The 144179-nt window shown below is 43.2% G+C and overlaps 1 protein-coding gene and 2 long non-coding RNA genes across 4 annotated transcripts; 1 reads left to right on the top strand and 2 right to left on the bottom strand.

Moving 5' to 3' along the window:
• Positions 1 to 57573: 57573 nt before the first annotated feature.
• Positions 57574 to 65635, top strand: LOC116589191. 2 transcript variants are annotated; one of them, XR_004285235.1, is made up of 5 exons: positions 57574 to 59536; positions 60512 to 60599; positions 61182 to 61856; positions 62138 to 63476; positions 64596 to 65635. It is a non-coding gene; the product is annotated as an uncharacterized LOC116589191 (long non-coding RNA). The 2 variants fall into 2 exon arrangements; XR_004285234.1 differs by lacking the exon at positions 64596 to 65635 and having other exon boundaries at positions 62138 to 63751.
• Positions 65636 to 78327: 12692 nt separating this feature from the next.
• STMND1 (stathmin domain containing 1) lies at positions 78328 to 104721 on the bottom strand. Its single transcript, XM_032341177.1, has 5 exons — positions 104426 to 104721; positions 93902 to 94082; positions 88985 to 89136; positions 80928 to 81053; positions 78328 to 80287 (listed from the first exon to the last, which is right to left on the bottom strand). The coding sequence occupies exons 1-5, from the start codon at positions 104504 to 104506 to the stop codon at positions 80006 to 80008; spliced, it is 822 nt and encodes a 273-aa protein (XP_032197068.1). The 5' UTR covers positions 104507 to 104721; the 3' UTR covers positions 78328 to 80005.
• Positions 104722 to 117355: 12634 nt separating this feature from the next.
• On the bottom strand, positions 117356 to 136082 carry LOC116587857. The gene is made up of 3 exons (XR_004284683.1): positions 135911 to 136082; positions 133419 to 133539; positions 117356 to 117585 (listed from the first exon to the last, which is right to left on the bottom strand). It is a non-coding gene; the product is annotated as an uncharacterized LOC116587857 (long non-coding RNA).
• Positions 136083 to 144179: the final 8097 nt, after the last annotated feature.

The following is a 144179-nucleotide window of genomic DNA, read 5'->3' as shown; positions in this document are numbered from 1 at the left end:
TGCTTTTTGTTGGAAAAATCAGTAAGCTGATCTAAAGTTATATGGAATTACAAAAGACTCAGAATAGCCAAAACAATCTTGAAAAAGAAAACAAAGTAAGAGGAGGCTCATACTTCCTGATTTCAAAAGTTACTCCAAAACTATAGTAATCAAGATTGTGTGGGACTGGCATAAAGCTAAACATATAGATCATCAGAATATAATTCAGAGTCCAGAAATAAGTCCCTACATTTATAGTCAATTAATTTTTGACAGGTGTGCCAAGAAATTTAAATGGGAAAAGAATGGTTTTTCAACAAATGTGCTGAGACGGCAGAATGCCAGAGCCCTAAATGTAAGAGGTAAAAGTCTAAAATTCTTAGAAGGAAACATAGGAGTACATCTTCGTGATCTTGGATTAGGCAATGGTTTCTTAGATTTGACACCAAATATACAAGCACCAAAAGAAAATACAGATAAATTGGACCTCATCAAATAAAAGGTTTCATGCGTCAAAGAACATAATCAAGAGGGCAAAAGACAACTCACAGAATAGAAAAAATGCTTATAAATCACATAGTTGTAAGAAACTTGTATCCTGAATATATAAAGAACTCTTAAAATGAAATAATAAAAAGACAAATAACCAACTTCAGAAATAGGCAAAAGACTTAGACATTTCTTCAAGATACACACACACACACACACACACACACACACACACACACACAGAAATGTCCAACAAACCCACAAGTCATTAGGAAATGCAAGTTAAAACCACAATGAGATAGCATTTCACACTCACTAGGGTAACTAAAATAAAGACAATAGCAAGTGTCGGCCAGGATGTGGAGAGACTGGAACACTCATACATTGCTGGTGGTAATGTGAAATGAAATAGCTACTTTAGGAAAGTTTGGTAGTTCTTCAAACAGTTAACATAGACTTTCCACATGACCCTGCAATTCTGCTCCTGGGTGAATGCCTAAGAGTTTTGAAAATATAAGTCCTAAGAAAAAAACCTGTACATGAATGCTTTTAGTAGCATCACTTATGATAGAAAAAAAATAAAAAAGGAAATGATCTATATGTCTATCAACTAAGTAATGGATAAAGAAATGTATATCATATAATAGTATATTATTGGGCAATAAAGTGAGACCAACTGCTCACCCATGCTACAACACAGATGAATATTGAAAATATTATGCTAACTGAAAGAAGTTGTATGTAAAAGGCCACAAATTATATGATCCCATTTATACAAAATACACAGAATGGACAATCTATAGAAACAGAAAAGTAGATTAGGAGTTGCTAGGAGGAGGAATGGTTTTGAGGTTTCCTTTTGGGTAAAGAAAGTGTTTCAAAATTGGGGCACCTGGCTAACTCTTGGTTTTAGGGTCTTGAGATCTAGCCCCACATCAGGTGTGGAGCTTACTTAAAAGAAAATATTTCAAAATATGGTAATTGTGATCCTAGCACAACTCTGTTAACACTAAAAATAACTCACTGAACATTTTAAAGGGTTGAATTTTATGGTATATAAATTAAACCTTAATTGACCTGTTATTAAAAAATAATACATTGAGAAAGTGATACCCTTGTGAGCATGAATCTTTTTGGAAGGGATCCACTTGGGTTATTGGACATAGAATGGCTGTCAGAATTAACTGTAGAATAAGGTGACTCTTTAAAACAAATAAAGGGAGTGCCTGGTTGGCTCAGTGGGTAGAGCAAGGGTTGTGAGTTTGAGTCCCACAGTGGGCATAGAGTTTACTTAAGAAAATAAGCAAAACAAATAAGTAAGAATATTTTACATAGAAGAGTATATTATCCCCATGGGCATCTGTATTCATCAGGATTTTCCAGAGAAACAGAACCAATAGGAGATACATGTATATATCTATACATATATAAAAGGAAATCTATTTTGAGTAATTGGCTCATACAATTATAGAGGCTGAGGAGTTCCACAATCTGCCACCTGCAAGCTGGAGACCCAGGAGGGATGGTGGTGTAATTCATTCTGAGTCCAGAGCCCTGAGAACCAGAGGAGCCAATGCATCACTTATGATAGAAAGTCCTACTTCTGTCTTCAGTAGGACAGAAGACCCATGTCTCAGCTCACGCAGGCAGGCAAGAAGGGAACAAGCCCTCCTTTCCTCCATTCTTTGTCCCATTCAGGTGCTCGATCAACTGGATGGTACCCACCCACACTGCGGAGGGCGGTCTACTTTCCTGAGACCACCAATGCTCTCCTCTGGAAACACCCCCACAAACATACCCAGAAGGAATGTTAATCTGGGCGTCCCCCATCCCAGTCAAGTTGACACACAAAATCCACCACCCCAGCATCATTCTGATAGTAAATGTCATTTACAGCATCATTCTGATAGTAAACGTCATTTACAGCATCATTCTGATAGTAAATTTGAGTGGTTCTGTCATTACTGACATCATTTCTTGACCTCCTTTTCTGCAGTTGCCTAGGAGCTGGTTGGACCCGTTGGACCATTAGATCTCCCTCAGTGCTGCCGAACATTTCATTAAGGCTAGACCGCTCGCTCTACAACCAGTGAAAAATTATTCATAGGCAACCTTAGTGGATAAGGTGGGAGATTAAACCAATCCAGCTGAATAATACTCTTATGTGAAAAGTGACGCTTGAAGGCTGTTTTTCTATATGGTTGATAACCTGTGTAGACTGAAGCAGATCAATCCCTGTCCCACCAACTCTGGTGTACAAGGCATGTAACTTTCATTAAAGGACAGCATAGAGGCTAATGTCCTGGACGGTGCTGTCAGATTGCCTGGTTCAATTCCTCGCTCTGCCTCTTACTGCCTAGCATAAACACATTTTTTAAAAAAGATTTTATTTATTTATTTGAAAGAGAGTGAGCGAGCAAGAGAGAGCATAAGCAGGGGTGAAGGGCAGAGGGAGAAGCAGGCTCCCCACTGAGCAGGGAGCCCGTGCAGGACCCTGTTATAGAATTCTGGGATCGTAACCTGAGCCGAAAGCAGATGCCCAGCCGGTTGAGCCACCCAGGCACCCCACATTTTTTAGTATTTCTTTGTTACCATACACAAATTTCAGTATGTTTGTAAAAGTAGTCTCTTTACTTCTGGTCGTGTTTTCATATAGGATCACAGGTTTTTCAAAGGTTTATTTATTTATTTATTTATTTATTTATTTTTAGAAAGCGAGAGGGCACGGGCATGAGCAGGAAGGGCAGAGGGAGAAAGAGAACTCCAAGCAGACTCTGCGCTGAGCACAGAGCCCGACGCAGGGCTTGATCTCACAATGCTGAGATCACCACCTGAGCTAAAACCTAGAGTTGGACGCTTAACTCACTGCGCCACCCAGGTGGCCCTAGGATCACAGATGTTCAGAGACAGAATGGATCTTATGATAAAAGTGAGGCATTGGATACTGAGTCATCCCTTGACTCTTCCTTGACTCTCTTGACTCTTGACCAAGGTCCTGCAAGTGTTAGTGGCAACAGTTACCGGAAAGGACAACTAGAGGTCAGGTGTGTGGGTTAATGTAGGTCTTGTTGTCATTCTCCATATACTTCTTCAACAAGAGACTACACTTGACCTCAAGCTCTAGCTGTCCACTTAGTATGATTTCTTCAACATGTTTTTCAACTTCACGTTTGGGGACTTTTCATTCTTTTTGCCTGCTATTATAAAGCCTAATGCTTAAAACTGGTTTACTGTATCTCTGCTCTGTTGAATTTGGGATGGTATACTTACCTTGTTTCGTTTGGGTGTTTTAGACAATATGCTTTTCCTAAAAGTATTTATAATAATATTGATACAGTGTCTTTCTTGTTACAATCCAAGGTTATCTCCATTTAGCCCAGAATATCATTAAAATTTCAAAACCAAATTAATTTTGATTTAAAAAGTATATGTAATGTTTCCCCTGATAATAATGCCAGGTCTTGTTCTAAATAAGGGTTGCCAGATTTAGGAAATCAAAAGATAGCATGCCTAGGTAAATTTGAATTTCAGCTAAGCAACAAACAAACCAACTATTGCATGGGACATACTTACACTCTAACAAAGTTTTCATTGTTTATTTGAAATAAAAATTGTGGTGGGTATCCTTCATTTTATCTGGCAATCCTAATTCAGATGCTTAGGATAGATCAATGAATAGAAGATTCATGCTACCGTAGAGCTTGTATTTTTTTTTAAACGATTTTTTAAAAAAGTAATCTCTACAATCAACATGGTGCTCGAACTCACATCCCTGAGATCAAGAGTCACATGTTCTACAGACTGAGCCAGCCAGGTGCCCCCAGAGAGCTCATATTTTAGAGGGGGATACTTGGACAAGATAATAAGCATAATTAATAAATAAATAAACTCTCTAGTAAGTTAGAAGAGAAATACTTTAGAATAAAAGGAGAGCAAGATGTCTGGGATGGAGGGCAAGTTCTCATTTTAAGTAGAGCTGTTGCTGAGATAAGCCTCACTGAGGGGCAGGATTTGAATGAGGACTTGAAACATTTCTCCAGAATTCGGGGCAGGAGTATTTCAGGCTGAGGGATGGTGTCTGCCTATTTGAGGAACAGCAAAAGGTTCAGCTGGCTGGAGTTAAGTGAGTGGGAGGCAAGCAATGGGAAGCTGGGTCTTAGAGCCTGGACTCTGGACTTTGGAGCCACTACGGAACGCTGACCAGAGCTGTGATGTGACCCAAGTTATCTCCCTGAAGGATCAATCTAGACTGTGGGGCAATATGGACAAAATCAGCGAGACGATTAGGAGCTGATCACAGCAATCGGGATGAGAAACGAGGGAGCTCAGACGGTGGTGTGTGTGGTAATGGTGGGAAGTGGTGAGATTCTGGGCTGAAGCAATGGGGCTTCCGACAGGTTGAATACGGGATGTGACAGCAAGAAAGAACTTACGGATGACAGCGAGGATTCTCCTCTAAACAAGGGCTTTATGAAGAGTATTGTGGTCGTGGTACCTCGCTGAGCACTTGGCAAACCTGTGGGTTACAAACCCGCTGGAGTTCATTTGTCCCACTGACTGGGCTGTCCCAGCTGTTTCCCAACGAGATGCTGTTGTGCAGATGTCGCCTGGATGCACAAGGTAGGCAGACAGAGAACCTCTCCCGTCTGCCCTTCCTTTGTGGCTTCCTTGACACATCCCTCCCCTTCCCCAGGCGTGGCCGCTGAAGGGCACCAAGCTGTGCCTGGCGTCAGGATTTTAGTAGAGACCACAGAACAAGATTGAGGTGACAGTGTGTGCACGACCAGGTCATGACGAGCCCTGATCTTCAGGCTGGGGACATTTATGAGGAGCAGGTGTGTCGAGAGCTCTAAGGACTGCTTGTGATTACCTTGAAGTTTCATTTAAATAACACACTAACATACACCTGTGGACGTGAATTAGAGCACGAACTACTGCTTCAGGGGAACCGAAATGATAGGACGACGATCACGGACGTGAATCGATTTTTATGGAGACATTTTCTTTTATCCCACCTATCAGGATAAGGAGTAGGGCCGACAGTGCTCCAGCTCACCAAATGTTGCCAAGCCCTGAATGCTACGGCCTCGAGTAATTATATCCTTTTTATTTATTGATAAACACCAGATGCCTGTCATGTCAGAGATCAGAGAATGTCAAGGAGTCATTCATTAGACTCTACTCCAAAACCTCCCTCATTATGCCCAGCTTCGTTCATTGTAGCTGCGCCTTCGCAGCAGAGGACCTCTGTCTCTCGGGGCTTCATGACGGGGCGTTCAACTCCAATAGCTCGTCTTTGATAGCTGATGGCGTGGTGGAATCATTAAGATGTGAATCCCTCTTTGTTCCCCCAATGATTTGCCCTGATGTGGGGGAGCCGTGATTCCAGTAATTTTTACAGAGAGAGAAAAGATAATAAAAATTATTATCATTAGTTCAGAAATGTGTAAGTAGTCCTTGAAATACTCTGCTCTTCCTAAGGACAGTTTACGTAGACTAAATTTAAAGTTGATTTACATCCTCTAAGCCTCCGTGAGCTAGAGAAGAGGGAGTCTTATTTAGGGAGACATATGGCAGGGTGATACTGTTTGGGGATTAGGGAAGAAATACATTGTAGCATTTCCAGTAAGAAAGGGCCCTGCTTTTGGTATGAACACATGGGATAATAATGGTGAAGATGATCATAAGAGAAACACCACAAGAACTAATAACTGAATAAATTTGTAATATGCACATTGCCCTAGCACTCCACCTCTGTGAAGCTTCTAAATCCTCATGATGAGGTACGTATTACTATTATTATTTTTTAACGATTTTATTTATTTATTTGACAGAGAGAGATCACAAGTAGGCAGAGAGACAGGCAAAGAGAGGGGGAAGCAGGCTCCCTGCTGAGCAGAGAGCCCAATGCGGGGCTGGATCCCAGGACCCTGGGATCATGACCTGAACAGAAGGCTGAAGCTTTAACCCACTGAGCCATCCAGGCACCCCAAGGTACGTGTTATTATTCATGCACATTTTACAGGCGAGGACACCGATGTCTGAAGAGCAGAAGTAACTTGCTCATGGTCAATAGTCAGGCAGTGACAGAGCTGGGATTTAAGTCCAGGTGGCCTGATTCCACGCTTTTAATGTCTTCACATTAAATCCTGTAAAAATATCAGCCACAAAATGATATGTTGCTTGTCTTGATAGAAAGGGAAATGCCTTGGTGCCAGAACAGACAAGGAACTCAAAGTTGGAGTCATAAAAAGAAACAAATAGGGATGCCTGGGTGGTTAAGTGGCTGCCTTCAGCTCAGGTCATGATCCCAGGGTCCTGGGATCGAGTCCCGCATCAGGCTCCCTGCTCAGCAGGAGCTGAGCTTGCTTCTCTCTCTGCCTCTCTGCCTGCCGCTCTGCCTGCTTGTGCGCTCTCTCTCTCTCTCTCTCTTGCTGACAAATAAATAAATAAATGAAATCTTTGAGGGGAAAAAAAAAAGAAACAGAAGTAAAGCCCCAGGGAATATCAGACCCAAATACAGGCCCTAAGAACTGAGCAGGATGTTAATGTCCACATAGGGAACAGGATACATAAACTTGCCCCTGTGCAGGGAGAGGAGCTTGGGATAAAGCTCCTTATCAAAGCTGGGAATATTGAAGCCTTGCCTTGGGCATGAAAGGGATCAGAACAACTTTGCCCAGATCCCAGAAAGCTATAAAGAAGGTTGTCCTCTTTTGGGGGGCAGTGGTCAGCAAAGGTATTTGTAAATGCGTGAACAAATCTAAGTAAGGGAGAAAGCAAAATGATTCCGAGCCCGTGTCACATTGCAGATATGAAATCCGCACTAGGATCGCCCACAATGTACAGGAGCGTGAAGCTTGGAAGCAAATATAGATATTAGTCCACAGTCAGAAAAACGTCTGGGACCCTGACCGAAGGAGATGTACTAGGAGTGGGAGGGAAACCCAGCCTGATCTATCAGTAAAAAAACCCCACAGACCACACAAAGAAAGGAACCACTGGAGGGTGAGCCCACAGATAAAGCAAGTAGTACTTCGGGTCCTGGACATAAGAGCTCATTGGGAAAATTCTGTAATGTAAGTATGTTTAAAATTATTCAAGAGAAAACTAAAAAAAAAAAGTACAAGAAAAAAATTATTCAGGAAACAGAAGAAAGAATGTATTATAAGATAGGATACTGTGAGATAAAAAGTGGATTTGTAAAAGGACCAAATAAAACTTCGGGAGAGGACAAAGTTAAAATAAAAACCCAACAGATCAGTAAGCAGGAGGTTTGATACAGAAGGATAGAGAGGGTGCCAGTGGACAGAGCTGATGAATTCATCGGAAGAGGGCAATGTGTGGGGAGGGGAGGGGTGGAATTAGCCCCAAAGATAAACAGATGGAAAATCAGAGAGGTTAAGAAACATGGAGGAAGGAACCAGAAGGCCCAGGATATACTTAATAAAAGTCTCAGATAGCAGAGACATTACTTGAAGAGAGGCAATATCTGGAGAAATAATAAATGGGTTTTTAAAAAAAAATTTCAGTTTTTAAATTTTTAATGATTTTTTAAAGTTATCTCTACACTCAGTGTAGGGCTTGAACTCACAAACCTGAGATCAAGTGTCATATCCTCTATCAACTGAGCCACCCCTAAAATGAGTATTTTCTCCTTCCTTCCTTCCTTCCTTCCTTCCTTCCTCTCTCTCTCTCTCTCTCTCTTTCTTTCCTTTCCTTATTTCTTAGTGGAATCCACACCCAGCCTGGAACCCACCAAGACCTGAGCTGAGATCAAGAGTCGGATGCCTAACCAACCGAGCCACCTAGGCACCCCAAAATGAATATTTCTTTTCTTTTCTTTTTAAGATTTTATTTATTTATTAGAGAGAGAGAGAGCGAGAGAGAGAGAGCACAAGCCAGGGAGAGGGGCAGAGGGAAAGGGAGAAGCAGGATCCTTGCTTGGCAGGGAGCCTGACGTGGGACTCGATCCCAGGACCCTGAGATCATGACCTCAGCCAAGGGCAGACAGACACTTAGCCAACTGAGTCACGCAGGCACCCCTATAATGAATATTTTTTAAAGCAAAGAATGATTTGAAGATGCATACCAAGTTGGGAACAGAATAAATACAAATAAATCCACACTTAACCAATTGGAGTGAAACAGCAGCACACCAAAGAAAACCAGAAAATCTTAGAAAACAGGCATAGAGGGATGCCTGGGTGGCTCAGTTGGTTAAGCCGCTGCCTTCGGCTCAGGTCATGATCCCAGGGTCCTGGGATGGAGCCCCGCATTGGGCTCCTTGCTCAGTGGGGAGCCTGCTTCTCTCTCTGCCTCTGCCTGCCACTTTGCCTTTTGTGCTCTCTGTCTGACAGAAAAATAAACGAAATCCTTAAAAAAGAAAGAAAAGATAAGAAAACAGGCATAGAAAAGATGCACGATAGAATGTCATAAGAAGACTCTTCCCGTCTTTGCTTCTGCAGAGGCCACTTACGGCCACCTGCAAAATAATAAGGAGCAAGTCCTCCCTCTGTACACGGAGATGTAAGTAGAATATCTATGCAGCTCAGTCAAGGACAGGGGGTTACACAGGCCATGTGTGCCAGGAGGCAGGGATTACCAGAAGCCATTTGAGACTGCCTATCAGAGATCTCTCTATATTTTAGGTACATGTCCTTTGCTGTATCTTTTTTTTTTTTTTTTGAGAGAGAGAGAGAGAGAGAGTGCATGTGTGTAACCAAGGGGAAGGGCCGGAGAGGAGGAAAAGATAGAATCCTAAGCAGGCTCCACGCCCAACCCAGCACAGAGGCCCACACCAGGCTCAGTCTCACGACTCTGAGATCCCACCCTGAGCTGAAATCAAGACCCAGAGGCTTAACCCACTCACCACCCAAGTCCTCTCCTTTGCCATATCTGTGTATCACAAGTGATCTCCAACTCTGCAGCTTGCCCAGTCTCCCTCTCTTAATGATATCTTTTGATGCAGAAGTTTTTTAATGTTAATGTAACCCGATTTATGGTTAGTATGTTTTGTGTCCTCTTTAAGGAATCTTTGACTACCCCCAACGTCATGAAGATGTTCCTCTATGTGATCTTTCAAAACAGGTTGGCAAATGTTTCCTGTAAAAGACCAGAGAGTAAATATTTTAGGTTTGTGGGCCAGTCACTGTCGCAACAACGACGCGACACCACCATGATGTAATGAGAGCCACCATATACAACGTGTGAATGAAGGGGCACTGTTCTGTTCCAACAAAACTTTATTTGCAAAGCAGGTTTCAGCTTGATTTGACCTATGGGCTGTAGTTATCTTTGCCTGCATGTTCCCATTGCTAACATTTTGCTAAATTTTTAAAAAAGATTTTATTTATTTGAGAGAGAGAGAGAGAGAGAAAAGAGAGTATGAGAAGGAGAAGCAGACTCGCTGCTGCACAGGGAGCCTGATGCAGGACTCGATTCTGGGACTCTAGGATCATGACCTGAGCTGAAGGCAGTAGCTTAACCAACTGAGCCACCCAGGCGCCCTATTTTGCTGATTTTTTTGCGTGTGTACATACTCTTTCTTTCTTTCAGACAGATGATGGATACATGGATAGATAGAAGGATGGATGGATAAATAGATGTGCATATATTTTGCTGAATCGTTAAAGTTGTATAAGCTCATACATCATGACACTTCTTATGTAAATTCTTTAGAACAGTTTCCCAGCCTTTTATTTTTGTCTTTCATAATGTTCACAATTTTTAAGACCATTTGTTAAGCGGAACCTCATTCCATGGGGATTCATCCAATGGATTCCCGATGTTTATATGTAGAATCCACATTCCTGGTAGAATAATTTTTGTGTGATAAAATGTGCCCCAGGCATCACAGTGGGAAATGAATGATGTCATTTTGGCTTACTGGTGATTTTAATTCCGATCACTTGGTTAAGATGGTGTTTGCCAGCTTGTAGATTATTCTTTATCTTTTGTAATTAATAAATAAATCTGTGGGTCAATACTTTGACATTGGGTGAATGTTCTGTCTGCCAATGATCTTTTTACTCAATGATTTTTAAATCTACTAATCTTCTTGCTTGAATTATTGGTGTGGTAATTCATACCCTTTTTATTTTATTGCCTATTACTCTGACTAGGAAATATAATGTGATATTCAGTAAGTGTGGATAGCAGGAGTCTATGACTCTGTCCTGATCTCAGAGGGAAAATATTCATTATTTCACCATTAAATATAATGTTAGTTGTAGTTTTGTTTGTTTTAGTCATTCTTTATCATCTAGAGAGGGCTTTTTTGGTCTGTTTTTTTAAAGAATCATGAATGGGAGTTGGATTTTAATATAAGTTTCTTTTCTGCGTTTATCAAGATAATTATATAATTTCCCTCCTTTTTAGTGTTACTACCGTGAGTTATAGTGATAAGATTTTCAAATTTTAAACCAACATTGCATTCTTGGAATATAAATTTATTGTTTCATTTTCAAATATTGAATCATTTTAAGTTATATCTTTTTTTTTTTTTAAAGATCTATTCTATTTATTTTAGAGAGAGAAAGCACGAACAGGAAAGGCAGAGGGAGAGAGAGAAACTCAAGCAGCCTCCATGCTGAACTCAGAGCCCGATGTGGGGCTTGATCTCATGACCATGAGACCATGACCTGAGCCAAAACCAAGAATCAGGCACTCAACCTACTGAGCCACCGAGGTGCCCCAGTTATAATTTTCTTAATTCCTAGCCTAATTCCACCATGATCAGAAAACATATCTTGAACAATTAAAATCTCTGAATTTTAATGAAACCTGCATTATGGACCAGCATGTGGTGAATTTTGATAGCTGTTCTTATACACTTGAATACACATGTGAATATATGGTCTGCTTTCGTGGGGGTACAGTGTTCTATATATTCCAAATGATTCAAATGTGTTAATTACATTGTTCAGACTCTTTATGTCCCCAATGATATTTTTCCCACTCGATCAGCCAGTTCCTGAGTGGAGGGAGTTAAATTCTCTCATAATGATTGTGGTTTTGTCTCTTTTTTTAAATTTCTGTCAAATTTTTTCTTTATTTCTGTCAAACATCTTATATGTTCTGAAATCATGTTATTGAGTACATAAAGACATAATTATTATTTTATCTCTATTTCTATTGATATTTCTTACCTTAAAGTCCACTTTTCTAGATGTTGGTGTAATGATACCAGTTTTCTTTTGCTTAGTGTTTTTATGATTTTTATATTTGCATCTCTGGTATACAACTTCTCTTTGTTCTTAGAGTGTATCTCTTATAAGTAGCGTATAGTTGGATTTCACTTATTTTAATGCAGTTTGAAAATACTATTGACATTTATGGCTTTTTGGAAAGATTTTATTTATTTGAGAGAGAGAATGAGATGAGCAGAGCACAAGGAGGGGGAAGGGAAAAGGAAGAGGGAGAAGCAGGGAGCCTGACATGGGGTTCTATCCCAGGACCCTGAGACCTTGACCTGAGCCAAAGGCAGACACTTAACTGACTGAGCCACCCAGGTGCCCCCACTATTGACCTTTAGTGTGGCTAGAGATACAGATATAATGGGATTTATATTTACCATATTATTATTTGTCTCCTGTTTGTTCTACATCTGTCCTATGGTTCCTCTCCTTTCTTTGCATCTTTTTGACTCATCCAGTATATTTCTCATCTTTCTGTCTCCCACCACCACTACCGCCCATTTGTAGACTGTCAGCACAAAGCAGTATTCTTGCCAGTCTATAGGCACTGAATGAGAAGACTTAAGAGCACTGAAACTCCATTATTCCTTCTGCCTTTTTTCATTATCATTGTCATGTATTTTATTTCTTCATATATTTGAGTCCTATAAAATGTTATTCTTGTTGTTTTGTGCAGTCAGTATTTCCCTAGATTTGCCCACATTTTCCCACTCCTGTTGTCCGTCATTTCTACTTGCATTTGTGTGTGTCCACAGAGCATCGTTTTTGTTCCACCTGAACAATGTCATCAGTATTTTTTCCTTTTTCTTACTGAGGTGTAACTGACATATAACACTGTAACAGTTTCAGGAATACAGCCTGATGGTTCAGTACTCGTATACATGTCCAGATGATTACTGCAGCAAAACTAGTTAACATCCATCACCATCCGCAGACAACTTTTTGTTTTTCTTGTGGTGAGATTTCTAAAAGCTTCTCTCTTAGGAGCTTTATATATGAAATACAGTATTATTAAGTGTGGTCACCATGCTCTACAGTACATCCTCATGACTTATTTTATAACTGAAAATTTGTACCTTTGGACCCCCTTCAACCTAGTTTGTGCACACTCCCACCAATCTGTTTTCTGCATCTATGAGATCATACAGTAATTGTCTTTCTCTGTCTTATTTCACTTAACATAATGCCCTCAAGTTCCATCCATGTTGTTGCAATTGGCAAGCTTTCATTCTTTTGTATGGCCAAGTAATATCCCACTGTGTGGATACATACTACACTTTCCTTATCAACTCATCCACTGGTGGTGACACTTTGGTTGTTTTCATATCTTAACTATTTAAGTAATGCTATATTGTAGGTGGGAATGCATATATCTCTCTGTGTTAGTGTTTTCTTTTCCTTTGGATAAATACCCAGGAACAGAATTGCTGGATCTCAGCATTTTTTTTTTTAAAGAGTGTATTTATTTATTTGAGAGAGAGACAGAGAGGGCACAAGCAGGGGTAGGGGCAGAGGAAGAAGGATAAGCAGACCTCAAGTTCATGACCTGAGTGGAAGTCATAAGCTTAACTGACTGAGCCACCCAGGTGCCCCTCAGTATTTCTCATATTACGGGTTTACTGGTGACAAATTCTCTCCATTTGTTTTTGTTTGTTTGTTTTTAAAGATTTTCTTTATTTATTTGACAAAGAGAGGCACTGAGAGAGGGAACACAAGCAGGGGGAGTGGGAGAGGGAGAAGCAGGCTTCCCACTGAGCAGGGAGCCTGAAGCGGGTCTTGATCCCAGGACCCTGAATCATGACCGAGCCAAAGGCAGATGCTTAAAAGTGAGCCACCCAGGCACCCCCCTCCATTTGTTTTTGTTTGGAAATTTGTTCATTTCATATTTGCTTTTGAAAAAAAATTTCACGAGATCAAAAATATAGGTTTATATTCTGTCATTACTTTAAAAATGTCATTCATTTGTCTTCTGGTTTCCAACACTTTGGGCGCATCTTAATATTCTTTTTGAGACAATTTTCTTCTTTTCTCCCACTGAGAAAAATAGAGAATATGAGCAAAAATCTATTTGAAGACATAAGACAGATACCAAGACACTGAAGATCTACAGGGCAAAATTTTGGAACTGGAAGGAAGGTCAGAGAATTGAGCTCAGTATTTGTTACTGCTTTCTCCTAGAGGCATCTGCTGATTTTGGAGGAGGCAGCTAAGACACTAAGAAGAGCTCTCCTCTCACTTAGAAATCGGAGGACAAAAAATGGAGATCGTGACCTGCCAAGGATGGGGAATTCCCTCGTAACCCTCACCTAAGCTTGGGGTTGAGACCCTGAAGAACTCTATCTTAGAAGAATGGTTAAATCAGAAGTAGGCTGGTTGTGAATCATCTCAGTGTTTGATTGGGGTAAGAGGATCTGGGGATTACTAATGCCTTAGCCCTAGCCCGTCAGAGGCAATTATAAGTCTCTCTGGAGGAAGATAGCATCATCCAAAACCTACCATCATCCTTCCCATCCTTCAGATGTAATGTTCCACACAATGAACCTTAACTAGTCACATGGGGCGACAATATAACCTGGCAAAAACAGAAGAGAAGTGATACAAATGGAAACATGTCTGCAAATAACAGAGTGTCAGGTAAGATTTGAAATATTCAGGAAAAATTTTAAAAGCAGATGAGAATTTTGACAGATGAATGGAAAACATGAAAAGAGCCAAATGATAATTCAGAGGTAGAAAATATAATAGTTGAAATTAAGAACTCAGTGGATGATTTTGAAGAGCAGACTAGACTCAGATGAGAAGAGAATTATTAAATGAAAAATAAATCAAAAGAAAACGTCCATACTGAATCCCAGAACAACAAGAGTAACAAAAAAAATGGAAAACAGGAAAAAGTATGAGGCCTAGGGCATAGAGTGAAAAAGTCAACATATATCTTATGTTAGAGTTTAGGAAAAGGAAGCGATGAGGGGCAAAAGGAATGCCCGAGAATTAAAAATAAACAAAATAACCAAAACCATGAAAGACAGCAAGCCACAGATGTAAGAAACACTAAAAATTTTAGGCACCATCAATACAAATCAAACTGTATCGAAGCCTATCTATCACAGTAAAACTGCTGAAAATCAAGAAGAGAGAAAAATATCTTGCAAGTAGCAAGAGAGAAAACAATGCAGTAACAGCTGATTTTTCAACAAAACAGTGGAAGCCAGGAGCCAGGAGCAGGAGATCTTCAAAGTTCTCAAGTAAAATAAGCAACTGCTGGTTTTGGCTGCACTCACTCAGACATCTGGAGATGCCTGGGGGCGGTTCTGCTCCTTCTGTCTCTCGTCCTCTTCTTGGGTCTAGCAGACTAAGTTGAGAATGTTCTTTTCATGGTAACCGCAGAGACTCAAGACAGCAAGCAGACACACGTGAACATCCTTGAAGCCTCGGCTCAGGCCGCAGTCTCAGAAGCCCATTGGTCAGAGCAAGTCACGCGGCTAGACCAGGGAAGTATGTTCTACCACTCGTTGGGAAGGGCTACGAGGTCACGTGGGAGAGTGCAGGGCTGGAGGCAAGGGTGGAGAATCGGAGCTATTGAAGGAGCGCCCTGCAGAGTAACTAGCCAAAAGGGGCTATTCCGATTCATTTCTATAGGCTGTTTTCTCTGGGCGGAAATGAATCAGGGATACCTACCTAAGTAATTCTAGCTGTTTTAGGGGAAGAATTCAAACGCGCTTTCCGTTTATATTTGCAGAAAGCATATGTTTCACGCTGTAGGTGCTTTAGCGAAACTCTGGGAGAAACTCCTTTTGCAGGGCAGGAGGTAAATTAAGTGAAAGTGGGGGAAAGATTGTGTTTACTCTTTAAAACAAGAGAGCGATGGTAAATTGGGGTGAAGCAGAACAATTAGACATAGATTTGGGTAACACTGTTGTGAAAGCACTACCTAGAATTAAGTGAGAAGATCTACATGTATGTATATAGAAGTTACTCCTTCCCAGGCTTGCTATTGCTACACTGGACCTAGAATCCCAAAAGAATATGGCACAGGAGGCATAACAATGATTCAGATTTCAGTGTATATTCAGAGGCTTCCCCCCACACCTTCTACCCAGAAAGAAGAAAATAAGGTAGATTTCAGTACATATGGGGTTGGGTCCCTGACACTGGCCAATGCAAGGGGAGAGCAGAGGAGAATGGCTAGGAGAAAGAGAAATTAGCCAAAGGGCTTCTTAGAAGGAAGGACTTCCTGGGCATCACAGGCAGTGAGGTAAAGCAGTGCTTATCCATGACCAATCTATTATGTGCCCTGCACAGTAGCTAGCTGTCCAAAGCATATACTTTCTTTGAGATTTGTGTGCTCTTTAAAAATTCATGTAAATTTATGAAAAAAAATCATGTGACTTTCATTTTCTCCTGCATAATAATTACATGTTTGTTTTTAAATAAAAATGTTGCTTTAGCTTACTAACCTTAAGGTAATATTCAAGACTTAAGAAGAAGTAGCACATGTATGCTTTGGTTTTGAATATTTTCTGGCCCATGAATTTATACCCCCTAGGGTTAGGGAGTCCTGGTTAAGAATCTCAGGTGACAGTGTTGACTTGTGGGTCAGAAGGACTGGGTTTTGTCTTTTCCCAGTTCTTGCTGGCTTGTGAGAAGTTCTTTGAATTCTAAGAAGAGATCTCCATTTCCTTGCCTCTAGGCGCTATTAAACCATCACCTTAGGTTTCTTTTGGTTCTGAGCCTCCATGAATCTCTTCTAGGTCCTCAACTAAGTTCACCCTCGGTATTTGCCTATGAGCAGACATTCTTGGTGAGCTCTGCCACCATTACTGAAGCATGTCTGGGGCCCATTTTTGCTGACCCACTGCAGAGGAAAGAGCCGGTTTTCCCTGACAAGCTGACCATACAGATTAGTAGAATTCTCTTCACATGCAACCAGGCATGGGTTCTCATTAGAAGACAATGCAGAGGCAGCAGACAATGACAGGAGAGGAATGTATGTGCCCCAAACAATCAAATTAGAAACAATGCTGAGTTTTTTTTCTTTAATAGATCAAATTAACCTACTTTTCATGGGGAGATTGGTGGACTTTGGCCTACTAACAGATGCAGGGCTTTTTGGTTTTTGGTTTATTTGTTTGTTTTTTGTCTGCTTCCATCAGCTTTGAAACTGAGCATGGAAATGAGACACCCGCATTAATAAAACAACAAGGTGGCGTTTGGACACTTAAACTAAAGAAACGAAATCGGACCTGGGAGTGAATTACTTATTTATGGGCTCTCCTGTCAAGCTACCTAACCCTTGTGTGAGGCCTGGGATGATCTCTTTGTAGGTCCTTAAGGCAAATGTGTGTGTGTGTATAGGGGAGTTGCTTTGTGATGGCTCGTAGTTTAGGTCCATGGTGAGCGGGCTGTGGGAGCCATTTTGTCAAAATGTCGGTCCAAGGAGTGTGCTCCCTCTCCTTTTTTTGAAGGCATTCTGGAATCTAGCTCATGATAAGCAACAGATATGCTCAAGAATTTCACGAGATGGTATATCCAGGGGGCAGGGACAAAATTAAATCAAAATGAAGCAAGGCCAACGGTCTTAAGTCTGAGAAGGTCCTGAGGGGCTGGTGGCAGCCTGATTGCTTGCATCTGTTACCAGTGACCTGGGAAGTGTGGTGACTACAGCACGTCGGGCCAAACTTCTCTGCCAAGGAGCTCAAAGTACAGCATAACCTAAATGGTCTCATTCATCTCTGGTTTCTGCCAACAGGGGTTCTCACATAACCTTGTTTGATGACATTTGAATAAAGAGCACCTTGAGTCCGATATGCTTTCTTAGAATAGAAGAATTTCATAATTTCAAATGGATTCTTAGTAGGGTTTTTACGTATATGCATATATGCATGATAAAACCTACGTCTTGCTATTATATATCCATGCCTCCAAGCTTCCTTAAACACAAACTTCTTGTTGTTGCTGCCTGCGGGCACATCTCATATGGACAACATTTATAAAAGCAGCCACAACCTTTGTCTTGGTATAAAATCACTTCGGCCATAGAGCATTTTCTCCTTGTCTTGTAACTAGGAAGAAAGGGTCAGATTATAAAAAGGATAGAGGAGAATCCCTCTGAAGAAAGGCCAGACTTCCCAGCAGCATGTTACCAAGAAGTCACGCCTTCCCCCCTCTAATCTGCAAAGGTGTGAGAACAGAGGATATGGGGCCCAGCATTGGGGAGACATTAAAGGATCACCAAGACCTGAGAGTCCGAGGGTATTAGAGGTGACTGTCAGTTGCATTGCTGATGGGGCGGGGGTCTTCTGGCTTCTTATGTAGGAAGGCCAGCAAAACCAGAAAGAACTGAACCCGAAGACCGCTGCTAGTTGACAAGGCCCAAGATGGAATTTCTGATAGAAAGCTGGAGATGAGGGGTGAGGTGTCCCTTCACATCCCGAAAGCAGCCCCCTGATACAGTTGCATATCCACTAAACCTCTCCTAATGCTCGTCCCTTCCAGTTATCCTAGCTGACCAGCTCCATTCTTGCTGCACTTTCCTCCCTAGCAGTCCTAGGCTTCCAGATCATTTATTTCCAGCAAGTTTTCAGCACCACCCAGTTTCCTCTCCCCACGGATGCCACCGACCTCCTCTGATCCAGTCCATCCCTAACTAGGATGAGCCCAACCATTTGTTATTCCCGAAGGTGAAGACTTCAGGAATGAACTCCAAAACCAAAAGCAAAACCTATACCCAAAGCTAGACCAGGACTGGCTGCACCACCCTTGTAGAATTCTTAGCGCATCCTTGTCTTCTCATTACTGCCTAGCAAATTCACCCATTTCCTAAGGCAGCAATTTCAGAAGATCATTTCTTATCTCAAATACTGAATCTACCCTGAGCCCATTACTCCTAACAGAAATCTCTGACTTCTGTTTCACCAAGAACAGTGAAAGGTCACTACGTGGCCACAGACCCCTTCAAGCTTCCTCCCTCCAGCCCCGTCTATAGCTATCTTTCTTGTCTCCACTGAGAAAGTTGTTTCCCTGTCCCCGTCCCAGGCACTCCCAATTCTCAACTGCCTCTCTTGTTTGGTGCTTGTTTTATCAGTTATTTGTCTCTTCTGTATTTTCAGTGCCCTTATTTAATTTCCCCCCTCATTTTCTTGACATAGTCATATCACTACCATTACTTAAAAAAATAAAAATCTTTACATCTTTCTTCTGTGGTCACAAAGAGCTTTTTTCCTCTTTGCTACCTCATATAACAAAGTTTATATTTTCTGCCTTCCTCATCTCCCCTTTCCTCAACTCACGGGGGCCTCACATTAACCCCATCACAGTATTGGAAGGTCCGGTCCGTGGACACACCTGGATTAATGCCTCTATCGTCCCTCCCAGGAAGTGGAAGGAAGGCATGGACGACCTTGCTTGACAGATTGCAGTGGACCCTGTTGTTAGCATGCAGATCCCCCCTTCAGGACAGAGGCAATTGTTCCAAAGCTCCTGGGAGCATTCCCCATGGAGAGCTTACCCCTGAGTCCTTTACCAGTGATTGCTCTTGGCAGAAGGGAGCTCCTCACTCGAGGTCACGCTCCACTCCAGAGGCAGCTTGCATACACTGACTCGATCTGGGGTCAGTACAAGACCCCTTTGCCTCAATTAGGGACGTCTTTGAAGAACCATCCAAGTTCCAGAACTTTCCAGGAGATTGAAAGCTTTATGGCACTTTATTGCAAGTTTGATTTCTCCTGCAAGAGAAATTCTGTCTAGTTCAGCTCCCTCTCCTTTCCTACCAGCTTTGCTTCCACTAGCATACCCCAGTAAACTTTGAGAAAGCAAATGTCTATTTCAGAGTCTATTTCCTGGAGAACTTCATGTAAGACACAGGGGAAGCTAATTATTTCCCTGGAAAAACTGACAATGGAGTCAGAAATTCCTCTCTTAATTCTAGCCTTTGCCTCTCAGTCTCCTCTGCTGGTACATACTGATCTAGGAAGCTTTGATCAGGCCGAATCCAAAAATTAAATTTTTGCCCAAGCAACAGATGAAGTTGAGTCCCCATTTCTAGGTCTTTGTTCAATCAATTCATTCTTTCAAATAACTTTTATCTGGGACAATATGGCAAATCAGAGACTCCCCCTTGGAACAATAGTCAAATTTTTAGGAATTGAATTCTTAATGGCAATTCTTCCTCCAGGATGTGCTCCCTCCAAGCTGTGCCTCTCTCTGTCCTCCTCTTCTTTTTTGGTTCTTGCCCCTTCAAGTTCTCAAAGATTTGGTCTGTGATAAAAGTTTTAACTTCCTTAAGTCTTCACAATATGACTCTGTGAGCGTCACAGAAATAAAGGGAATTCCCAGTTCTACTTTGGTCTGGACTTTTAGAACTGATGGAAACACTAAGAACTAAAAATATGCTCTTTGTTAAGATCATAGAAAATATGCCTTTTTGGCTGGACTTAAATCGTGATGATGTGACTAATTACCAGTATTTGAGAGTGGATAACTATTCTAACCATCAGCAATTCTGCGTTTTCTAATTCTGAAATATATTCCGAATCCAAACTTTGCTTCCCAGACCTTTGCTAGCATTTAGACCAGTTAACACTGAGTTACAAGCATTCTGAAAACATAGTGGCTTTAAATCACACCCAGTTATGATTGCTTATCTGTCCTTGGTTTGTCTAGACATTTCTGCTGACGTGAACCGGGCTCCGTGGATGTCAGCTGGATGGGCTCATGTATCAGCATTCGACCTGAGAGTTGGTTAGGGGCTGGCTGATCTGGGATGGCCTCAGCTGGGACCATGTGGCTCTTTTCCATGTGGTGTCTCCTCCTCTGGCAGGTACTCGCATTGACCTGCTCTCCGGACACGGCAGGGCACCAGGAGCAAGGAGGACTAATTGTGCAGGACAACAAGCCCTAAGGCACATGCCCTTTGCAAGCCTCTGCTTGGGTAGCATTGCTCAAATCCCCACCCATGACTGAAGGGGATCATAGATGATAGACCAAAAGTCTCGGATACCGGAAGGCCATTCATGCATGCATTCTACTGCACCACCCGTGGTCAGGTCAATCTCATGTCCTGACCTCATGGCTCCTGTAGCCTCCATTATAAGTGATGGCCTTCTACCCTTGACCCGTATAGCCCATTCCCTGCTGAACCTAGAATCATCCTGTAAAAATGTCAACTGGATCATGTCATTCCCTTGCTCAGCACTCTTCAATGGCTTCTTCTTGCTCTTAGACTGAAGTCCAAATGCCTTCCCATGGCCACCAGGTTGTAAATGATCTGATGGCCTCTGCCCATCTCTGTGACCTCATGCCCCATTGGTGCATCCTCTACTCAGACACTCTCTTCTCTGTTGCTCCCGCTTCAGGGGTCTCGCCAGTGGTACATTCTGGAAGGCATGTTAGCTCCAGCTGTTTGGATATCTGACTTTGGATCTTTGAGTTCATGTGTCCTGTCCTCACAGAGATCATTCCTGGTCATCCACGGTGAAATAGCTGTGCCTCTCTTCCTCATGCCACAAACTCTATCTTATTATATTTGTAATTTTTTAAATAGCAATGTAACATCTTAAATTATTATGCTTTAAACATTTTCTTCAAGATTTTATTTTTAAGTAATCTGTACCCAGTGTGGGGCTTGCACTTATAACCCTGAGATCAAGAGTTGCTCATTCCACCGTCTGACCCAGAGAGGTGCCCTTGCTTTTTAAATTTTTTTATTTCTGCTCTCTTTCCAATTAGAATGTGAGCTTCATGGGAGTAGGAACTTGTCTGTCTTGAACGTTGCTTTCTCCCTCACCGACAATAATATTTATAGATACTCACACATAGGCAGTCAGTAGACAATGAATAAATAACTAAGTAATTTAAAATCCAGGCATAATGGTCTAACATAAAATACATATATTCCACTTCACTGACTCAAGGTATAAAATATGCCCATATATTTTTTAATACTCAAAGTAATATGATTCTAAGCCCTTCCCTCTTTTTTCAGCCAGATATTCTGGTTAATTCTCTCCTATTTTTGTGGGTCCATTTCTTATTTTTCCCCCTCTTCCCCATGTAACAGGGCACCCCATAGCCAATCCCATTTCTCCTCTGGTCATTGTCTGACAGCCCTCAGGTGACAGTGTGGTGCTACCTCAGAGAAGTTGGGACATCCTTGATGACGGCTGGGAGACATCAGCGAGTGTGGGATGCATTGGCTATAGCAGCAGAATTTCTCTCTGGCATCTGTCACTTGAATCCTGACTTCTGAGAAGAAGACAGGTTGTTGGTTGCAAATTCCAGCTGTAGTAAGCCTCCTGAGAGGACTGATAGCAACAGCTTTTCTATATTCCCTCTGCATTTGTAGGCTCGAAGATTATTCTTCCATGGGACATCATAAGCGTTTCAACTGAATGATCACTTAGATCCCTAGACTGCCTTAAACAGCATATTTTCAGCAGATAGAACGTCCCTGCTCTATCATCTAAACTCTTTCTGCCATATTGAGTTCTGCCTCCTGAGATCTGTTTGCTTTTCTGAGCTTGCACAAGTAACGGAGGCTCCGTAGGTACTCATTCAAACCAGTATTTTGAAATGCTTTCATTTTGTCTCTTTTTTGCTGAAAGCCTTTTGCTTCTTGCTCTTTATGTGGCCTTTCAAGGTCCTCAGAGATGGGTCTGGGAAGCCTTATTGACCAAGACTCTGCTCCTATCTGACGAGCTACCCCAAGAGCCCATCAGTCCCCCATGCGTCTGCAGAGCCCTGGCTTGTGTTCTTTATCACATGTGGAATGAAGTCCCTCGGCTCCAAAGCCAGAAGAACTGAAAGAATTTCCATGAGGGTCAGGATCTCAGAAGTTGAATGTCGGGGGTCCTCAAAGGCACTGGCCCTTTCTAACACTCTGGGAGGGACTCCTAGAGGTCATTGCAAAACTAGCAAAAATAAGATATTTCAATTACAACTGACAAGACAACTCTCTTTTCCCCTGCACTGGGTGGTGCTGGGTGACATTTTGGGGATCCAGCTCGGAGGAAGTTAAGCTGGAAAAACATTTAGTTTAGATTTCTTAGAAAATGTTTATGTGGTAGGCAATCACTTCCACGTATCGCTGGGTTATTGCTGGCCTCGCTGGTGTAGGAATGGCTCTTAGGAATCTCCTAGGAGACTCTCCCATTGGCCAGTTTTCTCCCTGGGCATGGCCAGGGGGTCGGTTAGGGTGTGTGTATCTCCTTGGGTAGCCGGCACCAGAAATACATGGACGGTGAAAGAGAAACAAGGTTTGAAATGCATGCAACCAGAAGGTGGTCTCTGGAAAATTCTTCCATTTGCCAAATGTGGAAAAGTGAAAGCCATGGGGTGCCAGAGTGGCTCAGGCGGTTAAGTGTCTGCCTTTGGCTCAGGTCATGATCCTGAGGTCCTAGGATGGAGTCCCACATCAGGCTCCTTGCTCAGTGGGGAGCTTACTTCTCCCTCTCCCTTTGCCCCTCTCCCTACTTGTGCTCTCTCTGTATCTCTCTCTCAAATAAATAAATAAATTCTTTAAAAAAAGAAAAAAGAAAAATGTAAGCCAAGTATTTGGCGGACAAAATGGAAGCTTTCTCTGGAATGCAGTAGTTGCCTTTTCCCATGGGGTATACATTCCCAGACCCCCAGTGGATGGGGAACCTGAAACCTGTTTCAGGTTCCAGTTTCGAACCCTTGTACATAAAATGTTTTCTTCCTATACATACATCCTTATCATAAAGTTTAATAGGTCAGAATAAATAAATAAAATCTAAAAAAAACCCAAAGAAACTGTAGAGAAAAATACTAGGGACAACATGTCAGGTAATTAAATATAAAATAATATGTTAAAATTTTAGATTCTTTGCCGGCTTCTTAAGTTTTGATGTATAGTGCTTCCTTATACCTGATTTTACATTCACGAGTTTTTATCATGTTCTTACAACAGGGCCTAAAAATTGTGTAAGTTTGAATGTCCTCCCCCATAAAATCTGAATCTTTTCATGGCAAAACCCAAAACATAATTTATTATCTCAATCAAGTTCTCAACACAAAAATTCCCATTAATGGAGTCCTTTGTTGTGGATCTGACATCATTCTAGACACCTTATAGAATTCTCTTACTTGATTCTTGAGACAACCTGTGGGCTCAGACGGTTCTCATTTCAGTAAGTTACAGAAAAAGAAGGTCACTTACTCAAGGTCACACAGTTCAGACTAGTCATGTCTCCTGCCACCTGCTGTCTGCCCAGCATGCTTTGCTTCCACAGTCCTCCTTGTTGCATAGTTTGGCGTGTAGCCACATTCTCTTCTGGTGTTGCCTGCCTGCTACCTTCTATCTGTGCTCCTTGACTCAGCTCTAAGCTCTTGAAGACCAAGAGTAGAACCCATATTTCTCCCGTATCCTCTTGCACATGGCAGAGGTGTGCGCTTGGAGTGTGACCTCTTTAATTCTTGACTAACTTGATTAAAAGGCCCATGTATCTGGAAAATGCCTCAAGACAAGGATGAGAACCACATCGGGAATAAATGAAAAAAGATTTGTTTTCTGCCTCAGGACCATATACCCACACGTGATGCTCATGGAGGAAATCACTGACTTCCCACTAAGAACGCAAGTTTGAAGCTACAGGTACACGTTGGCTTTCCGCTCTGAGCTGTCTCTGCTGGCTCGTGAATGCACGTGTGTGTGCAATCGTAATCACCATAGCAACCAGCACGGCAAGATTTTTTTTTTTCTCTCCCTCCTTCGGTTTATGAATCCAAATCAATAAATGTTTATAAATAACTCTCCAGTTGGCCAAAAGAAGTTAAAGCGTAAGCCAGAACAATCCTTCTGTCCCGTGAATGTGAGTCATGGGTATGTTGGCCATATTCTGGGGACGACGGAAAAAGGCTATCCATGGAATAAACAATTGGCCACATCGTTTTCTTTGCGAGAGCACTCGGGAAAAAACCCGCGGGCTGAAACTCTTCTTCACGGGCTTGCCGACAAGGAGAATACAAAGGATGCCTATCCGAGGGGCACAAAGACAAAAGTGCGGGCATCACTGGTGCTCTCTCTAAGAGAGAACCTCAATGGAGGGCATCTCACGGGTCGCACTCAAGTTCAAAGAGAGTAGGTGGAGACGTCAACCTGTGTTTGTGGGTCATATGTTCCCTAGGATATGCAAGTGGGATTCATACAAGAGTGGGATTTAGGATAAAGAGTCCCAACAAAATCAAATCAGGCCACCAACTATTGTCAGGATTCTTTCTATAGCATTCCAAACAGATGGCCAAACAGCCTCTCCCGGGATATTTTTAGTGAAAGGGAAAGTCATTTTCCTCTAATCTCTATCTAGTAGCTGTTAAATTTATTTCCTGAGCCAAAATCTCCTCCTACTCCCATCCCTTAACGTCTATCCTTGGGTCTTAGTTTGTTCTTTGGCACAACAAAGACCTAATCCATCTGTTTCCCTCTCAGCAACGGGCCTACAAACCTTCGAAGGCACTCACTGAGTTTTTCTTTCGTCTTCCCTTGTCATTGGTGTGGTTCCAACCTTTCCCCTTTCTTGGTTTCTTTCCTCCAAATGCTCCTGCCTTGTCGGCATTCTCAAAACGTGGACTCCCAGGACGGTCTGTCCAAAGCCCCACACATGGGGCAAGATTTCAGGGAGATGGCTCCCTAGGCTTTCCCTATCTGTGGACATGGCTAAGTTTATGTGCAAGTGTTTTATTGTGTTTTGTTTTACACGCTGCACCCTTGGCACAGATGAAACTTCTGGTAGGCTAAAACACACAGGGAACCCCACCCCAGAATAGGAACAAATTATATAAATATTTCTTCCAGGAAGAACCAACTAGGGCAGGGATTCCCTGGCAAAGCCACTAGCCTGAGAAGCAGAACGGAACAGCCCTTCTGATCATTTTGGCAAAGATTTTAGCTGGCTGACATAAAGTGGGGAAGGAGTCACTGTCCACAAGATGTGGTTTGAAGGGTGATAGAGAAGTCTCCTGCCCTCCCCACTGAATGTCTCATTCATCCAAGTGCCAGGATGATTAGAATTCGGAAATAGAAAATATTTTCTGGCTGTTTGTTCCCTCAAAGGACATATTAAATCACTAACAATTTAGTGTGAATGAAATGATCATATTTCTTTCTTCCAAAAAGAGGTGGTAGGAAAATATTAACTTCCCGGATTTGGAGAGAGGGACGAGGTGTTAAAATAGGGGAAATAGTTTGGAAAGAAGTAATAGGAAGCTCTGGAGGCTTTGCAGTTTTGCTCGGGGCTGACAGAGTTGCATGGGCCGTGCTCTGGAGTCAAGTACTCGAATGCACACTGATGAAAGAGACAGGGGGATGGAGGCAAGAACACAGTGCTGGTGTAATAAGCAGACCTGAGAGGGTGGGAATGGTTGGAACATGAAACATGGCGGGGGGCCAGGGTGAGGGGGTCCCACTAAGGGCCGACCAATGCTCAGCTCTGGTCAAATATCGCGAAGGAGGAATGCAGGTCTCATGTTGGCCAAGCTTTCATATTTTCAGAAACCCGAAGTCTGTGTAACATCTTCTAGTTTGGGAATGTTGACTCTGAGAGCGAAGCAAATACCTCTCGTAGAATCTAAAAAAGGCAACTCAGAAAAGCCAAAGGAAGAGTGGTGGTCACCAGGGTCTGGGGTGTGGGGGAAAATGGGGAGAGTCCTTCGGTCAAAGGGTACCCACTTCCAGTGATGGGATTCCTAAGTTTAAGGATCTAATGTGCAGGTGATTAGTGAGTAGTGATTAGTGAGTGATTAGTGAGGAGTACTGTCTCATACTCTTGAGTGAGGCTAAGAGTAGGTTTTTAATGTTCTCGTCACAAAAAAGAAGCAGTCACTATATCACACGGTAAAGGCCGTGGCTGATGCTATGGTGACCATTATTTTGCAGCTTTTAAATGTATCAGAGCAACCCCCTGCACCTTAAATGTACACAATTGTCTGTGTCATTTGCGTCTCAATAAAGGTGGAAAAAACCCAAACAGAATGAAAAGGAAACAACAAAAAACCCCCCAAACGTCTCTGTGGCTAGACATAGTTAAGGCTCCCAGTTTGGGGGCCCTAATATTAGGGTGCTTATCAAAAATATCTAGAGCTGCATTTCCTCAGTGAAGCAAGTAGCGGAGGGTCCAGAAATAGTACCGTAAACAAGATATACATTTCCGCCTTACCCCTTCTGAACCCCTAGTGTCTACTTGGAGAGCTTTAAGTGTGTCTCCCGTCCTTTGAAGGAGAGTAGAGGAGGAAGCCTGATGATTCGTTTTTGAGCAATCCAGGGGCAGAAGGCCATGACCGTCTGCCTATGACGACAGAGCAGGTGGGAACAGGGACATTGGTGGCAATGGTCCTCACCCTCCCGAGCGAGCGCACGTGCGTGCTAGCAGAAGGGAGGGAACCCCTCCGAGACAGAACTGTATCCCAGTGCAGGTCTGAAGAACTAGGGGGAGGGGAAAACCCAGTTATGCCTTCAGTCCATACAATCAAGCGACGACACACACGTACACAGGCACAAACGCGTGTGGTTTTCTTTTCTGAAACTTCCTAATAAAATTAAAATATCTTGATTTCCCCCATCCCCACGTCCTTATCAGCCTTACTTTCTCTCTCCATTGCATATCAATTATATGCGTAGTATATTCAAACAGGCTCCTACTGAACGATACTCATCTTGATTCTAAGTTTTTGCTGCGGCTAAGAAGGCTGCAGTATCCTTCCTCGTCTGCACGTCATTTTGCATGTGTCTAGATTGGGGGATAACTACGAAAATGAAAGTGCAGACAAACAGTATGGTTTTAAAAGATGGTGGTGCCAAATTGCCCTCCTGACAGGTAATGCAAACTTACATGCCCATCGATGATGTTCACCAAGCACTGTTGGTGGAACAGCCACAGGGTCCTCTCCAGGGATCTGGTTAGGAATGCAGACGCTCAGGCCCAGACCTTCTTAATCAGAATGTGCCTGTTTGCAGTGGTGGTTGGGGTCACGGAAGTTTGGAGGAGTTCTGTAGCCTCTTCGTGAATAGTCATCAGTCTATGTCTCTTCTCCGTTGTATTTCCTTTAGGATGGGTGAAATCGAACATCTCTTTTATGTGTTTCAGGGTCATTTCTAAGTCTTTGTACCTATCAAGAAAGTTATTTCAGTATCTGTCATCTGAGTTGCGAATGTTTTTCTTGAATTTCTAAGGCTTCTTCCTTGTTGTGCAAATTTGTTTTAATCTTCAGTAGGTGAATTTATCTGTTTTTATAGTTTCTGTGTTCTGGGTCATAGAAAGTTTTTGCCCCTCTATAATTATCTTAAATTTTTTTGTTTCCTTTATCTATACTCTTTGGTTTTATTGTTTACATTTAGATATATTTTTAACCTGGAACTTAGTTTAGTAGAAGGAACGTGATATGGATTTATTTTCATCATTTCCAGGTGGCTACCTCTTCAGTACCATTTATTGAATAATGTACCTTTTCCACATTTATTTGAAATGCCACTGTTGTCATACACTAAATTTCCCTGCATAAACTTTCTCTATCAATTACTTGCTGTGTTACATCTCCTTTTGATCTTGATTCTCTACTGAAGGGCTGAGTATGCTCTCCCAGGTGTCTGTTCCTGATGATCAAAATGATCAAAATTCATTTATCTTGTATCCCATTGTATTAGAGTTTCTGCAGGTGACAAGTTGTCTGACAAGAAGATGCACGATAAAGGCTTACGAGAGTCTGAGAATGCATTTTTTTTTGTTTTATAGTTTCTGTTTTTGTTTAAATAATGCCTTTAAACCCAGAAGCAAATAAGAGGGACAAGAAATTCTAGAATAGATCCAATATTTAGAATGTATTATTCTAGGGGTGCCTGGCTGGCACAGTGGGCAGAATAAGTGACTCTTGATCTTGGGATCATGAGTTCGAGCCCCACGTTGGGGGTAGAGATTGCTCAAAATAAAATAAAAATTTTAAAAAACCCTTAAAAAAGAACGTATTATTCTGTACCACAGATGCAGTGGCTTATGCTGCTTTTCCAGTCTTGGTTCTAAGTTAGGAAATCAGACTTAATGCAAGTCTTTCCCCCTCTCCCCATTTTTTGAGTTTTCAGAGCTCTCTGTTGGTTACTTGGCACTCTTTATATCGCTATGCCATCATTTTTATCATCTTCTCATTTCTGATTCATTCATTTCTTTTTTTTCTCGAATCAAACTTGAAAGTATTTCAAATAAGTGTTGGGTTTTTTTGTTTTTGTTTTGTTTTGAGAGAAAAAGAGAGCCCATGTCCAAGCAGAGGGAGAGAGAATCTTTTTTTAAAATGTTATTTATTAATTTGAGAGACAGACAAGACCGAGAAAGCACGAGCAAGGGAGAGGCAGAGGGAGAAGCAGACTCCATGCTGAGAGGGGAGCCTGACACGGGGCTCGATCCCAGGACCTGGGATCAGGACCTGAACTGAAGGCAGACCTTTAACCATCTGAGCCACCCAGGGGCCCTGAGAGAATCTTCAGCAGACTGCTTGTTGAGCACAGAGACTGACATGGGGCTGGATCTCTGAGATCATGACCTGAGCCGAAATCAAGAGTCAAGACGCTTAACCAGCTGAGCCACCCAGGCGCCCCTCGGATAAGGTTCTTAACACATCTCTTTCAGCATCTCTTTCCCTAAAGAAATTTATGTGTCACCCCGTGAGCAATTAAAAACAAGAGCTGAAACTCAAATATGTCCCTTAAAATAGGAATACCGATTTTTACTACATGGTTTGTAATATTCCTTTTAATTACAAGAGAGTTATTTTCCTCTGGTGACCTAAAATGAGGACACACTATGAACGGAACCAGGCTCCCTCCTTGTAGGTCTCAAGATGTTCCTACAAACACACTTCTGTGAGTGTTAGCAGGTGACTTTGTGTGAAACGTAGGCAGTTTTCCACTGAGAAATTGCCTTCGGGGAGTTAAACTGAGGATTCCTTCTTAAGGGCACCACACGTTTTAATAACATTTTCATTTGGAAGAAGAAACTCCATGAAACTCATAGTAAGAGGGATATGTTTAATTTCCTCTTCTCTAATCACAGTTGTATTCCTCTTATGTATTTTGGAATGTGCCCTCCTTTTGTGAGACTTAAATTACTCAAATTTTGCAATCCTGCAATCTGGGGACACTCTCTGGTTCCTGATACTGTTAGCAAGGAGCACATACTAACATCCCGATTGAAATCAATTTTCCTCTTTCGGGGCTCTGCGTGGTAACACTGTTACAGAGCCTTGGGGGAGGGCTGCTCTGGGGATGATCCCTACTGTCTTAGCCTTCAAATGCTTTGCCTAAGAGTAGTGCTTTTGTGTAGCTGGTATTCTTAGGAAATTGGGCCCAAGAAATAAGAGTGGGGAAGGGGGGTTGGGGAGAGTAAAACAGAGAAAGTCGGGAAGCCAAGTCAAGAGAGCACGATTGGACTGGTGACTGCTATTGTCAGGTGGGGATCTAGCCCAATGAGGACTCCCTGAGAAACCTTCTAGAATATTCTTCAAGAAGAGGAGCAGGGGAGTATTTACGTCTTCAGTTTCCTTTGCTCAAGGATTATTCTGAAGGTGTGGACTCCCTCCTGTCCCAGGGCTGTATATGCAGCAGAGGGCCTGAGAGATCTCTGCCAGCATCCCGGGGGGACCGTGTGGGTGGTCAGCAAGAGACGGTTCACTCTGCTGAGGCTAGTGTGTCCAGACACACCTGATGGTACCTGGCAGCCATAGCCATAGGCAAAGCCTTTCTGTCCACCGACACCTTCCAGGCCTCGGTGCTAAGAAAACAAACCGCAGTTCAGGGAGATAAGCTCAGAGGGTCTGTGGTTGCCTGCTATCGCCAGGAACCTGGCTAACACGGCACTGCAGAACTCATCCAGGGTCTGCAAACTCACATTAAGGCCACACGTGTATCACAAAGATGGTCTTATTGACAGAAAGTACTAGGTCAGACTGTGGCAGATGACCCACACCATTTCACAAAACTTTTCCCAGAGGCTGCAAATTATTTCTGGAGAGAAATAGGAAGCACCTTCTTCCCTATCCAGGTGCCTACATACACAGACCTAGGCATGCTGAGAGCAGTCACAGTGCCAAGACAGCAGTGACTGCCCATAAGATCCTCCTGGGCTGTCCCTGGAGACGCGAGTCAGTGGGATCTCTGATTAGGGGAATACTGGGATACGTGTTTGTTCAGAAAGAGAGGCCGTTGACTTCTCAAGGGAGGACCGAGGGGAAGACCGAGAGCAGGACCTGGCCAATCCCAATGCTCTGAGAAATGGCAGCTGCGATGAGCTAGGAGATGTGGGTGTGCTCACGCCCTCAGTGACATGGGACACAGGGATGGCTCACTTTTCATTCCAGACTCCCTACTCCCTTCCCCTCCTCGTTCTGTGTTAGCTTGTCAGCCCCCTTTTCTCGTATAACGGCACTTAGGAACATTTATTATACACCAGGCACTGGTGTAGGAACTTCACAAACATGCACTCACCTAGCTCTAAAAAAGTGAAAGTAAAAATAGTATGAAATACGTAGCAGTACCTCCCCCATTTTACAGATGAGGAAGTTGAGGCCCGAGAGGCCACAAAACGCACAGGTGAGCAGGAGAGCTGGGAGTCAGGGTCTGTGCTCTTAACCCCAGGTGTTTTCTGTCCTGTGTCCCTTGGGTCTGCCCTGAGGATTGATGATAGCATTTTACACTCTTTGCTGAGCTTCCACGAGGTTTGTGGTAGGGGTGTCTGATTCTAGTTAATTCTGTACAATTCCCTAGTTGTTTTGCATTTTCGCTATTTCCTCAAGTAGTTTTTGAGAAACCCAGGGGTCATGGTGTGGGTGGAAGCTTCCCAAGTGCCTCACGTTGTCAGACAGGAGTCTGAAGAGCATGGACATTCAGAGAGTCCCCAGCAGTCCTTCAGCGTTTTTGGACTCCGTCTATCATCTTAGCCAGCTTTGGTGTCTTCTTTCATGGAAAGAACAGACCATAAACAGCAAATCGGAATTGGGGACCACTGTAGGGCAGGGGCACAATGCAGAGACCAAGATCATGGCTGGAAGGTGAGGCAGGGAAGGTGTTGCTGTATCATGAATGTCCGCCTTGTCCCCGTAAGGGAAACGTCAATGATGTTCTGTTGAGGAAGGTAGCAAAGTGGGGGTGCCTGGGTGGCTCAGTGGTTAAGTGTCTGACTCTTGACCTCAGGGTCATGAGTTCAAGTCCCACACTGGGTTAGGGTTAGGGTTAGAAAAAAAAGTAGCAAAATGTGGAAGACACTTTAGGAGGTTGCGTTCCCTCATCAAACAGGTCAAATAAAAATTACTGTTGTATCTGCAAAGTTGAGCTTTAGTTGTCTAGACATTGTATTGTTGGCAGGGCCAGACGAAGATAAGGTGCCACTGTAGTTCTTCTTGTCCCCTTAGCATCAGCCTAATGCCGGACCATTTTGTGGGGTCCCTTCCTCCATTAAAAAAAATAAATAAATAAAAATTCTGTCTTAAGCCTACACTGCTACAAAGAGTAATATAATCCAGGCTTGATTCATTATTATGTCTATTATCATTCATTTACAATAACATAACAGTATCATTACCCAGTATTCTTTTATTCATTTTTTTCCTTTTGATTAAAAAAAAAAAAAGAATAAAACATTTTTTGGTGAGCTCCAGATCTGCGCCTACTGCGCCTATGGAGCCCGGGGGGGCAGGTGGCCAGTCGATCTGGTGTCCCTATTTCTTCCAAGGGCTTAGTGCACATCATAACTTTACTTTGAAAATAAGTATTAGAAACAAATCTGACTTGTAGTAATTTGCTACACATAGAAACTATATTTTAAAAAAGCAAAGGGCACATTTCATGCACTTTTTCCCTTTCTTCTCTTTTTTCCTCCTATTCCTTTACCCCCTCCCATTCTTCTGTTTTTAAAAAATTAAAACTTTAAAATTATAAGACAGTTGTAGATTCATATGCTGTGCTAAGAGACAACACGGAGAGATCCCAGGTTGTAAGGATACCTTTTACTCAATCTCACACAATCTCTCTTCCTTTGTAAGCCCAGCAGACATTACATCAAACTTTGTATCAAAACACAATTCTCAAACTTTCCTAAGCGTCCAGGACAAATCTTTACTTGTATTTAATAGATTGTCATTTGACACTAGTGACCCAAGTTCCTGTTTTTTCCCTAAGTCCTAAAATGTTTTAGATTATGATTAAATATGAATTCAATGCTCTATATTGACACCCCTATTTTTCTGATTTTCAAACACTTCTGTGCCTTTCTCTAAATGTTTTGAATGAAATGTCAACGTTTATTGCTCTTGAATGATCCCAACCTCCAGGAAATGACATTGTACAGGGTGGGTTACTGTGACATTGAACCCGAGGCTTGGCACCACATGGGAACATAGGAGATACAAGCAGGGGGATTCCTTCTCCCCTCCTTTTTTGGGGGAGGAGGAAATAGGAAATGGACATAGTTCATGGATAGAGAGCAAGCTTTCTCAACCTCAGCACTGTTGACGCTTGAGGCTGGATAATTCTTTGTGTGTATATCTGGGGACAGTCCCCTGTGCCTTATAAGATGTTTTAGTAGAGGCCATGGCGCCCTCTCTTCCCCCCCTTTCCAGTTGGGACAACCAGAAATGTCTCCAGACATGGCCAAATGTCTCCTGGGGACAACATGGCTTCTGGTTGAGCACCACTGGCTCAGAGGGTCTAGAGAGACAGACCTCCCCAGGGTGGTGGGAATAGGACACTAAAGGATGTCTCCTGGTTTGTAGGGCCTTTTGTATCCTCATTTCCTGCAAAATCCTCTGCATCCTTATTTCTGAACCGACCTCCCTGAGATCATAGCACACAGGCTCCGGGGCCAATGGCGTGGGTTCAAATCCCAGCTCTGCCAGTTGATGACCCCCTACGCCTTGGTCCCTTCGCCTGTGAGATGGGAATATACTAGAAGCTGCCCCACTGAACAGAGTCTGTGCAAAGCACAGATCACAATGCCGGGCGCACTGCAAATACTCCGTGAATGTTAGGCAGACACCCCCCAACACCAGACTCTTCTCGTCTTTGTGGCAGAAAATACAGTTATGTCTACCTTCACCCTACTTGGGAGGCCGTCAAGCCTAGAGTAATCAATAAACTAGGGAGATTAACTGCCTTTTACAGAAAGAGGGGAGGCGGTGTTTAATCACTAAGAGTGCAATTTCTCGGCTCTGTGGGGAAGCCGGGTGAGAGCAATGACCTATAGGCCAGGCCTCATTGCGTTATTCCTAATCCCCTCTACAGCTGTTTGAGGGGGGCATACATATCCCTCATTTTATGACAAGAAAATGAAATTCAGGGAGGCTCTCTTACTCGAGGTCACAGCCCTCATCAGTTGCTAACTCGGGGGCCTAGCCGATGTCTGATCAAATTCAAACCCTGTTCCGTGGCTGCACCATGAGCTAGGAAGTAGACAGGTGAGAGGCAAGGAAACGGGCAGATGAGGCGGGCAGAGGGACCCCAGGCAAGGAGATGGAGGAGACATTTGTCTAGAGAAGACCGAGAGGGACCCATAAGAGCTGTTCTTTTAGCAGAGGGAGCTGAGATTCCTGGGCAGAGGCTAACAGTGGACGGGAGTTCTGCCTCTCTGTTTTTTATTTTTGTTTTTGTTTTACGGAACTTGAGAAGGAGAGAGAAGAGACAGATGTCACAAACTCAGCAAGGGTAGGTGTATGGTGAAGCGTTGTTTGTGCTGTCTGCAATAGAGAGCAGAAACCTAATTGAGGCTGCTGCCCTTAGAAACGCAGCCTCGGAGAGTGTCCTGGGGCAGAGGGGTGTGGAAGTTTCTAGAAGGGTGCCAAGAGGAGGGATCCTGAATTCAGCCTTGGCTGAGAAGCCAAACAAGTATTTGGAAGCGAGTATGTTGGCTCTTTGATCTTCTTGGTGCTCGGCCTTTTCAGCAGACCCCACCCCCCCGCTCCCCACAGCCAGGCAAAGCACTTTCTGGGTGCTGGGAAGTGGGGGGACGCGGGGACCTGGGGGGTGGGGCCAGAATAGCTTGGAATCCTTAAAAGCAAACATACCAATCTCTGACTCCAAGTCTTTTGAATAGAAAATCCAGCCCTTAGAAAATAAGCAGCCATTGATAAACTCGGGGTAAATCTTGCCTGCTTTTGGCAAGGAGCACAATGGCCTCCGGGCCAGGGGTGGGGTGAGGCAGCAGCTGAGTGTGTTTGGACCATATTCCTCTTTTCAAAGGCCCCTGGGCCAGCTGGAGGCTTTACAAGGGCCCCCACTCAGGCCGGCCAGCAGGGAGTTGAAGTAATCTAATTTTAATTATGTGACAAAAGCATGAAGAATCATTTAAAGGTCTGTCAGGGAGAAATGGCTCCAGTCTGCCAGGAGTCCTTAGATGGTAATACAGAGACCCAGGGGCTAAATGCTGGGTTTTGGTGCTTAAAAAAAATTAAGTCCCACAATCACCAGATTGCACACTATTGAAAGAGAGAAAGGCTGAGAGGGACAGCCACGGCTCTATCAGATAAAGGCAAGGGCAATGATGAGAAAGCCAGCTGCAAGCCAGTAACTCGAAGTTGTTTGGGGGCTTGAAACAGTCTTTCAAAAAATAAGGTGAGTCTTCTCCATCCCTTTAAAACCAGCAAGAGAGCGTTTCTGTGCACGGCAGCGAACATGAATGGCTCCTAAAGCACTTTCAAGTATATTATTCAGTACAGTGATTTCGTTGGATCTTTAAAGAGAGTTTTTGGTCTTAAGTAAAAAGGATTGATTCTGAAATCTGATCGGTTTGAATTTACCACTGATTACTTAGGTTGAAATAATGAAAAGAAATGTCCTTCTGCCTAAGCCCTCGGTTCTAGTGCTTTTTAAATGCTGGGAGTTTAGAGCCCAGAAGCACTTTTTCTCTGAATCAGCTGCCCTTGAACAGAAGATCCTAGAGGACTGGATGCAACTTAGTGTCACAGAACATCTTCCACCTCCGTTAGATCAATGCAAAGGCAGTGTTGACATCATGGAACAGATTGAGACAGGTGGCTTCGTCAGAAGCATTGCCACATCTTTCTCGAAGGCAACACAGAAGTTGGCCTGGGCTCGACCCTGGGTACATGCAGTAAGCTTTATTGAAAAAGTGGTCACAAAAGGCATTCACTGGGAGAGAAGTGGGGATCTCTGAGGAGCTGGGTGAACAGCTCAGACACCCTCATTGTGTCTTGCCTCATTGTGTCTTTCCCTCAACTGGCCTCCCACCACATGGGGAGGTAGCCTTCTTTGGGTGCTTTCTAACATCATAGCTACAGGCTTTCCTGCCTCTACCTGGTTTTCTAGGAAGAAGGATAAAAGAAACTGTTCTGCATTTTCCTCAGGGACCGTGTTAGGGTGATGCTGGGTTATGCTTCAGTGACAAATAAAGCTCAAGTTCTCAATGGCTTGACATGATGAAAATGTACTTCTTACTCACGTCCCTTGGCAGCCCTTATCCTTGCAGTGACTCTGGGGTCTGGGTTGCTTCCATGCTAGAGCTGGGCCTTCTGTATCATCCAACTTCCAGATGACCGTGAGAGGGGAAATGAGAAATAGAGGAAACTCACTGGCCTTGAACTGCGCAGTGAGTGACAACCATCACTTTTATTTCAAGTTCTTTGCCCAGCTACACTCATGTGGCTCCCAACCCAATGCAAGGAGGTGGGGCATTGTAGGAGAACCCACCAATATTTGGAGGATATTAACCACCTCTGTCCCCAAGGACCTTATTCAGCCCCATTTCCAAGAACACCCTTTGTGGTTATTTTGAAGCAAAAGGAAAGGCGCTCTTCAGCACAAGAATTGGGTTTGTTTGAGATAGATAGTGGTCTGTGTAACTACTGACCAGCGAGAAACTTTTTCCTGCTTCTCTCCTAAGACTACCTATAAAATATTTTCAATTTGAGATTCCACATGCAATCGAATGTTAAGAACACATGTTGTATTTCATTTGTATTTGTTTTCCAACACATGTTGTTTTGTTCGCTATACCGACAAATCAACTAGTCAAACACACATGGTAACTCTTGGCAGCCTATTAATAAAAATGCATATAAATGTAGAAAAATGAAGTGTGGGTTCAGGGACTTTGCATCTAATTTACAAGGAGAGCAGAAAGACCATGGGATATCACTATAGCTTCTAAAACGAGGGTCATGTTTAACAATACTTCCATATCTGGGACCAGTCTTGGACTGGCGATACAGTCCAGGAGCAAGTGAAGGTACAGATCTTTCTTGACTTAACATGGGGTCACATGCACATAAACCCATTGCTAGTTGAAAATATCATAAGCCAAAAAGGCACTTAATGCCCCCCAAGCTCCTGAACATCAGATCTCAGCCTGGCCTTCTCTACACATGCTCGGAACATGTAGAAGAGCCTACAGTTGGGCCAGGTCAGCCAACACAAAGCCTTTTTGATACTAAAGACATGAAGATCTCATATAATGTATTCAACATCTCAATAAAAGGGAAAGGTTGTTTGGGCCAGAAGGTTGTGAATGTGTGCTCGTTCACCCCCACATGTCTCGCTGCCCATCTCCTGTATCACGGGAGAGGGCCACACCGCATATCACTATTAAAACCCAAAACACAAGTATGGTTTCTACTGAATGCGTATCACTTTTGCACCACTGTCGAGTTGAACCATTGTAAGTCGGGGACTATCTACACTTTTTTTTTTTTTTTAAAGATTTTATTTATTTGAGAGAGAGACAGTGAGAGAGAACATGAGAGGGAAGAAGGTCAGAGGGAGCAGGCTCCCCATGGAGCAGGGAGCCTGATGTGGGGCTCGATTCCAGTACTCTGGGATCATGACCTGAGCTGAAAGCAGTCGCTTAACCAACTGAGCCACCCAGGCGCCCTGGGGACTATCTACACTTAAAAAGCGACTCCATCTTCTTATTTGGACTTTTCAGAGATCATGCCAAGAGATTCCTCTCAGCACACGGCCCCACTTTTCTCTCTCCAATCTAATTCTCTCACATCCAAAGCTAGTCCTGAGTAAAACCCTCTCCATAAAGAGCCCCTGTGGTTTTCTGGTCTCTCTTCCCTCTTCCCAGCGCCTCATCTAGATTTCCCATCACTAGGGGCGTGGGGTGGGAAGCAGGTGGACAAGACAGCCCGACCTCCAGCAGTGGGGAAGGAGAGTCATCCCTGCCCATGTGCTAGTAATGGGTGCCCAGCTTCATCTGCCTGCCTTGCAGCTCGCTGAAGCACCACAGATTCCTGTACTTGTCAATCCTCCCACAGTCCGCCTTCTTTAACACCTCCCCACCCCACTCAAAACCGGAAGGCCCGAATGCAATGTGTTGGCTCAGAAGAGCCTTTGCAATAACAGGAGAGAGATGAACACTTTAAAGTGGGTGTAGAAATAATTTTGAAAAGGAAATTGAAAGCCGAATTCCTCTCAGCAGAAAAACATCTATTTTCTACTCAATCATGAAGAAAGACTTTAGTTTGTGTTTTGGTCCCTCCACTTTCTGATAAAAGCTCCCCCCACCATCTAAAAGTAGAGCGTTCCTATGAAGCCTTTCCTATGCCCAAATGGTATAAAGTGATCAAGCAGTTACTATTAATTTGTCTGGAAACATTTTTGAGTGTCCCCAGACCTAAAAAAAATACCTTTCTTTGGCTTTTCTGATACCTTAGGACACATCTTGCTAATGGATGCACAAAAGAAATCAAGATAAAATCCAAATGCTCACAGACCCAGTTCAAGGCTCTGGGGGAGGAAGGGGGGGTGGTGGGTGGCACTGTCTCTGTAACAGCTCGCTGCCAAACCAATGCTGAGTGCTACTTTCACTGTTTCCATAAAAGTGAAAACTCTCTTTGGATTTCCTCCAGGGAGTAAAAACCATGTATGCATTTCATACATGCCTACAAAATAGAAGTGATAGAAATGTTCCCTATTGCTGCATAACAAATCACCCCACAACTTGTTTGCTTACAACAACAACAACACACATATATTTTGCTCATGAATCTGCAGGTCTGGCAAGGCTCGGTTGGGGCAGCTAATCTCTCCTCCAGCTGTCATCACCTCAGGCAGCTCAGCTGTGGCTGGGAGAGCCACTTCCAAGATGGCCGTCAGCTAGTCAACTTGGATTGTTGACGGGGACCTTGGTGTCTCTACCCGTAGCCCTCTTTACAGGATGCTTGGGCTTCCTTACCATATGGCAGCTGATTTCCAAGAGTGGGCATGTCAACAGACAGGAAGTAGAAACTGCCAGTTGCTTAAAATCTGGGCCAAGAAACTAGTATAGTTATCTTTTCCTATTCTGTGGGTCAAATCAGTGAAAAAGTCTTCCGAGGTTCAAGAGTTGAGGACACAGGGCTCATCTCTTGGTGGAAGAGCTATCAGATTTGTGGCCATCATTAACTCACCACAGTAGACTACCATGTATCCTCTAACTACCTTTACTCATGACAACTTTTGAAAACTGGATTTTTCCTCTTATTGAAGGCTAGAGGTCCACCTTGAACCCAATTTTATAAGTGTATTCCATCGTTTTCAGTCTACCTAAGTCAGAGCCGGCTTCCCTCATGTCAACTTCTTTCTGTTTTGCTTAGATCTCTGAAAACCATGGCTCTCGGATTCCCAGTCTCTGTCATTTGGGATTCATCAATTCTGGACTAGAGAACCTCCAGTATCCACTTGGCATTGTCCAACCAGTGACAGCTCAGTCGCTGCTTGCTTCTATGCCTGTCTACATTCCTCCAGTGCTTTTTCTCACCCAACGAATAGGCTGAAACTAGCCCACTTTTAGGTCCTGGTCCCTCCTGGTCTTCCTTGTACTGCTGTAGTTAAGATGGAACATGACGGGGGCACCCGGTGGCTCAGTCAGTTAAGTGGCTGCCTTCAGCTCAGGTCATGATCCCAGAGTCCTGGGATCAAGTTGTGGATCAGTCTCCGTGGTCAGCAGGAAGCCTACTTCTCCCTCTCCCACTGTCCCTGCTTGTGTTCCCTCTCTTGCTGTGTCTTTCTCTGTCAAATGAATATATAAAATAAAAAATATATATATAAAAAATAAAAACAAAAAAAGATGGAACATGACAATTATCTCTAGAAGTAGCTCCAAACTTTTTGCACACCTGTCCTTCCTCCTTTCCACCTTTTTTTTTTTTTTTTTACTCATATCCAAAAAGTTTAGAATTATAGAGTTGGAAGGAGACTTATTATCCATCTAGAATCTACCCCCAAGTTTTACAGGTAAGCAAATCTGGGCTCTTTCCTCACATTTCCACCTGTGTTTCCATTTGAATTCTGGAAATAAGTTTTTACTTCGTATTGCTAAAGTCACTTTCCTGTTCTTCTGATCAAAGCATGCATTCTCTGAAAGCGAGGAAGAGGAGGGGGAGAAAGGCGGAGAGGGAGAAGAAGGAGACAGACCTTGTTTCGTCAATTAGTTAGTGAGTAAAACTGAGTGGGGTGTGATAGAAATAAGTTTCCATGTTTTTCCTATATTGAAAGAAAAATAAACCTATTTCCAAATCATTTGAACATGTTCACGTATTTGTATGCTCTTTGTGTTTTCTCCTGAGCAGTTAACAGTTTAATAAAAGCAAAATAACATCACTGCTTTCCTGCTACACTATTAGGAAGAGAGAGTGCTTCAGGGACAAGGATAATACAACTGTGGGGCTGTGCCTTGCCGAGCCTCATCTGGCGATGGTAGCAATCTGAGCTAGCAACATGTGTTTGCTTCCAAATTAACAGAGGTGCATAATGGAGGTGAGTAGGAAGCCGGGAAGGCGGCAGGTATCTGGCAAAGCAAAGGGGCCCTTGCCTTTGACCTTGATTTTCCAGTTAGGTAGGCCAGAGGTGAGTTCAGTGTGCAACTGGGCTGACAGACAAGGGAGGTCTTCAGTTGATGGAGAAGAGGTTGCCTCATTTGACCTTAAAATTAGGATCTACAATCATTTTACACTCTAAATGTCATTTTCCTGTCACAAAATCCAATGGCTCCACTCCACTTATGAGCACTCGACTTATCTTCACAGAAATCCCATTCCCTTGAGCAGTGTGGTGTATACAGCAAGTACTTAATGAGTGCTAAGGATTCCTCACAATTACAGGTGTGGCACTAGGCCCCCGCAGACAGAAAGTCATACACACGAGCCTGGATCTCAAGGTACGGATAAATAAATCTGTAGTTATTTTAAAATATGTTAAGTGTAACGATCGGTACCTTTCAAAATGTACTGTTTCAAATTCAGAAAGAATGATATTAGTTCGTTAAGAGTCTTGCTCAGTAAACTTTTTCGGTTCCGTTTTAAACATTTCCTTCCTTGTTTCAGGCTTCAACTTTGGAAAGCCAGAATAATTTTCCCTACCACAGCCTCCTCTGTCATGCCCCATGCTGGCCCCTTTGTTATTTTTATTATATAGACTCAAAGAAGCATAGCCTTTCAGAGCTGGAAGGAACATTGGAGACATATCCCTTTCCAATTTTCTCTTTGAAATGTGTGTCATGTTACTTTCCATTCCGTTATATATATTATGCAGCTGTTCAAGTTCTGAATGTGGGGAAGGTCACTGGTATAAATAGGATACCTCATCAAATGGGGAACGTGCTCCTGGGACTTTTGGAAGCCAGAGAGCTCAAACTGTGAGTACCAGTCACCATCACTAAAATGGAGATTTACTGTTCCCCTTGCTGCTTGGCTGTGGCAAACGGGACCGGTGGAAGGGATTATAGAAATCAAGGGGAGGCTGACAGGGGACTCAGAAGTCAAGTCCTTTGCCAGGTTAATGTCCTAAGACTGGTTTGGTGTTTCTCAGGTCCAGGTCCTTGGAAAGGGTTTGGAAAAAAGTTCTAAATAAGCAAATTAATGTAACGATTATGGTAGTATGAAGGCTCATCTCCCAGTATGATTAACTGACCTCAGGAGTGCAGAAAAACACAATCCAAGGTGTTAACACACTTGCGAGTCCTCAGCAATGCAGTTTCTTCAGAGACTTGGCATGTGGCCAGGATGACTAAATCAAGTTAATGTCTGTATTAATTTCACCGTATTTGTGCTACACTATATTTAAGAATTGTTGACTGATTTTTCTTATTCCAGAGACTATCTTACAATAAATGTATGAATGCTCGGAGGAACTTTCTTAACTTTGGAGCCTGCAAACTGGCAAATTCAAAGTGGAAAAGAGCGGCATGTTCAATCACATAATAATGAAGAGCATTAGTTTCTCCAATAAATGTTTAATGCACTGCCACTCTGTGACCCGCTCTGCTCACTCAATGCTCCAGCTCTGAGACACTTAATTATGACATCTCTCTGCGTTGAAAAATAAATAAAAAAACAAAGCGTAAACATAGTGAGAAAACACTTGTATGAAATCGGCCAAGGGCTCTTGAATTTGCTATATAAAGTTCAGTAGAGTATAATTTAAGATAATGAGATGGTGCCAAGCGAGGTCATTAAAACGTGAATAAGTTGACAAGAGAATAAGAAATTAACAAGTTAAAACCTAAACAGAAACAGGAACCAAGAGGACTAAATGGGAACCTGAAACGTTTAAACCTCCGGTGCCCCGAGAGCATTTGCTGAGCCAGGTGAATGTAGGCTTAGGTGTTCTATGTTTCCTGGTGCTCCTATTGTCCGGAGAAGGCTAAATCTACTGATTAATTTTAGGATTTGTTAATTAGGTATGTAAGGACTTTTTAAAAAAAAGTATAGAACGGGTAGAACATATACAAAGTACAAAATAATATGGTTGCTAGAAGTCAAGATGTATTACTAATTAATTTAAATATAAGTGAACTAAGTGCCCTTATATGCACTTTTTTATGATTTATTTATTTATTTTGGAGACAGAGAGAGCATATGCACAGGAGCGTGAGTTGAGGAGAGGTACAGGAGAGAATCTTTAAGCAGACAGCCTGCCGAGTGTGCAGCCCCACATGGGGCTCGATCCCAGGATCCTGAGAGCAAGACCTGAGCTGAAACCCAAGAGTCAAATGCTTAACTGATTGAGCCACCTGGGCACCCCCCCAAATATATTTTTTTACTTATTTATTTTTTAAAAAGATTTTGTTTATTTATTTTGACAGAGAGAGAGAGAGATCACAAATAGAGAGGCTGGCGGGGCAGGGGAAGAAGGCTCCCTGCTGAGCAAAGAGCCCGATGCGGGGCTCAGTCCCAGGACCCTGAGATCATGACCAGAGCCAAATGCAGAGGCTTAACCCACTGAGCCACCCAGCACCCCCCAATGCATTTTTGACAGTATAACTTAATCTTCTAATCTCGAAGTATAAGAAAACACATTGACAGAAATGTAAGGAAAAAGGAGATAATTCCAGTCTTAGCGGGAGGTTTTAGCATAGACCCCTCTGTATTTCATAAATTTAGCATGTAAGAATTAGATAAGCTACAGAAGATTTTAACAGCATTATTAACACACTTGACCTAATGAACATAGACAGAAAACTGCCCCCACCAACTGCAGGGTACATAATTTTAACTGGCACATGTAGAACATTTATAGCAAAGGAACAAACACAAGTTCACATGGTAAGCCCTAACAAATTTTGAAGAAGTGAAATTTTACAGAGCTTGGTTCCAACTGCAATGCAATTAAGCAAAAAAATCAATAATAAAAATGAGTGGAAATTAAAACACACACACACACACACACACACACACACACCCCTCCAGGTAGTAAGTGGATTAAAGAAGGAACTATAGGCTGGGGAGGAGGAGCAAGATGGCGCAGTAATAGGAGACCTAGTATCCTTGGGTCCCAGGAGTGCAGCTAGAGAGTTATCACAGCATTCTGAACACCGACAAACTCAACAGGAGATCCAAGAGAAGAAGAGCAGCAATTCTAGGAACAGAAAAGTGACCACTTTCTGGAAGGTGGGACGAGCAGAGAATTGAGGTGACATATAAGAAGAGAGATAGGGGCCGGGGGCGGGAGGGAGCCTCCATCAGGCACTTACCGGCAAGTGAGAGAGCCACAGGGCCTGAAATCAGAATATTTAGAAGTCTGCTCCACTGAGGGACGTCGCTCCAGGGGCTAAGCGGGGGTGGAGCCCTTGCGGGGACAGTGTGGTCTCAGGACCTGCGGAGTCACAGAAAGGGAAGGGGCTTCTGAGTGCAGCAGAGCCTCCAGGTATCAGAATGGGGGAGGCCGCGGCAGAGAGAGAGTCGAGAAGGGGGCTCTCAGCTCGGGGTTACCTAAAACTGTGACCCGAGGCACAGTTGGGGCCACTGCTCCCCTAGCAGGGACCCCACAAGTGGCAAATCCGGGAGACTCACCTTCCTCCTCTGGGAGAAGCAGCGCAGGAGCACACGACAGGAATCCGCTGGGTTTGGAGACTCCAAACGGGGCTGAACGCCAGAGACAGAAACGCTCGGTCACAGGCTGGGTGAGCTTGGAGCGTGGCCGGAGACCAGGGAGACAGGAGGGATTGACGGCCTTTCTCTGATTGCAGGCGGAAGAGCCAGCAGAGTTCTCAGCTCCTCCAGGCGGGAGACTGGGCGCCGCCATCTTCATTTCCACCCTCCAGAGCTCTACGGAAAGCGCTCAGGGAACAAAACCTCCCAAGCGCAAACCGAGCAGATTGCTTAGCCCGGCCCCTGGCAAGGGCGGTGCAATTCCAGCTCCCGCAAAGGCCTTTGAGAATCACGGCAACAGGCCCCTCCTGCAGAAGAACAGCAAGAACATCCAGCCAAGACCAAGTTCACCGATCAATGAGAACTTCACATCTTCAGAGCTATGGCAATATAGCACATAGAATTCATGGTTTTTTCCCCATGCTTCCTTAGTCTTTCAAAGTTAAATTTGTTTAATTTTATTTTTTTCTTATTCTATTTTTTAAAAAATTCTCTTTCCTATTTTAATGGTTTTTTAAACTATTTTATCTTATCAATACCTTTTCAAAAATCTTTAATTTTTGTTATAGTCATATTCTATCCCTTCATTGTATTTAACCATATTTTTTGTATACATAATGGTTTTACTTTCTTTAAAATTTTGAGATACAGTTCCTCTAACAAATCAAAATAAATCTAGCACATGACTTTGTTCTAGTCTCCAGCCTGAAGACGTTCTTTCCCTTTTTCCAACTGACTTATTATCAATTTCTTTTTTAAGAATATTTTTAAATTTTCATCTTTACAGTCATATTCCATCCCTTTATTGCATTTACCCTTATTTTTGTATATATACAAGTTTTTATTTCTTTAAAATTTTGGGAGGCAGTTTCTTCTAACAGACCAAAATACATCCAAAATCACGTGTGTGGCTCTGTTCTATTCACCAGTCTAATATATAGATTTATAGATATAGACATTATTTATTTTTTCCATCCTTTGCTCTCCTGGTTTTGGGTCTCTTCCAATTTGGTTAGTGTATATTTTCTGGGGTTGTTGTTACCCTTTTAGTATTTTGTTCTCTCATTCATCTATTCTTATCTGGATAAAATGACAGGGCAGTAAAACTCACCTCCAAAAAAAAGAATAAGAGGCAGTACTGACCCCTAGGGAGCTAATCAATACAGACATTAGTGAGATGTCAGAATTAGAGTTCAGAATGACAATTATCAAGGTGCTAGCTGGGCTCCAAAAAGCCTGGAAGGTACTAGAGAATCCCTGTCTAGAGAAATAAAATCCCTTTTCTGGAGAAATAAAAGAACTAAAATCTAACCAAGTTGAAAAAAAAAAAGCCATTAATGAGGTACAATAAAAAATGGAGGCTCTTACTGCTAGGATAAATGAGGCAGAAGAGAGAATTAGGGATATAGAAGATCAAATAATGGAGAATAAAGAAGCTGAGCAAAAGAGAGACAAACAACTACTGAACCATGAGGGGAGAATTTGAGAGAGAAGTGATACCATAAGACGAAACAATATTAGAATAATTGGGATCCCAATTAGAAGAAGAAGAAAGAGAGAGGGGGCAGAAGGTATATTGGAGAGAATTATAGTAGAGAATTTCCCTAATATGGCAAAGGCAACAAGCGTCAAAATTCAGAAGGCACAGAGAACCCCCCTTGAAATCAATAAAAATAGGTCCACGCCCCATCATCTAACAGTAAAACTTACAAGTCTTACCAAAAAAGAGAATTCTAAAAGCAGTCCAGGACAAGAAGTCTGTAACATATAATTATAAAAATATTAGTTTGGTAGCAGACTTATCTACAGAGACCTGGCAGACCAGAAAGAACTGGCATGATATATTCAGAACACTAAATGAGAAAAACATGCAGCCAAGAATACTATATCCATCTAGGCTCTCATTGAAAATAGAAGGAGAGATAAAAAGCTTCCAGGACATACGGCATCCTTTCTTGATCAAAACTTTTCACAGTGTAGGGATGGAGGGTACATACCTCAATATCATCAAAGCTATCTATGAAAAACCCACAGTGAATATAATTCTCAATGGGGAAAAACTGAGAGCTTTCCCCCTAAGTTCAGGAACAGGGCAAGGCTGTCCACTGTCACCACTGCTATTCAACATATACTAGAAGTACTAGCCATCAGACAACAAAACTAGCAATCAGACAACAAAAAGAAATAAAAGGCATCCGGATCAACAAAGAAGTTGAAATTTTACTCTTTGGAGATGATATGGTACTTTTTGTGGAAAACCCAAAAGACTCCACTCCAAAACTGCTAGAACACATACTGGATTCAGTAAAGTGTCAGGATATAAAATCAATGCACAGAAATCAGTTGCATTTCTATACACCAACAGCAAGATAGAAGAAAGAAAAATTAAGCAGTCGATTCCATTTACAATTGCACCCAAAACCATAAGATACCTGGGAATCAACCTAACCAAAGAGACAAAGAATCTGTACTCAGAAAACTATAAAGTACTCATGAAAGAAATTGAGGAGGACACAAAGAAATGGAAAACTGTTCCATGCTTATGGATTGAAAGAACAAATATTGTGAAAATATCTATGCTACCTAAAGCAATCTACACATTTAATGCAATCCCTATCAAAATACCATCAATGTTTTTCAAGGAAATGGAACAAAAAAATCCTAAAATTTATATGGAACCAGAAAAGACCCCAAACAACCAGAGGAATGTTGAAGAAGAAAACCAAAGCTGGTGGCATCACAATTCCAGACTTCAAGCTCAATTACAAAGCTGTCATCATCAAGACACTATGGTACTGGCACAAAAACAGACAAATAGATCAATGGAACAGAATAGACAGTCCAGAAGTGGACCCTTAACTTTATGTCAACTAATCTTCGACAAAGCAGAAAAGAATGTCCAATGGAAGAAAGTCAGTCTCTTCAACAAATAATGTTGGGAAAATTGGACAGCCACATGCAGAAGAATGAAACTGAACCATTTCCTTATACCACGCACAAAAATAGAATCAAAATGGATGAAAGACCTAAATGTGAGACAGGAATCCATCAAAATCCTTGAGGAGAACACAGGCAGCAACCTCTTCGACCTCAGCCACAGCAACATCTTCCCAGAAACATTGCCAAAGTCAAGGGAAGCAAGGGCAAAATGAACTACTGGTACTTCATCAAGATAAAAAATTTTTGCACAGCAAAGGAAACTCAACAAAACCAAAAGACAACTGACAAAATGAGAGAAGATATTTGCAAATGACATATCAGATAAAGGGTTAACATCCAAAATATATAAAGAACTTATCAAACTCAACACCCAGAGAAAAATAATCCAATCAAGAAATGGGCAGAAGACATGAACAGACATTTCTGCAAAGAAGACATACAGATGGCCAGGAGACACATGAAAAAGTGTCCCACATCACTTGGCATCAGGGAAATACAAATCAAAACCGTAGTGAGATAACCCCCTCACACCAGTCAGAATGGCTAAAATTAACAAGTCAGAAAATAACAGGTGTTGACAAGGATGTGGAGAAAGGGGACCCCTCCTACACTATTGGTAGGAATGCAAGCTGGTGCAGCCACTCTGGAAAACAATATAGATGTTCCTCAAAAATTTGAAAATAGAGCTACCCTATGACCCAGCAATCGCACTACTGGGTATTTATCCTAAAGACACAAATATGGTGATCTGAAGGGGCACATGCACCTAAATGTTTACAGCAGCAATGTCCATAATAGCCAAACTATGGAATGAAACTAAATGTCCATCGACAGATGAATGGGTAAAGAAGATGTGAGATATATATACCATATGTATATATGTATATATGTATTTATTTATATACATGGTATGTATATATACATATGGTATATATATCTCATATCTTCTTATACACATTATACATATATACACATATATATGTGTGTATATATACACACACACAATGTATATATATTTGTATACATATATGTGTGTACACACACACACACACACACACACACACACACACACACAATAGAATACTATGCAGCCATCAAAACCCCTAAATCTCGCCATTTGCAATGACATGAATGGAACTAGAGGGTATTATGCTGAGTGAAATAAGTCAATGAGAGAAAGACAATTATCATATGATCTCACTGATATGAGGAATTTGAGAGGCAGAGTGGGGAGGTAGTGTGGGGTAGGGAGGGAAAAAAATGAAACAAGATGGGACCAGGGAGGGAGATAAACCATAAGAGACTCTTAATCTCAGGAAACAAACTGAGGGTTGCTGGAGGGTGTGGGGGTAGGGGTTGGGTGGCTGAGTTATGGACTTTGGGGAGGGTACGTGCTATGGTGAGTGCTGTGAATTGTGTAAGCCTGATGATTCACAGATATGTACCCCTGAAGAAAATAATACACTATATGTTAATAAAAAAGTAAATCAAGAAGGAACTATAAAATAGAAACTAGATAATATTTTTAAAAAGATTTTATTTATTTATTTGAGAGAGAGAGACAGTGAGAGAGAGCATGAGTGAGGAGAAGGTCAGAGGGAGAAGCAGACTCCCCATGGAGCTGGGAGCCCAATGTGGGACTCGATCCCAGGACTCCGGGATCATGACCTGAGCCGAAGGCAGTCGTCCAACCAACTGAGCCACCGAGCGTCAGTTGAATTGAGTGATTGTAACACTAGTATATGTTTAGCTGCTTGTGAAATGCAGTTAGCATATTTTATAAAGGAAAATTTTAAATCTTAAATTTATATTAGCTAAGAAAGTGCTTGAATTTCATGAACTAAGTATTTGTCACAAGAAATTATCAAACAATTAGCAAAATATCCTCTTTCCACACAAAAAAACTACAAGGAAGGAAATAAAGTACAGCAGTAAGTAAAATAGACAATAAATGGGGAACCCGTAAGAGAATCAATAATGCAAGAACATGGTTCTTTGAAAAAAAAAAAAAAACAACAGTGACAAATGTCCAAAAAAGGGCAACCAAAAACAGAAATGTAAATGAGTTTCCACCACCAATGCTATAATATTTTACAAATAATAAGAAAATATGAACAAATTTGTTCTAAAATTTTTGAAACTCTTGAACCTAACCTGATGACCTCATTTCTTACTTCACTGAGAAACTTGAAATAAATCACAAAAGAATTTCCAGAGACCTCTGCCACCCAACTTATTTCCTATAAGACTTTTCTTTGCACCCACAATGTCCTGCTTATTAATATAATGAACTTATCCATGTTCCTAGGTCTAAGCACAATCCCTCCATTTGTGCACTATATCCTACCCATCTCTTCTACTTAAGGGCATTGCTTTATCAATTCTCCCCTCCTTGTTATATATTTGATTTTTTACTCCTTACCAGGTTATCTCCATAAGCATGCAAACATATGCTTATTTCTCCATCCTAGGGATGGAAAAAACCCTCTCTTTGCCCCAAATCACCACCTACCCATTTCTCTGCTTCTCTTTGTAGCCGAAGTTTAACCATTCCTCTACTGCCGTCTACTCTGTTCTCACTCATGCTTTTCTCCTACCACTCCTCTGAAACAGTGCTTGTGGGGGTCATCATATGACCTTGCTAAATCAAAGGGCCAACCTCTTCCCTCATCTTACTGAACCTATCAATAGCATTTGACAGAGGAAGAGTGCATTTTTTGTTTCTTCTCCGAACACCTTTTTCTTTGACTTCCAGGACAGAACAGGTACCTGCTTTGCCATCTGCCTCACTGTTTCCTCATTCCTTGTCTCTTTTGCAGATTCCTCCTCCTCACCCCAAACTCCTAATGTTGGGGTTCTTCACAGTGAATCCTTGGTCCCTCTCTTCTTATTTTTATGTACACTTACTTCTTGGCAATCTCATCTGGACAATTGATTTTAAATACCATTTATAAGCTAATTATAAATGTCATCTATAAGGAATATTAAATATCATTACTACTCCCAAATTTATATTTGCAGCCCAGACCTCTCTTTCAATTTCAAGATTTAACTATGTAGTTGACAATGCTACTTGACTGTCTAATAAAAACCTTAAAATCAACATGTACCAAAATGAACTTGCAATTTTTATCTGCCAAATGTGCATCAATGTGTGCATTTCCAGTGACACATGTGAAAAAAATTTGAAGCCAGTTTTATACTCCTTCCTAGTCCTTACATCTCATATATAATCCATCAAGAAATCCTGTAGCCTCAACCTTCAAAATATATCCAGAATCTAACCACTGCTTACTATTGCCACTGCGATCACCCTTCCCAGAACCACCCCCATCTCCTTCTTGGATTACTGTAATAGCCTCCTAACTGGTCTCCCTATTTCTAAGCTTACTAACTTATAGTCTATTTCCAACTCAGCTGCCAGAGTGGTCCTTTTAAGGTGCAAGTCAGATCATGTCAAGTCTCTGCCTGAAACTCTTCAATGGCTCCCCAGGTCATTCAGAGAATCCAAAACCCTTCAGGAGTTGACAGAACCCCATGTGATCTAGCCCTTCAATGTTCTGACCAGGTCACCTACTGGTACTCCCATTGCTTTCTCCAGTCCAGTCACACTTATCTCTGAACTTAACCTTGCCCTTCGCTATTCCTAAATATTTCCCACCAGATAGCCACAGAGCTAATACCTTTATCTCTCTTAACTCTTTTCTTAGGTGTTGTCTTTTCAGCAAGACCTCTTCTTATCACCCTGTTCCACTGCATCCTCCCAAACCATCTTCAGATCTTCCTGCCTCATCCCTTGTTCCATTTTTCCTTATTTCATAGTACTTTTCATCTTCTAACACACTGAATATGATTTTTGAATTATGTTCAGTTATTCTTTTATGTCTCTCCCTGCTAAAATTTACACTTCATGAGAACAAGGACCCTGGTTTGTTTTGTGCATGTGGAACTGTGCCTGGCACATGGTAGGTGCTCAATAAATATTTGCTAAGAAAATTAATATGTAAAAATGTGAATTCCTACAAAAATCAAATCCATCGATATATTTGTTCCCAACAATGTTTTTAAAAAGGACGAGATATCATGACCAAATTAGGCTTGTCCTAAGAATACAGGGTGACATCGGGTGCCTGGGTGGTTCAGGGGGTTAAAGCCTCTGCCTTCGGCTCAGGTCATAATCCCAGGGTTCTGGGATCGAGCCCTGCATCGGGCTCTCTGCTTGGCGGGGAGCCTGCTTCCCCCTCTCTCCCCACCTGCCTCTCTGACTGCTTGTGATCTCTGTCTGTCAAGTAAATAAGCAAAAAATCTTAAAAAAAGAAAGAAAGAAAGAAAGAATATAGGGTGACTTAACATTAGACAAATCAACTGATATAATTAGATACATCATATTGTTTTCTTGATAGATTAAAACACTGATAAAATTCTGCTCCCATTTATAAGAACAATTTAGAAAATACTTTAAAGTAACTACTAGAAGGAAACTTTCTTATGTTTTTCAGGATATCTAAAAATTCTTTAAAAATGAAAGATTTCCCTCTGTTTGGAATCAGACAGGGATATCCACTCTCATCACTTCTATCCATCAGAGGTTCAAGCTGAAGTAGTAACACAAGAAAAATAAATAAAAAGTATTAATATTGGAAAGTAAGAAATAAAACTGTAATCATTTGTAAATGATATGAGAACATATATAGAAAATGCAAAAGACTATACAGCTCAATTATAGAATTAATAAAAGAATCACCAAGGTTGTCAGATGCAAAATTAACACACACCATTTACTTGTACCTCATGTGCTAGCTACAGACCAGAAAATAAAGAAAAAAAGATACTTTTAACTTGAACATACAGCAGACCTACTAATAAATCTAACAAACGATGTGGAAAAGGATCTTGTGTGTGTGTGTGTGTGCAAAAGATCTTTATAGAGAAAACAATTAAACTTTATTGAACATTAAAGAAGACCCATATAAATGGAAAGCTGTACCATACCATGTTCATGGGTTGAAAGATTTGGTATTAAATATGTCAATTCTCCCTAAATGAAGCTGTAGTCCTTTCAGTCCTAATAACAATTAAGTCAGATTATCTATTAAGATTGATTCACTGCTCTTAAACTATAAGGAAATGCAAAGAAGACAAAAGTAATGAAAACACTCTTGAAGGAAAATACAAGGGGTGAATTTGTCCTTGCATATGGTATAAAGCTACAGGAATTAGATAGTGTGGTACTGATGCCAGGACTGAAAACAGACAGATAGACTAGAATAGAGAACCCAGAAACAGATAAATGGTCATATAGAAAGTTGATACGTGACTGCTGTGGCTTTGTGTATCAGAGAGGGAAAAATGAGTTTTTCAAATGATATTCCTGGGATGAGTAGGTAATCCATACAGAAAAAAGTAAAAGTGAACCCTCATTCATATCATACATAAAAATTGAGTCCCGGTAGATAAGAGATCAAAATGCAAAAAGCAAAATTATAAAGCATATATGGAAGATGGGAAAATGTTAACAATCCAAAAGTAGTGAAGAATCTCTTATTCATGGAACAGAAACTTGCTAATTTTAACTTTAATAAAATTAGGAATTCTGTTAATCAAAAGACGTCATAAAGAGACTAAAAGCACAAAACACAGAATAGAAAAAAAAATATTTGCAACATGTATTACCTGAAAGTCAGTTTAGGATTTTGAATATATTAAAATTCTTATGAATTAATAAGGAAAAAACTGAGAACTCAGAAAACAAATGAGAAAAATTCCCGTATAGAGGGACACTTCACAAAGAAGGAAATAAAATAGCCAACAGACATATGAGAATGTGCTCAATCTAATTGGTGTTCAGGGAAATACACTGTAAAGCCACAGATACAATCTACGTTTTACTTACCGAATGAAAAATACAAAATAAAATGCCTACATTCCTTTTTTTAATTTAAAAAAGTCTACATTTTAAATATGTTTCCTAGGAAATTTTGTATTCATTTTAAAGTTTCAGAATTATCTTGTCCACAAATAATTAAAATCAATGCTGCATATATTTTTTCCCCTTTTTTAGGTGATATACTTATCAGAAATGAAATTACTGGGGTGCCTGGGTGGCTCAGTGAGTTAAGCCTCTGCCTTCGGCTCAGGTCATGGTCTCAGGGTCCTGGGATTGGGCCCCACACTGGGCTCTCTGCTCAGCAGGAAGCCTGCTTTCACCCTCCCCCAACTGCCTCTCTGCCTACTTGTGATCTCTCTCACAAATAAATAAAATCATTTAAAAAAGGAAATGAAATTACTGCATCAAAGGTGCAGGAACCAAAGAATTACATAAATGGAGAGATGTTTCAATGCTCGTGAATGGGAAGACACAGTATTGTCAACATATCAGTTCTTCCCAACTTGATCTATAGATTCAGTGCAGCCCTAATTACAGTCCTTGTTTTTGTGGAGAGAGCAGCTTATTCTAAGGGTTATATGGAGAGGCACACGACCTAGACCCAGCAACACAATACTGAAGAACAAAGTTGGAGGCCTGTACTCTACCTAACTTCAAGACTTGCTATAAAGCTATGGTAATCAAGACAGTGTAGTTTTGGAGAAAAAGATAGACAAGTAGATCAATAGCACAGATTAGAGAGCCTAGAAATAAACCCCCAGAAATACAGTCGACTGATTTTTGACAAAAGAGTAGAGGCAATACAATGGAGCAAAGACAGTTTTTTCAACAGATAGTTCTGGAACAACGGGGCATCCACATGCAAAAAAAAAAAAAAAAATCTAGACACAGTCATTACATTCTACCCAAAAATTAACTCCAAGTAGATCACAGACCTAAATGTAGAAGGCAAACCTGTAAACCGCCTGGAAGATAACAAAGGAGAAATCTAGATGACCTTGGATTTGGTGATAATATTTTAGATACAACACCAATACATGATCCATGAAAGAAAGAACTGAAGAGCTGGACTTCTTTATCATTAACATTTCCTGCTCTGCCAAAGACACTGTCCCGGGAATGGAAAGATAAGCCACAGGCTGGGGGAGAAAATATTTGCAAAAGCTATACCTGATAAAGGATCTTCAAAATGTACAAGCAACACTTAAAACTCCACAATAAGAACATGACCCAAAGACCTTGACACTGAAACAAAAAGAGAGAGAGAGAGAAAGAGGAGAAGACAGGTGGCAAATAAGTCTGTGAAAAGATGCTCCACGTCATAGGTCATCTGAGAAATGCAAATTCAAACAATGAGCCATCACTAGACACCCAACAGAATGGCCCCAATCCAAAACACTGACGACATCAAATCCTGTCAAGGATGTGGGGCCACAGAATCCCTTACCGGAGGCTGGTGGCAACACCAAACGGCTCAGCCACTTTGGAACATGTTTGGCCTTTTCTTTTAAAACTGAACGTGCTCTGACCATATAACCCAGCAATCATGCTCCTTGACTTTTTCTCAAAAGAGTGAAAACTTATGTTCACACAAAGCCTGTATGCTGATGTTTACAGTAGCTTTATTCAGAGTTGCCAAAATTGGTGAGCCGCCAATATGTCCTTCAACAGGTGAATGGATAAGTGAACTGTGACACGTGGTGACAATGGAACATTATTCAGCACTAAGAAGAAATGAACTATCAAGCCGTGAAAAGACGTAAAGGAAAATTAAGTGCATGTTACTAAGTGGAAGAAAACAATCTGAAATGGCCATGTTCAGTATGGTTCCCGCTGTACAAAATTTTGGAAAAGGCAAAACTACAGAGACTGTTAAAAATCAGTGAATGGGGGTGCCTAGGTGGCTCAGTGGGTTAAGGCCTCTGCCTTTGGCTCGGGTCATGATCCCAGGGTTCTGGAATCGAGCCCTGTATTGGACTCTCTGCTTGGCAGGGAGCCTGCTTCCTCCTCTTTCTCTGCCTCTCTTTCTGCCTACTTGTAATCTCTGTCTCAAATAAATAAATAAAATATTTTTCAAAAAAATCAGCGGATGCCTGGGGTGAACAGGGAAGGAGGGAGGGATGACTAGGAGGAGCACAAAGGATTTTTAGGACAGTGCAACTAGTCTATATGATATTATAATAATGGATACGTGCTATTATAACATTTGTCCAAACCCATAGAAAGGATACTACCTATGGACACCATAATGGAAACTATAGTCTTTGGGCTGTAATGATGTGTCACTGTAGGTTCATCGTTGTAACAAATGCACCATTCTGTGGGTGATGTTGTAAGAGGAAGGACATGCATGAATGGGGACAGGAAATATATGGAAATACTCTGTACCTTCTGTTCAACATTACTGGGAACCTAAAGGTGCTATAAGAAATAACATCTATTTTTAAAATTTTTTTAGAAGGTGTGTGAAAATATTTTTGTAAATCTTGATTCACATCCCCAAATAGGGGGTAGAGATTCCTATGGCCCAGGGACCTGATCACTGGGATATTAGAATGCAGCATTAGAGGAGCCAAGTTTGAAGGTAGGTCCTGGGGGTTGGGGGTGGCTGGAAGTTAGGGGAACTACATGAAGGAAGGATAAAATTAGCTGGCTGAGAGAGCATTTGGTTCTCGGGAGAAGGATAATGGTCCTTCTGTAGGCAAGTCCTTTACCTCTGTTCTGGCTCAGTCCTCTGCAGACTTCTCAGAACTACATTCTGAAAGATAGACAGACAAAGGACTATTCCAAGAGGCTTTAAACACAATAATCCAACAATACACTCCCCGTGGGATATACCATAAGGACAAAACACTAGTTTCAGTATTCGTATTGTCCGGGAATGGAGAGCAGTGGCATTGTTTCTCTAAGACTGTTCTGGGTCTATTGCAGGATAAAGCGAGCGAATAATGGTGAGATATTCTAATCCTATCATTTCTAGTGTCCTTGATGACCAGTTTTATCGGTGCAGGAAAAAGGCCATATTTAAGATCCAAGAGGCTAAATAAGCCATTTACTCCTACATTTGAATTGGAGCTTCAATATATTCTCATGATGTATTTTATCTTTTAAAAATTTTTTAAACTTCTTCTAAAACAATTTTCTAGGTCTGTCTATAGAAATAGCCAAGAAAATAATGATGAACCTTCCAGCAATGAATATCTTCAGCAGACAGATGGTGATCCTGCAATTTCAATTCCCACTAGAAGGAAAGTGCTCCTTGGAGAAATGATTGATTCGAGATCTGGGTCAGGAAAGGTACAGGAGGAACCTGGAATATCTTCTCGCATCAGAAATGAAGGAAGAAGGGAAGATGGCAAAGACAACTCATTTACTAAGACACAACAGAAGGACTCAGGAGCCAACCCAAAGAAGCCGCCCCCCCCCTCCCCCGGTCCAGGCTAAAGATTGAGCAATTTAAACATCATCAAAGAGAACACATGCAGGGACACCTGGGTGGCTCAGTCGATTGAGCAACAGACTCTAGGTTTCAGCTCAGGTCATGATCTCACCGTTGTGAGATCGAGTCCTGCACTGGCTTCATGCTCAGGGTGTCTGCTTGAGGTTCTCTCTCTCTCCCTCTACCCTTTCCCGGCTCGCACACGTACTCTCTCTCTCCCTCTCTCTCAATTAAAACAAATAAATCTAAAAGAGAGAGAGAGAGAAAGTACAATAGATTAAAGCACATAAAATAGGTTAAAATCCACACGTTCATGAGGCAACAACTACAAAAGCAAACAAAATCAACTCAGACTCCTTGCCAAAGTGGTTACCTTTGGGGAACACGGGAGAACCAACACATTAATACGAAGCTTGTATGCAAAGGGAAATAATCAAGGATTTATCCTGATGTTTCTGTGAGTGGTATCACGGGTTAAGGAGTACGTGAAGGGGTGTTCCTCTATGGAATTATTCCAGTTCATAAATGAAGAAGGGTTGATAGCATAGTGTCATTTCGTGTCCCTCAATGAATTAATATATCTTCGTGTGGCTGCCAACCCCACACGAGGAGGAACCACTAGACCCTCCACATGGTAGACCTCAACACCGCTTATAAAAACATCTTAAGGGGCGCCTGGGTGGCTCAGTGGGTTAAGCCGCTGCCTTCCGCTCAGGTCATGATCTCAGGGTCCTGGGATCGAGTCCCGCATGGGGCTCTCTGCTCAGCAGGGAGCCTGCTTCTCTCTCTCTCTCTCTCTGTCTGCCTCTCCATCTACTTGTGATCTCTGTCAAAAGAAAAGTAAAAGAAAAAAAAAGAGTTTATTTATTTATTTGAGAGACAGAGAGAGAGAGAGCGCGCGCGCGCGCACAAGTGGTGTCGGGGAGGGGCAGAGGGAGAGGGAGAAGCAGGGAGCCTGACTCGGGGCTCAATCCCAAGACCCCAAGATCACGACCTGAGCCAGAGGCAGACGCTTAACCGACTGAGGCGCGCAGGCGCCCTTGACTTCGGTTTCTGACGAGAGACCTCTTGTTGGCTTGTGGATGGCCATCTTCTTGATATGTCCTCCGATGGTAATGCTAAGAAGGAAAGAGGGAGGAAAGGACAGAGAGAAACAGAGAAGGAGATGGGGGAGGGGAAAGAGGGGGATGGAGGGAAGAAGGGAGAGAAGCGGGGGAGATGGGAGAGAGACAGAGGAAAGGAGAGAAAAAGAGAGACCCTTGTCTTCTTATAAGGCCACATTCTGCTGGATTAAAGCCCAACCTTATGCCCTCCTTTAACCTTAATTACCTCCTAAGAGTCCTGTCTCCAAACTCAGTCACGCTGGAGGTTAGGTCTTTGACTCTGGGGAGGCACAATTCGTTCCTAGCACCTCCCCTTGCAGGAGGACTTCCCTGCTCAGAGCTGGGTCCAAGCCAGTTCTCTGTGATGGTAGCCAAGTACCTGCGAGCATCTAGCTCCGTGAGTATTTGCTGGGATTCGGGACGGCCCATATGGCTTTTCACAGTCTGCCAGGGCGTGACTGAATTCCTTAGATCGAATTGAAGTAGAGAGCTTAATAGGATTTTGTTTTTTTTTTTGCTGGTTCTTTCCCTCATAAGACCAAATACTGAATGGAATTAATCAGTCACATGACAGGAATGGGGAACGCTGGGTTTGGTGTTTTGTTTTGTTTTGCGTTTTTTGTCTTTTCATTCAGTTTCGTATAATTCTGTGAAAGCTTTTTCTGCAAAGGCCGAGCACAAACACTGGACTCACCTGCTTCCAGGAGTAAGAAGAGTGAACGCGATACAGAATCCTGCGAAACATGGCTCCTCCCAGAAACCCTTCCCAATCGGGCGCAGGAACGAGAAAGACAAAAGAAATAAAGAAAAAAGGAACAGTAACAAGGACAACAAAGCACACGGCAAGTCTGGAGGAAGAGGGAGGCGGTGCGTGGTGCGGGCAGGGGCCGGGGGTGCGGGGAGCCGGAGGCCGCCACGGAGGAAGGGCAGACACAGTGTTCAAGAAGAGAACCAATAATCCGGAAGGACAGGGAATGGCTCCGGAGCCCTTGACGTTGGTATTTCTTAAAATAAATAGCTCTTCTCTCTCTCTCTCTCTCTCTCTCTCTCTCTCTCTCTGAGCTTGAGATTGATTTGGGCTGTGAGCATGAAAGATTAAATCATCATCTTTCCTAATTGTAAGTTTCGTGAAATATTGTCCACTCTTAGCTCTTCCTTAGCCTTAAATCATGGGGTAGTATGTTGTCAGTGGAGAAGCTACAAGCCCCAAGTGAATAAAGTTAGTGCTGGCATTTCAGAATGATGCCAATACCACTGTGGCATGAAGCCGTATCAAGGACCCAGATGTCTTTATCCCACGAGGTGCTCTTTTTGATTTGTAGGGCAGACATCAGGGGTTGCCTTCCCAGTACCTATTCTCCTTTCTTCGCTAATGGAACCATGGTTTGGCTTGAATGGCAATGTGCCTCACCCTGGGGAACCAATAAGCACAGGCGGCACCCATTTTTGGAAATCCCACTCCCCCTTGATAATGACCAAACTAGGGACTTGTGGTGAGGAATAAGGGGAAGTGGGCTTATGTGTTTATGGGCAAGATTTTCTTGACTGATAAAGAAGAGATTGCCTTCCCATTTTGGATGCTGGTGTGTGAGAAGGAGCTGCAGCAGCCAGATTGTGAGCAGAGGTAGCAGGCTAAGAGAACCACACAGAGTACGATCTTCTTGTCTTGGTGGCGTTGAACTAGAGAACAGACTCTGAAACTCCCTACCTCAAGGCTTCTTCATGGGAGACAATGTTTCGTTGCTTGAACCCCACTGGCCTTACAACTAAGCACACTTCACTGAGAACAGGAAGCATACACAAAGTTAAAGGATATTAGTGAGATCTGGTTCAAGAATGAGGTACAACCCCCCAAATAACAGTGGTTCAAAATGAGGTAGATATTTCTTTCTCTCTCACTTTAGACGCTGGCAATAATCAGTCCAGTTGGCAGAGTATCCCATGTCCTCAGAAACTCAGAAGTCCATCATTCCGGCTTGATGAACGGTAATCCGCAATCTTATTTTCAAAAGTCACCTTAGGGTCTAGGTTGGTTCCTCCAGTTCCAGCCACCATAACCATTTTTCAACTAGCAGGAAGGAAAAAAGAGGGAAGAATGGGCACACACATGGAGCTTATGACCGAATCCTCAAGAAATAAAGGATCTCAGGTAATAACCTCAAACAACTGATCTATGTAGAGGAATCACTGAAGGAGATTCTTCCTGCTTCAGAGGCCCCCACAATATGGTGCTTTGGAGGGCACAGGGCACAGACCAGAGGCTGTGCTGCCTGGGAGGCTGGGGCCAGCTCTGGTAGGCGGCCGCTGTAGGCACTGTGGTCCCATCCTGTCTCCTGCAAGCAGGGGCATTCGAGAAGGAGGGGAGGGGTGCTCGAGGTAGGAAGGGGGATCAAGAGGTCCTGGGAAAGAGGGGACTGCAGAGCCGGAGAAATTTGTTAAATATTTATTTATTCATTATTAGAGAGAGGGTGGGGGGGAAGTAGAGGGAGAGGGAGAGAAGCAAACTCCCTGCTGAGTGCAGATCCCAATGCTGGCTCGATCCCACGACCTGAGATCATGACCTGCGCTGAAATCAAGAGTCAGATGCTCAACAGAGTGAGCCACCCAGGTGCCCCAGAGAAATATATTTATTATTGCTTGCAGGGTTGCATTCGCTCAGGCCAGTGTGTCCTGGACAACATAGGCTACACAGACAGCTGAACCTCCAAAGTCATACGTGATGGAGACTGAGCCATGGTGATGGGGCCGTGGGCATCAACAGAGGGACACATAAGCCATGTTGACTCTTCAGCTCTTCAGAGCTCACCCCACTTCTAAAATTAACCCCCGTCCTCTGCTGGGTCCTGACATGGGCATGACTGAGGCTGAGGTGGCTCCCAGGGTCCATAGGAGACACCCAAACTCCCTGGGAAGTCATGCTTCAACTCTCCAGAGAACAAACGTGGTGGGCAGATAACAACGGGTCTGGGTTTGAAGGTGGCCTCATGGCCTCCCGTGTCTCCATGAAGCTCCTCAACTTCAGGTTCCTCTCCTGTGAGACAGGCTGTAACGCTAGTAACTGCCAGAGGTGGAGATTTCTTCTTGTTCTCCCTTCCTTTTCCTCCCTCTCTTTGACCATCCCCAGTCTAGGTGCCCAATGGGTCTGGAGTAAGACAGGAAGAAAGGCCAAGGCTTTGGTGGACAACAGCACAATCCTGAAGCTTTGCCCTGAGGTGGGTGGGTCAGGGGCCAGGGGCAATGAGGTGGAGGGCAGGGGAGTCGGGGGGGGGGTCATGTTGGCAAGAGGAGGATCTCCTGAAGATGTTCCACAAGAGGATGCTACTCTTTGGGCTCCTGGAAGGGCTTCTAAGCCTTCCCAGAACACTCAGAACTCTAGGGATCCCACCCTGCTGCGTGCCCTCACCAGAGCGGCCAACCTGTAGGGAAGAGCAGGGGTAGAAAAGGCCAGAAATTTTCTGAGTGAAGGAGACCGAGGAAGAGAGACCAGAGAGAGAAGGGTCACTGAGATGCCTTCCCAAAGTACCCAGCACAGTGCTTGGCACATGGTAATCACTCCGCAAATGGCAGTGACCGTCTTTAGCATAGAAGGGACCTTGGTTCTTGTCTTGATCCCACCACTCGTAAGCATGTTTCCTGATTGACAAAATGGGGGCTTTGAATGAGACAGTCTCTAGGTTCTGTTTGAGCTCTCCTGTCTCTGTGGGGTTGGGGTTGGGGCTGGGAAGATGGCGGTGGGATACGTACAGCCAAGATTAGAGACGCGTGCTTGACATGATCCCGGTTCCCGCTCTCAGGTCTCCCTAAAGCCCCCTGAACGCTCAACCAAGAGAACCCCAGGGGTGGACCTTTCTTCTTCAGAATGGAAGTGCGTCTGTCTACTCTTCAAACGCTCTTCTCATACAGGAAATTCTACTCGTTAAAGACTTGTCCATGAGGATTCTTAAAGTGGAAATGTTTTTGGACAAATGGTGGTATCATCTATTCAGATAAGAATGAATGCAATTTAATTGATTGTCTTTGAACTTTTAACCGACATGAGCCACGTTTAGGAAATGGGGACTTTGATGTTAGGACGAGCAAGTGGAGGGCAGAGATGAGGCATGGTGGGGGGAGAGAAGAAGGTGTGTAGGAGAAGGGAGGTCTGTGTGGGTGTTTTGGCGTACTTGGCATGGGGAGGGATGCCTAACAAGCTTCCAGACTGCACTAGGGTTCGGTGGTTGCTGTAACACGTGACCGCAAACTTGGTGACTTCAAACAGTAGACATGAATTTGTTCACAGCTCTGGAAGCCAGAAGTCCAAGATCAGGGTGTCATCAGGGCCATGTTCCTCCTTGAGGCTCTAGGGAAGAATCCTTCCTGGCTCCTTCTAGCTTCTGGGGGCCCCTGGCCTGTGGCTACGCCGTTCCCATGTCCACCTCCCTGTTCACATGGCCTCCTTCCCTGTGGGTGTCTCTGTGTCCTCTCTTCTGGTAAGAAACCAGTCATGGCATTTAGGTTCCACTCTAAGTCCAGGATGGTTTTATCTCAAGATTCTTAACGAATCCCATCTGCAAAGACCCTATTTCCAAAAGGGGGCACATTCTGAGGTTCTGGTTGGCCGTGGATTGGCTGTGGGACACTATTCAACCACCGGACAGGTGTTGCAAGAGTGGGGGTGAGGGCACTTCGGCGGTGCTGGAAAAGGAGATGGAGTGAGCTGCGAAGTTAAGTCTTTTTTCTAGAACTGACCTTTCCTCTCTTCTCTTGTCAGGTGAGACTCGGCCTCTCCTTGCAGAAAATCTGGCCCGAGGGGGCAGAAGGTGCCTCTGCAGATGCCACCCTACGGTGTGGAGCTCTCTCCGATCCCTCCGACCTGCTGTCCAGCTGGAGACAGCCTGCCCCTTCTCCCCTGCCTGTTGGCTCCTCCCTACAGAGGGACCCGATTCTACCGGAGACAGCATCACAGGGATGGGGTTTACAGGGTCTCACATGCAATAGACTGGTGTTTGAGAGTTTTGTCCAGAAAAGAAACGACTAGTGGCCTTCACTCCTGCCAATGGCAGTCTCCACTTGCCTAAGTGCTTTTGTTAGTTATTAACAACGACTCGAACCTGATTAGATCCCTGCAACCTCTCTACTGAGCACTATTTAAAAACGCCATCTCTACAGACAAGGGCTCTGTCTCCCAGCTTCCTTGACACAGCGTCTTTTTAGGCAGTGTGCAAGCCCAAGGGTGAAGTGTTGGATTCTTATTAGCATTTTCCAACAGCCAAGCGGGTGTTCCTATGCAGATGGGCCGAATGCTTTCCTTTTATGTAAATGTCTGATGCACTACAGAGCTGTCCTCTGATTCCTTGCATCCTGCTCAGATCTCACCGGGCCCTTTTAAGGTAGCAACCATTTGGCAGCTCTAATCAAAGAAGCTGGCCTCTTTCTATCAAGAAGTTAAAATTCTGACATAGCCCTAAAATTTCTCGAGACAAAAAGTTCATCTATTTTCAGTTTGATGGTACGTTAGTCGTGTGTTGTTTTTCTTTTTTTTTTTTTTTTTTCCCTTGCCTATGATAAAAGATCTATTCAAACTAGCTGAAAGCACAAAAAGGGATTTAATAGGATCCTGGGGTTTCTTACATAATCAGAGGAAACCAATAGCCAGACGGGGAACGGGATAAGGACGGGGTTCGACTCCAGGAAGGAGCAGGAGAGCCTTGAGCCACCACAAGGATTTGTGCTGGGTCTCTGCTTCTGTCTCCTGGTCGACCTCATAATCCCCACACGCGGGCCCACATCTGGCATCCTGCTGAGGTCCCAGCCGGAGCAGGACTGACTCACCCTCGTGGTCTCACAGTAAAATAAAATGCCAAGGCAGGGCTGGGACTGGATCAGCCTGGGCAAGACCATCACTCCCGGATCCAAGGGCCACAGGTGCCTGGAAAGCCCCTTCCTTTGGACAGTTCACGCACCCAGACTGAGGTCGTCGAAGCTAAGTCACCTCTTCTTTTAGGTAATGCAATTCACGATGGCCTTGCTGTGCACGTGTCTCTTGTTACAGAAATGATGCTTGGAATCCTATGTTGTTGATTTCCTTTGACGGAACCTTTCTGGAACAGGTGAAAACATCTATTCTGGCAAAAAAGTCTGCTATGCCAAGTTTATTAAAATGGGTCAGATATTGTTTAAAACTCTGTGTTAAGTGCTATGGTGTGAAGAGTATTTAGTGCTGTGGATATTAGTTTTAACAAATACCGTGATCTTGTGTCTAGTGAGAAAAACTCTTCTCCATTTTAAGTATATCTTTCATTTGTTGAGGAACTAAAGCTGAGACCTAAAAGGGGCAGTTGAGGGATGCCTGGGTGGCTCAGTCGGTTAAGCATCTGCCTTCGGCTCAGGTCATGATCCCAGGGTCCCGGGATCAAGTCCTGCATCAGGTTCACTGCTTAACGATAAGCCTGCTTCTCCCTCTCTCCCTCCTCCTACTCATGCTCTCTCTCTCTGTCTCTCTCTCTCTCTCTCTCAAATAAATACATAAAATCTTAAAAAAAAATTAAAAGGGCAGTTGATAAAAGCAGCTCTGGGCTATGTCCCCATATTTAAAAAAATAAGAGCATCAGCAGTAGGTGTCACCTTCCTTTAAAAAGACAGGTCTTGGCTGCAACAGAAAAACAACCCAGATTCTTCCCCTAGGCTCAGCTTCGTTGCACTGAACCATCATCGAATGAAGCAAAATTCTTCCCTTATCCTGTGCATTGCACATTCCTGGTTTCTCGGAGTAGCTAGCAAATTCCTCCGGGAATATTCCTTCACCCCCTTTGAAGGACAAGGACAGAGTCCAGAAGACTAAGCAGAAAGCCCATCTCTTGCCGGGATACAGCGCAGAGCGTGAGACTTGGGGCAACAGTCTTGGCTCCAGATCTAGACGAAGTGGAATAGAATACTGGACACTTCAAAATTTTGATTTTCTCAGCTCATCGCAGAGTTGAGGTAATTCTACGCAGTGCTGGTTTGAGTATTCAAGGCACGGGATTACTTGGCAAGACTTCTGTTTGGTCCCAAGGGTACCCTGATCTCACCCCCTTTTCTGGGCAATCCCTGTCTCTCCCCCCTGGTCCCCTGCGTGCCCCCAGCACAAGGCGGGGAGATGGCCCTTGAGGAAGAGCCGCACTCGTGTCAGCCTTACTGCTAGTGGCATCACTTAAACTAAGTTTCTCTCTCTCCTGTTTTCCCATGAGCACAAGGTCATTTCCGGTTGGCTGGCCTGACACGGGAAGACACGGCCTCGCACACCACCTGATACGGAGTGTCCTCGGTCCTATGTGTCCCTAAGTGTCCAGACACCCCATCGGTGGTTCCTCCACCCATACTTTCCTGTGCGCTCATTCCAAGGACCCCTTGTTCTTTGGAGAACGTGTCTTAGAAAGAGGCAGCAGTGTTTGTGTCAAAGCACCAGCGGCAGACTGAGGGACACTTTTTGAAACAAGGGTGTTGGCTAATCCTCTCCCACGGCTGGCCCGGTCCCTGGAGGGTGGCAGAACAGAGAGTCAAGTGTCGATCAGAAATAGCACCCTGTAAGCCCTCAGGCACCAAGATCCTCATCCAAGAAACTGCTCTGAGTGTCAAGTGCGTCACGTCTGCCAAGGCAGGACCGAGGACAGCCAGACCCGCGGCCACAGCCAGCGGAAGGCTGATATATTACCGTTGTCTTCTGGGCTCGGTAATATCCGGTTTTCCAGGGGTAACACTTCTCCCGGTGCTAGAAGGGAGCGAAACATGTTTTTGGCCTTCTCTGGCTCTGGGTATGGAGCTTAGTTTTGCAGCAGAAGAGCCCAGACTCATTCCGATGGTCCATCTCTGTCAACACAAATGTCGGAAAGAGAAGACCGTGAGGCAGCACCTGTGGAAAAATGAGGACGAACGTGGGATACCGTTTGGCATTTGGGCCTCCTGGGCACTCCGGAATCCCGCCCTTTCCAGAAGAGCTGACAGGAATGGCTGCCCCTGGAAACTCTGATAACTTCCCGAGTTGTTGCACAACCGCTGAGTGGAGCTCCCGCCGGGCCTGTCTTCTGCTGGATACCGTGTCTTATTCTAGCTGCGGACTCAACCGCCGGCCCACGGCCAAGGACAGTCCTATTTCTATTTCGGGAACGCTTGCCATTTAATTCTGTCTCAGATAACATTCCGATGCTTTACCCCGTAAAAATAAATCCAATTCTTTGAAGTCTGGTGTGTGTTTGGGTCTTCATATAGAGACAATGGGGACCATACGTCATTATTGGCTTTAATAGAAAAGCCGGGGACTAAATGTCTGTAAGTTGAAGCCTGTAACACCATTTTAAAGCCTATAACTGTCTTGATAGTGGGGGGAGGCCGGTAGGGGGGCAGAATGCTCCAGAACTCAATAAAATAACAAGGTAGATTTAAAAAAACTCTAAACAACACTTGGACTGGTAATTATTTAAAAAAAAATTTTTTTAAAGACTTTATTTACTTATTTGACAGAGAGAGTGAGATCACAAACAGGCAGAGAGACGGGCAGAGAGAGAGGGGGAAGCAGGCTCCCCGCCGAGCAGAGACCCCGATGTGGGACTCCATCCCAGGACCCTGGGATCATGATCCCAGCCGAAGGCAGAGGCTTTAGCCCACTGAGCCACCCAGGTGCCCCTGGACTGGTAATTATTAATACCGTGCAAGGGAGCCTAACTTTATTTCTCAATTAGCAAAATTAGGTTTTTTAATGAAAACTACTGCGGATTGCTTTATTTTTTTAAAATTTAATTTAATTTAATTTTTTTTTTCAGTGTTCCGAAATTCATTATTTAAGCACCACACCCAGGGCCCCATGCAATCCGTGCCCTCCTTAATACCCACCACCAGGCTCCCCCAATCTCCCACCCCGCGCCCCTCCAAAACCCTCAGTTTGTTTCTCGGAGTCCACAGTCTCTCATGCTTTGTCTCCCCTCTGATTTCCCCCAACTCCCTTCTCCTTTCCATCTCCCCAAGTCCTCCGTGTTACTCCGGATTGCTTTAGACCCAGACCCCAGGAGCTTCGGGGGAGCGCGCAGCTCATGCATTTGTCCAGAGCGCCACCTAGTGGAGATATAGGCGACGCTGCGGAACCCGCCGGGAGGGAGAGCGCAATGGGCTTAAATTTAAGAGCAAGGGAGCAGCCTTTGTTGCCTCATTTTAAAACGATTTTTCTAGTGTGTCCATATATATTTTTTTGCTTCGATAAATACAGCCTCGTGAACACAACCAACCATTTATTGGGCAAATCGGAATGATAGCGCTTCGCGATCTTCCTTGGGAAAAATCAGTTCCCTATGTGGAGAATCAGTATTTTAAGTTAGCGGCGCAGACGATGAGAGATCGCCACAAAGTGCAGGTAGTTGGACAACTTTAGCCAGAGGGAAGATTCCATGTGCAGAAAAGGCAAAACACAAAGAAAGATATAAGAACAGCAGCAGAAGAAAAACCCAAAGCAGGCTACTGCTCATGTTTGCTAAGTCAAAAGTAGGGCCTGGAAGAGATAATTTTTTAAAAAGCCACTCAGATAATTTTGGTCAGTGGTGAGATTTGAGGACTGGATACCTGGAGATATCCTTATATCCTATAAGCATGAGGTTTCAGAAAAGTCTTTCTAGGGCATTTGGTCCCACTTAAACTCACGCCCCTGGCTTTTGCTCTTTTCCAGGCTGAGCTATTTGGAACAATCTATGCAGCTTCTCCGCCCGCCCTCCACTGCCCCCCGCCCCTGGTTCAGCTTCCAAACTGTTCCTAGGACTCTGCATCTCAAATCTGAATGTGGATCAGAATCAGCCGGATGTCCTGATACAACACAAAGTCCCAAGCCCCCTGGCCAGAAATTCTGAATTCTGACTCAGAATCTGGATTTTTATCCCGTTTCCAGGTGAGGCCGTTGCTGCCTGTGCGGTCCACGCCTTGGGAAGCATTGTACCCCAGCAATAACCCTACAACAGATGGGTGTGCTCGGCCATCGCCAGAAACCTTTCGGCATTTACAGGATAAAACCCAACCGTCAAGCAGGGAACGCAGACACTTTAGATTTTCCGGGACGTCTCTCTCTCTACTCGGCTCTCGTTCAGGCACAGCCAACATTTCTCTCTTCTACCACCACTGTGCCTGGGACTTTCACACTTTCAGATTTTGCATATCCCATCCTCTGCCTGGAGTCCTTCCCTCCTGCTTCTATATTGGGTCAGACTCCCACTCATCAGTCAAGATGCTGCTTAAATGTCACTTTCTCCATGAAGCCATTGCAGAGCCCTTCAGTAACACAATTTCTCTCTTCTCTCCTCTGTGCCCGGATTTGCAATGCATCACATTGCGTTCTGATGATCTGTTGGCACATTTCTCTACTGCCTTGTAAGCCCCTAGAAAAAAAAGCTCAATTTATTCTCTTTATCCTCATCGTCTACATATCCCTGAGACCTAGCTCAGTGGTCAGCACAAAACACTAAATGAACACTTGCTGCATGAAAGACTTGACAGTCAAGGGCAAACAATGGAAGCAAAGAGTTGGTTGACTTGTCCCTTAAGTCCTAAAAACAGTTACAATGAAAAGACAGGTTCGCTCATTAGATGGCGGTTGGGCAAATCAGCTAGAGCGGCCTAGAAAACATTTTCAAGCCTGGACACTATGGAAAGTATGCAGATTTCCAGAAAGAATTCCCTTAGACCATTGTCTGCTCTCCATAGGAATTAATGCCACTTTCCCCAATCCTTCCCGTGCCCCTCCAGAAAGGCCTTAGCATTTTAAATCTGATTGGCGCTAAAGAGAGTTTGGGTGTGGTCTTACTCTGCTGAGCAATTTAACTGCTGTTTAAAATGCCAGAGAAATGACTTGGTAACACTCTTCCCATTTGAAATATAAGAAATGCTGTAATTTGGAAGATAGAGACCCAAGGTTCTCCCTTTTATTAATATTAATGCACATATCTGAGGGATTAAAGATACTGAAGCGGCCACAGAAGAAATTAGTGTCATTAAAAAAAAATATTATACTCATCTATTCTCAGATTTCTAAAACATAGGCTAGGCTGGGGAAACCCTACTTTTATAAATGTTTTTAAGGGTGAGAATTTTTTCTGTCACCGGCTGGTGTTTTATAAAACACGCCATTGTATTCGCCCTTGCAGAATTTATGCCATTAGGAGTTAGACCTTCAGATAACAGCTGGCTGGAGGAAAGGGAATTGTTGGCAGAGCATAGGCTGGTAAATGATTTGCAAAGACATGTGAGCTGGTTTGCTCTGAGTTTTAATCTCTCCTTTCAGTAAAACCTTGACCAAGGACTTGGAGATCTGCCTGAGCTCGTACTTGGGAAGGGCAAAGTACTATCCATCACGAGTGGTGGCTGTTATTTGTGTGCCCAGAAATATTCTGGGATTCAATCCCTCATGCGAGGCAGAGTCATCTTTCGTTTATCGGTCATTGGACAAGTTGGTATTGTGGGCTGATTCTGGGCCAGGCGCTCGGGTTGGCCCCGGGGATACTCCCAACTCGAAAGTGTATCTGTATGTGTGTGGGGTGTGTGTGTAAATCACCATGGAGAAGAAGAAAGGCGGAAACAGGCTAGAGGATCAGTAGAGCTGACAGCCTGTGGTTTTCCGTGAGGGGGTCAGGGAAGAGCTCTTTGGCCCGGAGGCGGTAGAGGCTTGGTCCTGCTGCACTCCCGGGAAGGAGCCTCCCAGGCCGGGATGCGGACACGCCTGGAGTGCTGGGGAATGGGGAGGTACTAGTGAGGCCGCAGCAGAGTGAGTGGGAAGAGTCCAGAAGATGAGGTCCAGAGAGCGTAGGATGGGGTGGAAGCCTTCTCCTATATGGCCTCGCAGGCCATTGTAATAATTTAGCCTTTTATTGGGTGTGCGGTGGGAAGCCTAGAAAAAAGATGGGCTCTCTTCTGTGCTTTAACGGGGTCACTCTGGCTCCTGTCTTCTGTGTAGGCAGGAGAGAGACAGGGCAGAAGCACGAGGATGAATGAGAAGCCCGAGACCAGGATGCCAGGGAGAGGTAGGTGTGGTTTGGACAGGATCGTGGTGCACAGGTGCTGAGACAGGGTCATACTCACTGACAGGGTGTGCAAAGGACAGGACAGAAGATGGAAGGGAAGGAGAGAAGTCAAGCATGACGCCAGGGTTTGGGGTCCAAGGCTTGGAGGTGGAGCAGCCCTTTACTGAGATGGGAAGGGCGGTGAGAAGAGCCTAGAGAGAGCTCCGTTTGGAACACGTGAGTTTGAGATACTGATGGGATGACCTGGTCTTAGGGAAGCTGTTGAGTTGGATATAAAGTCGTCAGTCACCCGCATGTAAATGGTGATTTGAAGCCACCAGACCGGAGATCACCAAAGGTGATGTAGGTAGGGAAGAAAAGAATCCCAAAGGAAAACCTACATCCTGGGCTGTCTAGCGGGAAGAGATCAGGAATATGAGTAAGTCAAGGAACTGAGAAACAGAGCTGTGAGGACAGCCACGCAGATATTGAAATCGCCAACCGTGGAGACAAGAAGAGTGCTGGAAAGTGTAATAGTGACCCACGAGCTAAGAGAGTCGAGGGATAGACTACGTAAAATTTTGGTTATTATGTAACCAAGCAGAGTGACTCAAAAGGCTGTAAAACCCAGCAGGTGCTTAGTCTGAGATGCGAATTGACTTCGATTAATTATCCTTTAGCGCCACCTGCTGGACACAGGCTAAAACAAGTAATTTAAGGATGAAGCCTCCGGGGACAGTCCTCCGCGGGGGTTTTAATACATTTCATGGCAGGTGGAGAAAAATAGAAAAGTTCTCAGTGCACTGTGAATAAATAGATAATAACTTTGGCATTTCACTGGAGGTAATCAGTTCGCAAATCTAGCTTTCTGAAGTAACTAGAGAAGAAGTAGAAGACATAAGAAGACAAACCAATAGGCACCCAAAAGGTTAAAAGAAAAGGAAGCAGGAATAAGACAGAAGAATGAGGAATATACTGTCCATTGTGTTTTTTCATGTCTACATGTATTTCCTCCCACTCCCCCACGCCAGCTCATTAAAATTTTCTGTAATTGGATACTCCATTTAAATATTACCAGTGACATGGCCACCCTACCACTGAGCCTAGTACAGGTCCAGGTGAAGAGCAAACATTTAATATTTGCCAAAGATCGGAGTAAGAAGTAGCACTCAACTGTAAAGCTTGTTGTATAACAATGGGCATATATTTAAAATACAAAGGTGTACGCTCAAAAAATGTTAAGATGGTAAAGTTTAAGTTATGTGTGTTTTTTAAACCATAATTAAAAATTTTTTAAAAATTTAAGGACGTTATGAAGGATCCTTGGGCCAAATGTAATATCTTGGTTATGATAGTGTATGACAATTTTGCAAGATACCTTGAAACATTTCTTTATTGCTTAATTGGTGCTAGTTTGGCTATTTATAACTCTTAGGGGAAAGCATCTTACCTGATAAAATGACTTGTCTAGCGGTTTGCTCCCAGAGTGGCAATGTTGTTTGGTATTGGCAAGGATGCTAGTAGAATTCATTCCATCAATAGGGCCGAGGAGAGAAACAACATATCCATGCTGACATATATTAAAGAAGCATTGGGAAAAATTCAAAATACTTTTGTGGGTGAGAGATTCTCTTATCAAAGAATAAGAAAATGAATACAAAAATACATATCAGCCCTCTCAGAGAATACAGAAGCATTTGGGGAACAGAGTCACCTAAATGTGGCCATTTCTGTCCCTTTATTCCAGCTCCCATCTCTATGGGTCTCCTAAATTAGATCCTGGAGTCTATAGGAAGCTGGAGGAAAGCAAGGTCTTAGGTTTAGTTGGACTCCAGCAGAGAGAATCAGCATACAGCTTTGTCTTACAGCGGGATGATTGCCTGGAGACCAGTTTTAGGGAGCTCAGATTTGACAATGGTGGATATTAGGAAGAATGTAGCTTTTAGAGTCAAAGGGAGCCACTGGTGAAAGTCACCATGTGCCCTGACGAAGTGTGTCTGGCTACTGGGCTTCCATAAGGCTAAGCAGTTAACAAGGCTAGCTAAGCCCTGTATGCCAGTGAGATTGGTAAAGTCCATGGAGACCAACATCAGGGAACTATCCCCCATGTACATCATTGAGAGCTGGTGGCCTGACTTCTCCTCGTGAACTCCCTGGAATGGAGACTGGTTTGCTTCCCTCTTCCCATCATTACTGCCTCCCCAGGTATTTAAATAATCTCACCTGGGTGCTCCAATCAGACATCCAACAACAGCAAACCCACCTAAGGAAGGTCTGCAGTCGAAGACAGAATGACAAGTTGTAACAAATGGAATACATGCCCAAGGAAATGAAGCTGCTGGAGGAGATAGACAAGAATTTTGTAGGGAAGAAAATAACATTACATTAAAGGAGTCATCGGCAACAGGGACAAGAATTGCTGACAGTAAGAAATATAATTTACCAATTAAGCAATTACAAAGATAAATAGGAGAAGTTTGCTGTTGAGACCCAAACTAGTAGACTTAAGAAAGCAAGTCCAAGAAAATATCTCAGTGACCAAGGTGGAGGTAGGGGAGGAATCATATAAGACTTGGAAAACAGGCTTAAACACCTAATTCTGTAATGGAGCTCTAAATAGAGAGGTAACCCTTTAAAACATAATAAAAGAATATTTCTGTAAGTGAAATAGATATCAGTGCCTATAGATTGAAAGGGCATACTGATTTCCAGACTGCATATATGAGAAAAGACACAGATTTAGGAAAAATCCCAATACAAGTCTTGAATTCAAAAACGAAAGGGAAAAATCATAAAACCTTCGAGCAAAAAGACCAAATCACTTTCCAAAGAAAAATAATCAGACTGGCCTTGGACCAGTAAAGGGAGAAGATGAAGGACAATAGAGTCAGATCTACAGACTTCTGAGAGAAAGGGACTATAAGCCATAATCCTATACCCAGCTAAAATATCCCATGTCCCATGTCAAAGAAACTTGAAGGTGGGCTTGAGTTCAAAGACAGTATCTCTTTTTTTTTTTTTTAAGATTTTATTTATTTATTTGACAGAGAGAGATCACAAGTAGGTGGAGAGGCAGGCAGAGAGAGAAAGGAGAAAGCAGGCTCCCCGCTGAGCAGAGAGCCCGATGTGGGGCTTGATCCCAGGACCCTGGGACCATGACCTGAGCCGAAGGCAGAGGCTTAACCCACTGGGCCACCCAGGCGCCCCAAAGACAGTATCTTTTAAGTGTCCCTAAAGGAGGCATTTTCTCAAGGAAATGCCCCGAGAAGACCACAAACCCAAGCAGGCATGAAGATAAAGCAAAAAGATGACGGGAAGCCATCATGGGCAATGAAACTTGAGATAGTTACAATCTGCATAGAACCACAGCTGCGAACTCCTGAAACCAAAGAGCATTCTGTATGATAATTTAACAATATTAAATAAGTACTAAGTTATCTCAGAAAAAGTGGGAATCGGAGGGAGTAGTAACTAAAATCATTCTGAAACTTTCAGTTTAAGACCAGGGGAAGAAGGGGACCCCTGCGTGGCTCAGTGGGTCGAGTGTCTGACTCTTGATTTTGGCTCAGGTTGTGATCTCAAGGTTGTGAGACTGAGCCCCATGTTGGCCTCCATGGTGAGCAGGGAGTCTGCCTGCCTCCCTCTCCCTCTGCCCCTCCCCCCACGTGCATGCACACACACACTCGCTCTGTTTCTTCAAAAAAAAAAAAAAAAAGACCAAGTGAGGAAACAGAAGGAAAAAATATACTGAAAAGTATTCATTGATCTTATTGGAGTCAGTGGGATGTACTGGAGAGATGGTTAAATGGCAGTCACCTGAGGGAGGGCTCCCCCTGGCTGCCTGTTCAGAGCTTCCGAGGGGCACAGTGAGGGTCCTGGTGTCCCCCACTGAGTTGGGAGCATTGCCTGTGCGGGTCCCACGATGCCCCTTGATCCTATGAAATTATAGGCCTTTTTCAGACAGAGTGACACGAGATTGCCGATGACTGGACAGACCATATTGAACCTCCAAGTTGTATATTAGAAAGAGTGACATGTAATTTTTTTGTTTTTTTAAATTTTTTATTTTTTATAAACATATAATATATTTTTATCCCCAGGGGTACAGGTCTGTGAATCGCCAGGTTTACACAGTTCACAGCACTCACCATAGACACAACCTCCCCAATGTCCATAATCCCACCCCCCCTCTTGCAACCCCTCTCCTCCCAGCAACCCTCAGTTTGTTTTGTGAGATTAAGAGTCACTTATGGTTTGTCTCCCTCCCGAGCCCATCTTGTTTCACTGATTCTTCTCCTACCCACTTAAGCCCCCATGTTGCATCACCACTTCCTCATATCAGGGAGATCATATGATAGTTATCTTTCTCTGCTTGACTTATTTCGCTAAGCATGATACGCTCTAGTTCCATCCACGTCTTCGCAAATGGCAAGATTTCATGAAATGTAATGTTTTTGCCAAGGCCGTCTCTCCAGGGTGTCACTTCCTTCCTTCTTGCGATCCAGGATGTCTTCCGGGAGAGGTCGGTCTTTCTAGCAACTGATGTGCCGCCAGCGATTGCTCGCCTTGGGTTGAGGACTGAAGCCCAGATGAGCTTCTCTACTTCCGCTGCTGGGGCTGATGAGGACTTGTTTGTGTTTCCCAGTGTGGACGTGCAGCATTCGAGCAGCACGGATTTCAGCAAGTTTGGAAAGATGAAGGGAGAAGCAGTCCCTCCCTGGAAAATCGCACAAACGGTCTTAAGCCGTCTGAGCTAATCAAGCAGTCAGTCATTGCTGGGGTATCTGTGGAAACAGCAATTTCCTGCATTGTCAGGTCCTCTGCAATGGTAGACAGAAGAGGCAAAACGAAAATTTCCATTGCATAGAACGAAGGGGATGAAATTGAAGACATGGAAGACTTAGTCTGATAAGCTAGCCACGGAATGATTTACAATAATGTATGAAACTGACAGATTGAAACTAACCCAAACCTCCCGAAACAGGGATTAATTAAATAAATAACAGCAGTAACTTCCAACTTTTTTTTAAGACATGCAAATCCCCTTACATGGTATAAAAAGTATTTTTAGCAATTTTGAGTGGCATGTGAGAGAGAAAGGATTTTATGTATTTATTTGGTTTTAGAGATTTTATGTATTTATTTAAGAGAGGGAACATGCATGTGATTGGGGGAGGGGCAGAAGGAGAGGGAGAGTCTCAAGCAGACTCTGCACTGAGATCAGAGCCGGACACAGGGCTCCGTTTCACAACCCTGAGGTCATGACCTGAGCTGAAACCAAGAGTCGGACACTTAAACTGACTGCTGAGCCACTCAGGTGCCCCAGAAAATTGATTTTAAAAAGAAAATATTTTTATAATTTTGATCCGTATATTAAGGGCTGTGTTATAAAATTCCTTTGAAATATAATGGACAGGATCAAGTCTGGGAGGTTATGAGTTAATAAAAAATAGTCAACTGGACAGGAGTCTTAAGAAACAATGTCTATATACCCCAAGTAGTTTACTTTAACTTAAAACCTTTGCCTAAACTTTCATTTGAAGATACTTTGATGTAACACCAAGGCATGGACAGAATTCTTACACAAACCCCATCCATAATGCATTATCCACAACTGAAGTTTTAGTTGTTTCAACTGGAAGGTGAAATCTGTAAATTTTATCAAATGATGTGAGTGTAGAGCCTTCGAATTCTTACACAAACCCCATCCATAATGCATTATCCACAACTGAAGTTTTAGTTGTTTCAACTGGAAGGTGAAATCTGTAAACTTTATCAAATGATGTGAGTGTAGAGCCTTCGAAGGTTGTTTTTTTTTTTTTTTTTTTAACTGTCTTATCTATTCCCTTACAGCCCACATTCAAAATACAGAAACTGTTAAAAATTAAATATAATAGCTAGGACAAATGGCATTCATAGGCTTTTAGTTCATAGGCTTTTAGGAGAAACATAACTGACTTGGTAGATACTGAATGCAAGCCCCGGGGACGGGGGTTCTTGGGTCTCCTGGAAAGTGGCTTCCTTGACGCAAGGGGGCAGCTTCCGTGGAAAGGCTCCCTGTGCCTACAAGGGGAGGGAAACACCTCAGAACTACCTGGCAGATTTGAGCAGACCCAGAACACTGGGCACCACCATCTGATCCAGAAGATCTGGGGTGGGGGGCCAAGGACTTGCATTTATTACAAATTTCCAGGTGCGGCTGGTGCTACTGGTCTCACCCTTTGAGAATCACAGACACAGGCCAACTCGGGGAGTGGGTAAAAATCTTCCGTGCTGTCTTTCTCACACTTAACAAGCGAGCATTGCTGTTCATTTTAAGCAAGGAAAAAGCATGAATTGTTGTCATGTGCATTTTAGATGAGAGATTGCATTTACTTGAGGGACTGCGTTGTATTGCACAGAGAGGAAATTTATGTATTAATTACCAGAAATTACTAGGAATTGAATTACTACTTTCCCATCCCTGATGTTCAGAATGATTGCGATCTGTGCTCAAAATAGCCAATCGCTTTATTTTTAGGACGGTAATTTCTTGTTTCTGAATGAGGAGAGAAAAGGTTTCAGACCCTTCCCTGCAAACGTTTTTCTGTCAATAACGCTTTGCAAATGCAGCTCCCGTTTATTCCAGATCCGTGAAAAGCCAGCTCTGAGATAAGATGTGATTGTCACTCTTGTTTTCTCTCTATCGCCTGGGCTTTTGAAGCATGCTTGAGGTCTCCGTGTGCTGAACGGGAACTGTGATAACATGAAGTCAGGAGCAGAGTCTAGAAGTGGGTCCACAAAGCTGGCTGCTTCAGACCTCAGGTTCATTTGCACTGGCCATCCTGCACGGAAGGGCAGCGGAACAGAAAGGGCGTGCGGAGAAAGCCGGCACGGCGCTTCTGCCTTCCCAGGTGTACAGACGGTGCTGGTTTCACCGGGAAGATGTTCAAGTCATTTGACTTACCAGCCTTTTAAAAACAGCAATGGAACTTGCGTTCTGACCATCTTTAGCTAGGGGACCCTTTAGAAATGTAATAAGAAAATAAAACAGTGTTACATCATTAAGAAGGATACTGCTCAGGTAGATTTATATGCAGAGAATAGCATGTGGTCCAGTGAAAAAAGCAAGCTGCAAAAGGGGTTTAAATAGCATGAGTCCATTTTTGCAGGGAAACAGTGTTGAAATACAGCCAGCAAAATGTTCCCAGCAGTGAGCTAGAGGGAAACACATTGGATTCCTGGTGTTTTTGCTTCTTATGTTTTTCAATGTTTGCTATTCCATCTTACCTACATAACTTTAAAAAAAAAAAAAAAGAGGCAGCTATTATTTTTAAAAAGCAAATACAAGTGATCCGCAGAGAACGTAACTGTCCTCTCCCACAGTTTATGTTAAAATAATTAATGTCGGTTTCCTGACAGGAGATGTTGTACGGGAAAGTGTGGCGTCTACAGGTTATGTGAGTGCAAAGTGATCTATCCACAGATCTTTTTAGTACGACACATCTTTAAAATGCAGTATTTAGCACATAATTACTACTTCAAATACTAGCTGTTTACTGGTAGGAATAACAAACAAGGAAATAGGCACAGTCATAAATTACTGGTAATCACTATAGAAACACTCTAGGATAAATTCTATTTTTGTTCCTGTAATTGCAAAGTTACTTTCGATCTAACATAAGAATCTTACAATTCTGACTCTTTCATATATAGAATATTGCACATATATTTCACATACATGTGAACTACTTTAAATATACCTTTAAAATATTATTTTAGATATGTTATCCATAAGTATTCCCCCCCAAAAATGGAGGATTTACTAAATATCAAAGTAACCTTCTTTTAGACCAGACTGAATCATCTTTTACAAGGAAATCTATATGACCATTTTTCCGTTGCCTGTTAAAATGATTTGAGGGACATTTACCTAATCTTGTCTTCCTGACTCATGACTTCCTGAAGGTTGTGACTGGATTTGGGTTGAAATAACCTAGCGGTTGTTTAAAATGTAATTTTTTTTAAAATTTAATTTAATTTTTTCCATGTTCCAAGATGCATTGTTTGTGCACCACACCCAGCTAAAACTTTATGTTTTAAGAATGAGAAAGCCAATTATGTTATTTCAACACGTAAAGTTAACATGTCCCTTTGCTGCATTTTAGAAATCTCTTTCTTTCCTATTACTCTTCAGTCTAAATCATCCTTAAAACAAAAAAAATCATGGAAAAAAGTCCCATTTACATTTGAAGTTAAAAAACTGCATTGCAGGGAGGGGTTGAAGGCTCTGGGGCAGCGGGCGTGGGTTCGAATGCCAGGGGGCACCTCAGTGGATGCTGGCGCTCTGGGCAGGGGGGAGGAGCTTAGAGACGCTGAGCCATCGCTAAAGCCTTGTTTGGGGGAATAGTAACATCCTTAGAGCTTCAGAGCCGTTTCCTGGGTCCAGATGTCTGTTTCCACTTTGCCTCTCTTTCCACCCTTTCACGTGTTTCTCACTAAGGAAATACCCAGGAGAGTGTGACTCGGGCATATCTGACCCTCTGTAAGTAGAGGGGTTTCCAAGCCAGGGTCTCAGTGATGATGGCTGCATGGACTCTGCCTAGTTTTAACCCAGCAGACACTTCCCCTGAGTCACTATAAATAGCACAGGCAAGAGCATAAAAGTTCAAGAGAAAGTATCACTGGAGTATTTATCAAATTGGGGGGGTTAATTCCCAATAGTTACTAGCCATTTGTATTTGAGGCATGCTTTGGTCATTTAAATTTGATTATTTACAGACATCTGAATGATACCCAAATCCTTTCCTAAGTGGCCTAGTGCAGTCATTTTAGCTACTCTGATATTTTCTAAGATCAGCACAATGTCACCACAAGATAATCTCCAGAGGAAAATCTCAAGACACTAGATTTGGAAAACATCGTGTTGCTGGCAATATAAATAATATTCTATAACGTTATAGCATATTCCAGATGCTATTTTTATGATCTATACTCTTCTTATCTGTATGTTTGGTGTGTTTTAAAAAATTTTTTGGGGGGTCACAGAGGATTAAATGGAGTACTTTTACACTCATTATTTCATTTGGTACGATTTCATAAAGGTGGTTATCCTGAATTAACATATAAGGTCGTGGAAACACAGAGAGTCCTGGACCAGGGCTCCTCATGACACTGCGTATGAAGGATGCTCTTAAAGGTTCTGATGGGATTTGTTCTGGAATGAGTTTTGAAAGAAACCCCACCCCCCATCATGCCTCGGACTGCAAGAGTTCTCAGTCCTGTAGACTATAGGAACACAATATCCCAAAGGGAGAGCATAAGCAGGAGGTGACATGTGGTCCTCTGGTCATTGGCACTGCCCCCAGCAGGCGGTTCCCCTCTTCTGGAGCTATCCTGTTTCTGGAAGATGTCTGGATACATTGACTCGAACAGTTGCAAACCAGGATGGCAAGTGCAGAGACAAGTCGCCCAGTGTGCCAAGAGGCAACTATGGGGAAAGGGCACCAACCCAGACCAGGAGCTTTGGAGGAAGCGGTCTGAGTGGAGACATGAACAACAAGAGGGCATCAATCAGCTCAAGTAGCAGGAGGGAGAGAGGGAAAGGGGGGAATCTACATGTGCAGAGACCCCGAGGCTAGGCAGGGTGCGCCGAGTTTAGGAACTAGAAGTTCAGTGCAGGAACGTGGGAGAGCAGAGATCCTTACCAGCCACGGAAAAGAGTCTGGACTCTATCATGACAGTGAATGGAGGCCAAGAGAGGGTTTTAACCAGAGGACTGTGGTTGGAAGAGCAACAAAAGTTGTGATTCAGTTGAATGATAGTTGAGTGGTGACAAGGAAGGGGAGATCTTCAGAATGGAGACGCATCTGACCTGGTCAGCGTTTGGATGTGGATGGTAAAGCAGAGGGAAGAACCAAGCCTAATTCCAGTAAGATAAGGGCCAGCCAACTCAGCTCAGAGAGCCCACAGGGCAGTAAGGCACTGACATGAGGGCGTCCTCCCAGCGCCCCTCCCCCCCCACACCCCCTGCCACCTGGACATCCTCTTAGCCCCTAGACCCAACAGAAGTTTTTTCTTTTTTCACACTTAATTCTCAAGAATTGGATATTGCTAGCTTAAGCTAATACGCATGAAACTATTAATCAACCAGCTTCAAGATACGGCTTTAATCCCTCACCACACAAAGAGAGTTAAAAAAAAAAAATAACTAAACTCTACCGATAAGAAGCCTACAGATCATGAAAATACAGAATACACATCCACGCATTTGGTCTGAAGGGACCCTCAGAGGACGGGCATAGCCAAGGACCCGGAGCCAAAGAGAAGGGTTTCATCTGGCACAGGCAGGGTGATGTAGGCTGGAAAGTATTCATCAAGACGTCTTCACGACGCTCGAAGCCACACTGGAGGAGGATGCCAACCGCGTCATATGGAAGCTAGTCAGATCGTCTCGGTTTTTTCCCTTTTGCTAGCGTCGGCATTTCATTTCCTCCGCTGGGCTCAGCCCCTGCAGGTTACACAACCATTCCTCCACCCACGGCGCGTCCCAGCGGGGTGAGGTCAGGCCGCCAGAAAGCACACAGCCACCGAGGAGGATGGTCCCAGCTGGGGGGAATTCTGCCTTTTCACGCACTTCACGGAAGATGGCTTCATTCAAAGGCATCATCTGCTTGGTTGTAGGACCGGTCTGACTCCACCACCCCGAGGCTTTCACAACTGAAGTTCCTTCCACTGGAGGCTGCATTGCTGTTCTTCCTCTTCAAGGGCTCTGCTCCCTGCAGGTGCGCTGGCTCCAAGAGGCCAGAAGTCGCCTGGTGGGGTCCTTTGGCAAAGGGAACCTCAGCCCCACCGGGTTCCGTGGCCCCCGGGTGACTGGCCGGGGGCAGAAGTCGGTCACTCCTTAGCCTTTTTCTTATGTCTTCTTCTTTAGTCTGAAAAGCAGTATTAAAGAAGCAAAATGAGCCCAGATAACTTTCTCATGCCTATGCCTGACACGAACCCGCATGGCTGGGCTGTGCCATCATTCAGTCACTCCACAAACACCGGCCGAGGCACTGCTGAGGACAGACACACTCCCTCCCCTCCTGGAGCTTCTGGATGGCCCTTGCTTTCCCAGGTAGGGGATGGAGAGGCCGGCCAGGTAGGGAGATGGAGGCAGAGGTCGGCAGCCCACAGCTGTGAAAGCTGTTTCCGGCAGGATGGGGGGCACAGGGTGATAGAGACCGCGTGTCCTCTGCACGGCCTCCCCTCATCTCCTGCCCTCTTCCCCTGCCCCCGACGCCTCCTCCCACCCCCACTCCAGCTGAGGTTTTCTTTTTCCCAATAAAGCAGACCCCATACTCAGAAGGGACCAGTGTTTCCTGAGGCTACCTGGATGGGGCCAGCATTCAGCCGGCTTCAGGATGCTTTACTCCTGCACCCCACAAAGAGAATTAAAGGAAAATGACACAGACAGCCCAGAAAGCCTACAGATCACTCCAGTACTTGATCTGAACCCTAAAGCAGCACTTAGGAAACGCCTATGTGGGTGCATTTTCGGCAGGCAGCCCTGCTCAGAGGTGAGCTCAGGACCTTCCTGTGCCTCTCCACTGCCCGCATCTTCTCGTCCAGGTCATTCATTGTGAAAGCCTTTGCTTCCTGTTTGATCTTAAGCTTCTTTAGCCTGGCCGGTGGCTTTCTCAGTGGTGTCGTGTTCACCTGGAGGAAGACAGTTTTCAAAAGGGAGAAACAGACATTATTCAGGGGGTGGAGGGCAGATCCAGGAAGAGGTGGCATGCACACGGTGTAAAAGGTTAGTTCTAAAAATCTAAACAGGTATTTTGGCAGAGTTAAAGACCACCATGTGAATGCTGGGAACAAGAGAACTAAGTCCTAAAAAAAAAAAAAAAGGTCTATTAGCTCTCTAGGAAAAAAACCCCAAACCAATGACAAAAACAGGCTCTTCCTGAAACCCATCAAAGAATGCGAGGACGTTCGGGAGCTGGAAGAGGATTCAGGAGAAGAAAAGATTCTGGAGAAGAAACCTAAGGCAGAGAAAGGAGGCAGAGGAGTGATGAATGTATAGTTTAAGGTAAAAATAAAAAGTTAAATCTGATAATTTTGTAAATGCCGCGGGCTACAAACGCCTTTCATTTTGGATCGAGATAGGGTTTTAGTACTCTGGGTCTCACCGAGGAGAGAATTAACAATTACTGAGCAGCGACCCTGGGCTGGCCTTTGCCGTCAGAAGACTTCGAGAATGTTTTCTTGACGTTAGGAAAAATCCCCGACTCTTTCATGTGACTGACTACCCTTTCTGGAGTTTAAAGTGATGGGATAATGACTTTCTGATTAATTTCTACTTATAAAAAAGATTGTAAAGGGTTTTTTTTTTTTAAAGATTTTATTTATTTATTTGACAGACAGAGATCACAAGTAGGCAGAGAGATGGGGAAGCAGGTTCCCTACTGAGCAAAGAGCCCAACTCAGGGCTTGATCCCAGGACCCTGGGACCACGACCTGAGCCGAAGGCAGAGGCCCAACCCACTGAGCCACCCAGGTGCCCCTGTAAAGGGTTTTTAAAGAAAGTTTTAACATACATGTTTTCTCTTTTTAAAAATTAATTTTAAAATTTATTTATTTATTTATTTGAGGGAGTGAGAGAGAGCCCAGCAGGGGTAGGGGCAGAGGGAGAGGGAGAGACAGACTCCCCGCTGTGTAGACACCCATGCGGGGCTGAGTCCCAGGACCCTGAGATCATGACCTGAGTGAAAGCAGAAGCTTAACTGACTGAGCCATCCAGGTGCCCCTAAAAATTAATTTTTTATAACATACATTGGTCATGAAAAAGTAAAGCAATACAGAAATAGTTTCCCAGGCTTCTGTTTAAACCACCTGGTCCCCAGTTGTATTCGTCAGCATGAACTATTTTAAAAAAGTTTGGTATGTGTCTCGCCAGAATTCTCTATGTGCATGTATTTATATATATATATGTATGTGTAGTACATCTGTAACGTTAAACCAAACGTAAATAAGATTATGCCCTCACCAGGCTCTGCAATTTGCCGCCTTCTCTTAATTTACGATGGACATCTAGGTCAGAATATATAGATTTATGACAACTGGGTCAGAATATATAGATTTATGACAACTGGGGAAGGTCCCAGTGAACTCTGGGTTTCATTATAAATAAACTGATTTGTCCTAGGTAATTTCTCTAAAGACTTCTATTTTTTAATTTTTTAATTTTTAAAGATTTTTAAAATTCATTTGACCAAGAAAGAGAGATCACAAGTAGGCAGAAAGAGAGAGAGAGAGAGAGAGAGAGAGAGGAAAGCAGGCTGTTTGCTGAGCAGAGAGCCTGATGTGGGGTTCGATCCCAGGACCCTGAGATCATGACCTGAGCCGAAGGCAGACGCTTAACCCACTGAGCCACCCAGGTGCCCCATCTCTAAAGACTTTTAAAGAAAAGGAACTAGTGATATCCATTGTAATATCTAAAAGACTGTCTCTTTATACTATAAGACTGTTCATGTTGAAAATACTTCCAACAGAGAAGAGGTCCAGCACAGGAGAACAAGATACCAAACCAAGACTCAGACCTAGGTTTGAGCCCTGGCTTGGCCATGGTGTGTTTTTGCCTGAGTTCTTCAGCTCTGTAAACCTTGCTTTCATCTCTTTAAAAATGGGCTTAATAATACTTCTTTCACAGGATTTTCTTTTCCAAGGAGGTATCAGTAATTACGCAGGAAAGGGTAATTACATTTCATTCAGTGAAAGGAGTGACTTTTTAAATGAAGTTTTTAAAAATGTTAATTCCAGAACAGTTAAAATACAGTGTAATATTAGTTTCGGGTGTACAATACAGTGATTCAACACTTCCATACAACACCCAGTGCTCGTCACAATTAATCCCTCCTTAATCTTCTTTCCCTATTTCCCCATCCCCCACCCCCCACCCACTTCCCCTCTAATAACTATCAGTCTATTCTCTATAGTTCAGAGTGTCTCTTGGATTATTTCTCTCTCCCTTTTTTTTTTCCCTTTGCCCATTTCTTTTGTTTCTTACGTTCCACATATGAGTGAAATCATATGGTATCTGTCTTTCTCAGACTTATTTCGCTTAGTCCTATACTCTCTAGCTCCATCCATGCCGTCGCCAATGGCAACATTTCATTCTTTTTGATGGCTGAGGAATATTTCATTGTGTATTTACACCACGTCTTCTTTATCCATTCATCAGTCAATGGGCACTTGGGCCATTTCCATAGTTTGGCTACTGTAAATAATGCTGCTGTAAACATTGGGAAGCATGTATCCCTCTGAATTAGTATTTTTGTATTTTTTTGAGTAAATACCCAGTAGTACGATTACTGGATCCTAGGGAGGTTCTATTTTTAACTTTTTGAAGAACCTCCATACCATTTTCCACATTGGCTGTACTGGTTTGCATTCTCGCCAACAGGACCCGAAGGTTCCTTTTCATCCACATCCTCGCCAACACCTGTGGTTTCTTGTATTTTTGATTTTAGCCATTCTGACGGGTCTGAGGTGATACCTCATTGTGGTTTTGATTTGTATTTTCCCGATGATGAGTGATGTAGAGCATCTCTTCATGTGTCTGTTGGCCATCCGGATGTCTTTGGAGAGATGTCTGTTCCTGTCTTCAAGCGGTGACTTTTTTCAGTGACAGCCCACAGAATCATCACCAAGTTACAGTATTTGTCTTGAAGGGTGGGAATGGGAACCTGAATCCCGGGGGCCAGCTGGAGGCCTGGGCTTTAACCTGCCGACCACTAATACCCATGGTATCCCCCGAGACAAGTCACCTCTTTGGACTCTCTTTTCTCTCACGTAGAAAGAGTGAGGACGCTGAGGACCACTAGGGTTCCTTCCAGCTTTAAGAACCATGATTCTCGGAAAGCCTTTTAGGAGGAAACATTTGTTGAAGTTTTGGCTCAGTTACAGCCATCAGACAGTTTTATGTGGTGAGAAGTTTTTCACTACATGAAAACCGTGGGATGTTTGTCAAAGCAAGCTTCCCCTCCCCCATCACTGTATTATTTTTATGACAATTGGCTCTCGGGCTTCCTGCTGGCAAAAGCCATTTGCTGTGAAGAGGGACGTTCTTGCTGTAGTGGTTCAGCTAAAGATACTGTGAAATTAGTATGAAAACAGTTTTTTTGGGAAGTTCACTCACAGAGGGCTAAAAGAACATGCAATGGTAATCCCAGATTCAGTGAAGAAAGACTCTCTGAGGCTTCCCACAGGAGTCAGCATCTTGACTAAAGTCGTAGACAGTAGTTCTGAGACACTTGGGATTTCCGGTCTGGGTGGACTCTTCCTGGGAGTCCGGGACTTTATCCCGGACCATACGTACAAAATCAAATACTTCCTCCTGCTTCTGGAAATGAACCTCCCTGCGCAGCCCTCATCCTTTCCTGAGTCTGACGATTGAAATAAAAGCCTTGAAAGACCTAAGGGAAAGTATCTGTATTCTTTCCCACTGGATTTCCTGAAGTCAGGATTTATCAACTCTCGGCGCGAGAAAATAACAGTGATACACTCAGAGAGGAGTGAGTCATAGAAACTCAAAAAAAAAAAAAAGAAAAAATCGACTTTAAAACCTATAGAAGTTGGGGCGCCTGGGTGGCTCAGTAGGTTAAGCCTCTGCCTTCAGCTCGGGTCATGATCTCAGGGTCCTGGGATCGAGCCCCGCATCGGGCTCTCTGCTCAGCAGGGAGCCTGCTTCCCCGCTCTCTCTCCCTGCCTCTCTGCCTACTTGTGATCTCGATCTCTCTCTCTGACAAATAAATAAATAAAATACTAAAAAAAAAAAAAAAATGAATGGGACCCTCTGGGGGACAGATACTGCTGTGGACCTCCAGAGAGAGACTGGCTCAAGGAGGAGGGGGTCCCCAATTCAGCAGATGAGTGGAGGACCCTCACTTTACAAAACCTTTTCTTATATTTCCCTCTACATGAGAACCGAATTACAGAAGGGGACAGATCTAACATTCCCTTATATTTACACACTGGGTCTACATAAGAAGTCTTGTTTTTAAAGTATTCTCACATTTATTTATTTATTTTTAAGATTTTATTTTTATTTATGATTTATGTGACAGAGATCACAAGTAGGCAGAGAGGCAGGCAGAGAGAGAGAGGAGGAAGCAGGCTCTCTGCTGAGCAGAGGCCACCCCCCCCCCCATGCGGGGCTTGATCCCTGCACCCTGGGATCGTGACCTGAGCTGAAGGCAGACGCTTAACCCACTGAGCCACCCAGGCGCCCCTCTGCTGGTATTCTTAAAGAAAATCTTTGACCTAGCAACTTCTATAGTTTTGTTTTTTTTTTAAGATTTTATTTATTTATTTGATGGAGAGATCACAAGTATGCAGGGGCGGGGGGGGGGAAGCAGGCTCCCTGCTGAGCAGAGAGCCCGATGCGGGGCTCGATCCCGGACCCTGAGATCATGACCCGAGCTGAAGGCAGAGGCTTAACCTACTGAGCCACCCAGGCGCCCCAGTATTCTCACATTTATTATTCCAATCCCCCCTAATATTTGATTTAAATGAATTTTGGGATCGATGAAGAAATTGTGTTACAATTTCTCATTGGCTTCATCACATCCTAGTAACTGCTGATATCAACATCCCTTTTGGTTTGTTTTTTTTAGCCAATTTTATCATCTGCTCTTTTTTTCCCCCTTAACAAATATTAAATATTGGAGAGTTAAAAGTATGATTCAATTAACTATCTAATTAAGTGTGATAGTCTAAATAAAAGTATGATCCAATTAACTATTATTAGATATTGGATAGTTAAAAATATGAACTGTCTAACAATATTTCCGTTCTTAGTATGTTCCCCCTTTCAGTATTCACTCATCTTTTTACACTGGCTCCTAACTTTTCTAAAATATTAAGACCCCTGGTGTCTGATATGTTCTCAGATACGCCTGAATTGAGAGACTTTACCTGAGACACTGACCAATTGTATCTCTCCTTCATTTCCATATGTTCCTGAGTATACCCTTAGTTCTCTACCTGAAAATGTGTTATGGCATTATAATAATAATCATATAATTACATATAACATATAATAATAATCATAGTCATGATATAATATAAAAATACCTTTATATATTATAGTTATAATAATATAATATTTATATAACATTGTAATTTATTATTATAATACAATATTGAATAATTATAATATTAATATATTATATATTTATTGTATTTTTATACTATTAATATATACATAACATTATAACATATTTTCAGGAATACTTTAGAATTCTTTTTCATAATGAATGGGGGAATTCAATTTCAAAAGCTTTAACCCTTTCCAGCTTTATGATGAATTTGAAGGCTTTGTGTCCACATTGGTAGAAAGCTCAGGGCAGTGGTTCTTTGCCTGGGCTGCCCACCAGAATCACCTAGGGACATTACAGCCAGGGCTCCCCCAATGCCACTAGTCTCAGGAGGAACCTAGGCACTGGGATTTTTTGAAAGCTTGCTAGGTGACTAGAATGTGCAGCCAGGTTTAGGACCACAGCCCTAGGCAATAAAACACAGAGCTGTGTTGTTGCAAGTGTGGATTATACTGGGACATCGTACAAAGCAAAAAACAAAAGAAATAAAATGTGTGATTCTCGCCTACCTCTGTGGTCCCGTCAACTTTAGATCTTTTTTGAGAACAGTCCAGCTAGGTTCCTGATAATCATTCAATTTCTCTATAATATAAACGCATTCTTCATCTGGGGCTCACCTAATGATGATATTGAAGGTCAAGCCCATAGTTTTCATTCTTCAATAGATACATTTCTTTCACGATTTAGTTGATATTGCTTAACCCTCCTGGTGTCCTTGTAAGGTCTCAGTCTGAATTCATTCATCTGTGACCAACCTTTTAATGCTGTTCCCACTGCCATTAGCATCGGGGTTCTACAGCATTTCTCCAAAGAAGGCATCGCTTCGCTACTCCAAGTTTCCACAATCCATCCTTCTCCAGATCGCTCTCCTGTCTTTTTCCTTTTGACACATTCCTTTTTTCTGACCTCCAGAGACTCACTTACAGCTAGAAAAGAATCTCTCCGCCCTCCTTTTCCATGTTAAAGACCCATCTTCTCGTACTTTCATATCAGATACAGTATCCTAAAGTGCCGCGTATCACAATAGCGTGGCCCAAATGTAAACTGTCATTGCACTGACATTATCTTTTCCATTATATAATCTATTTTTACCTTCCCCTGCCCCCTACACCCTCTTACTCCTGGCAACCTGATCGTATCATTCATGAGGTTTAGCAATCTCCTCTCTTTTCCCCAGATACCTTCGTATTTTCCTTCTTCAAAAGAGAATGCCACTTTGGCTTTTATTCATGAGTTCTCAGCATTTCCTACACGCAGAGAAGGAAATTACCTTTATTCAAACCCTTAAGTGACTTGGTCGAGGTGGCAAACTTAATTTAAATAATGCATCATTTTTATTCCCAGTTGGTTATTTTCCCTACAGGACCAAGATGGGCAGCCATCCAGAGCCTTTAATGTTCCTTCTGGTGGGGCGCCTGGGTGACTCGGTCCTTAAGCGTCTGCCTTCCACTTGGGTCATGATCTGGGGGTCCTGGGATCAGGCTCCCTGCTCAGCAGGAAGCCTGCTCCTCCCTCTCCCACTCTCCTGCTTGTGTTCCCTCTCTGTCAAATAAATAAATAAAATCTTTAAAAAAAAATGTTCCTTCTGGTCCCTATTTCCATCATTTTTGTGTCTTTCTTTTCTTTCTTACTCATTCCTCCTTAGGCTTCTTTTCTCTCTCAAGTCTTCTTTTCATCTTTTCTAGGACGATGGGGGGCTGCCTGGGAGCTTTGGTTAAACAAACAAGAAAACAGACGAAAACCACCACAACAACATCTGCCATCCTCTTCAGGGGCTTAGCTAGAACTTATTAAAAAATGAAGGACTCAAGACTTGGCCCACAACCAGTTAAAATCTAAGTAAAAATACTGCCCACACTAAGGAAAAACGATGATCAGTTCGTCAAGATGAATGAACAAAGAAAAAAAAATAAGAGTGTGAAGATTTTCATCATTGTATTTGCTTCCTCATGTTGGACCTTAGTGTGTATGGAAGACTATCTATTCTAGCTTTGGCATTTAGGTGTATTTTCCTATTATAGAAATTGGGTTCCAGTTTATAGTCATAATACCTAGTACATAGGTAATGCTTAATAAAAATTATTCAAAGAATGAAGGCAGGATATTCAGCGGGGCTTACTGTCTCTCAGATTCAGTAAAATCCAAGATGTTTTATTGACTTCATTAATCATTGATGATTAGGGCATTCTTGGGGTACCACGACAGCTCAGTCAGTGGACCATGAAGGTCTTGGTCCTGGGGTCCTGTTTCAAGCCTCACATTGGATGTAGAGATTGCTTAAATATATAAGCTTGAAAAAATGATTAAGGCACTTCCTGAGAGAAGGGTGATGTGTAGACAGGAGAGAGAAGTTATGGGAGAAAAAACTGGCTTAGCTAAATGCTACAATCTGCGTGGTGACTTGAAGAGTTTGGAGACTGTAATTCGCGATCGATCCTATTCTATAGCTATTTTTAACTATAAGCTAATGTTAATTATGGAATTACTTGCCATGACATCATAGGATTCTCCATTTTTAAATACTTTGCTGTGGCTCTGTATTATTCCTTGGACAATTAATTCCTCCAGAATATCCGATGACTTCTGTCGCTCTTGGGTCTTTAGGGGTTGGGGTTTATGGATTAATCCATCCATCACTAGGTCTACAGGGAAAGAAAGAAGGAATAGAAATGTAAACATGAACATTTTATCAATCAGATGCTAAGTGGATGCTTTACAAATGACATTACTTAACTAAATCTTAGTCTCAACACTCTAACCTACGTATCTGTGTCAATTATATAAATCTTTGAATCGTTTGAAGTTCAAATTCTGAATGTCCTTACAGAGGATACACATCAGCAGAATATACAGTTTACTTAGCAAGCCCTGTATTAACATAACAAAAAGTCTTTCATGTGCTGCTATGTACTACTTTTTTGTTGTAACAACACTTATACACTTGAGTATGACTACGTGGGTTCTCTATGCTAATTACGAAGCACAGTTAGGAAGGAGATACCCTTTCAGTGACTCCTCTGAGTTGCAGTTTGGTTTCTATGCTTTGTATACAAAGGATAAACAGTGGGATGTTGCCAAGAGACTTCTAGTTCTGCAACCTTGAGTTTCCAGTGACGCCATCTGCTAAAGCTATGTAAGTAAGAGTATGCCTTTTTGAAAAGAGTCTTTGAACTAAATCACAATTGAAGTCAAGCGGTATCAGCTACATTTTTACGACTGATTCCGAAAATGGCACCGAAGCAGTTTCTCGGGGAGCCTTTATAAACTGCACTGATGAGAGAGACACCCCATCCGAAATCACCCATTTCTACAAAGACGCAAACATCTGTCCTTACGGATTCCCATTACTAAACAAAGGTTCAGGGAGGAGTCCTCAGGAATGGGCTCTCTTCTGTTTTGCAATCATCGGGAAGTCCTGATGGTACCGTGAATCATTCCATCTAGTGGTCAGAGTCTTTTTATGAAAATTTCTACCCTCACTGGTTAACAAAGACAGTTTTCACGGATTTGCAGCGGGAAGAGGTGAAAAAACGCACAGGCACACACACCAGCCAGTGAGATGTTTCTCCTGTCAGAATATTCACCTTGTTGTTATAAGACCGCTGCAAGTAACTCAGCGAATTGTCAATAATCTCATTTCTTGTCCAGTGTTGTGCCTTCTAACCTTGCATGTGTTTGAAATAGACTCAATTTTCACTTTAAAGAGCTGTATACCTTTCGGTACAGAGCAGTAAAGCATGTCTTTCAAGTAGGTAAACTAGTAAACGAAAGCTTGAAACGATAGAGAAAAATTTAATAAAAATTTAGAGGTAAAACCTCTTCAAAGAATTAAGGGGATTTTTTTTTTTTCTTTTAGAAGGTGACCTTATTTGGAAGGGTCAATAGAGTAGTCACTATTTACTGAGCACTTAGGTACCTGGTACCATCTTATGTCCTTTATAAAAACTTTGTAACATTGGGAATTTTAAAAAAAGATTTTATTTATTTATTTGTCAGAGAGAGAGAGAGAGAGTGAGCTGATGAGTGGTAGGGAGGGGCAGAGGGAGAGGGGGAAGCGGGCTCCCCACTGAGCAGGGACTCACAGGGAGTCTGACTCAGCACTTGATCCCAGGACCCTGGGATCATGACCTGAGCCAAAGGCAGATGCTTAATGGACCGAGCCACCCAGATGTCCCTTGTAATGTTGTGAATTCTGTGAGAGAGGTATTATCATCCCTATTGTATAAACTCTATGGGAGCAGCGAATTTACTTGCTGACGGTGACATGGCTAGGAAGAGAACCAACTAGGGTTTGAATCCAAGAATGTCTGACTTCAATCCCCAAGTTCTCCGCCACCTCGGTGCCCCCCTTCCCCAAGGACCACTGTGTGGTCCATTTCCCTCTCAGGATGTGTCTAACGAGAACGTCATAGTTGACGACTGTCACTAACATGATACAATTATTCAATTATTAAAATGATTATGAAATAAAAATAATGAACTGTCTCAATCAGTTATTTTTCTGGGTCCAAAATACTGGCTTGACATTGACAGTGACCAGCCTACAAAGAAACCCGTGCACTATGGAGGTCTTCCAACTAATCCTCGTTATTTCTTGGGATGCTGAAGACAATTGGGGGGATGTTGGAAAGTGACATGACCCCTCTTTCTGGTTAATACATGGTAATGTATTACCATATTAATTATTGTATAATAATAATATAAATAAATAATAATGTATTAAAGTTTATTAAAGAAATAAAAATATTAAAATATTATTAAATAAATAAAAAATAAATTAAATAAAGTCATACATGGTTATCAGAGTAAACTTGGAAAGTATAGAAAAGAAGAAAAAAGAAAAGAAAAACGCCCATCCTCTTACCATTCAGAGATTACCGCTATTGATATATCAGATTTTACTTTTACAAATTTGACATCCTACTGAACATACGGGTCTGTTTCCTATGCAGTTAAGGTACAGATTAGCGTTTTCTCGCAAGGCTAGAAATTCTTCATAAGTGTCAAAAGTAAAGTTGTGCAAGAAAACATAGGTGAATTCGTGTTTAACTCTGGCATAGGGAAAGGCTTTCTAACTATGACTCAAATTTCAGATTCAGAGAAAAAATTTGATAAATTTTACATTAAAAAACGTTTGCAAGGCAAAGAAAAAGCAATAAAGGTCAAATACAGATATCGCATGACCCTTGATTTGATGTACTAAGCAAGGTATAATATCATTTTTGGTATTTTTGCTAAAAATGGATAACCCAAAGCTAATCATTAGGAAATATCAGCCAGACACAAACTGAGGAAGTTTCTGTAAAGTAATGGCTTATGTCTCCAAACACATCAATCTGATAAAAGACAAAGAAAAGCTGAGGGACTGGTTCCAAATTAAAGGAGAAAAACACCGCATGATGTCGACATTAACCATGTGATCCTGGATTAGATCTTGAACCTGAAATTTATGTATAAAGGACATTTGTGAGACAATGGATAACATTTGAATATGCAAATGAGATATGTACTGCATAAGGGGTAATTTGCTGATTGTGATCCTTGTCCTGTGATTATGCAGAGAATACCCTTGTTTTAGGAAACATACACTGGTGTACTTCAGAATAAAGTGTCATTATGTCTGCGATTTGCTCTCAGAAAAAACCTGTGCATGTGTGTGTGTGTGTGTGTGAGAGAGAGAGGGAGAGAGAGAGTGAGCATGAGGGAAGGGGGGGAGAGAGGGGCTGTGATTCCTGTAATTATACCACATTCAAATGTGGTATAATGTTAGCATTTGGGAAATCTGGGGGAAAGAATACAGGCATTCTTTGTTTTATGCAACTTTACTCAAATCTGAAATTATTCAAAATAGTAAGTTTTTTTTTCATTTTATTTTATTTCTTTTCAGTGTTCCAGAATTCGTTGTTTATGCACCACACCCAGTGCTCCGCGCAATACGCACCCTCCTTAATACCCACCACCAGGCTCCTCCAACCCCCCACCCCCTCCCCTCCAAAACCCTCAGTGTGTTTCTCAGAGTCCGCAGTCTCTCATGGTTTGTCTCCCCCTCTGATTTCCCCCAACTCAAGGATGTTTTCTTTTTTTTTTTTTAAAGGAAAGACAGGAAATGTTAGTGTAAAGCTTGAAATTTTTAACAACTATACTCTAAAGATGGGCAGATCAGGGATCCAGAAAAGAGACTGAGGAGAAACTGGGCAGAGAACAGATATAAAGCGTAGGGCACTGGTTCTTACTCATTCAGTGGGAATGGCTTTCCTGGAAACTAATTTACACCACATCTTGGAACACCTGCTTTAATAATTCACTCCCTCCCCAGGCTGGTGTGTCTGTCTGCATTACCCCGCTGGACAGACGGACCGAGGGTACGCCTGCGTCCCCGTGCCCCTGACGGTCTGCCGTCTGTAACGCCATAGACATTGAACATCCGTGTCGCGGTCTAGGAGGGATTCCCATCAACGGAATTATCGTCGAGAAAAAAAATGTACGTGTTGGCCAGACCCAGAGAGAGAGAGGGGAGGTTTCCCAGCTGTATCCCCCGTCTCCTTCCTCACATCAGACCCACTAGGTGAAGGTTAATATGAAATCTATCATAAAGAGAGTGTGCCCCCAAAGTCCAAGGAGAAGAATCCCATTTACTAACCCACCTATCTTCCAGCTCTAACATGTGCCTGGGGAAGAAAAGACAAGAAAGGACAGCAGTCAGGAATAGCCCAAAAGCCTTCCCCTCCAGTAAAAAAAAAGCACTTTTCCTTGAGTTCTATTGAGTTCAATTTGTTTCAGAGGCTGATAAAGTGTAACTAGGCATTCTTAAATCAACCCTGGGAGTTGGCGGGGGGTGGGGGGTGGGGGGGTTGTAGGTAACTCAAGGAAAGCAAGACCAACCACGGGAAAAGTCAAAATAGTTTCTAAGGAGCACACCAGGTCATAATGACCTCTTCTGTGTGTTTGAAAGATGGTTGTTTTGTGTATTTGCTGATCCTTTGGATGGGAGACACCAAGGAAGCAGTGCGATGGAGGCTGCATATATTTTTGTAAATGGAGAACTTTCTCTTGGAAAGGTGGGAACATGGCAGAAGTCTACAGGAATGTAACCAAAGCCTAAGGTCTGTTTCCCACCAGCAGCAAGGGCTCCTTGCTTGAAAAAAAAAAAAAAATAAAGAAAGAAACGAAAAAAGGAAAAAATCAAGATGGTTTTAATCACTTCATCTACAAGAAAATTAATGGTTAGCATTATTTATTTACAGAATGAAGGTCTGAGGCTCCATCCTCATGTGTCAGAGATGAGGTCTTTGCCATCTGGAACACTGCCTAGTCCACAAAACTGATAAAAGGGTTGCTAACATATGTTATACAACATATTTAGAGAGACAGTATTTTGTGGAGATTCATATAAACGAGGGCCGTTACCTGAATTTATTCTTCTGTTTCTTTCACTAAGAGCTGGGGAGGTTTCTGGTATGGTGCCAGGTAAGCTTCCCAACGGAGCCTGTTTTTCCAGGCTGTCGGGGCTGCTCCCAGTGTCCTCGGGTACCACAGCTTCCTTCTGGGGCCTGCCGTCCTCCCTGGAATGAATCCCTCTGACATCAGCCTGTGAAAAGGGAATGGCTCCATGTGAGAGTCAAGATTTCTTGGAATATAGTTTCTTGGAAGATGGAAACAACATCACAAGGTCTGCTTTGCGAATATTCAGCCGACTGGTACCTGTAGTGGAGGCTGACTGGCCCCAGCTCCCTGGAGATATTAGCTTGCTTGCGGGTGTGATGCGTTTAAGGACCCTAAGTGGGCTCAGTGATCCTGGAGTACTCAAGTGTAACCACGAGGGTCCCTATGAGATGGAGGCGGAGGGAGACGCGGCTACAGAAGTCCAGAAGGGGATGCATGCACCCGGGAAGCTGAGAAGCATTGAAGATGCTATCAGCTGCGGACAGAGGAAAGGCCACCAGCCAAGGAATGGGAGGAATTCAGCTCTAGAAGCCGGGACACACAGGAAGAGGATTCTTTCCTGCAGCCCCTGAAAGGAACCCGCCCCGCCAACATGCTGACTTGAGCCCAGTGGAACTGATTTTGGACTTCAGACCTCCAGAATGGGAAGAGAGTGAAATTGTGCTGTAGCGAGCCACCAAGTGTATGATAATTTGTCACAGCAGCAATAGAAATGGATACAGTATCTGCTAGCAATCTGTCAGGGACGTGCTACCACGCTGGGCACCCGCACGACGCCAAGATGAACACATCCATCAAGTGTGAAAAGTAAAGATACTGCAGTGTGAAAAAGTCTTTTTTTAAAAATGAAAGTATCATTATTGTTTTTGCTGATTAAAAGTGTAATACATTATTGTTTTTGCTGATTAAAAGTGTAATACAGACTTATTGTAAAAATAAATAATACAGAAGGAAATTGGTGATGATTGGTTTTATGAGTTAACTAAGCTAGTCTATAGCATGGTTATTCCATCAAACAGAGTCTAGGCGTTGTTGTGAAGGTGTGTGGTAAATGTAGTTAATGCCTCCAATCAGTTTAAGTGAAAGAGGGTATCCTTGATAATCTGGGTGGGCCTCATCCAGTCAGTTGAAGGCCTTCAGAGCAGAACTGAGGTTTTCCTGAGGAAGGAGGAGTTCATTCTGTGGACTGCACTTTCAACCCAAACCTGTCCTTTCTGACCACTTATGCCATTGTGTGGATTTTGGACTTACCTAGCCAGCCCCCAATTGCATAAGCTAATTCCTTGTTATCTATCTATCTATCTATCTATCTATCATCTATCTATCTCACCAGCCAGCCAGCCAGCCATAATCCTGGTTCTGTTCTTTTGGTAGAACCCGAATGACACAGAAACACAGTAGAAAGTAAGTACTATTCCCTAGACAAAAGCACTATTAACATCTCAGTATATAACTTCCCAGATGTGTTTGTTCAAAGAAACAGAATCTTTAAAAACAAATTGGAATTGGCTAATTAGCACATGAAAAGATGCTCAGTATCATTAGTCATTAAGGAGATGCAAATCCAGACCAGAAGGAGATACCATCACCCATCCACCAGGATGACTATAAGGAAAAAAACCACATGATAAGGGATGTGGCGAAATTTGGAGATTTTGTACAGAGCCCTGGAAATGTAAATGGTGCAGCCACTTTGGAAAACGGTTTGAGGGTTTCTCAAAAACTCAAACAGAGGGGCTTCTGGGGGGCTCAGGCGTTTCAGCGTCTCCCTTCAGCTGAGTTCATGATCCCACATGGTGCTCCCTGCTCAGCAGGGAGCCTGCTTCTCCCTCTCCCTCTGCCCCTTCCCCTGCTTATGCACGAGGTATCTCTCTCTCTCAAAAAAATAAAATCTTAAAAAAAAAAAAAAAGCCAGAGAGTTAGCATTTGATCCAAAAATACCTCTTCTAGGTATATATTCCCAAGCAAAATGAAAACATATGTCCGCACAAAACCTTGCACACCAATGTTCAAAATTCATATTCGTAATATCTAAAAAAGTAAAAACAACCCAAATATCCATCAACAGATGAATGGATAAATAAAATGCGGTCCATCCAGACCAAAGAATATTATAGAGCAATAAAAAGAAATAAAGCCCTCAAGTACGCTGCTATGTAGGTGACAATTGAAACGTTATGCTGACTGAAGGAAGCCAGATGCAAAGAGTGGTCCACTTACCGAACATTCAGAATAGGCAAATTAATAGAAATGGAGTAGAGATTTTGTGGTTGCTTAGGATGTGGAGATTGGCCACTAATGCATAGTGGTTTCTTTTGTGGAGAGTATAAAAATACGCTAAAATTACATTGTGGTGATGACTATGGATTGTGCCTTTTAAATGGGCGAGTTGTATGACATGTGGGTTGTATTTTAATAAAGCTACTTGTGAATAAAATAAATTAGGTTATACATTAAATGGTATTGTATTATATTTCTGTAACCTGTTTTTTTCATTAACAATGTATCAGAGATATTAGTGTACATCAGTGTATATACTATATATCAGTGTATGTAGGTCAATGTATACAGATTACAGATTTACCTCATTCTTTTTTTTTTTTTCTTTTTTGATTTACCTTATTCTACTTAATGTTGGGGAGCAGTCGTTTAGATGACGAACCGGAGTGTGGTCTATTATGTAATGTGTCACAACTTGTTTAATCAAATTTCTACCAATGCCATCTAGGTGTTTCTACATATGTTTATATATGTGATTCTATATATGTTTTCAATATAAGGAACAGTGCCATCATATATCTGTGCATAGACTTCAGTGTGAACTCACCCAATCACTCCAAGAGAACATGTCCCTAGATGTGGACGTGCTGGATCCAAAGATGTACACATTTTTTATGAATATTGGTTTCCAGAGAGTCCTCCATAAATCCTGCACTGGCTTACAACCTCACCTTTTCCTTTTAAGAATATCGATTTCTCCATACTACAATTCCATCACTTGCAAATAGGTCAAAACACTGTAAAAAAGGGCCCATATTTGATTTAAGAAACCAGTGACTCCAAAATGCTGGTCCACATCCAATCTTTCATAGTCCCCCAGCAAAAGAAGAAAAGTAAGAAAAAAAAATGTAGTGAGTTTTTCAAAAAGGTAAATTAATCCAATTTAAAGAACTGTCATTTATTTGGAGAGGCAACATGTTCTAATATCGGTCTGTTCAGGAAGACTTTTTCTCCAATCCCTTCTAAACTTCCCTGTCCCCTCCCTCTCAGCACTGGCTCTTCTTTCCTTGCTTGGGTTGACTGACCAACCTCTTCTGCATCTAAGACACACATACCAGAGGAAGCCTCCTCAGTGTCCCCAGGAGACCTAAGAACATAAGCATCATCTATGAGTATTGTCCTCTGGGTCTTCTTCTCATGTCTATTGATTTCACATTGTTGGCCCATGGGTGCTCTTCTTCTCCCCTGAGTATTCAGAGGTCCTCAGGATCCTATCTCCAAACCCCAATATTTCCAGCAATGCCCTGCTACACTAGTACCATGTTGTATCTTGCTGGGGCAGCAGAAGATGTTGAAGAAGAGAAGATTCTTGAATTGGGTCTTGATGAATGAGCTTTCAGTGGGCAAGAAGAAAAGGTCACAAAGCACACACGAAGAAGGGGGTATGAAACAGCACTGTGAGCATTTGAACTTGAATTTTTTCAGTGGCACAGAAACAGCTGGAGGTAGAGAGGGGTAGGGGTTGAAGTGGGAAAGGGAAATCAAGGAATTTGATTTTATTTTAAATGTGACCAGGAATCCTTCATAGGATTACTGTCCATGGAAGTAAAATAAAATGATCATGCGTGTGTTTTTAGAAAAGTCACTGGGGTTAGTGCAAACTGGGGGAGTGGAAGGAAGCAAGGAAGGGACAGAGCAGGGCGGTCAGTGAACATGGCTGCGGTTGCCCAAGTGAGATCTGATTGAACATGAACTAGGACAATGGTGATGAACCTGGGGGAAAGAGATGGGCCCAGAAACATCAGAAAGGAAGACAGCACACTTCTCAGAACTTCCATTTAAAAGAAGGAGGTCTCTCTGGTTCACAGTTACAACTTCAGGGACTCGAGAGAAAGCATTTCCTTTGGGAAAATTTAATTTAGAAAAACAGAACATCAGCATGAAACTTTTGGTACTCTCACAATAAAAATCATACAAATAAAAAAAAAAAACTTAAGCACATTTGTTCACTTTCTGGAAGCTCTCCAGAGTCCTCTGAAATCCCTCAGATGCTAAGTAGAAATCGCAGTCAGTAGGTCAGGGCAGCTCCAACCTGTCTCAGGTTCTTGTCATTCAATTAGGGTTCTCCTATGTTCATAGGGAGACTCACATAGCTTCTCATCCCCATCCTAACATAGTTTGATCACTCCAGCTAAATCAACATCACTTCATCATGCTGAGAGTTAATTGGTTCTGTTCTTCAAGACAACACCGGGAAGCATGAAAAAGCGACCAACGGAACAAACAAACGAGTAAGCGAACAAAAAGCCAATCGATCTAAAATACAAACGGCAGATGGAGAAAGCACAAGAGCAACTATGTGCTTATTCTTTCTCTCTCCATTTGTCTTTCTGCACAGACACAATTACTGCTGTGCAGCCCCTGTCCAGTAAGCTGACCCAGGAAAAGTCTTTATAGATATGACATACTGTTATTTTATTATATAATAATAATTCTATGATATCAGACAGGGTGTCTCTCTCTCACATGCACACACACACACATTTATGCACCCATATTTCCCACATATATATAAACACATATTGTTACATATAACAAAAGAAAAGGGGAGTCTGATGCTTTTTCAGGGGCTCACAATTCATGCTGGAGGTAAAGCAAAGATTGTGTTAGGTATTCTTGTTCCTCTTTCCAAATAAACTATGAAAAACCAATTATCTGCAGTGATGGTAAGACAGGTGATTTTATAACTTTGTGTTGCTTTTCAGACCTTTAGTTTTCTGAAGCTAGGAAGGCACCAAGTGAAACACTGGGATGAATTCTGCCATTGAACATTTCCCATTAGAGACTCTGACAAATTTAACCACAACAAACAAAATGCCCATATTGGAGCTGAGAGCAAATTTGAATTTCTCAGTCTCGAAGGTGGCTTTTCACAAAGATATTTTGCTGTCGACAAATCAGAGTACATTTAAGTATATTTAACCCCTCACGATCTCCCAAAGGCTTCATCAAAGCCACGAACCCAGACCTTAGCAAGGATCTTCATCCGTTTATGCTTACTTCCAGTCTGCCTTTAAGCTCTGTTAGTGACCAAAGCTTAAATGGTAACAGAAGAAACACAATCTTTTGACATAAAATAACATCCACCAGCCTTGAGTTTCCAGGGCAGAAATGTAAGGTTTTTCTCTTCAGAAAGCTGAGGCTGTCTTTCAAATATCTTATCTATATGCAACACATTCTGGAAATTCTAACCCAATTTCATAATCTAGACTTGAGAATAGACAGAGTTCAAAGACCAATGATATTTACAAATTAATTCTATCTATGCCCCTTGGGGATATGGCGAAACAGATTTCTTGTTCTTTTTAATGCATGCAAGGTTTATATTTTCACACCAATGAGAAGTCTATCTGCTGTGGTGCTGGGGAGGGGGTGGGGAGGTGGGAGGGAGGTTTTATCCTTTCTTTGAGATGAAGTTGTGGTAGAAGCTTGGAATCAATACGTTTCTATATATATATTTTTTAAAAGATTTTATTTATTTATTTGACAGAGAGAGATCACAAGTAGGCAGAGAGGCAGGCAGAGAGAGAGAGGGAAGCAGGCTCCCCGCTGAGCAGAGAGCCCGATGCGGGACTCGATCCCAGGACCCTGAGATCATGACCTGAGCCGAAGGCAGCGGCTTAACCCACTGAGCCACTCAGGTGCCCACGTTTCTATATTTTGTATCAGTTCTATTTTATACTGCATTGTCCTAGGGATAAAATCTTATCATTATAGACAGAATTGAAAAGCCGAGAATTCTAAGCTAACGGGATGCATGAGAATCATCAGCATTCCAGAAAGGATATCACTTTTAACTACAGACAGAGTTGGTTTTTGTGTTTTGTTTGTTTTGGGTTTGGAGGTACCCTAGGTTGTGTTCTAAAGCTTTTGAGAAACGCATTTGCCAAGCAGTTTGGAGGGAGTCACTTGTCAAGTCTCCCTTGAGCTGAAACCTTAAATCATGTGATTGGCAGATGCATTTTATAAATATATTTGTCTTCTAGACATATAGGGAAAATGCATCCTTCAAAATTTGATTTTTCTAGTTTACATCTAATGAATATAAAAACAAATAGCAACCGACCAAAAACCACTCAGAAATATCATCTTTTAAGAATCTGCAGTGGTGGGGCGCCTGGGTGGCTCAGTGGGTTAAAGCCTCTGCCTTCGGCTCAGGTCATGATCCCAGGGTCCTGGGATCGAGCCCCACTTCGGGCTCTCTGCTCAGCCAGGAGCCTGCCTCCCCCTCTCTCTCTGCCTGCCTCTCTACCTACTTGTCAAATAAATAAATAAATAATCTTTTTATAAAAAAAGAATCTGAAGTGGAAGAAGCCATTTGGTCCCTTTTATTCTGATGATAAACAAGACTTTCCTGGTCAAAGACTAGGGAAAAACTGTGAAGGGTCCGTAGAGATTGTCTATTCCAATCTAATCTGTTCCTTTTCATAATAAGCCAGAAACTCGGAGTTCATTATACAGAAGGACATTTCTCCAACTGAGAAAAGTTTCGCATGCTTTTCTTATCAGGCATTATTTTATTATCGTGCCTTTTTACCCCTTTAAACTAAGGCAAAAGTGAGGAGAAAGCCAGTAGGCAGGTCTCGGGAGGTTCGATTCAGAATATTTTCAAGTTGTGCCATTAAGAAGCATAAAAATTTCATGCAAGCAAACACGTTCATCTCATTTTAATGACACCGCTGAACTACAGAACCCTCAGCCCGTGCATTTAGGAAGTTAGCAAAAGCAGCACTGCTCCGATAGCTAGAGAGTGTTTAATTAATAATCACACCTTTGCTGGATCAGATTTCCAAAGTGAAGTACTTGGGGGGGGGTGGGGAAGGAGATACAGGCGTGAGTCGAATCTGAGTCAATTTTCAGGCTCTTTTAATACTGAACTTCCTCCTTGCTGACTGTCGTTAGTCTAGTTACGCGACTAGGACACAAGAAGAAACCAAGGAGTTGGAGGAGCCCGGAGGGACGTGGAAGTCACTCAAGAAAAGTTCGTTAGTGTTTGTCTGCATTGGACGTTGTACTGAGCACAGGAGATGCAAAGACAAAGAAGGTAGTGACTCAGGATGGAGGCAAACGTGGACACGAATAAATGCAATAAGATGTTTTGAAACATGGTAGGAGAAGGTCTAAGGTCAACTCTGCCAGCATGGTGGCAGTAGCGGGGAGGGGCAGGGGCAGGAAGAGCGGCCTTACGTTGTCCTGAAAGATGGGTACATATTTGCTATGTGACCCGACAAGGAGGAGAGGGAAAGTGTGCAGAGAGGATGAACAGCAGGATAAACAGCAGGTGCAAAAGCATGGAGATAGAGACAGAAGGAGTTTGGGGAGCAACAAGGAGCGAGGTTTGACCATGACTGAGTGTAGGAGGAGATGAAGCTGGAGAATGTGACCCGAGGACGGCTGGTAAGACGTGCTAAGAATTTGGGAAATTATCTCATGATAACGACAATTGTACTACTTCCTATTAAGCACTTAGTCCGTGCCAGGCGTTGGTAGAATCATTTCCCATGATTTCACCTTCGTCGATAGCTCTATGAAATAACTAGTACCAGTAGTACCCTCATGTTACAGAGAAGGATACTCAAGCACAGAGATGCTCAATAACTTGACCAAGTTCACTTCACACCACTAACACACGGTGAACCCAGAAATCAACCCAAGGTGGTGACTTTCTTGACCACTGGCTTGTGTGCCTACCTGATGGGTTGGTCACTGCTTTGCCCACAGACGATGACATAATCAGGTTTTGCTTTAGAAGGATTGCCCCGGAGGTCATGAAGAGGAAGAACTGGAAGGCAGGTGGGGGTGGGGTGGACCCAGGGAAACCAGTTGGGAAAACTGGACAAAAATCCAGTGGAGACACCATGACTTCCATACCCAGGGAATTCAGGGAGAAATACAGAAATCCTCCCAAGCCTGAGGAAGCTTGGCTTAGAAGAACCCCGTGTATCTCACATGCAGAAAGGATTGCTTTTTTATCACTTCCACCTGCTCTATCCTCCCCCTGCTCAACAAAATAATTTTCAGTAATAACCACAAAATGAAACAAAGGGTAGTGGCCAGATAAGAAACACAGAGAGTGGAAATTTCCTTCTATGGAAGTCTTATTCGTAATCATGCCAGTAGAGTTAAAAAATATATATTTTTCATACAAAAAAGATAAAAGCACAATGGGTTAATATTTTAAATCATGTTAATATCGTTTTTTAAAAAAAGATTGTTTTTTTTTTTTTTTTTCAGAGAGGGTGTGAGCACGTCAGCGGTGGGGAGTGGTAGAGGGAGAGGGAGAAGCAGGCTCCCCGCTGAGCAGGGAGTCTGATGTGGGATTCGATCCCAGGACCCCAGGATTATGACCTGATCCGAAGGCAGACACTTAACCGACTGAGCCATGTACCCCACATTAATACAGTTTTTGGAGAGAGGGGGGGAAATGTATTCCTGTATATTAACCCAAAGCAGTCATGAGTAATAAAGATGACCAAATTGTTTCCAAGAAGTTAATCTATGAGGCAGAAGGAGCTTTCAATAAACCTTTACCACGTGAGAAGTGCCCCAGCAGTAGTGTCTGGGCCGGGTGCTGAAGGTAAGTAAGAATTCCTCAGGTGAGGGCGCCTGGGTGGCTCAGTGGGTTGGGCTGCTGTCTTCGGCTCGGGTCATGATCTCAGGGTCCTGGGATCGAGTCCCGCATCGGGCTCTCTGCTCAGCAGGGAGCCTGCTTCTCTCTCTCTCTCTCTCTGCCTACTTGTGGTCTCTGTCAAATAAATAAATAAAATCTTTAAAAAAAAAAAAAAAGAATTCCTCAGGTGAACTGGAAATGGGAGCCTGGGAAGGGCATTCCAGGAAGGGGGAATGGCATGGGGAACAGCACGCACGGTGTTGATGAGTGGAGGAAGGGAGCACGGCCGGCTCCTGCGGCAGACCCGGGAGTCCACAAGTGCGTGGGACTGGACAAGATGAGGCTCGGAAGACCGGTGGGACCATGTGTAGGGGGTTTTTGCACACTCCAGGGAATTCTTCCTTAGAAACAGAGGTGGCAGCGTGGGTGGGAGGCGGATAGGCTAGGGAGGATGCCAGTGGGAGAGGCAGGAAGAGCCCGTAAGAGGTAAGAGGGCCCTAAACTCAGACAGAGGCAGCTGGGATAGAAAGGAACAGTGTCAAGGAATAGAAACCGTGTCAGGATGGGTGCGCACCAGGTCCTAGCTTGGTTTGTCTACTGATGTGCCCCAAGAGCCCAGCCTGTGTACCACACACAGTACTGCTGCGAGTGGCACCAAATGGTATCTCGCACATTGTCTGCGAAAAAATAGGTGTGCACTTTAGACCGCTGCTCCAAAAATGCCCTTTTGCAGGGGTGACCCTAAGTCCTGGTTTCCGGCAGACTGTATGAGCTCCACTCAGACACGGCAAATTTGTTAATAGTGTTCCTTTTCACTCTTAAAAGTGTCCTGCTTTTGATGACAGAGTATATGGTAATATTATCTTTGGGTGACCCCCCCCCCAAGGTATAGCTCTGCGGGTTCCCAGTTTCACTGGTGCAATATGGACGGTGGTGAGGATGGGATGAAACCCTACATCCCTCCATGCGGCACCCCAGGAAAAAATCCCCTTCATGTCTCCAGAAGAATTACGGGGTTTGCAACCTTGAGAAGGAGAGAGAGCGCGCAGAATACTGGAATGAGACTCTTGAAAATCAGAGTCTATCTCCAGCTCTGCCCCCAACCAAGCTGTGCAGCCTCAAGCAAGACGTCCGCCTCTCTGGGCCTTAGGGTCCTCAGGGTTAGGTAAGCGGCAGGGCTCAGCCAGAGAGAAGGCCTCCAGGATCTCTTTGAGCTCTAAGTAATTCTCAAAGGCTCACTTTCCGGAAGCCAATAAAGTAGGACAGCTCCCCTGCACGCCAACCCTCCCCTGAGAGTCCCCAGCAACCCCAGCTCTGGGCAGAACGCACAGCTCTACCTTCCACTCCGGCCTCTGCCCTGGGGGGTGATCACCATCTCAAGTTCTTGAACCACAAAAGGCTCTCAAAGCTAGTCCTGAGGCAGGATGAGTCCTGGATAAGACAGCGGGTGAACACGGCGAACACAGCGGCTCCCACCCGCGAGGGCTGCGAGTCCCCGGCGGACCCAGCCCCAGCCTACTCCAGTCGCCCCGCCCCCCGCGCCCCCAGTCGTGGCAAAGGGCTTTGTGCCCGCTAGTTGTTGGGTTTGCTTGTTTTACCTTAAATCCCTCTTCCCAGCCCTTCCTGGGCGCCGGCACGCGTCTCTGGTCCTCAGCAGTCTGGGAAGGTCCGCAGCCCATGCCGCGCGCCGCGCGCTTTCCCTCCGCCCGGACCCGCTGTGCGCCCCGAGGGGTGCTCCCTGCTGCGCCCCTGTGTCCCACCCCAGCGCCCCACACCCCACCCCTGCGCCCTTCGCCCTGCACCCCCGCCCCTGCACACCGAGAGCCAGGGCTGGAGGCGCTCGGCAGTTGCCGGGAACTGTTGCCACAATAAACCGCATCACGCGGACCTGGGACCTGGGCGGCCGTGGGATGTTTGTAACTGGAAACAAGATCCGAGGCGTCTCAACCACAGAGACGGTGCAAATCGCAGCCCTCTGCGGAGGAACGGGAGAGGTGGGAGGAGCCTGCTGCCTGGATGAGTTCGTTTTTCAAACACCCTAGATGAAGGCATCCTGCGGGGACCTCCAATTTGTTCCTTTCTGAGGCCCCGTGGGAGCCTCTCCCAGCCGGGACGCTGGGGACCGCGCGCAAGGCCGCGGCGGAGTCCGGCCGCGGGAGCAGCTCCCGAGCCGCTGGGGCGGGCGGTGCAGACAGCCCGATAGCCCTCGACGGCGGGGTCCCAGGCAGAGCTGGGGAGGACGGTCACGCAGGCAGAAACCCACACCATGAAGAAAACCAGGCATTAGGATCAGAACAGCTCAGCAGCCGAGAAATGGGTCATGCAAATCATTTTTATGGAGACTGCGTTTTATGAGCTGTTACGTGGTAAGGAGAGTGCCCGGCGAGGCCTGGTGCTTTCAGAGAATTAAGTAAAAATGGTGTTGTCCACTAAAAAAGGGAGACCCGGAAGATCGCCCGGCTAAGCAACAAGTTTTTTGCTAGATTTTTTTTTCTTTATTTTTTTTTTGGGGGGGGTGCTAGTTTGAATTAATTTTTACTTCCAAGAATTAAAAACAAAAAGCTGAAAGGGATCGTAGACATTGTCTACCAACCCCTCATTTTACAGGCTGTAAATCTGGGATGGGAGAGGTTGACTGATGGACACTGTGGCGGGGAGGCTAGTTAATGGGGGGTCTAGGATGAAGAACGGGGTGTCCCGACTCAATGGGTCCCTGAATCCACACCTCCAGGAAGATTCTCCTAAGGATTCTTGGAAATGTGAAAATTCTGAATCCTTGCGGGGAAATTACCGGTCAGCTCTGTTAGAAGAAGCTGACTATTGGGACGCCTGGGTGGCTCAGTTGGTTAAGCAGCTGCCTTCGGCTCAGGTCATGATCCCAGCGTCCTGGGATCGAGTCCCGCATCGGGCTCCTTGCTCGGCAGGGAGCCTGCTTCTCCCTCTATCTCTGCCTGCCATTCTGTCTGCCTGTGCTCGCTCTCTCCCCCTCTCTCTCTCTGGCAAATAAATAAAATCTTAAAAAAGAAAAAAAGAAAAAGAAAAAAAAGAAGAAGCTGATTAGTTACATTGTAGCGTTTAAGTCCATTACACTGCCTCTCCTTACTGCTTGGTTGGTGTTGCCTGTCAGTTTTCATTTCACTAAAATTGAGGAGAGAGGAAAAAGGGAATAAAACTCAAGTCCAGGCATTATCGTTATTGAGCAAGGAGCTTGGAGGATTTGTGAATGAAGTTGGAACAACGCTCAGACGGTGTGTGGGGAACATATCTGAAAGTATTAACTCGTGGTTGGGATAAGTCCCATGAAATAGTCCAACTGGGAACTGAAAAACTCTTGACTAAAATAATCTGACCCAACAGACACCAATGAAATGTTCTTGAGAAAGGTTAATGGAAGTGTGCAGGATGAACTGTGAGAGGGGTTTCCTTCCAGTCCGTTCCCTTCCCCTTCCTTTCCCCTTCCCTCCCCGCCCCTTCTCTTTTTTCCCTCCCCTCCCCCACTCCCCTCGCCGCCCCTCCCCTTCTCCTCCCTTCCTTTTCCTTGCAATCTGTGAACAGAGATCTGCTAGGACACAAGTATGAATCAAGGAGGTGGAAGGCAGATGTGTTGTTCGGGCATGTCGGGAAGCATCCTGTAACTTCCAAAGTTGTGAAAATGTCCTTTTTCTAATTTTCCAAAATGCTCTTTTTCTAGAGCTTGCTTGTATTGCCTCAGGAGGGCTGATCGTCAGGAGTATTTGGACCTAACTGCGAAACACAGTCATCATTAAAAATTAAGTGATATAAATTACGATTACATTAGTTATATTAAAATCAAGGTCATAAATACAACTCATCAGTTCCTAATTATTTTACTACGATTTACTGTTGTTAGCTTTCCAGCTTGCACGTGTTTCCTGCGTCTGCACGGTGTGCTGCTGTGGATCTCTAACTCCGCTTCCAGTGACATCACAGCCAAAGTGGGAGTATGGACGCCATGAAAATCGATAACGGGCAACAATCAGGGCTTTCTCCTCCGACCCCCAGCCCTGGAGGTGGTTATTAAACATTTACCAGCATATCGCTGCCATTTCTCATATTCTGGAACACACAGGAATTGCTCTGCCCTGCTTACCTTTCTCTGATTTCTGCAGGCACCCTACGCCCGGCCATGGAATGTGTGTGTGTATCATTTCTCCTTCTCCCTTCATCCTGGAATGTTGTATTAAGGCTTGGTACTATCAACCCCCAATGATCATGCTGTGGTCTTAGATAATTCGTTTCCACTTTGAAGACTGCCACTGTGAAAACGCCTTTGATTTTCACCAAAACAGGGCCATCACTCACGCCCCCTCCCTTTTCTTTTCTTTTCTTTTTTTTAGGTAAACTCTGTGTACAAGGTGGGACTCGAACTCACCACTTTGAGTGAGATCAAGAGCCACAGGGTCCATGAACTGAGATAGCCAGGCGCCCCATCACTTGCCCATTTTAAGGTTTGACTACTATCCTTGGTTTTTCTTGTCAGTTTTGGATAATCTCGATAAAGTCAACTCTCTACTCCCCTACTGGATTTAAGCCTGGGCTTTGATCTGAGCTCTTTTTTCTCCGGGATGATGAGGATATTATAAGGACTCCCAGAGACCTCATTATTTATTTGACAGAGAGAGAGAGATCACAAGCAGGCAGACAGGCAAGCAGAGAGAGACAGGGAAGCAGGCTCCCCGCTGAGCAGAGAGCCTGATGTGGGGCTCGATCCCAGGACCCTGAGATCATGGCCTGAGGCTTTAACCCACTGAGCCACCCAGGCACCCTGAGACCTCATTAAATTGCAGATTCCCACTGGTAGGTTTGCAGCACAGCCAAAGACCACATTCCTAACCAGCTTCCAGTGGTACTGTCGGTAGAGCACCACACTTGGGGTAGGAAGAGTCTAGAACCCATCTGAATAGTAAATCATGACTTCAAAAGACAGAAAGGAAAGATGCGAGGAAGGAGAAAAAAAAGATTGAGGAGGAAAACGAGAGGCAAGAATGAACATGAAGTCCATACTTCATTTTACTGCTGTCTAAGAAGTACCTTTAGGCATAAAATTACAAGGAGCCCCAGAGTCACACCAGTTACTTATCCCTCCTCTCTGGTAGAGGATGGGTCTTTGTGAGTACTTGGGTCACGGCGAGGGAGGAAAGATAAGAGGGTTGCACTGACTAGAGCAATTCTTTTTTTTTTTTTTTTTTTTAATTTCTTGACTAGAACAATTCTATGCTGATCTTCATTCCCAAACCTGTCCCAAATGACTAATTGCCACAGGGATGGCTGACATCTTTCGTGCTTGCGAAAGATTAACTGGGAGAGGGGAGCTGATGTCTATGTTGGTATTTCTATTTTATTAGTCAATTATTGGCTTGAAGTGCGGATTGGAAATCTCGGCCCCCCTGGGGCAAAATCAGGGCCCACTGCCTGTCTTCATCTGACACATGAGCTAAGAAAGGCTTTTACATTTTTAAACGGTTGGAAAAAAAAATATTGAAAAAAAACTGAAAAACAAAGACCATTAATTAGTCATTTGGGACAATTAGACGAAGCTCCAATTTCAGTGTCCATAAATAAAGTTTTATTGGAACACAATCCGTCTCATTTTGTTTACATATTATCTAGGGTGGCTTTTGAGCTGTGGGGGCAGAGTTCAGTAGCTCTGACAGAGACCATATGGCCTGCAGAGCTGAGAACGTTTATTATCTTGCCTTTTACGGAAAGTGTTTGCTGATCTATGATTTAAAATGATAAAGCAGTTCCCACAAGCGTATTAAATAACTGTATGGAACCTTCATGGCTGGGAAGACTTTGTCCCCCTTTCAGAAGGACGAAAACCTCCTGGGTACTAGATGCCACACAGGGGGGATTTATCGCATCAAACTAAACGAACTCCCGGGCCTGTTAAGTGGCTTCACTCAGCGGCTAACCAACCTCCCCCACCCCCCACGCCCCACCCCTGGGCTTTGCTGAGGAACCCAGTTCAACAGGAAGGTGCCGGAGTGGGGACCACTCCTATGGGGACCACCACTTCGCTATGTGGAAAGGCTGTTCTGCAGCCTGGGAGGTAGTGCAGGCAACACCGTAGCTTCTGGAAAAGGAAAAGAGAGCACCAGATTGTAAGAAACGAGTGGCATTTTGAGTGTCTTCTCGGATTTAAAGACCTAATTAAAAAAAAAACCCCATCTCGTTCCGGTTCTTCATGTTCCTTTGTCAGACACGTCAGCCCAAACCCTGTGCATCTGGAGAACAGTCCTCTCCTTTGTTCGCACACGTCGCGGCGCTCGGATGCGAGGGTCCCTGACGTTTGCCTCTGCGCCAGGCCTAGCATGTTTAGAAACCTCCCGAATCTATGAACTACCACTAATAAAGGAGGAACAACGGTACCAGAAGACTGTCGCAAAAAAGACACAACGACTCCGTTGCCTCATGAAGGTCTTTGCCATCCGTGTCCGAATGTTTGCACGAACACGAGCCTTGAATTATTGGACTTGCCTCAAAATGCAAAGGAGAGGCAGTCCCAGGCCCCGCTTTCAAGGACCAGATAGGACAGATTCTTGCAGAGAACATCCAGAAATAAAGAAGTCAGCCTGCAAACAGGGCAAGAGTTGTTCGCTGAACTTTGGCATCAAGCCAACCATCTTGAGCTCCGCTCATTCAACACAGACTGGGTCCAGACCGAGAGAAAACCCCCATGTCAGGGTCAGGGCTCAGGGAACGGGAGGCTTGACCGTAAATTTAGCAATAATCATCTCAGAGAATGAAAAAGAGTTCCCTTTACACGCACCTTCTGAACCAGTTCTAGAGCACGTTTAGGGATTATGTGGGTCTAACTCCGGGCTGCCAGCGGATGGGGGATGTGTAAAGGGAGAGACAATGCTCGCCGAGCGAGCGGCAGTTGGAAAGGCGAGCTCGCTTTTGAGAAAGCACGTGGCAATTTTCACACACCGATATTCTCACAATTAGAGAAAAGTAATATTTAAATGATTTTCACTGCTTCCAATTTTGGCAGTACGTGGGCCCACAGCACTGAGACTTCTCGAATTGCTGGTGTGATTTTTATCGAGCCGGCCTTGAACTGAATGATACGGGGAGAATAAAGCTCCTTAAGAGACTTGGATGATTTTTTTTTTCCCCCTCTTTACTGGAATGTGGTGGAAAGAATGCTGGGCCAGCTGGCTCCATTCTGACCCAGGTCTCACTCGGGGCCAGTGGACCACCCTCCAGGAAGTCATTTGATTTCTGGGGGTCGGTCCCTCCCTCTTCTGGTGGAGGGGCTGGGCTAGAAGATGCTGAATGGTGCCCTGGACGGCCTGCCTGGTTCGCAAAGCGAGCTGGTAGCCCGGGTTTCGGACCGCCCGCCGCGGCTCGCCATCACCACAGACTCCCACCTCCTGGGTCCGACTCTCCGAGGAGGGTGTACTTTCAGCTCTCTTCTGGGGTGGCTCGTGAGCACAGACAGGCTCTCCCCCTACAAGGAGAGCAGGAAGAACTGGGGCTTTGGAGAGAGACCAACTTGAGTCTCAGTTTACGCCTCTTATTTTTTAAATATTTTATTTATTTATTTGAGAAAGAGAGAGAGAGAGAGAGAGACAGAGAGCACAAGTGGGAGGAGGGAGAGAGGGGGAAGCAGGCTTCCCGCAGAGCAGGGAGCTCCATGTGGGACTCAGTCCCAGGACCCTGGGATCATGACCTGAGCTGAAGGCCAATGCTTAACCGACTGAGCCGCCAGGCGTCCTCAGTTTACTAATCTTTAAAATAGGAAATAGCAGGTGTGCCTGGGTGGCTCAGTGGGTTAAGCCTCTGCCTTCGGCTCAGGTCATGATCTCAGGGTCCTGGGGTCGAGCCCTGCATCGGGCTCTCTCCTTAGCATGGAGCCCTCTTCCCCCTCTCTCTCTGCCTGCCACTGCCTACTTGTGTTCTCTGTTCATCAAATAAATAAATAAAATCTTTTTTGAAAAAAAAAAAGCCTCAAAATAAGAGATAGCAATAGTACCTACCTCCCAAGGTTATGGGGAAAAATAATTTTGGAAAAAAATAAGGCGTAGAAAGGACATGGTTGACTCTGAGGGACTATGCAGTATAGGTCAGCTACAATGACCGAGGCTACAGTTTGACATTTAAGGTCGACCTATTTTTTATGGTAAAGGAGACAAAATTCTAAATCCCCTCCTTTTTTTTTTTTTTTAAAAACAGGAGAAAATAAATTTAATAGGTGTACGGATGGGGAATCCCTCATAGGGGATAGGCATGAAGTTCTTGATAAAATTCTAAATTCTGACCAGAAGTCCACAACTTTGCCAAATTAACCTCACTGCAAAGGAAGAAAATGATTTTTTGTTGTTGTTGAATAATCAGGTTTTTAAACAGGGTTGAATGTTTTTATTTATTTATTTTTCTAACCACGAGTTTGATCGCATCTCATTTCCACAGCAGTGAGGACAGTTCAACTGTCACGTCAGGCATTTATGCTCTAGAAAAATTAAGAAAAGACTGCAAGTATCATGTGTCACCTACCACCAGCCTGACTCGAGCATGGATGGGACCCACGCCCTTTCTCGTGGAGAAGCCCCTTCTAAGCACGGACAGACAGGGTTCACGTGAACCCCATGATTCTGGGCTTTGCCTTCCTGCCCTCTGTCTTCCTTTGATCGGGCTCTATAATTACAGCTGCCTGCTCTGTTCTCTTTAGAGCGACCCGCACGTGAGGGCCTCAGAGTCAGAATTAGTTGGAGTGAAATTATAGCTCTGCTCCCCAAGAAGTCTGTTGAGTCTCACTGGGAAAACCATCACAGGGAGGCTGCTCTGGATTTCTCTGTCTCTGTGTGAAGACTTGAAACTCAGACACAAGCCCACGCTGTTGGGGGGTTAGGGATGGGGGAGGGAGGGAGGGAGACAGAGACAGAGAGAGAAACGGAGAGAGAGACACTGGGATGGTTGATAAAGGGACAACTTTCTCAGACAGGTGAGGGGCTGAGTATGGGCCATCCTCCACTGGGAAAGAGAAACTCGGTTCCTCAACTTCCCTGTGCCTGACTGGGTTTCATCCACACTCCAGAGGGTCAGGGGTGGGGCACCTGTGTCATCGCTTGCAGAAATGGCTTGATTCTATTGAATTCCTCAAACACGGATTGGGGACCCTCCTACTAAGGGTCAAGGTGCTCCATGGGGCCCGTCGTTGGCCCATGGTAATGTCTGCATGAGGCCCCCCTATTGGCTGCGTGTTGCGGGTGGAATTCTCACGGTGACACCCGTGAGGAGAAGAGTCGGGCAGATGCTGTGGACTTAAAATGAGAAAATGTGCATTCTTTAAAAAGTCTGTGTTAGAAAGGCCATTGCAGAAGGGGAATGCACTAATCCCAAACTCTAGCTCAGTTCTGTAAACCGTCCTGAGTGGCTGCCCGCAGCTTTCAGTTACACTTAGGTCACTGGGTCCCGTGCTTTCCAGTACTACTACTGGCTAACTGCGTGGGGTGCAGAAAGCCTGCGCTGCTGCCCTCTCCATATAGCCTCCATTAGCCCATGGTTGGATGCTGCACTGGCTCTGGGGTTGGGGCTCTGTCCTTCCAGTGCCTCTTGTTTCTAGGTTTTCAGGCCATTGACCCCACTCTTACGCATCCTTCCTCCCCGCCACAGTAGACTGCTCCCCAGCTGGACCCGCTTATACCGACAGACTCCTATAATATCTCCAGTGACCTGATGGATTCCATTTAAGAAAAAATATTTTATTTACTTATTTGAGAGAGAGCCTGAGTGGGAGGGGTGGGGGTGAGAGAGAATCTAAGCAGACTCCTCACTGAGCGTGGAGCCCAATGCGGGGCTCGATCCCATGACCCCGAGATCATGACCTGTGCTGAAACCAAGAGCTAGACGTTTAACTGACTGCGTCACCCAGGTGACCCAAACGTGTTTCATTCTCACTGGTGAGAAAACATCATCTGTGACTTTGGTCTAGTCGAGCCAATTTTCTTATGATCCAATCACACCAGTCAGCCTGCCGTTTGTTCCACGTGCTTGCTGATTTATTCACTCAACAAATATTTAGTGGGCATCTGGCACTGTCCCACGTGGTAGGGATATGGGAGAGAGCGAGACACAGCCCCTGCCTTTACGGAACATACGGAGGGGCAACAGAGCAAAGAGATAAGTAGACATGTACCATAGGCGGTGTTGGAGAGTGCTATGCAGGAAGAAAACAAAGAGAGTTGGAAAGAGATAGAAAGTGATGGGAAGGGTAGGGCAGACGAGACGCTTAGGGCTGGAGGTGGGTGGAGAGGGAAGAGTAAACAAAAATGCTCTGGGTAGGGGCGCCTGGGTGGCTCAGAGGGTTAAAGACTCTGCCTTCGGCTTGGGTCATGATCCCACGGTCCTGGGAACGAGCCCCGCATCGGGCTCTCTGCTCAGCGGGGAGCCTGCTTTCCCCTCTCTCTCTCTCTGCCTGCCTCTCTGCCTACTTGTGATCTCTGTCAAATAAATAAATAAAATCTTTAAAAAAAAGTGCTTTGGGTAGGAACATGCCTGGGACATGTGAAGGAGAACATGGGGGCTGGTGTGGCCTCAGAGGGGACAGGAGGAGGGAGGGACGAGCTCGGAGAGGTACATGATGCCAGCACCACTGCTCTTCGGACTGGATGGGACCCTCCCCCAGAACCCCCTCCCCCGAGACCCCCAGGTCTTGTTCTCAAGGTGGTCATGTCGTATTTATTCCACGCATCATATGAGGCTTGATGAGAATGGGGAATAATTTATCAAGTGACAGACCCAGGATGGGCATCCCCCAGTACTTCTAAGTCTACTTCACCTGCCTGATCTTGCTGTCTCCCTCTTCCCTCAGTAGAGTTTCTCTGGCACTCAGCGGAGAATAATAGTGTACTTCAGGGCAAAGTGCCTCCATATCTGCTCCCCCCCTTCCCCCGCCAAATGTGTTTGACCTTGCAAACAGGTGGTGTTCCCGGCCAGGGGGCACCCAGGATGTCCCTCAGACCGTGATGTGCTCCAGCAGCCACTGGAGCAGGGAATGTTCTTCTCCCCCTGACAGGCCCTATGGCTAAGTCAGTCCCTTTCAGGACAGAGTCTGAAGACTCAAAAGGAGATTGAACAACTCTCCAGAGTGGGCAAGCCTAAAAACTTCCTGATGAGCTTAGTCTTGTTCCCCTCAAGAGTTAATCCCAAATGACTCTGAATTAGACCGAGTATTTAGGGCTGAACAGGCAGCCGTGAGATGGGTATTTGCCTTGATAGTGGCAGTGAGACTCCCTGAGCAGGGGGGGGAATCTTACTTTTAAGGGACACTAAGCAATGTAGCTAAATTGTACTCTCGATGGTTCAGAGAGGAGATGTGTTACGGCTGAAGACTGCTAGAAGGAGATACTCAGCTTCCTCTTCTCTTATCCTTTTGGCTTCGGTTGAATTAAATTCAGCAACAACTTAAGAATTCCTTGATTTTTTGTTCTGTGAGGGGAAAAAAAAGCAAAGGATGTTTCAAAGTTCCCACAAAAGAAAAAAAAAAAAAGGAGGCATCTCACCTGTCCTCTTTCCTCAGTCTGTTCTATAAAAAGAAACAAAGTGAGAAGCAAGAAAGCTATGATTATTTTATACCTAGACAGCTTCACGAAATTCTGGAGAATGATACCTCCCACCGTCTTCCCTTTTCCCTCGTGTAGCATGGACCTGGTAGACTTCTGCTTCTGGTCAAAATGAATATTTATGGGAACACAAAACCACCGGGGGCCCAACAAGGCAAAATGGATAATGTCAGACATCTAATAACAATAATAAAAAACTTAGCAGGCATGCAAAGAAAAAAAATGAAAGTATGATCCATAATTAGGAAAAAAGTTAGTCAGCCCACACTGACCTGAAATGAACACAGATGTTAGAGTTAACAAAGACATCAAAACTTATTTTGATAGAGCAACTTATTATTGCTCTATTCTGTGTGTTCAGAGACCCAGAGGGAAGACTAAGCATGTGAAAGGGAGACACAAAAGTTATTAAAAAGACCCAAATTGAACTTATGGAAATGAGAGTATGATGTCTGTGCTCTTAAAAAAAAATGCCCTGAATGGGATCACTGCCAAGCCTAGTCTGTTTAGGCTGCTATAACAAAGCACCACGGGCTGGATGAGTTAAGAATAGAAGATTGTTTCTCATGGCTCTGGAGGCTGGAAGTTCAAGTTCAGGGTCCACCATAGTTGGGTTCTGGTGAGAGCCCTTTTGCAGGTTGTAGCCTTCTCCCTGTATCTCCTTATGGTGGAAAGAGGGACAGAGGGCTCTCTGGGTCCTTTTTATAAGGGCCTTAATCCCATTCACGAGGGCTCCACCCTCACGACCTACACCTCCCAAGCCCCACCTCCTCAGACTATGTCATTAGGGTTTTAAGACTTCAATGTATGAAACTGAGGGTGGGGGGTGGGACACAACCACTCAGTCTTGCAATGAGTAAATAGACATTCTGGAAGAAAAGACTAGTGAACTTGGAAACATAGCAGTAGAAACTGTCCCAAATGAAGCATACAGAGAGAAAAAAGACTGGAAAGTGAACAGAGCATCAGGGACAACTCCCCATAATCTAAAATACCTGTAATTGCAGTTTCCAAAGGAGACAGGAAAGGAGTAGGGAGGCTAGAAAAGGTATTTGAAAAAATAATGACAGAAAAAACTCCAAATTAGATTGAAACTGTAAACTGTAAACTCACAGATCCAGATACTCCTGGAGTATCTTGGATCTGGATCTGGCATGAGAAGCATGAAACTATGCTAAAGTACGTCATCATCCATTGATCCAAACCAGTGATCAAGAGGGGGCGCCTAGCTGGCTCAGTGGGTGGAGAATTTGCCTCTTGATCTCAGTGTTGTGGGTTTGAACCCCATGTTGGGTGTGGAGATCACTTAAAAAATAAAATCTTTAAAAAACAAACTAGTGATCAAGAGAAAATCTTAATAGCAAATGGAGAAAGAAAACCTCCTGGGTGCAGAGGAACTTTTAAAGCACATTTAAAGTACTTGTTAAAGCATCTGAAAATACTGCAGGCAAAAGTGGTGACCTATCATTTTATACCCTGCAAAAATATCTATAAAAACAAAGAAAAAAAACAAAGACTTTTCAGATATACAAAAGATGACAGAATTCATCACCAGCAGACCCTTATATAGAAATGTTACAGAAAGTCCTGCAGGAAGAAGGAAATACGGGTGGAAATACGGGTCTACACAAAACAATGAAGAGAACTGAAAGTGGTAACTATATGTTTGAGTAGATGAGATTTTATTACTATTTAAATTTTCTTTAAGAGAGCATTGTTTTTTAAACAAAAATAATAACAATGCAATGTGGGGTTTATAATGTATGTGAAAGTTAAATGTATGACAGCCATTAGCACAAAGGCCAGGAGGGAGAAATGGAAATATACTGGGAACGTATAGGAAAAACCAATAACATGCTCTCTGGATAAACCCCCAGATATTTGGAAGCCAAATGACCTTCTAAATAATCTCTGAGTCAAAGAAGCAACCAACAGAGAGAAAGAAAGAGTCTTGACATGATTCCTTTTCCTGGTTCTTTGGGAAATTAAAATACCAGAGAGTATCATGATAATATTTTGGGTTAGTAATTAGTAATAGTAATTACTAGGGATAGTAATTCGGAAGTGTATTAGTTTTCCATAGCTCTGTAACAAATCTCTACAAATTTAGCAGTTTTAAATAACACACATTTATTATCTCACAGGCTCCATGGATCAGGAGTCCATGGATGGTTTAGCCAGGTCTTCTGTTAAGGATCCCACAAGTGCAAGCAAGGTATTAGCTGGGTCTAACCCGGGACTCAGGATCCTCTTCCAACCTCATGTAGTTACTGCAGGATTCATTTCTTGGCAGCTATGGAATCCATTTCAGGAGAGACTCTGCTGCTGCTTCTGTCTCTGACCTGCAGACCTTCCTTTAAAGGGCTCACCTGATTTGGTCAGGCCCACCCAGGATAATCTCCCTTCACAAAATCAGCTCTGTGGAACCTTCATTATATCTGTAAATGCCCTCACCTTTGCCATATTATGTAACCTGGTCATGATTGTGACACCCTATGATAATCATAGGGCCCACTACAATCAAGGAGAAGGGATTTATGAGGATTATCTGTCATGGTCCTGGGATTTTAGGGGCCATCTTAGACTTCTGCTGTACCACCAAAAGAGAAAGGACTAAATATAGGAAAGGATATTATCTGTTACTCATAATCTCGTGTAAGTGACTGAATATTGCTCCTGGAGGCAAACAATTAGCTTTGATTGGCTTTATATTATTTTTCTTCCTCGAGACCATTCAGAAGGTTTTGAATAACCTTAAGAGTAATTGTAGTAACAATAAAAGCTACCATTTCATGGATACTTAAGCCTGATATTTGGCACAGTATCTTACATATAATAACACATCAGATCTTCACAACAAGCATATGAGGTAGGTATTATTTTACCCATCCCATAGCTAAAGAGGAGATCCTAAAGTTTAGAAATCAAGTAACTTGCCAAAAGTAACACGACGAGTAAGGGAGGAGTCGAGATTTGGAGTCGAGATTCAGACCCAGAACTGTCTGATTCTAAATCCAGTGCTGTGGAGAAAAAAATGGGAAGGCAGATATCAGGAAAATCTGTGTTTCCACTGCTAGTTCTGCTTTTTGAACAGCTTGTCATTTCTTATTGAATTGTTTCCATTAAAGATAAATGCAGCCATCTTCAGCTTTTGGGAAACGCTCTCTCTGTTGGAAAGAACATATAACAAAGACCAGTTTGTAAACACACACACACACACACACACACACACACACACACACACATTTCAACTCTGCCAAAGCATTTTCTAGGTAGAAACATTGTTCCCCATAGGTACCTCTCCCCTACTTTAGAACAAGGCTGTATGGTTGTGAGCCGTTGAATTGTGTTTCATGAATAAGCTTCTAATTTGAAGAGTGAAAATGCATAAAGACATGAAAACTCTACAGGTGACACTGCCTTAGCATGTAATTATTAAATGCAATTAATACATGTAACTTCATATCTGATGATTGGCAGAGCTAATATTTTATACATTTGAAAAATTTTTGTTCCTGAGACTCTAAGTCCCATAGAAATGCTAGCTCCTATCAGACTGAATATTGCACAGATGTTCTCTAAAATGGGGGTCCCTAGCCAGTTGTTCTTGGAGACCAAATGGCTTCATGGCTCTGGCGGTTATCTCCCTAAGAGGGGACAAAATGTCTTCTAGGCAAAGGGGAGCCAAACGAGTAGATTGGTAACCCGTAAGGAAGAAATGCAGATGGAGTCGTCTCAGAATTTTTTTTATCAAGAACATACTCTCATGCTTTTGTCTCTAGTGTAACTTGGAGAGAAGTCAATGCCGCAATCTCGAGGAGAATCTGTGGACCCCTCTTAGACAATAGCGTCTTCAAACATACAGGGCGGTGTAATTAACATCACCACCAGGGGGCAATAACACCACAGACTTGCTGGGATAGTAATAAGCTTGCCTTTACTGTCTTCAGATCAACTATAAGAATCATCTTAGGTGAATGGATTATGTGTTACTCATGGTCTTCGATACAATTAAGTACCGATATACTAATTACATTTTTGTTTTGTTTATTTATTTATTTTTAAGATTTTATTTATTTATTTGACAGACAGAGATCCTAGGTAGGCAGAGAGGCAGGCAGAGAGAGAGAGGAGGAAGCAGGGTCCCCGCTGAGCAGAGAGCCCAATATGGGGCTTGATCTCAGGACCCCGGAATCATGACCCAAGCCGAAGGCAGAGGCTCTAACCCACTGAGCTACCCAGGTGCCCCTACATTTTTGCTTTAAAGTAAGAATAACAATAATCAACGTTTACAGTCTGTATAGTTGGGCAGGCTTTGTGGGGAAAACTTTTATTCCCCTCTGTTACCTTTCCCCTTAGAAGGAAATTATAGCCTTAAAAGGGATTCTGATGGGAGTCATGGGGTACGGAGGGGTGTTGTAATGGACAAGAGCAGGGAAGCTTCCAGAAAATGAAAATGAGTCCCAGAGACATGAGGCATGAATCCCCCAACATCATTCTCCTAGAAACAGGATCAGAGCCCAGAGGTCCTGAGCCACATCTACTGGGAACCCCACAAGACTATGCAGCCTTCTCAGTGAGGTTCCCTGTAGATGTGACTCAGGATCTCTGGGTTCTGATCCTATTTCTAGGAGGATGATGATCTCCTCCATGTTCCTCAGCATTTAACATGGACTTATTTGGTTCCTAAAATGCACAAAGCATTGGCTTGGCCTGGGCTGTCCTGGGGAGAAAAACTAACACCACCAACAATAATACAGACATGGTCCCTGCTCCATGTCGGGATCTGATGGGGACATAGATAATGGGTTGATACTCAAATAAATCTCTAATCACAAACTGTATTAGGATGATATAAAGGAAAATGTAAGTTAGTGGGAGATCATACAATGGGAAGAGATGTCCAAAATTGACATTTAACTTGAGGATCAAGGGAAGAAGCAAACAAAAAGCTTGGAAAAGAATATTCCAGGCTGACTCTAAGGTATACTGGATTGTAGAAAGAGGCTGGGACCATTTCATGCCAAGTGCCCTGTAGGTCATGTCCAGGGTCTGGGATTTCATCCTAAAGGCAGTAAGTGTTGAAGGGTTTTGTACAGAGGATTGACATGGATCCAATTACATTTTGTAAGACCAGTGTGCCTTCCATTTGGAAAAAAAACGAAACGAATGAGACAGTAGATAGAATTATTAGGGAGCCATTATAGTCATGAGGTGACAAACAATGGATGCTTAATAGTGATGATGGAGAGAACGAAATAGATTCCAGATGTATTCTGAGTGAGATTTGGTGGCAAAAGCTGTTGTTGTCTTGGCTGTCAGGGTTAAAGGAGAAGGAGGGATTGAGAATGACCCCCCAGAGCGTGGGCATATCACAGAGTATATGACAGGTGACATTTATTGAATTGGGGAAGACAGGAGAAGGAACAGAAGACCAAATGTTCAGTTTTAGACATGATAATTTGAAACATCAGGGAGGTATTCAAATGGGGATATAAGGCTGGAGTTCAGGAGGAAGATGTAGACTAGAGATTCAATTTTAGGGATCATTAGCATAAAGCCCTGGGAGTAGATGAGACCGCATAGAAAAACAGGATAGAAAGAGACAAAGGCAAGGGAAACAAAGGCAAAGATGAACTACTGGGATTTCATCAAGATAAAAAATTTTGCACAGCAAAGGAAACAGTCAACAAGACCAAAAGAAAGCAGACAGAATGGAAGAAGATATTTGCAAATGTCTTATCAGATAAAGGGCTAGTAGCCAAAATCTATAAAGAATTATCAGCTCAACACACAAAGAACAAATAATCCAGTCAAGAAATGGGCAGAAGACATGAACAAATATTTCTCCAAAGAAGACAACAAAATGGCCAACAGATGCATGAAAAAGTGCTCAACATCACTCGGCATCAGGGAAATACTAATCAAAACCACAATGAGATACCACCTCACACCAGTCAGAATGGTTGAAATTAACAAGTCAGGAAATGACAGATGTTAGGAAGGATGCAGAGAAAGGGGAACCCTCCTACACTGTTGGTGGGAATGCAAGCTGGTACAACCACTCTGGGAAACTATGAAGGTTCCTCAAAAAGTTAAAAATAGAGCTACCCTACAACCTAGCAACTGCACTACTGGGTATTTACCCCAAGGATACAAATGTAGTGATCCAAGGGGGCACACGCACCCCGATGTTTATAGCAGCAATGTCCATAATAGCCAAACCATGGAAAGAACCTAGATGTCCATCAGCAGATGAATGGATAAAAAAGATGGGGTATATGTATACAATGGGTTATTACGCAGACATCAAAAATGAAATCTTACCATTTGCAATGACACAGATATAACTAGAGGGTATTATGCTAAGTGAAATAAGTCAATCAGAGAAAGACAATTATCCTATGATCTCACTGATATGTGGAATTTAAGAAACAAGACAGAGGATCATAGGGGAAGAGAGGAAAAAATAAAACAAGACGAAATCGGAGAGGGAGGCAAACCCTAGGAGATTCTTAATCCTAAGAAACAAACGAGAGTTGCTAGAGGGGAAGGGATGGGGGATGGGGTAACTGGGTGATGGACATTAAGGAGGGCATGTGATGTAATGAGCGCTGGGTGTTATATAAGACTGATGAATCACTGGCCTATGAAACTAATAATACATTAAATGTTAATTAATTGAATTTAAATTTAAAAAACTCTCCCTTTATGAAACTGTTCAAATCAAAGAGAACTCTGAATCATAAATGCCTAGATTTATAGTTTGACATTTGCAAGAAGGAAGAAAAAAGTCATAGAGCGAAATCTAGAGTGAAGAAAACGAAACTCCACCATATTCTCTGTAATTTGTCGTATGTTTACTTTTAACCTAGTCAAAAGCCCTATCACTTAAGGACAAACAGAGAAAAACTGTCTTCTTTCCAGAAACCAAATTGGTGAACTGTCCTGATCAATCCCGGGAGCCATGTCCTTCGACCCTGTCAGCCTGATGGGAATGGGAAACAGATCTTTCAAAATATTCCTTGAATCTAAGAATCTTGTAGTTCATTGATGCCTCTTAGTAAATACTAATGACTAACCATGGAAATTTTTTGCCTCCTGGTCAATTTGAACAATTGTCTTCCTTTTTCAGCATTAAGCAGGAAGGTCTCTCCAGAACTATCATGAATCCCACATCTCAGGTCCACAGTTGTGTGTGGCATGTGTTTTTTTTTTTTTTTTAAAGATTTTATTTATTTATTTGAGAGAGAGAGACAGTGAGAGAGAGCATGAGCGAGGAGAAGGTCAGAGGGAGAAGCAGACTCCCCATGGAGCTGGGAGCCCGATGTGGGACTCGATCCCGGGACTCCGGGATCATGACCTGAGCCGAAGGCAGTCGTCCAACCAACTGAGCCACCCAGGCGTCCCTTGGCATGTGTTTTTTGTCCAACTTTTATCAAAGAACAAAGTTCAAAGGAGATCAGAATCTACCATTCAAACAGTCTCGGAGGGAGACAAAACAGGACTGTTTCAATGAGAGAGAACAATGGGGAAAATTCTAATGAATAACACTCCATCTTTTTCCTAGGACTCCTTGAGAAATACTGTGAGCATTCTTAGAAGTCGTTTTTCTTTCTCTTCTCTTGGGCTATCAAATGATAAGACCTTGTCATCTGTGTTGCTGCAGGATCTAAAGACCCCTTCTGCTTTCCCATCTTACTGTTACTTCTTCCGTTAAGAATAGTTCACATTTTGGGACGCCTGGGTGGCTCAGTGGGTTAAGTCACTGTCTTCGGCTCAGGTCATGATCCCAGGGTCCTGGGATCGAGCCCCGCATTGGACTCTCTGCTCAGCAGGGAGCCTGCTTCTTCCTCTCTCTCTGCCTGCCTCTCTGCCTGCTTGTCATCTCTCTCTGTCAAATAAATAAATAAAATCTTTAAAAAAAAAAAAAGAATAGTTCACATTTTTGTCCTAGAATCTTACAGAAATATAAATGGATTTTGTTTCAAAAAAAAGGAAAAGGAAGAAAGAGAGAGAGAGAGGAAGAGAGAAGAGCCAGAGACGGGTCCCGGGAGGATGCCAGCATTTAGAGGTCAGGAAGGAAATAAATGCCCAACTTGCCGAAGTGACTATGAGGGAGCTGATATGTTCCAGAAAAATGAGAAGAATGTGGTATCATGGGAGCCAAGACAGGATCTCTCAAGGAGGGAGAAATCCACTGGGTCGAATGTTATTGAGTGATTACTAAGTAAGGTAAGACCTGTGGAGGAGAATTGGATTAAGTAATATGGAAGACACTGGTTGCCTCCCCTAGAGCCGTTGTCAGTTAAGTGAGGGAAATGGAAGCCAGATCGGAGTATTGGACAAGAAAATGGGCACACAGTACTCCAAGATAAATCACAGATAGTTTAGGGACTTCAGTGTGAAAAAGGTAACTAAAAGCTTTGAGAAGAGAATGTGGGAGAACATTTTCATTTTTTTAGAATAAGAAACAATTTCTCAAATGATACACACACAAAAAGCACAAGTCGTAAAAGGTACAACTTACACATTTGACTACTTTAATGTTCATTGAATATGAAGAACTCTGCTTCATAAAGAATGTAAAAAAACAACTTGCAAATCCCATGATTTTCCTGTTCCATATTTAGGAATGTGAAGAAAATCTTGCCCACACACCCAGAGATGTGTGTAAGAAGGTGCATGGTAACATTGTCCGTAAGAGTACAAACCCAGAAACAGTTCAGATGACTGTTTATACCATAAGCAGATGGCTGTTTATATACCATTTCTCAAAAGAAATGATGTATAAACTTGTAGTATATTAATTGAACAGGATGTCACACATCACAGCTAGAATGAAAGTGGTTGAACTACATGGGTCTCTCTCACACATGTAACATTGAGCCAAACATTCAGTGTGCAAAAGATTCTGTGTTGGGCCCAGTTAGGCAAAGTTTAAGAATATTATTTAGAAATATGAATCTCAGTATCCAAAGAAAAAGCAAAAAGAATGGAAAGTATTTGTCTTTTCTCAGCATACTTGAGTATAGAGAATAGCACAGAAGATTATGCTTTCAATATACTTGCTTATATTTGCATTTTTAGAACTAGGTACATGTATTATTTTAATTAAGAATGTAAAAGTATTCTTTTTTTAAGTATTTATTTAGCTGAGAGAGAGAGAGGGAGAAAGCACGGGTTAGGGGTGGGGTAGAGGAAGAGGGACAAGCAGACTCCCCGCAGGGCAGGGATTACCCGCCCCCCCAGTAGGGGGAATTGATCCCAGGACCTTGAGATCATGACCTGAGCCAAAGTCAGATGTTTAACCTACTGAGCCACTCAGGTGCACCAAACGTAATCTTAAAAGTAAAGGAGAGGTGAGGACATGGGGTCTCTATGAGGGGCAGCTCTGAACAACTTTGGATCTGAAGGGAGATATAGAAAGAATAGTTGGCTGACACAGGAGATGGGATCAGGGAGGGGTTGTTTATTCTGACTGCTTTTTTAAGGTGAAATATATTTGATATTGTGGGGACCAAGGGCAGGCCACCCCCAAATGTGTCACTTTGACATATTTATTATTTCAAATATAAGTTACTTAAGACGTAGCAAAGGAAAATGGACACTCAGACCCTTCTCTGTCCCCTTGAAAACAGAAAATGAATCTCCCATATGATACCCTCCCTGTTCCAAGAAGTAAAAAGATATCCTTACCACCAGAGTTGGGAACTTTAAAGTAGAGAAAGCTGTAGAAAGAAGCCTCGTTGCTTTTTCCTAATCTACTACCTCAACTCAAATTTTGCTTAGAATCCGGTACTAAATAAAGCTCCTAAACGTTTGTTTTCTTTATCCTGTCAATTCCTCACAAATGTATCTTCTTTGTCTAAAATGTATAACAACAACTGCTTGCCTTTGCCCTTTCTTTAGGTCTCAGTTTCAATACTGGGTCTCCATATATATGTGGTAAAAATTTGATTTTTAAAAAAATATTTTTATTTTATTTATTTGACAGACAGAGATCACAAGTAGGCAGAGAGGCAGGCAGAGAGAGAGAGGAGGAAGCAGGCTCCCCGCTGAGCAGAGAGCCCGATGTGGGGCTCGATCCCAGGACCCTGAGATCATGACCTGAGCCGAAGGCAGAGGCTTAACCCACTGAACCACCCAGGCGTTCCCCCACTCTGGCCCAAATTTGATTTTTATACTGTTAACTTGTCTCAGGTAAATCGAATTCTTAGTTCAACTGGAAGACTGAAGGGTAGAGGAAGAATTTTTCCTTCCCTGCAGTACCAGTGGGAAGAATGTGTTCAAGATGGGGAGGTCAAAGTTGCAGAAGATTAGGGAGATAATAACCCAGAGTATGGTCCCCGAGAAGGCAAGAGGAAGTAAGGCCCACACCATTTTAATAAGAGGACAGACACTTTGTACGTGATAACAAGGAGGAGGAAGAAGAGACTACGATAGATACAGGGAGCTGGGTGAGCTGTATGGAGGGAACATGAGAAAGTTCCTGTCTGATGGACTCACTTCCCTTTTTTTGAGTGAGAAAGGATCATTTGCTCAGAAGGATGGTTGTAGAGGGAGGGTCAGACCTTGACAATGGGGCCAGGATAGATCTGTCATTGTCCAGTGGGGCTGTGTCGGATGTCCTCATGAAGATGAGAATCAATTGATATAGTGATATCAATTCTCTCACTTATATAATCACTTTGGCCAGAATTAAAATCAGGGAATCTGTTCCTCCTCGCCCCATGCTGAGATAAATGGCCATGTGCCAATGGTCACTCAAGGCCAAAGGATAAGCATGGCACAATTTCTGGAAGGTAAATTTTACATGATAATAATTACTTTAGAACATTTTATTTAAAATCCAAGAACACATTAAAAAATGATTAGAACATGAAGTTCAAATAGATTGTTACAGTGAATCAGAATATTTTAAATGAGATGTTATGATTACAAGAGGTGGCTCTTCCTCAAATTCCTGGGTAAGTGACTTGTTTGCTCCCTTTTGCAGGCAGGGGTACCTGGGCGAGAAGTTTGGCTACTAATGACTTAGGCTTTAGCGGGTTTGGGAGTCACACAGAAGCCAAGTGGAGATTAGGAACCATATTTTTGGACTCAAAAGCATGGGATTTTTCTACCTTCCCACATAACATCTAAAGATTATTCTTCAAGATTGTTCATTTCTGTGTTAGAATGTTCTGTTGAATTGCATTCTAAATGATGCATACAATAATCTTGTATCTTTTTTACCTAACAGACAATTGTAAATGTGTCTCCAGAATTCCGGCTGTCAATGGAATTTTAGTAAAACCCATGGCAATCTCTGCCTGTCACTTGGCTGGTGGACTCCTTGGCTATTTTGGGCCTTTCTTTTGGTAGAATTCAGAGCTGTACAAATTGGGCTCCACATTGTACTAATTTGGGCCTCTGTTTAGGGAAATACATTTGCATCTCTATCATCCTTGCTGTTTGACAGATGAGGAAAAGGAGTCACAGAGGTGTTGCTTGCTCGAGATCCTGAAACTCACAAGCAGAAGCTGCTCGTTTCCTATTCTGTCAGAGTAAATGGTGCAACTATTTTTGGTTCGGTGTTCTTTTCCATTTCTGGTTATCGTGATCAGAGAGAGAGAGAGAGAGAGACAAATTCTACTTTGTTCCTAAGATACCCTTCGATCTCTTTCAGGCAACTCACAGGCCATGCTTTGTCACTGCAGCTCTCACGCAGTAAGGTCCTTGGGTGGTGGTGGCTGGTGGGGGATTCTATGATAAAGCCCTTGTTGCAAAATAAATATATCACCTCAAATTCTGCGCCGGGAATTACAATGGAATCTGTAGCCTTAACCCTTCTTTAATAACTTGTCAAAACCTGTTATCTCCTTAACGCTATGCCCTTTGAAAAGAGCCAGAGGTGAATAAATCTCACCAATATTGAGTAACAGGCATTGAAAAAGCATTTAAATAGCATTTAAAGGGGTAACATTATTTTAAGTATTTAGGGAAACTAAAAATTCTATCTATATGTTAAAAAGGATAATATGATAATGGAGTCTAATCATATAGGAGTAATCAGATTAGGGAGAGATTCTCCATGGACAGGAAAGAGACGGGGGTCTGGTGCCATTGTTGTCCCAGGAAGGGGCTCAGTTTTATGGATACCAGAGAGGTGCACCCATTCCTTGCAGTGACTGAGAAGATGCAGGGAGAAAAGCAAATTAGGAGAATGTTGTAGATATGACCAGAACTTTCCGTGGTGGTTTTTCAAGTGAGAGCGTATTTTACAAGGCAAGGCATTGGCCCCAAATTACCCATCTCCTGCCTTCCCCACCACTTAGAACGGACCTACTCCTGACCATCCCCAAGGGGGGAATATCAGGAAAATAGGGGTAAGGAATAAGATCAGCCAAATGTCATCTCGGACCCTACACGGAGCTGTCTTTCCGTGCAGGTAGACTCTAAGAATTTCCACCCCCAAATCCCCACCTTCTAGTGTAAATGCCTTGGTGTAATCTCTCCTTGAGTGTGGGCTGGTTTAGTAATCTATCTCCAACCCGTGCAATCCAGCAAGATGATGCAAGCTCCTTCCGCATTTAACCTATGAGCCTAGAAGTGGAGACTTCTCCATCTCAAGCCTTAAATTAGACCCACCTTGGCTGCAGTCCTGTCAGAGACCCCCAACTCAGAGAACCCAGTTAAATGATGCCCAGGCTCATGGCAGAGAAAGCCAAAACCACGAGATTACAGATGTGGGTTTAAGCTGGAAACAACAAAGACAACAGCCAGGAGAGGGAGAATCCTCTTATAAGAGCACGAATTCATTACGCTCTCAGACTTCCACACTTCCGCCCAGCTCTGCCTTCTGCCCAGGGCTGACCTTCTTTGTCCCCTTCCATCGGGTAGACTCCCAGTTCTTCTTGCAATATTTTTTACAATACTTTTTAAAAAAAGATTTCATTGATTCCTACCCACTTAAGCCCCCATGTTGCAAGATGGGATTGGGAGGGAGACAAACCATGAGTGACTCTTAATCTCACAAAACAAACTGAGGGTTGCTGGGGGGAGGGGGGTTGGGAGAAGGGGGGTGGGATTATGGACATTGGGGAGGGTATGTGCTTTGGTGAGTGCTATGAAGTGTGTAAACCTGGCGATTCACAGACCTGTACCCTTGGGGATAAAAATATATATTTATAAAAAAAAAAAAAGAAAAACAAAAGAAATGAGCTTAGAATGCAGCAAGATAATTAAAAAAAAAAGATTTGATTGATTTATTTGAATGAGAGAAAGGGTGAGGAAGGGGAGAGACAGAGGGGGAGGTCCGGGCCGGGGGAAGACTGCATTGAGCCTGGTTCAGGGCGGGATGTGGGGCTGGATCCCCGAACCCCGAGGTCACCACCCCAACCGAAACCAAGAGTCAGCCGTTCAACCAACTGAGCCACTCAGGTGCCCCTGGAGTATTTCCAGTATTAGTATCTACCACGTGGATAGAGTGTCTAGAAGAAAGATACCCGGGCCATCCATACCTTTGTAAAGGTGCCAGGGATCACAGACTCACTCTGGGCAAATCTTGTCATCATTGACATTTAGATAAACCAACGTTTCCCAGTTCGTGCTGCTGTGGCCCCGCCATTTTTAAAAAATCACACTCATTGCATGAACATTTCAGCCCAGACAAAAGAGATACTGAGATAATTTGTTGCCAGGAAATTTTATTGCAGTGAAACACTATGAGCATTCCAACCCTTTCCAGGCTCTTAGCTCACTTTGCATCCATTCCTGCTGTCCCACGGCCACATTCCTCCTCCCACAATTGTCCTCTGTTTCTCTTTTGCCGGGCCCTCTCCAGCTGGGACCTCCAAGCTGGCTGTGTTTTGAGTCACTGATAGGCGTAGGTGGTTGGTGAAGGTGGCCTCTTTACCCTCCCTGCATCACCAGGGACATGGCGATCTGTGAACTCCCTCTGTCCATTTTCTCTCGCAGCCCTTCTGTCTAGGAGAATTTTCTATTGGCTCTTCCTTTGGCCACACTGACCAGTTTCAAAGCCTCATAAGGGTGTGCTGGGGGGGTTGCCTTAAAACTTAGACATTAAGGGCATGGGATCTTGACTCAAATGCACAGCTTTCATTCACTGGCTGTGTTATTTCTCTGTGGGCAAGCTTTTTCTCTGTGCTTCCGGTTCTTTATCAGTAACACAGGGTGGTAACAATAGCACTTACCACATGGAACTGTTTGCAGAGGATTAAGTGTATGGATGTCTCTGAGGTTCTTGAAATAGTCCCTGGCACTTTAAGACTTGCTCTTGCTAGAGACTCCAAAGTTTGCCAAATAATAAGAAATGTGTGAAAAGAGATACACATGCTAAATTCCGGCCAAGACAATGCTAGAGAAACATTACACAGGAAACATTCGATATGGTGCCATTGGTTACAGGTTACGTTCAAGGATGCAGTTGTGTGGGTTTTGTTGCCTATCCCTGACTTTCTTGCCTTTTCTATTTGGTTAAGATGATGACATCCTGGGGGTACTGGGGGGGGGTGCAGTCAGTTAAGCGTCAGACTCTTGGTTTCCACTCCAGTCCTGATCTCAGGGTCGAGGGATCAAGTCCCATATCAGGCTCTGCTCTCAGCCCAGTCTGCTTGGGATTCATTCTCCCGTCTCCTTCCTTCACTGCTCCTCTCTCCCCATCTCTCTCAAATAAATACACAAATAAAATCTTTTTTGCAAAATGATGATGACAACATTCCTTCAGGTATCTGTGCATCCTGACACCTTCATTTCGAAGATCTTGGCAATTATCCCTTTCACTGTAAGACAGGACAAGTGTTGCCTGTTGTTATTATTTTTTTGAACAGAAACTAAGGCACCAAGAGAAGCAACAGGAGCCGATGGATACCTTTAGCCCACATGTATCTGAAATCCTTTTAGATGCAAGCTTTCCTGTCAAACCTACACAGAATCATGGTAGTCCGCATTAATTTCCTTTTTCTAAAGCTTATAACGTGCTCATTGTTCAATTACGCACTTTGCTGTTGTTTCCTGTTTCTTGTGTATTAGTCATGTTTCAGCTGAAACCTAACTGAAAACTTATCAAGGCTGGGGACTATATCTTGCACATTTATTTGCACTCTTCATATAAAACACCTGATGTTGGGGCACCTGGGTGGCTCAGTAGGTTGGGCCTCTGCCTTCGGCTCAGGTCATGATCCCAGGACCTGGGATCGAGCCCAGCATCAGGCTTTCTGCTCAGTGGGGAGCCTGCTTCCCCACTCCCCCTGCCTGCCTCTCTGCCTACCTGTGATCTCTGTCTGTCAAATACATAAATAAAATCTTAAAAACAAATACATAAATAAATACATAAATAAAATCTTAAAAACAAAACAAAACCAAAACACCCGATGTCACAGTTGCTCGGGACCTGGAAGGTAATGGGTGGAAGAAAGCCTAGCAGTGCATGCCCATCTCCAGGATAATGGCAGTGCCTGTGTGTCCGTAGGGAGGTGGCTTTTCCTTTGTTGTGTTATCAACTGAACGTACTTGACTTCAACCTATCTGGGTGCTGGTAAGTTTCAGCATGGAAGTTAATAGTGATCCCACCAAGACATACACAACTCCCTGCAGATCAGGCAGGTCTCATAATGCCAGCCTGTGGCCAATGGATATCTGCTTTTTCCTTCTTTTTCTTTTTTCTTTTTTAGAGTGAGAGAGAGCATGAGAGGGGAGAAGGTCAGAGGGAGAACCAGACTCCCTGCAGAGCTGGAAGCCAGATGCAGGACTCGATCCCATGACTCCGGGATCATGCCTTGAGCCAAAGGCAGTGGCTTAACCAACTGAGACACTCAGGTACCCCTGCTTTTCCCGTCTAAGAAATTTTTAGTGATCCATGCTTAAAAAAAAAAAGATGCCTTATGGCTCTAGATCACCTTGGCTCAAGAGAAGTGAAACTAAACCTTAAAAAAAAAAAGTTTGCACCATTATATTCCAAAATTATTAGGTCAACCCAATGAGTATTCAGTGCAGTGGGAATTGGGTATGCCTGCAAGCAATGCTTAGCATCTTTTCTTTCCTAACTTCTGATCTGTCCGGTAACAGGAACCCTTATCTTCTCATGCCCACCAGTGATTCAGAAATATCTATCTTCTCGTGGAATGTTCACTTGGCTCGTTACAGTGATTCTTTGCCTTTACTACATCCCATGGCGGCTTCTGCTTGTTTTGCGATGTAAGTCAAATTTCTTGGTAAATTTCCTTTTTCACCTAGGTCACCGTGAACTTTTAAGCCTATTATATATTCATGTTCAACTTCCCTTTTTCGTAACTCATTTTGCCTTGTTGACTCTCACTTCAACTTTCCCTTCCCATATGAATGTCACATTTTTAGAACAGATATTTCTATAGTTAACAACTTCTGGTCTTCACTTTGCCCTGAGGTCATGGAACGGAGTGCGTAAGAATGAAATTTCAGGTGTTTAACCCTGGATTCAGATCATGGCTCTACTCCTATATGCCTTTGAACAAATGCTTCATCCCCCCCCCCCCCCCCCCCCGCCTTTAAACTTCATTTGCCTCCTCTGTGAAAAGGTAATAATATTTCCCTTACAGGGTCATGGCGAGGATGAAAAGGATTAACATATTTCTAACCCTTAGCACCGTACCTGAGACAGACCAAGAGATCACATTTGAGACAAGGGGAGGAATTGTAATCGCCTCAACATGCCCTGTGTCCACTTCCTCAGGATGCGCTGAACGTGTTAATGCAGTTACACCGTTCCTGACCTTGACTTAGTATCAGCTCCCTTTGTAACCAACGTATGCCTTCTGCAATCTCAAGCGATTCTAGACTTTCTCCTTCTGGATGATAGACATGTGGAAGGCTTCCTGGGGTTGTTTAGTCATCCACATCCTGCCCCTGCCTCATTCAGGAAGTCCTGCCTCTTTGCTGCTGCAGAGACCACTGTCCCCACCCTACTCCTCCAGGGAGCCCCCCAGAATTTATCAGAGGAAGCAGAGTTCCTCAGCATACTTTAGGAACTCCTGAACTCGATCCTCAAATATTTAATGAGTGAATGAAAAACCACATTTAAGCTTCCAACAGTCAAGTAGCAATTTAGGGAATGTAGAGGCTGGATTACTAATGTGCTGAGTATGGAGTAGAGATTCCATCCCACGGCAAATCCGAAGGAGAAGCAGGCAAAAACCCTGTATCAAGCATTATCCTGCTGGCTCCAGAATTGGACTATTTCTTCTGTAGTTATAAACCACGTCCTATGCCTTTTTTGTTTTTTTTCTTTTTTGATCACTATCCGATCCATATTCATGTCAAGCCTCTTAAAAGATCTAGTCAGACTTACTTTTCTGCTGTAATCCTTTCCTATTAATAACTGCTTATCAAGATGTCATTCTCATGCCATAAAGTCCTCCCTTCTAAAGTGTGCAATTCAATGGTTTTTAGCATGTGAACCACTACCTGGTTCTGGGACATTTACATCATCCTGAAGGACACCCCGTTTGCATAGTCAGTGACCCACCGTTTCCTCTTGCTCCCGACCCTGGGAGCCGCTGGTCTACTTTTTGTCTCCATGGATTTGCCTCTTCTCTGGAGTCTGGCCTCTTTCACTTGGCATAACATTGTCAAGAGCCATCCATGTGGGTGAGAATTATTAAAATTCCATTTCTCTTTCTGGTTGAATACTGTTCCATTACATGACTCTGCCACATTTTATTTTCCTGTTCCATCAGTTGATGGATGTTTGGATTGTCTCCATTTTTGGGGAATTGTGAACATTTGTGTGCAGGTTTTTGTGTACGCCTTGAGACTTCCTAAATATATATATTTTAAACTTCTTATTATGAGAAATTTCAAACATAAATGAAAGTGGAGGAAGTCATGGTCTTATCATTTAGCTTCAGGAACAATTATTAGTTTATGTCTAACCTTATCTCACCTTTACCCACTCCTTCTTCTCACTGCTTCTGAATTATCTTGTGACAGATTCCTGGTAGCATATTATTTATTCATAAATATTTCAGGAATTATTTATACTTTAGAAATAGTTTCATTGAAATAAAATTAGTATACTATAAAATTCACCTGTTTAGAGTCTATTCTGGTATTTCCTAATTCTTTTTAAATTTAACGAATTAAATTTATTATTCTTTTTAAAAATTCCATTTATTTATTTGACAGAAAGAGAGAGAGAGAGCGCACAGGCAGGAGGAGTGGGAGGGAGAAGCAGGCTCCCTACCGAACAGGGAGCCCAATGTGGGCCTTGATCCCAGGACTCTGAGATCATGACCCAAGCAGAAGGTGGACACTTAACTAAGTCACCCAGGCACCTCCTCCTAATTCTTTCTTAAGAAGATTTATTTTATTTATTTTATATTATTTATTTATGAGACAGAAAGAGAGAACTAGCAGGGGAGGGACAGAGGGAAAGAGAGAATCCTAAGCAGACTCAACACCCAGTTCGGAGCCCGACATTCGGCTTGATCTCACAACCCTAAGATCAGGACCTGAGCAGAAACTGAAAGTCAGATGCTTAACTGACTGAACCAACCAGGCAGCCCGAATATTTCCCTAATTCTGCCTGAGAGAGCTCTCTGGCCCCCTCCCACCATATGAGAACCCAGTTAGAAGTCTCCTGTTATGGACCAGGAAGAAGAGTTTCACCCAAATGCTGGTGGTTGGGTCTTAGACTCCCAGTCCCCAGAAGTAGGAGAACGAAATTTCTGTTGTTCATGGCATTTTGTTATAGCGGTCCAAACAGACTAAGAAGGATTATTGATATGGATAGGCTTTGATCTATCATATTTCTATTGAGCTTTCATTGTTCTACCTCCTCTTATTCTTCATTTCTGCTTTCTTTCAGATTTACTGCTCTGCTTTTTTAAATTCTATTTTCTTCGCTAGTTAACTGCTATACTATACTATACGTGTGTGTGTGTGTGTGTTTTAGGGGTTACTGTAGGGTTGATATTTTACATCTTTAAATTATCATAGTCGATATTAAGCAATGTTATACCTTCATGTACAGCAGAAGAACCTGATAGTCATCTGTCCCATTTCCTTCCTCTTGGCCTTTGTACTACTGTTGTCAAGCATTTTGTGCAGCATTATTACTTTTTCTTGAAACAATGATCTTTCTAAGAGATTGAACATAAGAAAAATTGCTTCATATTGAGGCATTTACCTGCCATTTCTGGTTTTCTACATCCCTTTGTGTCGATCCATATTCCCATCTGGTACCATTTTCCTTCTCCTTGATGTACTTCTTTTAATATTTCTTGTAGTGTAGCTGGGCTGGTGATGAATTCTTTTGATTTCCCATCCCTACAACCTTGGGCTCAGTGGATTTGCTTAGGAGTCTCCTGACACCCAATGGAAAAATCCTTCCGCCAGGGAACAGAGTAATGTTTCCATTAAACTGGTTGCTGAAATGGTTCCTGACCATTTGGGGCTCAGTGGGTCACCAAAATAACAGATACAGAAGGGAGAACTGTATTTTCTAGAATTGTCAGTATTTATTCCTAAAGGGAGATTGGATTGTTTCTATATAAAGTGGGTGAGAAAGACTATCTAGAACCCAGGAGGTTTGCTGGGATGCCCCTTGGTGCTTCATTGTCTCCTAGTCCCGCTCAGTGGAAAGCTGAAGCAACCAAGTAAAGACAGGACCACCAAGGACTCCAACCCTACAGGAGTAAAGGTGTGAGTCATCCCAGCACATAAGGAACTCTAACTCTAATGTCTGGCATACTGATAGAGGGTTACGGAAATGTGCTACGGATATGGAAGAATGAACCTATGAATATCAACCTGGGTCTTATGACCAGCTATTGAATCAGTTACCTTATAGGTAACTACCTTATAGGAAGATTATTGATGATGGCTATTTTTTAAAATCACATATAATATGATATTTTATCCCTCCCCTCCATCTGGTCAATACATATCATATTATATATATGTATATTACATAGGTAGAATTACTGATAGAATTTTGTGCATCTGTTGTCATTTTAAGACTCTCTTTTCTCATCTGTTCTTGCATGGAGTGTGACCTAGAAATCCCTGCCAGGATATTTTCCCCAAATTTCTTTTATTAACATATAATATATTATTTATTTCAGGGGTACGGGTCTGTGATTCATCAGTCTTAGACAATTCACAGCACTCACCATGGCACATACCCTCCCCAGTGTCCATCACCCAGCCACCCCAGTCCTCCTACTCCCACTCCTCCTACCTCCACTCCAGCAACCCTCAGTTTGTTTCTTGAGATTAAGAGTCTCTTACGGTTTGTCTCCCTCTCTTGTTTCATTTTTCCCTCCCTTCCCCTATGATCTTCTGTCTTGTTTCTCAAATTCCTCATATCACTGAGATCATATGATAATTGTCTTTCTCTGGTTGACTTATTTTACTTAGCATAATATCCTCTAGTTTCATCCACATCATGGCAAATGGCAAGATTTAATTTTTGATGGCTGCATAGTATTCCATTGTATATCTACACCACATCTTCTTTATCCATTCATCTGCTGATGGACAGCTAGGCTCTTTCCATAGTTTGGCTATTGTGGACATTGCTGTTGTAAACACTGGGGTGCAGGTGCTCCTTTGCATAACTGCATCCAAACGTTTTCTAATAAATCATTTCTCTCCCTAAGTCTAAGTCCACTTTTCACAAGAAATCTCCTGGAAGAGAAGAGCAGAGGCTTTCTGCCATCTTGCCACACATTTCACAGCGACTCTCCATCTTATTACGTAAGCAAGCTATTGACTCCCACAATCAGGTTTTTATAGTTTTGAGTTCAGGCATCACAAATGTTAGTGATATTTATCATTGAGTGTGTAGACTAGAAGTAACAAACTAGGGGCCCGAGGGAGGGAGGGGAGCCGGGAAGCACAGGTGTGTGTCTTCCCCATCAACTGTAATTATTCTACTGGTCCTTACCTCTCTCCAAACCTCCTCAGTTTCTATAGCTAACATCACTTCATCTCCTTCTCCCAAAGCAAATCTTTGACAAGAGGAGTACTGAGCCCAGTTCAGTTTACCAAGACTTGAGGATGACATAATAAAATTAAAAATAGTATCCCTCTGTCTTGAGACTGCTGTAAGGAATAAATTAGTTAATACACGAAAGTGGTTAGAAGTTGCCCAACCCATCTTGTGTGATCAGCATAGGCTAGTTTCTATCATTGTTATAATTATCGTTGTTATTATTAAATCATTTGGCTCTGCATCTTAAAGTAGCTGAGACCAACACTAGGAAAGAAGGAGACGAAATTGGCCTGGGGAAAGGGGGAATCATTTCTCTGCTATATCAATGATATTTTCTCAGCCATTAGAATCACATGTAAAATGCTATTTTTGCAGGACAAATCCAATCTGTGCCCCTCATCTTCATAAGGATCTTATCTATGTGGTAGCTGTTTTTCTAAAAATACATACAAAAATCTAGGTTTTATGAAGTTAATCTGTTAATCTAAATGGAGAAAGACTCGGAACACAGATACCTCTTCCTTTCTTTTGGGCTGGAACACAAACGCTATGTAGGAGATGAGCCAGCCTCGCGTGACCATGGAGCATTGAGCATGAGGCCGGAAGTCACATTTTAAGGACATCTGAGAAGAAAGGTGTCCCCGTGGAGCTGCCCTTCGGGCTTTTGACTCCTACTTTTGTGACAGCTGATCTAAAAAGACAGAAGATGACTTTTGGTGAAGCCACTGTATGTTTGATTTTCTTTGGTTTGCCAAAGGTTCAAGCATAGGCAGAACATATGGCTATCTATATGAAAGGATTTAAGGAAAAACGAACAGATAATTTTGGATAAAACAAAATAATCTCTTCTACTTCCTTGAAATAGTGCAATAGAAATCATTCTTTTTTTATACATAAAGTTTTCATGTCCCCTTTAAAACTCAAAATTTGGAAATAATTATATCCATTGGAATATGTAGGGACTATGTTCTCTTATTTTCTGTATTCTTGATATTCTGACATCCGGGGCCTTGCTGACCTGAGAGGGACTGGGCCTCCAAAAGCGAGCTAGTTCCTAGAGACAGTAAACATCTTGTGGAATGCGGCTTGGATATACTAACCAACCAATCCAGAGCCCATACCATCACCGCCTCCTTTTTGGGGGTCACCTTCATGGAGATGGGATGAATGTGTACTGCAGGTGTACAGAAATATTGGTTAGCCAAAGGGGTGGGCTTTGGCACAAGGCAGAAGCTCTTATTGCTTTTGTTCTGGTCCTTTTCATGAAATCTCTTCTCTACCAAATATTCCAAGTGCCAACCCTTTCGATCTTAATCCTGCTAATTCTGTTCATGTGTGAGAACTATGAGAGAAGTACTTGTCAACTACGTCCTGCACCACAAGACCTGTGATCCCGTCACTTCATCTAAGGAAGCTTGAACCATTTGACGATTCCAGTGGAAACTAGGGGAGTGCAGAAAGTTGCAGTTACTCCAGATGTATCCCCAAGGGGAGGTCTAATCAGCTATGGTGTGGGTGTGAGGGCAACAAAGCTAGCTTCTTTCAGCCATCTTGAGAGCAGACAGGGACTTCGCAATGCCAGCTGTGAGATACCAGTAACATCAGATGGGAAGTGGAATCATCTGGTGAAAGGAAAGTTCTGGAGCCTTGCTGACCTGGTTTTGAAGCCCGACATTGCTGAACCAGCTTGAACGGGGTCCTCAGCTTTGGTAAGTTGGAGATCACCGTAAAGGGCCAATGTATGGGCAGACCCTGCTTATTACTGTGCCTGGTACAGAGTATGTAATGAATCAATGGAAGCTGCTTTTTTTTTTTTTAAAGTAGGCTCTATGGCCGGGGGGAGCCCAATGCAGGGCTTGAACTCACGACCCTGACATCAAGAGTCAGATGCTTAACCGACTGAGACACCCAGGCACCCCGGAAGCTGCTACTTTTATCACAAAAGTACATGCAATGTAAGTCACCACTTTCTGGCCTTGGTTAATTGAGTAAATAAAGTTCCTTTATTTCTAGGCTTACTCAGGCTCCTGGGGTGAGTCAACCCAAGGGACAAAATTACCTAGAATGCCTCCCTCAATATTTATCCATTTTCAGGTGACTACCAGGCTTTTTCATCTTGCTTTGCATTACTTGCAAATGTCAAAAACCTCCTAGCCACCGAAGTAATAAAAAGAGTAGCATGTATATTTTAAGATCCATATGTCATGGGTTAAAGTATTAGATGTGACAGCTAGGGTCAGAATGAGGTTTTGCTGATGTCTTAATGGTATGCTAAGAAAACTCCAAAATGCGTGCCCCGTCCCCATCCTCTAAACATCAGAGTGGGCACTGGAAAGATTTTTGTTAATAATACATGGGACGGCCTATCAGGCTGACCTCAGTGTCCTGCTGTCCGAAGTTCTTCCTAGGACAGGGAAGCCAACCGATTAAAAACTGTAACCGGGGAGACCTTCACCACGGGAATATAACTTCGGGAAGAAAATTCCTATACGCCAGTTTAGCAGACTATTTTTAAGTTTGTTCCTGTGGCAAAAAGTCCATTTTTTTTTTATGTTAGTCCACAACCCCATCACCTGTGCTGAGCATGGACGCCTCCCATGAGCAGCCAGTTGAAGAGCGCAGACGTGTTCTCATACTGAGGGCCTGGCTGGTTTTAGTTTGATTTGATTTTTTTTTTTTTTTCATTTAAGTGTGAGAGGATCATTACATAAGCAGGCAAGACCTATGAGAGGTGATAACCAGACAAATACCGTATGAACTTAAACCTCGGAAAACCCACTGCTCACGGACAAATGGCCAGATTATACCCTGCTTCGTGTGCAGAGAACAGGGCTACGCTACGGGCTATTGGAGTGCTTTTCTTCTTGTTCTAAAGCTGCTTAATCCGTGTAAAATATTGTCCCAATTTATTGCTGTTAAATCCCCTTACCTTTGCTGCCGCCGTAAGTGCTGTAAATGTATCCTTCTGCTAGAATCTCAAGAAATCATTGCAAATCAAAATGACACAAATGGCTCGGAAATAAATGTAAAACCAAGGAAAAGAACGGTCTATATTGAACCTTAGGTGTGTACTTTAAAACCTATCTTTTTGTGTTACGGTTTCTTCTCGAAGAAAAAAGCTCTTCCAGGTCCGCCTTTAAAGACGGTCGAGATATCCTGTATCTGAATTACAGGCCTCCTTGTGCTGCACGGTGACCAGAATCCATTCTCTGTTGTCGAAGGAGGCCTCCGTGGCATATTAATTTCCTTTAGTAACTGATCTTTACTTGGAGCAGAGACTGCGGCAGGGCTGTGATAATGATCTGGAAAGCAGCAAGCAAAGGGATAAAATAGAGCAGAGCACACTGCTTGCTCAGGTTATGCTGAGGCCAAGTGTCTATAAATGGAATTAAGAGAGGAAATGATTTTGGACCAGATAGGGGAACTTGGACTTGAAGCCAAACTCATTCTTCAACTTAAATTCAGTCCTAAGCACCAGACAAACAGCCAGAGGCTTTATTTCCACTTACCCTACGGTTACCCCAGCACAAAAGAATCATAAGTGATTGACCATCACGGACTATCGTGACCGTCAGCAACTTCTTTAAAAGCCGCGAGATAGAGAATGGGGCTTGAGCCCAGCTCATACACTTTGCAACTTTGTATTTACCTAATGCCATACTGTCCCTGTCCTCACAAGACTTCCCAAGTGGCCAAGTGAAGAGGGAGTAGGGTGAGGTGGGAAAGTGCACTGGCTTTACAGCCGCAGACCAGGTTCAAAGCCTCCAGGGCCCTTTGCTGTCCCTGGGCTTTGGTGAAGCCTTCCTTATCAGCAACACAGCAATAAAGATACTAAATTTCTAGGGTCATTGGATGATGAAGGGGGATTGTTTATGGAAATCGTTGTGGACACAATAAACAGTGGTCGATGTTATCATGGTAACCCAACTGTGTTGACATTATACATTGTATTATTTACATCATTCCTTCCAAAATGTTCACCAGTGAGTAAGTGGAGTGCCCTCAATTCTTATCCCCCGAGCATACTCCTCTCAACACTCGGAACTGCTTCTGCTCCCTGTGCTGTCCCAGAGAAAGTTTACCACGTGGGCCATCTCCCCTCTGCTGTTGTAGATAATGAAGGGCCACTTGGCCCCCAAGGGAGAACACCTTGCTTTCCCTTGTCAGTCTTGTCCCCACCTTGGAATAGGTCCTTTCTCTTAATTGCCCACCACAGGGAAGACACCTGCCTTTGCCCTAATCATAGTTTGTTGGAAGTTTGGAAGTAATGGATGGGAAGCAGAATTCAGACAGAAATTTACCAACACAGCCCAGGTCCCTGGGCAGGTCCTTACAAAAAGAACTCCAGCCTGCTCCAGGTCTCAGAGCTCAAGCCCAAATCACTCCAGGCCCCAGAGAGGCGGGCACTTTCCCTCACTCCAGCTTAAGACCTGCCTCTGAGTCCACTTTTCCTCCTACATGATTAACTCTGCCTAGTGTGGTTCTTGTAGGAGAAAACCCACCCCTTACCACCCAGAGGAACATACTCTGGCCTTGGTCAAATAATAGTCTCACAATAACTGGGTGGAGAAGAGAACCTCAACTCGGGTGTGCCACAGAGACCCAGAACTTGTCCCTCCCCCTCTCCCAGCCTTTCCTGGGGTGTCACAGAGACTTGCTGAGCCTCTAGGGTTTCTAAGCAGATGAAGTTACACAACTAGAGCCCATGTCTAAGCCCTGAGATTCACTTCCAAGCTCCACTAGCTCACAGCACAGAGGTTGTGGGTGTCCTGTCTGCCCTTTCACTACTGGCTCAGGAACTGGACCCAAAGGAGCCTATAAGTCTGTAGAGAGCTGAAGGACCTGGAGAGGAGAGACACAGGGAAAGGAAGAGGGCCAGAGGAATGGGCGTGGCCACTCTGACATCTCCCCCAACCCCCACATATCTATATATACACAACCATATGCAGGTACATATGTGAATATATAGTATGTATATAGTATTGACTATCACAGTCAATTGAGTATATATTTGAATATAAGTATTGAATATATACAATTGAATATGTGTACTTATATTAGTCAGGGTTCTCCAGGGAACAGAAAGAACAGAACTGTATATATAGAGAGAGAAATAGAGAGAGAGAGAGAGAGACTTTTTTTTATAGGAATTGGCTCATGCAGTGGTGAAGGTCCAAACTCCCACAATCTGCCATCTGCAGACTGGAGATCCAGGAAAGCCGGTAGTGGCATTCAGTCCGAGTCTGAAAGCCTGACAATTTCAGGGGGCAATGGTGCAAGTTCCTGTCTGAGTCTGAAGGCCCAAGAACCGGGGATGCTGATGTCCAAGGGCAGGAGATAATGGATGTCTCAGCTCGAGCAGGGAGAGCAAATTCATCCTTTCTCCATCTTTTGTTCTAATCTCAACTGACGGGATGATACCCACCCGCCCTGCTGAGGGTGATCGTCTTCAATCAGTGCACTGATGCACATGCTGATGTCTTCTGGAGACACCTTCCCAGACACCCCCAGAAATAATGGTTTATCAGCTATCTGGATGTCCCTTAGCCCGGTCAGGTTGACGCAGAAAATTAACCATCACATGTGATGTCAGTCCTGTGGTTTTGTTCCATTATATGATTCCATGTTCCTAGCAGACTTGTTCTAGTCTGTCTGTGTCTGTCTATCTGTCTCTCTGTCTTGCTGGCTCTTGAAGAAGGAAGCTGCCATGTATCCAACAGTCAAGGAAATAAATTCTGCCGACCACTTAAGAAGCTTGGAAGCAGATCCTTCCCCAGTCAAGCCTCCAGATGGCAGCCCTGACCAACATCTTGAATGCAGCCTTAGTGGACCCAGCTGAGCTCTTCCTGGACTCCCGACCCAAAGAAATCTTGAAATTCTTTAAGGCTTTTAGTTCCCAGCAATTTCTTATACACCGTAGAGACCAACACAGTCAATAATTCTACTAATTTTTTTTTTCGATATTAAAACCTCCAATCCTTTCAGTATGTCTGGATCCTCATGCCTTGAGTGTTTCTTAGAAGCAGCACATAATAGAAAAAATATTAACTACCTCATTATTCAATTGTATATATATGTTTATATATATGCATGTGCATACCTCTATATGGATATTATTATGTGTGTATATATATTCAATTGCTCTCTTTAAGTTTTTAAGTTTTACTCCATGCATCATCTCTTTCTAAAAAATTTTCAACACTATTTTCTTTCTTTCTTCCACTTGTCTCCTAATCTCTCCTTTAAATAGAGTCACAATGTGAGACTTAATCAGTTTTTTTCCCCCAGTAGGCTCCACACCCAACACGGGGCTTGAACTCATGACCCGAGGACCAAGAGTTGCAGGCTCTACCAACTGAGCCAGCCAGGCGCCCCGAGACTTAATCATTTTTATCTGTTTTCTTCTAACTTGTTTTCCTGTTAACAATTTTTTACATGAAAAGTGGTTGAGCCTTAATTCGATAGTTATCTGTTTTTTACTTACGTAGCCTCCAAACACCTTTTTCCCATGGTCAGTGACCTTTTACAGAGAAACGTCCCCACCTTTGTTCTAAGTAAACACTAGACCATAGCACCAAACAATGCTGCCTGGCGACGGAATGCTGGGTAACATTCTTTGCAGTCCAGCCAACCTGGCAGGGAAAATGTTCAAGAGGGCTCTTTGTGTTGGAGCAAAGCAGCAGGATAGGACGGAGGCAAAAGTGGGAACACAGGCAGAAGCTTGCTGGCATCTGTGGGATTGATTCCTACAGGTTTAATATAGCTCACGCTAAGAGAGTACATGTTGTTGCAAAGTCAAGCACCACTAGAACTGACTGTTAAGATCAGTAACAGGAACCGAAGGCAAAGTGCTTGGAACAAATGTATGGTTTTTCTCCAAGATAGGCTGGAAAGACATGCCCCGTCTAGATACTACAGTTCTGATGTGTGCCTACAACTATGTGGAAACACTGGGTAGAGCAGAATGCTGAAGGTTTTGTCATCAGAGTGAGAACGATTTGGATTCCAGTCCCAGCTATATCCCCGCTACCTTAGTTATTCTTGGCGAGGTCACGGGGGAGATTTCAGACACTGAGTCAGTCTGGTGAGATGTAACGGGCAGACAAAATGTCCAGCACTTCATATGGACATAATCGATCCCAATTGCGAACTACAGCCAAACAAGACCAGTCCTATCTGGGGTCATAAGACAGTACATTTTACCCAGGAAGACTACTTTTTTCCAAGTGTCTAAAGACTCCAGCTAATTAAAACAATGGTAGTACTATTTCCAGCATGTGTGTGTGTGTTTGGAGGGGGTAGAATGGGGGTGTTCCCCGCACCACCAGGAAATTCTTGGATACCAGCTGGGTGTACTACAATTCAACTCGATTCTGACACGGTCTACCAGGAGCTACTGTCAGACTCCACAGGTTAAGGGCTCAGTCAAATAAGACCCCCTGCCTTAACTTCCCCCCCCTTCCCCAGCTCCCTATATTAAGGGATCAATCACAGGTCCAGAAGGGAAATATTTCCAAATAAATGGCCTTATTTTGTTAATGTACTGGAAAATTCAATATAGTCAAGATGCCAATAATCGTCAATTGATCTATACACTCAATGTGATTCCAGTAAAAAAAAAAAAAAAAAAATCCTAGCAGATTTGCATGTGTGTGAAAACAGGCAAACTTAACCTAAAATTTGCACGAAACATCAAAGGAACTACAATCGCCAAAACTATTTTGTAAAAGAACAAAAGAACACACATGATCAGATTTTATGACATATAGTTATCAAGGTAGTGTGATTTTTACATAAGGATGTATGTATAGTTCAGTGAAATAGAAAATGCAATTCAGAAATAGACCCACACAAATATGGTCAACTTATTTTTGACAGAGGTACAAAGGTAATTCAACAGAGAAAGGATAGTCTTCTTAACAAATGGCCCTAAAGCAATTGGTCATCTCTATACCTCACATCTTATACAAAATTTCACTTAGACTTTATATTCAAGACTATTTTTTTAATTATAAGCTTTTAGAAGAAAACAAAGGAAGAGTTTTTATGTAAAATCTTAGGTCAGGCAGAGTTCTTTGATCTGAAAACAGAAAACAGAAACCGTAAAAGTGAAAAGATCATGCGGAAACTATCAAGATTTAAAAATGAAAACATTTTCCTCTCTGAAGGACAATGGCAAGAGAATGAAAACACAAACTATCAAACCAGGTCAAATATCTTCATATCTCATATTCATCAAAGGACGTGGATCCAAGATTTATAAAGAACACTCAAAGCTTAACAAATAACCCAATTTATTTTATTTTATTTTTTAATGAGATTTATTTTTATTTATTTTAGAAAAGGGGGGCAGAGGGAGAGAGAGTCTTCAGGAGACTGCACGGAGCACCGAGCCCCAAACTGGAGCTTAATCTCACGATCCTGAGATCACGACCTGAGCTGAAACCAAGGATGGGTCACTCAACCAACTGCACCACCCAGGAGCCCCACAAATAACCCAGTTTAAAGATGGCATCTGACTAGATACTTCTCTAAAGTGTAGTCATATCAACCAAGTACATGAAAAGATGTTCAACCCCATTACTCCTCAAGGAAAGGCAAATTAAAGCCATGATGGGCTACCACGACATGTCTACAAGAATGACTAAAACAAAAATAAATATATAAAACTTGCAATTCCAAGTGATGGTTAGGAAGCAAAGCGACTAAAACTTCCAGGCATTGCTGGTGGGAAATGGCCAATCACTCCAGGAAAGGGTTTGATGGTTTCTTATACAACAAAAC

This window comes from Mustela erminea, chromosome 4, assembly GCF_009829155.1.
Source record: "Mustela erminea isolate mMusErm1 chromosome 4, mMusErm1.Pri, whole genome shotgun sequence".
Taxonomy (NCBI): Eukaryota; Metazoa; Chordata; class Mammalia; order Carnivora; family Mustelidae; genus Mustela; species Mustela erminea.
The sequence above is the reverse complement of the archived record's forward strand: the minus strand, read 5'-3'. Positions and strand labels throughout refer to the sequence as shown.

Coding starts and splice junctions, on each gene's coding strand:
- STMND1 (XM_032341177.1), bottom strand. CDS start 104,506: ATGGGCTGCGGACCTTCCCAGACTGCTGAGGACCAGAGACGCGTGCCG. Junction 89,137..93,901: donor AAACAGAAGAATAAATTCAG/GTAACGGCCCTC, acceptor CTTTCCCTGTAG/ACCTAGTGATGGATGGATTA. Junction 80,288..80,927: donor CAGTGGAGAGGCACAGGAAG/GTCCTGAGCTCA, acceptor ACTGCTTTTCAG/ACTAAAGAAGAAGACATAAG.